Below are 140,179 nucleotides of genomic sequence, written 5' to 3'. Positions count from 1 at the left end.
AGACTTGCGACTAAATCCATCGCCGTCAGTGCACTTTTCACTACTGTTGCCGCGGGTAAATGGGTGTTTTTTTTTTTTTTTGGCCCAACCATGTAAACCTTACGTCTTGCGGGTGTGTGTGTGTGTGTGTGTTTGTGTGTAGGTGTGAGACCGATCTCGAAACACATGTACGGTCCACGCAGGTCTTACGAGCTCTGGTACGATTTTATTGTTTTAACGAAGGGAGGTCAGTGGGTGAGACGCGATTGGTGGCCGTAATACGTTCCACGATCGGCAGGTATAACCGATATATTGTTCGCGCAACAGCCGTAATGATGCAGCTGCAGTACCCGGCGTAAGGGCGGAACCGCAATAGACCGTTGCGCAACTACATATGTATATAGTGCCGGATCTTGGTTGGGAGGGGGTATGGGTGTAAGTGGGTATGGTAGTTACAAGCGCTGTTGTTACGAGGCAGCTATTAGGTTTATGAAAAATAAAAAAAAAGTCATAGACATACCCATTACATCCACCTACGCGAGGGTGTCAAATTTCCTAGTTCCGGCACTGTACATACATACATACTACATACTCGTGCGACGTATAAAATAATCATTATCATTCAGGTGTCTAGTGTGGGAACGAGGGATTTATTTTTCCAACGATGGGTTTCGGTAATTATTGGGCACACAAATATTACGATTTTGGGATTGTTATTATAACGCGATGGTGGCATCTGTATATCAACGTGTATGAAATAGGAGACTCCGAGCGAATAAAATTTCGTCTTTTATTCCACTTGAACAGTAAAAGTGTACCCAACGCAAGTTGTTCTGGGGCTCACCCTTTTTGCGTTCCAATAAATCTTATTCGTAGAAGATTCCCGAGCGACTACTACCTTTCGTTTAAACTACATTGTTACATTGTTGTTTGACCCATAAGTATATATACCTACTTATAGCGTTTAAATTGTAGAAAATGTTTTATTTGTATTTTTCGTATATCAGATTGAAACTATTGCAATTACGACGGATAATTGAATAACGGACAATAAACTTTGTATACGGTATTGAACAGAATATAAATACGAACACACCTATCTGTGACAAAACAGTATATATTTGACTTGGGTGGCCCTCAAGTTTGGCAATTGTCCGTTGTTGTTAAGTGGATAGATTTTGGGTATAATCTTAGTAATCAGATCTAACAAAGCGAAATTATAATGTATCTTCAAGGATGTTTACTCAACTAATAATGGTTTTCAGTTTTCATTGATCTTGATTAAATAATAATATTATACATTGTGCGGGAATCCTTTTATAGATTTCATTACGTTTTATTGAACGCATAAGTTACGAAAAAAATCTATTAAATTGGTTTTAAATAGATTTAGCCTATAAAATGAAAAATAACCAAACCTACAGATTAACAACAATGTACAAACTCAATATCAAGATATGAATTTAATGGTATTAGTATAAATAATAAGTATTAGTCAAACACATTAAAATAAAATGCTGGTGTAAAATACAATCTAAAATTATAAGTCAATATAATATTATCAAATAGTTATGATGATGAACTATACAACGAATAATTTCAGGCGTAACCCATCATTTAAGTCTCTAACTTTTATATAAACCATCTGTATAGAAATCAAAATTAATATTATATTGGTAAACAAAAATGAAATAAAAATAAATAAACGACAATATATATTAATAATAATTTATGAATGACTATATCATGCAAACTGTATTTGTGATAAGTAAAATAACTTGTTTTGCTGGTTTTTTTTTTTCATGCAGGATGCTTGTAGAGTATATACTAAAGATATTGTAACATTAAATATTTAAATGTTATAATTTGTGAATTTCCATTTAGATTTATAACACACAATTTATAACGAAGATAACCTTCATGTTATAAAATTTGTGACAGATTAGAGATTTTTTCACTTCGAAAATAGTATTAAAACAACATATGTTTAACGGCTATTAGTTTATTTATGTTTAGAACTTTGACGGTATAACAAAAATATTAATTTGTTGAGATTGAATTTCGGCTTTATTTATTAATTATAAATTAAAACTAATACATGTACGTTAAGCATAGTAGATGTGTGTAATAGTAATCGTTGATAACGATTTTTTTTCTTTTTTGGTGTACTTTTATTTCACTACATAACAATTAATAACGCACGACAATAAGATTAGAAAATAAACAGATTCGGTATATAATTTAGATTTCATAATACGCTCCTAGAAAAAAAATTAGTAACATTATTATTACTATACTTTTAATTGCACCATTAAAGTATAATAATTACGACGGTATGAACATAATATACATAATATTTTTTAGAATAAAATCAATTTAATAATATAGTTATAAATACATTCCGGGCCATAACTTTCTTTAACAGTAAAGTGTATTGCTTTTTATGTAACACAATGTGTATATATCTTAATAATGTTTAATATGCGCATCCGTGGTTTTCCACGCATAAAGACTTTAATTATATTATACCATTTTATGTACTATGCATTCAGTGAACTCACGCCGTTACACGATTATTCAAAGTGCACTACATGTAAAAAAATGATTTGAAACAAAGTATTTGAAAATAATTTTTTGTATGACTAGTACGAAATACATGAATATGAATCACATGTCGCATAGGTAATGCTAGGTGAATATGTTACATATTTTCAGTACTTCTGTGATTATTGCATCAATTACATTTTTTTGTTATTTTCTTACACTGATTTAACTTAAGTAGAGGATGGAACCTTATAAAATAATATTTTAAACGACGCATAATGTTAAGTTTCGGGGAACTATTTTCTAGTAAAAATAAAAAAATTAAAACTTTTATCAGCAATAATACGGTTTTGAATAAACTTCATATTATTCTGATATCAGTTTGAATTGGACATTGTAGGATATTGATGTAATGTCATATATTTTCTTGGTGCTCTTACACGTAGGTCCGTATGCAGATTATTGTTTTAGGAAAAACAGATTATATTAATGTAATTTTAATTTTGCATTTTTGTGCATTTTTTGACAAATTTAACTTTAAATACATTTTTAGGGCATTTTGTGATGGTTTTAGTGCATTTTTAAAATGTAATGATCTTTTCATAATTTATCTAAAAACTCTATCATACCTACACGCAGTTGCATATATATATCTTGTACCAAAAATATTCTACATGCAAAAGTAAAATCAATGACTTCAAATATACTTGTATTAATGAAATATTATTCTATCAATTCATAATATTACTAACGACAATTATATTCATTATAAAATAAATTAAAATTTGATACAATTAAATAAATATAAATATTTAACAAATAGTACCTATTTTATTATTGTTATGTTAAATAAATAAAATGGTGGTATGATTTTTAAAATAAAATTTTTAAACTGCAATAAATAATTTTTTGAACGTATTTTAAATTATTTTTTTAAGATTTTTAATGCACTTTTGCATTTTTTTGTGATTGTTTACATATTAAAATCCCAAACCTATTTATGAGTTTAGAAATATATAAGTGAATGTTGGTGATTTCTTAAATACAATTTATAAAATTTGAATTAATATTTGATCCGAAAGCATAGTATACAATCGTTATGGTTTTACATAGTTTTTTGTAATTTGTAATCTCATTAGAATGTGTAACTCTTAAACGAAAATGATAAAATATCACCAAATGAATGATTATTATTATTTTATTTAATAATCTAAATATTTTGAAATAATTAAACTTTTGTAGAACTCAAGAGTAATTTAATTTAGTTCCCGACTAATGACTCGACATGTATCGTTACAATGGGTTGAATTTAATTTTCCCGTTTGATTCGAATAGCTATAAAAATTCGCATGATCACTGTCAACTTAATTAATTGTTTTTGTGTAATATAAAAATTATTTATGTCCTTTGATTGCTTGTGAATGATTCCGATAAATTTATTAATTAATATTTAGCATATATATGATTGATTACTATTATTATCAACAAATTGAATTAGAATTTATTATTTTAAATACATCATTGATTATTGCGCTAACGTTGTGCCAACGAGACGTTTCAAAATATCTCTTAGGAAATACACGTGAATGGTGAATTTATATTTTGAATATTTGTCCATCGCTTTGGCCTTAAAGTGAATAGTTTCGTTTAAGTGTGTTTTACAATAGTACAGATTAGTTGTTTGCATGGAATCATATTGTACACCAACGTCCTCGATCATAATGATTGTATCCAATCGAAATTAGAATGTGAAATTTAAGGAGAATAGTTCAAATAACTGACCCTTGGTAGTCAGTGTGTGGACGCTTATAAAGCGAATACCATAATATATAGTTTATTATTAACAGTAGATTTTTCCACTATAAATGCGGTCGTACATTTGCACGAGTATGACCTTTAGATCACAATGTATCCTGAACTAATTTAACCTTGAATTGTGATAAAAAAAAAAATTAAAAAAATTAAAAAACAACCAGGCAAAAAAATATAATAACCATCGAGGAACCGGATCATAAATCGGCGCAACGCCTTTTTTGCAACTAGAAAAAAATATTTAGTCTTAGGTGGGCGTTGTCCATACAACCAACACGGATCAATACACCGTCATCATCGTCGATTGCATAATTTTCCCCAAGTGTATGTTATGTATGCATACGGGAAGGCTGGTCATATATCATTCATCAAATTTGATATTCAACTACCTAAAGTCTAGACGTTGTGTGAGTGGAGGACCAACCCGATTCTTTTCTTTTTTTTTTTATCTCGTTTCCTACTTTCGTCCATGTGTACAGCTTACATGGTTGACGTTGGTCAATACTGCACGTATTGTAATAGTTGTTTTGTTTTGTGTTGATTTATCAGATAACAGAATAACGTTACAACCTAGCCAAACGAAGTCATGTAATCGATCACACAAATTTCGCCGAGGGCAACAAAATTACCGTGAAACACTCGTGAAGAACAATATATTTTATGAAATCAAAGCAATGCAAATGTGACGGTCGTATGTAAAATTAATAACAGCTTGACATTTTTGAATCACGAAAAAATTTACATTATAAGATAGACTTATATGGTAAATATAGCCCAAGAACAATAAAGCAATCAACAGACCCACACCACAAACATATATATATATACCCAAAAAACTGGACATAAAAAAAATATAATTACGTATTTTATTATTAATATCAAGGATAAAGTTCGATCATAAGTAAATCTATACACGTTATATATAATATATTATTAGTATAAGTAGTACCATTTTAATAATGTTTTATAACCACTTATTAGGTGACTTCACTAGTTTTTTTGTAACTATATTTGTTGGTTCGACTTATTAGTTTTGAAATATTATAGTATACCTTGTTTCGGTCTTAAGGATCGTCTAACGTCATATTAGTTTTGATTTATATATATATTTTTTTTTCTAGTAGTTTACAAATGTTTTTTGATATTTTACATGCAGAAAAAATGAACGGTTTTCCAACGAAAAATAATTTGCATGTATCATGCGATTTTCATTACATTTATTCTTATATTCTAAACTTTAATGTAAAATAAATTATAATGTATATATTGCACATTAGGTATTTTTGATATTTTTGAAATAAAAGGTTCAAAAGTACAGTACCTATGTGGGATTACGGAACTACGACTGTGCACACAATTAAGCCATTATATAATATATTAATTCCTACACATTTTATTAAGTATTTTAAGTGTTCGATGAAATATAGCAAAATATGATAAACACGCATTGCCTAAAACGTATTAGATAATATTATGCAAATTATTAAATAACTGTTAATTTAAAAATAGGTTAGCCTAACCCGAAATTCGTCAAAACTAGTTTTCACACATTAATTTCGTCAAAACTGATTTTGACTGTTTAAAACTAGAATTAACCAGGACTTCAATGTTGATACTAGTTTTAAAATATAATTTTTTAATAAAAATTAATCTAATATAAGTATTATTTTTATTATTTGTTTTGACAAGGCAAACTGTCGTGGCACAATTTATGAAAATAAATCATGGTAATTGATCGATCAACAATTAAATATTGATCTAAATATCGATAAACCTAAATAAACAATAGTGTTAATATAAAATGCTGTAATAACTAAAATCTTGCTTCAAAAGTCATATGGAATAAATCACGGTAAAAAAAATAAATATTTTATGTCATTTTTAATGTCATGATAGTTTGCTTAGTGAAAACAGATAATAAAAATTATACTTATTTCAAAATTACTATACCATCTACGGTAACCTATGACCTTTATTTGCTGAATAGCTGTCTAGTAGATAATTTTGCAATGAAAAGTATTTATAATTTTATTTGGAGGTTTATCCTTAGAATAAATATATTTGATAGCTATTTCGCGAATAAATAAACGATTGAAAAACCGGGCCATATCTAAACAAATTAAAATATTTTAAATACAAAAACTAACCATTTTAAAATGTAATTAATACTACGATTGTAATTTTAAGATTAAGTGATAATTTGTTTAAGCTATAATTTTGGTGCTGTCAATGGATAAGTGTTTATTCTTTACACAAAAACTCGAAAAGAAAAAATATACACTGATCCAATTTATTTAATATGCAGATTGTTCCAGATTGTAAATGTTCCTCGATAAAAAATAAATTTATAATTAAAATACACTTAAGAAAGCATGATACTATATGGTATGAACTAATATTTTTTATGTTTAATAATAATAATATATTCTATAAGTATATCTTAACAGCGTTTAATATTTACATTAATTTGTAAGAACTAAACATGTATACAGTAATAATACTGAAACAGTTTATACAGTTCCACTATGCTCCGGAAAATGAACGTTCACTGATTTGTATTATATGTACAAATAATATTAAGCGCGATATGAATGTGGGTACGTGTATTGTACTTTAAACTATTATTTTTTGATTATTGTTCGTATACCTTTAGTTCCCAATTCATGCGGATAATGTACGATTAAATAATTGTATTTCCGTAATTATGTTACGTATTGAAATATTATAGTTAAAATGCAATAAGTCTTATAAAAATATGATTCGTTCGCACTTGTATGTATTGAAAAATTATGTAGTACAATTATTCTATTATCGGTTAACAATATGACCGCAAAGCCGGAAAATAACAATTGCAACAATTACACAACTCTTAGTACGAAAACGAAATAATAATAATTATGTTAAACTTCGTGTGGACGATATGAATCTGTACTGATTGTACAACAAGTATTGGCTAGCAATACCAGCGATGTCGTGCACTCAGAGTAGACGTGTTCTATGTAATAATACAGTATTAATTAGTATTGATAATACTGTATTATACAGTGATCAGAATTTAATGGTCGATTTGGTACGAAAAAATTCGATAGATATAAGTACATATCTACACCGTTATCATGTAATACGATATGTATTGTGGTGATCAAGGTATATTATGTACATAACAAGCGTTATATACTCTAAATATTACACAAGTTCAAAGTTATTATGTGTGGACCTCGGAAGTATTAACTAGAAATAATTATGCGTGTGAACACACACAAGATACATGTATGTAATTTATTGTAACATATCAAATTATATCGTAATTATTAAAAAAAAAAAAACTGTGTAATTATTATTTAAATTTGACTTTCCCGCATTATTATGATGTATTATCATTTAATTGTTACCCAATTAATTATCTACTGAATTTTAATCATAAACGTTTTTAAATTTGATTTATGCACACCTTTCATATTCAACGATATGTCAAATGTTATGTTAATGTTAGTATTTAATTGGTTGGCCCTATGACATAAAATCTTAAGAAAGGGCGGATTCTGCTTGATAAAATGTTTATTTTTCATTGCACCGTTTAAATGTTAATGTGCTAGTTTTTAAATTATTCTTTAACAATTATACGAATAAATTATGTTGGTTTTAAAAATATTCGTTACCAATTAAATATGATAATAAGTAGGTTCCACAACATAGCATACCTTCTGTATACTAGTATATCACAAGACATAATATATACAATTTACAATTTATTTTAGAGACTGCTAAAACGTATTTATAATAAATGTTTGCATACAAATGTATGTAGTTATTATTATCATATATGACCGTAGAACGTATTTTAAATGCATTCACGAATGAACAAAAATTATAATTTTATTTTAATAACTATCAACTATAAAAGACAACTGGATGTTATATTTTTAATTTGATTTGATTTGGATAGGCAAGATGGTGTGCACTCGGATATTTAAATCGTTATTAGTGATATGGGAATGATCGTTATTCGGTTTTCAGTGGGATCATAATGTTCGAATAAAACTGTCTGAGGTTATAGTTTTCGTAGATTGTATACTTATCGTTATTTATTTTTCCTCGCTCCCCTTACATTTAAATTCCATTTCAATGCTTATACCTATTTCGTATACATCAGCTTAGATTATCTACTACAACAACTATTATTGTAACCGCATCCCAATTAAAATGTATGAACCCTCCTCTTGTTTATTAAACAACGTTAATTCTGTATACTAACAAATTGCATATGATTAATACCATATCAAGTCTGGTGAAAAGTGGTGTCATGTGTAACAGTCGGATATAAAAACTGTCCCGAAGGGTATTAAAATTTACATCACGCAACTATCACTTAATTTTTTTTACAGCCGCGGTAACATATTATCCATCGGCATTCCGTGTACATTCTCTGTTCTTACGACTCATAAGCATTCGATTGCAAACTGCAATGAATAGTCACGATGAACGCTATTTACAGGCACTAGAAGTATATGTAATATTTAAATGTTGAAAAAGTTCATATTATGTACCAGTACTTTGTAAATATACGCACATAGGTAGGAATGTACTAGTGCTCTGCACAATCCGGTCTTATCGTATAAAAATAGGTGAAGGATCGGTTCGGTCCGAATCAATATTTTTTTGAATGATTTTGGTCCGGTCCTGGTTTAAACTAAATAATTTCGGTTAAGTCCGGTTTCTAAAATATATTGAGATCGGTCCGGACTGATCGGTCCCGATTAGTTTAAAATGTACGACTAATATTATGGCTTGTTTCAAATATAATATCTAGTCAACAATGATTTAAAATTATAAAGATATTATTATTATATATATATTCAATTAATAACACGAATATTATCATTATGGCCTATGAGAATCAATTTTTTACCCCCGCACCGTTGTTTTATATAAACTGTATGTACTATCATGTATATTGTATATATTTCAAAGCTGTTCATTGTACCTATTGGCTGAACATATTTTCAAGAAAAATTATTATTATTCTCGTTATGGTGCGGGTAACGTGGAATATTGTGGAAGTGCCACGCCACGCCGCGCTGTCCATATATATAAATATATACAATTGCTAATGAAATACTCGCACATTATGATCTTGGTTTATATTAATTATAGTTTATCTATACATTATTTTGGGGAAACGGAGATTGGAATTAAAATGTGCACTTCTAATTTCGATGATGCCGGTAGACGGTAATAATTGGAAAATAGTCGATTAGCCAGGCCAGATAGCAAATAGTTCGATATTTCCACGTTATTTTTAAAAACAAATTATAATTGTCCAATTTTCGTATACATTATTAATAGTTTTAATATTGTTATTTATTGCCGTTTTAATTTGTGAACTTTATTATTTATCATTCGTGTTACAACAAGAGTATAGTATAGTCTGTGGTATATTGTAGTACAGCAGTTCCCAAACTATGCACTGCGGTGCCCTAGGGGCACCACGACCACTTTCTAAGGGCACCGCGGTCTACGGTTCATAACAAATAGTTTAAAATGAATAAAATTGTTTTTCCTTATTGTTTTCATAAAAACTTTATAGTAAATAATGTAATATTTTCTATTATATATTCGGATATACTCTCATTTTAACCTTATTATATTTTTATATAATAATTATAATCATAATAACAATAATTTTTATTTCTTTATTTATTAAGTTTAAAAATGCATTAATTTATACTTGAGTTAAATTTTAATAAAATTAATAAAATTGTTTATCAATAAGTTTTTTTTTTTTTGTTCTGTCTTAAATATTATTCACAGTTGAGCACCGTGGCTAAATTGGGTTCAAAAAAAAAAAAGACACCGTGGAAATAAAAGTTTGGGAACCGCTGGTGTAGTATATATACCTAATATACCTATACTAAAATATAAATTTACCATAGTCTATTTTCATGATGCAATATTTTTTTAGTTTGGATCGTTTGTCCGCTCTATTATATTATGTTATACTTGAGGTCTTGTATGGTAGAAAAAAAATAGGTCCGCGGTCCGGTTCGGTCCGGTCCATAAGCTTTTACAGTCCGAAATTTATTAGTTCGGACCGGCGCGCCGGTCCAGTCTCGGTCCAATTTAACAAATTATTTTAAATTTTTAGTCTGGTCCGGTCTAAAATTAAATGTAGCAATCGGTTCGGTCCGACTTCGATACTTTTATTAACATTTTTAGTCCGGTCCAGTCTCTAAAATTACGGACCATGCAGAGTACTAGTATGTACATTATGATCCCACGCAAAGTCAGGTTGGTCAATCTACTTCATGCTAACAATTACCTTGAGGATTTCGAAGTGCGTTTAATGCTATATATTATAATTACTTAGATAATAGATTCACAAGTGCAATATCTTGATTTTGATGAATTCTATGTTTTTGATTGAAACAAAAAAAAAAAAAAAAACATTATATCGCGGTCGATAAATGTCCGTTGAAATTCATTATTCGGTTGTAAGCCAAAACGTATTATATTACTTTTTTCATTTCAACTAATCTTAAACGGACATTTTAAAGTTCTCGTGAAAATTAATTGTCGGTGATTTAAACGTGTGTAATGTTAATCGACCTCTAATGGGATACATTAAGTCTATCTCGTCAGAATGTAATACATAATTTTACAATACAATTAACTAAACGGAGGAGTAATGGTTATGTTGGTTACACTATTAGATAGGTATCAAATAATAAATAACACGTGAAAGTTTAAAATAGTTAATTACACTTATTTGTTTTCACAGAAATAAACTTACATTCAGGGCCAACCTGAAGATTTTTTTAATTTTACCACCCAAGGCAAATGCCATTATTTAATATACCCCTCCCCTTTTCATAATTATGAAAATCTTCACGTTTACACGAACCGTACAGTTTTAATTCTTCGTCCGATTCGTTGTGTATACGTGCCAATGTCGATATAATTTCTTTCCTATGCAATATCGATACCCTAGGCGACTTTCAATATCACTACCTGGTTTTGGGGTAAAACGTTTTAAGGTTTTGACAACCATAAAAAATATTTATATACTTTAAGAAGTAATACATCATGTATGATTCTATAATTACTTTTTGAAACATAAATGTATTTAACACGTGTAAATTTTATATTATTTATTAAGATACAACCACTAGTTATGAAGGATGAAAACATCAACAACATTATTCATTGTAAATATGATAAATTTAAAAATCAACTGTTAATGCTAGAAAGCAAGATTTGATCTCCTCGAATATATTCAGTCGGTATTTGTTATAATTACTTTATAAATACATTTGAGAAATAGAGGAGACAAACCTGATAAATCTGATAAATCAGAATAATGCCGAAAAAATGATGCGGCAAAATGTAATGGTTATTTCAGGAGTATATTTAAGAGGTGGAGTAAACGATAAAATGGTAAATGTTCATCATGCATCTGAAAGTCAACAAGGTCAACCTATTAATTCAGCTCCACCAAATAAACCAGAACCTAAATCTCCAAAAATACCTCCACTTCCTCCATCTTCATTTAATTCTCTGAAAACAAAGTCTGGACCGATAATCAATACAGAATTATTAAAATCAATGTCCAAAAAATTAAGAAAACCTGATGGCAATAATATAAGGAAGATACCAAGGCGAAAGGATATGATGATTCCTACAAAAGTCACAAAAACTGCTGAAGAAGATACCTCGATGCAACCACCAGCACATTGTCAGTTATAACTTTAGAGCCATCTGTATTGCATTCAAAACGAGTAAATCTTACACACTTTTCGTAAATTGTATATCTGTTAACGTATGAAGGAATTCAAAATGGTTCTAAATGTATGAACGACATGATTAGTTAATAATATATTAAAAAAAATTAAATAAATAAATTATATATATCATCATGATTAATCAATAATAATTAATGGTAAACTAGATATGGTTTTCAAAATTAACATTACTACTTTCCAAAACATGCATTATAACAATGTCTTTAAGAGATAAAGAAGAAAATTAAAATCTACGTTTTAATATTTTTTCTAACGCGATATTTACGAACATTTTCCCATTTTCGCATAAACGATTTTGAAACACAATCGTTACGACGAATAACATACAGTTATTACAGTTATTATTAGTTATTATTAGGAAAATTAATCAAGATCGATTCCGCTGCATTCGTAGAAACTCGGAGGGATCTCCGAACGGAACGCATTGGTCTCGAAAACTTAAACGAACGCATTCACACGATTCGCTCATGCAATCCTACGCGAAACGTATTGACGAACACGGACCGAATTGGTACCGCGTTGCACGATCGCGTTCCGTTGTGAACATGTGAAAAAAACCCGAATATACGTATAATATGTATGTCCACGGATAATGAAACAATTACGTTATACTATAATTAGTTTATTTGCTCATCAGTCAGCCCCGTAAAGTATAACAACAATAACATTTATTCAAAACACCGATTCGGTGATTATAATCGTTAATGTTGACTATTTTTACATAGCTATTTACATACTCACTCGAACATGTGTTGATCAGGTCGAACTATAATGAAATTATTTAATATGCTATTATTATTATTATTATTCTCCTACGCCTTTTTCCAAACTATTTGGGGTCGGCCACTCTTGTCCTAAATATCCACTTGTCTCAATTTTCTACATCCCCTACGCACACACCAATGATCCTCGTATCATTCTCAATCGTATCCAACTATATATTTTCTTCTTTTCCCTTCAACGTTCATTTTCATAACAACTCTTATTACATTTGCTATAATAATAGCCTGATATGCTATTACTATAATAAATGGTAATGTATTATTTTGATTATTTTGGAGGTCAACATATCAACATATTTTAAGGTAGTAAATGCAATAAGACCCGAAGGGAAATGCAATTGATTAGTACTTATTTACGTAGCTATTACGATAAAGTATTATTAAATAATGTTTTGTAACTCTTTAAAACTGACAAAACCATTTGATCCTCAATAAGTAACGAACATTACATGAGTAACTAACTTTATTTATATGTATATATATATAAATATATATATATAATTATTTATACGTATATATATATATATATTTATTTATACTTGTGTATAAATATATATATCAGAAAGTACGTACATAACCAGTTTATCAATATTCGTAGAATAAGTCTCAAACTGATTTGTGATTGTAACTACTGTTCAGTACAGTAACAATAATATTATTTATTTCCTTCCATCGTAAACAATAATAGTTATTGTTTATTATTGTTTAATTGAGTAAAATGTTTTGCAGTGTAAAATATTTACAGGAATTTCATCAAAGTAAGAATTAGTCTTTAAAAACGATCTCCACTTTTAATTTTCTTTTACTTCCCCTAACCTAACCTTATAATACGTTTAAGCACCACGTTAAGCCTTCGATGATCCTCGGTTTACGAATATTGATCGTGTATCTGAAAAATCTCTATAATTGAATATTGTCAACGACATAACCAATTATTCAAAAAGGTCAGTGTCATAACTCGTGTAAAAAATTAACTTTATACGAGTAGTTTAAAATCTTTAAACATAAGAAATAAATTTATGACACTACAATTTTTTTTTATATAGGTTTACTATATATATAAATAAATATAATTAATGATATTCGTGGGGAATTTATCTTTAGAAAAACATAATTAAAGTAAAAAATATAGATATGTACAAACATTTTTAAAAAAATAATATTTTATATAAAAAATGATATGCCAAAAATAAATTGATTTTACACTGATGGTTTTTTATAATTTTTTTTTTTTTTTTTACAATAAAAATTCGGTAATAAATGAATAGTTACAGTGCTGAGCACGTACTGTTGAAGAACCGAAATAAACTCAAATAGTATTAGATAAGAATAAATGTTCATAATTATTTTTGAGTATTTGTATATCATATAATTATTGTACTTATTATACTTGTTTAGTATGAAAACTATCTTATAATGACTAAGGATAATCAATTAAAATGTCAATAACATTTCTGAAAGCATGTTATTTAATTGGTCTACTTAGTTTTTAAAAATGATACGAGAACATTGAAAAAAAAAAAAATAAATAAAATTAAAATTATAAAATTATTTATAAATTAAATAATAGTCAACATTTAAATTTATATTTTTGATTGCCAACAAGGAATTTATTAGTTTTACAATGCAGGTTTTGTTTTATTGTACATCTTTAGTGTGCCAAATTTTAAGAAATACTCAACATTTGAAATTTGATCATTTTTATAATACATGTATTATAAACAACAACGAATGGGAGTATAATTTGCATTTAAAAATAGTTATTATATCTTTTATTTAATTTTAATTCAGACCAAGAATAATTAATTTTAATTATATTTAATTTATTTGTCATATCGAAAACAATTATATAACGAATTGGATACATACTAAAAGACATTAAAATATGTGTGTATTACATCAAACATGAAATAAAGTGCAATAGCCAATAGGTGTAATGAGATCATATAATATTATGGAGGATTACAAAGAAAAGATGTTGAATACGTGACATGGTCCATAGTGTTGGATCACGTATCTGTAAGCCCCGAAACGTTTCCATGTTGTTGTAGTAATACTTGAGTTAAGATTATTGCTAAAATTTCAGAAATTGTTTGTTCACTGTTCGCGTTAAAATCACTTGTGCGAATCCGGAGTATAATATTTTTGCACCAAGTACGTACCTAGTTAGTATTCATACAACCGGGGGTTACAGCGGTTGATTTTAGAAGATATTCCGACATCGACGACAAGGACACGTCGATAAATAAAACATGATGTGCGGAAAACGCCCTACAGTAAAATAATAACCAACCGGGCATGAAAATGCATCATTCGCATCAGCTCGGCAGAAGAAACAAGTTTCTACACAACGTTCTGATAATATTTTTGTCTGGTACGAGCGTACAAAGTTGTTTGTGGGCGTGCGATAAACGCGGCTAAGCTAAACTGTTTTATTCGCTTTTTGCACTTACACACACACACACACACACACACACACACACACACACACACACACACACACACACACATACATATTTATATATATTAATCTATAAATGCCTTTAGCTGTAGATGTGGCATTGACCACGAGCATAATGATAATGATTATCTCATTAGACGTGTGATTGGCGCGCGTGTGTTCACGGATTGTTCTCGTCAGTAATATGTTTGATATATAATCTATCTCCAGAATTATTTCAATTAATTCGTCGTCAGTGCATTTTTCGTATTCGGACGAGTTATTAGGTACAATCTGAATCTGAGTCGTTTTGGATCTTATGACATGAACTGTGTAAACTCTATGTACAATGGTTATCACTGTACCTTTGGTAATGGTTTTCTATTTGGTCTTTAAATAATTTCCAAATTCTTGTCGTTCGGATGAAAGTAAATTGAAAAATAAAAATAAGCGACCAACTGAGCAAATTACGATGTTGTGCTCAGAAATGATTATCATGCAATTATGGTACATAGACGCCGTAGACGTAGTTATTAATGAACGATAGTAGTGTTTATATTCACTACTTTTATGTCAATTTTACGTACGAGTACAATATATATTATAATAATATACGATCGTAATTGTTTTTTTTTTTTTTTTGCTTATCGCTCAATGTCTACCTCCGAAGAACAGATACAAACAACTTGAAACGTATAATGAAATAGCTGTTATGCAACCTACGAGTTTACAATATAAATATGTAATGTTCTTTAACATTTGGTGCGAGTACCAGCAATATAGTATCTGTCCAGTTGTACTTATTAACGCACACGTTTCTCAATTTAAAAACAAAATTAATATTTCGAACATCATTGTCTCTGCGCTGCAGTGCGCGTTCGGTTTTTGAATCGATCCGTAAAAAGTTGTTATTATTTTTAGAAAGAGTAATCGTATACATACGCCGAAGAGAAATACGGTACCTATTAAATAAAACGTGACTATACAGGGTCATTTGAATTTTACGTTACAAAAATATTGAGGATTGCATTAACTTGATGTCGTTATGCAATTCTCGCACAATTATATTATGGTATTATATGCATATAAACTGTTTGTATCCAAATTCAATAGATAAACAACATATGTCGCGGCTGTATGGTGCATACATGCGATGAAATATTACGTTTTGTGTTAATCATAACTCACTAAATTTTAGATTTCTATAAAATGCATTACACGCGTATTTTTTAAGAATACCACTAGACAGTATTTACAGTAATTAATATCGACATACATCTTTAACTTCTGAAAATACTGTACGTGTTCATTTCGATATTATAACGAAAACATTATTACCATTGTGGAATATAATGCTTTTAACGATTTTCTCCCAACGCATGTGAAAGAGTTACACAAGGAAAATATTCAAAGGAAGTAATGACAACAATAATTATATACGATCAATAAAATATATTTTACTTATTGGAAAATACCTGCGTAATTCGAAAAATGTAGTTTATTGAATATTAACAAATATTTGAGATGATCACTTATTTTTACAAGTATAAAACAGTTTCGATTATGTATGCAAAAATATGAAGTTATTTTAAACCTTCAATTATTCATCAAATTAATCGTAATTGGTAAGAAATGCTCTCTCTAGAGAAGTCTGTATATATCACATAGAGTATTGTATCAAATATATATATTTTGTCCGACCAATGAAATACGTTTGGATATGATCCAAACATTTAAACAACCACTTACATTTTTTAATTCCAAACAAATTTGATTTCTGTAATTGTTTATAGTACCTATGTGGGCGTTGTTGAGACTGATTACTCGATTTAATTACATCATTTTATGTATTGGAATCGCTTGACGATAAACACCGTCGTATCTCTATACATAATCTAACAGCGGAGCGATAATTATTTATTGTTTTTTGAAACGAACACTTTATTAATATTACACAAGGAACAAGGGCAAACACCAGCAGCCAACATAATAATTATTGTGCCTTTAACAAAGTATTAAACTAGTTGAAGTAATTATGAAAATAAATATAATTTGTAAGAATGAAACTAATGTCATTGAAATTTAGATGTTATATAACTTTTATCGTTTCTTAACGTTACTAAATAGTATCGGTGTACAACGTGTTACCATAAATACTATTCCGAATATCTAACACGTACACATATATAATACATATTTTTTATAACCAATGAACTAACCAATTTAATTAACATATAATTATATTCATGCATAACTCATACGAGCTTAGATTTACAGAACGGTTTTCAGATTTCAAAACTAACTGTACGTGGATGTGGTTGAAAAAATATTATTTACCGCGGAACAAGTGTTCTAACTCCACATGCTCTCTATTTTTATCTGATTACTATAAATAGTAATAATAATGGAAACCAAAATGATTTTTGATGTTCTGATGATAATAATATAATGTATATTATGCTATGATGAAAGCATTTAATAACAATTGCTAGATAATATATACTCGGGGGCTGAATGTAAGTGATTACGTAAATTATAATTTTAACAACAATCGATAAAGTAATAGTATATATTTAATTAGTTTGTCCTTAGTATGATAATGCTTTAGAATACAATAACGTTAAGGTTTAAGGTTATAGAAAATGTACAAATGTGTTGTGGTCTATAGACTCTACTGTACAAACAATAATTACTAAAACTATAACCAACCGCCGCGACGTATTGTCAAGTTCTCCATTTACATATCAAAAATATATTTTATAATGACATATTTTTTTATTTTTTATTGTGAAACTATTATAGGTATATGCAATAAAATTGAACGACATTTGTAATAATAAGTACAGTAAAAGTTTTAGATAATCAGAAATTAAATCCTAAACATAGCTTTTTAACTTTTTCAGTTATTATGAAAATCTAAAAATGTTAATTATCGTCCGGCAAACAATAATATTTTTTTTTGATATAATAATTAAATTATATTAATTAGTTTAAAATTGTTAAACACAGATACACAGTAGTATAATCTTATAGTGTACCAAATCATAAACAATCCAATGTTAAATAAAATCGGACGCATTTGTTTAAAAGTGTTTTAAAACACAACAATAATTTAACTTATTTACTAATTGTTCTTGGGAATAATAGCGACTTTGTTGTTTCTAATTTCGTGTTTTAAGATAAATTGTTATACTCTGACCCTAAAAAATTCACATGTAACGTAATAATTTAACTTCAGTGTGACCTATTATTTAACCATTTAACATTTTAAGTTCATATATTTTTATGTAAAATTATTTGTTTATTGAATAGTCAGTAAATTAATTTTACACTAACTTATACTAGAAACCATTTTTTGAATAACCATGATTTATTATTGTTCTAAAATGTTGTTTTTATACAACAAGTACTAAAGCAGATGATATTAAGGACAAACATTCAATTTCGGTGTGACGCCAGATTTTTAAATTTATAATTTATAAATAAACTTATAAAATGAAATGAAATATTTTTGTAATCAGTTTTAGTTGAATTATTAATATATATATATGATATATGAAATTAGAATTATTCACACATTTTAAATAATATGTTTCTTCAAAAATAATGCGCACTATGAATAATTTTATGACATGCAGAATAAAAAAATGTCATGACTCATGAATAATAAACATATTCACGAATTTAAATCAAATTACGTTATTACCAGGCGGAGAAATTAAAAACTGATGTTATTATTAAATTCAGCTATTACTAAAAAAAAAAAAAAAGATTTAATAGTAAAATAACTTTATAAATAAGTATGTATTAACTACAAATTCTTATCTGGGAAAAGGACGAGTTTTTTTTTTACAAAATATGCTTATTTTATAATGTTATGATTATTTTTATTTATAACTCAACAAAAGAAATTACAAAGGCTCTAATATAAAAAAGTGTATCTAGTTGATACTAAAACTATTAATCGATATATAGATTATAAAACATTTTTGCTTAACATTCATGAATTAAATAGTTGTTTCGGCTCTCATAATTTAAATATGAAAAATGATATTTTCCAATTACATAAGACTAAACATTTAATATATTTCTAACGTACCACTTATTACATTGATGGTCATAGAGGTGAATTTACAAATTTTTTGCGGGGAGAGGGCTTCCATTTTTCTATAAAATATACGATTTTATAATATTATAAACAATATATACATATATAAGGTATGAATTAATAATTATATTATTCTATTATTATTATAAATACAAATTAAGAGTTATTTACCATCACATCAAATAAATTACTTTTTATTTTCTCTGCACCTCCGTTTTAAGTCATTTATGACTTTTAAACTTTTTTTTTCTGGTGGGTCAAGACTCGAGAACCTTCTCGAAAATACGCCACTGGATTGTAATAGTTATTTTTTTCAGATCTTGTTTGTATCTACACATATGTATTCAGATCTTCAGAACTACCATGGTTCGGTTTTGGTTGTTGTTCAATTTAAAAAACCATAAATACAGCGTTTATTTGAGCTAAAATGTTATGGTTTTTCTTGAATACGGTTGTGTGCAGTCATTTCGTACACATTCGCGTACATTGTTATTATATAATATAGGAATAATTTTCAACCGCATAAAGTTTAATGCACTACCTACATAATATGTAAATTGTATTGTACTATTTTAATTTATCATGTGTTTGTGGATGAGTTGTTTTCCGGGCCACGAATTCATATTGTTATGTTTTCTCTTATACGTGTGTCTGATACATTTTTTTGATGCGTTTATGAATAAAGGTCAAGCATTACTGTTTAACCGTTGTCGGCACCGTAAATTGTACGAAACCGACCTAAGTCGAAACCGATAACCTAACCCGCAGCTATACGGCGACGATGTTGGCATTTCCACCGGTCGTTTCGTTTTATCAGCAAGTCCACTTAATCCACGAGGGGGATAATAATAATAATAATAATATAATTTAATGGATACAATAATAATATGCGCCAAACCGTTTGAAATTCGCAATCGGCAATCGGGGCCAGATAATATAATAATAATATATTACATCGTATTATAATACGTGCGACTATTTTTATACACACACACGTATACAATTTATAAATATACACGCGCGGTGGACGCGCATACCTAGAGCTTGACCTTTGCGTTTGAAAAACCATAAATATTAAAATAGTTGTACGTCGTATACAATACCATTGTGCGACCAGCGATAATATCTTTCAAAGATGATATTATTATCTAATTGTAAAATCGAAACGTTAAAATAGGAATACGCGCTGCGGTTCATTGTTATCAATTCCCATTCAGGGACACGTAGATGGGTTACCTACGTATCACTATTATCATCGTTTGTATGGTGTACAAGTGTACGGTCGGAGGAGAATGAAACAAAGTTATTAGAAAAAAAAAAAAAAAAATACGGTACAGATACCGTGAAAATCAGATTTCTCACGTAGGCATACGTAGTGCATATTTTACAATAATAATATAAATAATAGTTTGAGGAATACAAATACATTTTCGACTTGGCGATTTGATATAATAGATGTAGTGCGTTATTAAAGCACAGCCGTGTACGTATTATAATGTGGTATGTGCGCGGTGCTGTTGTGCAAATTGTGCCTTTTCGTTCGCCAAATAGTTACAGTTACGAGGGCGACCGTGTCATTACCTCATTTCGATTTCACCTAGTTTTGAATATTATTGTTGGTAATTTTTGTTTATGAAACGCAGTTGTGCGCGTACGCACACACGGCGGCTCCGCAGCCAACGAATATTAATTGTGTTTAAACGATAATACTTAGTAACAATGTCAATCGTAATAATAATCCAGTCTATATTTTTTAGTGAAAATGTATTATAAAATATTGTGTATAGGTGGTGCAGGTGCCTACGAGTAATGAAAAGCCGTACACCACGTCTCGGTCGTCGATTTGAATCGTTCGCGCTCTAATCGACCGTGTAAAAATCTCCGTCGTCGTCGTCACTATTTGAATTTTATATTCCTGATAATAATATACTACAATATCGTACGGTTATATGTTCAGCAGTCATGGTTTAGTAAAATCATTTTTGGTTCTATATGATTATCAATTTCGACAGATCACCGCTAATCGTTGCGGTTTGTGATAATAACGTGTTGCTATTAACGTACAGTAGGTGCGCGCTGCAGCTGCGTCTATTAGCGAGGTTCGTCTTATGTCGTTTACCGATATCGGAGCCGCGAGAAGATTACACCGCGCGCACATAAACGTGATGCAGACAGGTGAGAGGATTATGCGTGTTTGAGGGTCACGATTCTATTGTATTATTATTATCAGTGGCGGTGCGAAATATTTTACTTCATGAGTCCTGTTAGGATTTTGCCCACCCACCTAAAAAGAAATTTAAGGGTAGCTTGTAAAAAAAATTCCCCCACTATTCGTTATACATGCTACATACGCACTCGATACCCAATGGTCAATACCCACCCACCTACCCATCCACTGACTTGAGTCCAGGGATTCAAAAATCTGTCGTCACGCCGCCACTGATTATTATATTCGACCGTAATAGTGCACACTTGGTGACTGTAGTTCTCAAGTGCAAAACTATATCATCCGTAATAAAAATACATAAAAAAAAAACCATCAATTCGGCCGTTCGTGTTACGCATGATACGGTATACTTTTACGTATCAATTAACAGTAAACGGTTGAAATTAAAGATTGACGTACACAAAAGATGGGATGATATAGTTATTCCGTATTGTTAGTAAACTGTCGAGTTTTTAGCAATGTTTAGTTACAAAAATTATTTATTTTATTTTTATTAAATAATTATTAGCATCTAAATTTGAATGTTGAATTTTGAAACAACCGAATTTCCCAAAAAAGTATATTCCAAAATCTTGTAATAAACCATATACTATACATAAAATTTATCAATAACTACATAAATTACAAAATAGAAATGTTATTTTTAATTTCCTCATAATAATATAATTAAAATAATTTAAATAATTTAAATATTTTAAAAAAAAATTATCATTAAGAACTATTTAGCTCAAGGAGATATGTTACAATTATTCGATTAAATAAGACAATTTCGATAGTTGACATAGAGAAAAGAGAAAAAAATGAATAATGATGATGATGATGATAATAATAACTACGGTAATGTGCATTAAATATAAATATTTTGACAATATATAAGATAATAAATAACAATATGCAATAACGTAATAATTTTTCGATGAGATTATTCTATTTGGGTTTAAGGAAAGTAGGAGCTTTATAATATTTGTAAACTAAGAAATGAAGAAAGTTTCAGTATTAAAAGAAATATGACTTTGACGATAGGAAATGGAATAGTCATAGGATGGATAGGTAGAATTGGCATTAAAAGTAGTTTTAGAAGAATTATTTTTGATTAAAGGAGTAGGAAAGAAAAGAATAATGTCTAATTGGTCGGATAAAACGATTACATTTTTTATATTCTTGACCACCATTATAGTTGAAAATATGGCTGCCATCACATAGAGCACATATGATAGGAGTTTGGTAATTTGGCACAGGAATCTGAGGTGTGGTCTTTCCCACATCAAATGCAAAATGGATTGTTTTGGAAGCATTTTCGAGTAGACTGTAAGACTGACATGTGTAACATGGTGGTGGGCCTTTGGGCTGGTGTGGTTTTTCAATTACTATTTTAGTATTTAAAAGAAATTCAACCTAGTATATTTCTACGTTGGTGGTAGCTTTTTTAATATCGACAAAAACAAGTGGCAAAGGTAAATTATCCGAAAATCGTTTAATGTTGTGTACGTTGATGATATGGTGTTCCAAATCTAAGAGGCTGGAAATTATGTCATCATGTGATGTGGTTGGGTGGAGATTTCAAATAACAATCCGTAACGGGTGAATAACATTTGGCTAATAGGTATGAAAACTGGTACGATATTCATTAAAGATAAATAGTTAATAATAATAATAATAATAAATACTTTTATTAAAGATAAAAGTAAATTATAATGCTCATGGAAATGCGCGCGGAAGAAAACATATGAGGGTGTTGATTTATAGACGAAATCTTCGGCCTTTAGTATGGACATAAAATCTGAGACAAAATCGGAGATATTATTCACATTATACAGTGGTTTTGGTGTAACGTCAGTATTACAGTTTAAAATTTCGTTAGAAGTTGTTTTCTCGTCAGCGTCATTATGCTTAGCAAGAACAGAGAATCGATTTGGGCTTGTGAATAGTTTGGCTTTTGTGTTCTTCACCTTTTTGTGAAAGAGAAAATGTAGAAAGATTTCTCTTGTTAGACACGGATTTTGGATTTTTTTTTTTAGGCAAGGTTACCTTAAAGTATTTATTAATGATAACATTTTCGTTTTGTTGAGACGACAAAATTGTGTAAGTAATATTAAGTCTAGAGTGTTAATTAGTCATTACAGTTAATAATCATTATGGGTAAATTTTTTAAATAAAAAAAATCAAGTATGAACTTTTACTACTTGCATATTTTAGTCAGATCATCAAAGTCATGTTGTAAATAAATAGGTACCTACAACTTTAAAATTCTTTTAAAGCGTACTAATAATTAACTTTTTTAAAATTAATTTACACATTATTTTTTTTTCACATTTTTAGAATTACTTTTGTATAATCATTTTTAGTGACTGGCATGTATGTGTATTTTAGTTATTTAAATTGTTACCAATATAAAATAAAATAATATAATTTTATTTTTTGATTTCCAATATGTCTAATTTTATAATTAATGAAAATTAATTAATTAAAATACAATATTTGACCCAAAGATTAAGATTAACTATAGTGGTACATTTTATCTTAAGAATAAAATTATATTGGTTATTAGTTTAAAAATTAAATTAAATATTTAACGAATTTTAGACCGAAATATTTTTCATATAGGTACTAGAGAATATAAAATAATAATTTAAAAACATACTGTTGTAATATTAAGTCTATGATTTAATAGTATAATTTTCAGTACTTCATAAATAAATTAGTTAACAAACTTTTCTGTCTATTCCTATTAAATTATACGTATTTAAATAAATTCAGTTTTTAATTATATTTTTAAGCTTAAATTTTAATTTTGTTTACAACTCTTAGAGTTTTCTGATATCAATAGAGATTTATGTTAGGATCAGTATGGTCTTAAAGATCGAAATTAAAAAAGAAGAAGAAGTTAGGATCAGTATTCAGTATAAGAAGGTTAGGTTAAGTCATATAGCCAGTTTGAACTATAGGATATTGGGAATATCAAGATCCTAATTTTGGGCTATTTTAATAATCATAAGCGTTCGATGAATGTCAGTTATGGAATACGTGTATTAAAAAAAATTAAAATTATAATATAAAAAAAAAAAATTAATACGTTGGATTATGGAATAAACCGGATGGATAGGTCGATAGCAATTATTATAGACAGTAAACGTGTACAAATAATTTAATGTAAGTATAAACATATTTACATTATCTTTTAATGAATTACTTTTTTCTATCAGAACACATGTTAAACTCCTGATTTTATATTAAAAAGTAATTATAAATAAACAAAATTATTATTAAAATTTGATATATTGGTGTAAAATATATTGATATGGACGAACCAGAGATTTATCATGTCACCTCAATTGAAAAAAAAACCAACACCAATAACATGTCAATAATTTTACTCAAAGAAAATTGAAAACATTATAATGTAATCCTTATTATAAACATAATAATAAATCGCTCGCTGTAGTCCCTTTTGTCACATAACTAACACTAACTTTTACGTTTATATTGTAAAATTCATAATTTTTGTTTCAAATATTATTTAAGTGAAAATAAACAATAAATATGTCTAGAATATGATTACATTAACTAGATAAACAATTTTGAGAGCAAAATTAGGTTTATAAAATTCTCGTTTACGTTATTATGATTATTCTCGGGCCAGACAACACAATATTCAGGCGCGTACTAGGTTTATTTTCACTACCGGGAAACCGGATATAATTAGGGCCCACTTAATATAAATACCAATAGAAATGAGTCTCATTTATCTATCTATAACAGTAGCCAGGTTGTCTACCCATTTATTACACAAAACTATAAAATAACCAAAAACCTAAATAATAAACCAAATTTACATTTTGATTTAAGTTCTATAAAAATTAATATATACACAACGATTTTAAAATAATTATTTTTATTTAAGTGATCGTGAATAAATTTTAAATCAAATATTAAAAAAAAAAAAATATAAAACGTCGTATTTATTATATAATATGAAAGTATATTCTTAAAAATAGTTCAATACAAGTAAAACAATATATAAATAATTCAGTAAAATGCTTAAAAACCAAACTTTCAACATTCTTATCATTTCTAAAACTATTCCATATAAATCGGTATATTTATTTTATTTAACCGTAAGTATTTACCATTATATATATATATATATATATATATATATATATATATATATATATATCCAAGACTGGACATTAACGAATTAAAAGTTAAAATTAAGTTGAAATGTTAAGTTAATTAACTCGTTACTTTTTTTACAAATTAACTTTTAACTTAATAAGTTACTTTTTTTTAAGATTAACGTGTTGACTTTAAGTTAATTTTATTTAAAAGTATCTAAATTAAGTTAATTTCAGTGCAAAGAATAATGCAAATTATTAAATGAGGTTATTAGTATATTTATAATTTATTATTTTAATATGCATTTTCTGTAGACGAAAATAATATGAAAAATAACTTTAATAGTCATTACATGGGCTATATTTTATCATTACATTATTATAACATTGTTATTGTATAAACACTATAAACCCATGGAAATCCTAAGAATATTCTGTTAAAATAGTAAATACCATGAGAGTGAGTGTCGATGGGGGATTAATCACAAAATATCTGTGGTACAGTGGCGTATTTACAGGGAGGATATGGGGGATAGATCCCCCCTCGACCTTTTTTTTTTTTGTATAGGTAGTTAAGTTGTCTCATTTTCTGTACTTCTCAAGTATGATATTACTTTTAAGTATGCCTGCTTTCTAAATTATCTAGTTAGGTTACCAGTCATGGTTATTGTACCGCTCTGATATACTAATCGCCACTAATCGTTGGTGGCATATGCAACTATCGGACAACAAAAATATATACCTATATAATATATGGTGTACTGTATTTTGTTTCTGCGAATTATTTTTCATGCAGGAGTGTTTATAATAAACCCGATAAGCAGTCGCTAAATAAAACAAAATGACTATGAAGACCATAGAATTACCTAGGGTGGGTTTATTTTTAGAAAATTTGTTACCAGTTTATTATTTCATGGTAAGGTCGTCATTCCGAGTACTGACTTTTTGCCGTATTAATTGTTGAAAGGTTTGTTCCAACACGCGGTCAAACTATTGTTGTATTATCACCTAACACCTAATTTAATTTAATTATTATTATGAACATAGAATTAATATATTGTCAGCAAACGCACACATACATACACATACGTATACACAAACCACCTTCACGAAATACTGACCAGATAGATTGCAATAGAAGATGTGATTTGTTATTTGAAATAATCGAATCAATCAATTATTATTTTTTCGATTATCAAAATAATCGAAATAATGATAACAGACATATTTACCAAAAGCCAATCAATTAAATTATTCAAAAAATGTCCTGTTTTACTCATTTCCCATTGGTATTAAATTAAGAAGTCGACTGTCCATCAGTATTGTATTGTAATTGTAAAAAATAATAAAATTACTGAATTTAATTGAAATTACAGTGACCTATTTGGTAAGGGGCCTAAGTCTTATAATTTTTGAGAGGACCTACCGGGATTTTCCCGGTATCCCGGTGGGCCAGTACGCGCCTGATAATATTCGAAAATAAATAGTCGGTATCTCGAAAACTATGAATCTTCGGGATTCTCCAAAACAAAACACTTCTAACGAAAAATTCCAGGACGTATCTTATCTCTACGATGATAAGAATGTAGTAACATAAGTAAAACTTTCAGTTTATTAACACAATTTTACGTTATTTTCACGTTTTTTTCATGTATTTTTACATTGATTTAAATAGGAAATCATACGTTGGATTTTAATCAAATATATAATTTATTTCAAATAAAATCTGGAATTTAATCTGTATACATAGGTAAACTAATGGTGCGCTTTACAGTTAATTGATTGTAGTATTTTGAAGTTTAGATTGATTAAATGGGGAGAGTATTCATTATTTGTTTTTACAACACTTTCTCTACATTATCCGGAATAAAATTTAAATAATTGTATTCTAAATGAAACATCAAACTGATATCAAATTAATACACACTAAGAATGTAAAAATAATATAAATGTTTTAAATAATTCTGAAAACATTCTATATTTCTAATATTTATTTTTTATTTTTATTTTAGCATACATTTATATAAGAAGCATTCGTATATCATATAATATTTAGCTGAAGCGAATCAAAATATTTGCTGGGATTATCGCGATGTCGAATTGTTTATCATCTATTCACAATTGCTAAAAATTTATCAGTTACACTCGAGGATTTATATTTACGAATGTGTATGTAAACTTTTTTCATCGATAGTTTTCTACTGCAGTAGAAACTATAAACCACCGTCTGTTACCGGCGTTACCGCAGTATCGGATGCGGTATACGATTACATTGAAGTGTAATTATATTTTTCAGTCCTCAATTTAGAAATGGCTACAAAAAAAGTATTAAAGAGAAGAAATCTCATGTTTAAGACATCATAAATCCATTATAAAGCTTTGGGGCCATTTTCCACTCTTTTGAAAAAACGGGAGGGTTGTCCATTGTAATGGGCATTATGACTCAATGGAATATATTTTTTAAACTTTATTGAATAAATAATTATATAACACAGTAAAGACCATTACAGCGTTTAACAAAAAATTGTATTAGCACATTATTTAAAACAAATTTTTAAATTATCAATTATATGAAAATAAGTTCTGAGAGCATTTTCTGGTTGTACATCATCAATTTATTGCAAATTTAAATTACAAGTAGGGAAAGGACTTCTTTGCCATTTTGTACCTTTTTTTCTTTCTGTTAAATCTACGGTACTTATTGCATTTTATTGTGTACTTGCTGATGTTTTATCCATTATGTTACTCTCGTTAATGACATTTTCTTCAAACTGGTTTAACTCTATTTTTTCCAAATTGTTCACATTTAATTCATCCATTAAATGTTGTAATTCATCAATTTCAAAATTATGCATATTGCATGGAGATTAGTTATTATAGCTTTTTAATTTGTATACATTATATTTTATATTAATACTATCGTTAGCTTGTGCATCTAACTCATTTCCATTGTCATCCTCATTATATAAACCATATATTTCCGAATCATTTAATATTTCAGCTATATCAAAATCTTGCAGTTTTTTGATAATTTTTATGTTATTTTAAAAAAAATATAGAAAATCATTTTATAACAAAATACACAATAACGACGACAGTGAACTCGACACACATGTGTACTACATGGAGTCTTATAATAAGTAATAACAATAACAAAACACAAAACTTGTGTCATAATGTTCATTAAAATGAACATTGAACAAATAGTTGTATATTCGTGTTATCGTGCATAATTATTTTTGTTTAACAACTTTAAATCGTAGTCTATACATATTTTTCAGTGCTAACAAATCACGTAAGTTACGAAAAAAAATCTAATCCAAGAATGATAACATTGCTGTATTATCGTAGACATACAAAATCGAATATTGTTATTTTATAGATCATTAAAAAATTGATTTTAATCGATGCTATAGTTGTATGAAGTCTTTTAATATACATTAAGGAATATTCTATGTGCGGTAATCTAAGTTTTACATCTCTCTCTGTTAGGTTAGATTTATAAATAATACTTAAAAAACATGTCCATTTCAATGGACAAGGGGCTGAAAGGGTTATCGTGATAGTTTTCTTTGCCACCGTAAAAGGTGAACTGGTCCTCCCCCGTACAATTTGCCACCGCCGACAGTGGTAGATGCGTGCAGTCGGGGTGGCCTTAACCCAAAACATTGTCGGCCATTCTCGGGGCAAAATAAATTTGCCTCATTCCACCACGCTCGACCGCACATCCTGTACATACGATATCATGTGCTGCGAGTGCGTGTACAGGTATTATTTTCTTTTACCATACATAGGAACAGATGGACGCGATTGTACAGGGTGATTTTTTAAGTATGTTTGCTCTTTAAGGAGTATCTTGTAACAATATCAACCATTTTCTATTTGGAACATCTTTATTTTGTAAGCGAATAATCAGTTGGTTTTACTAGGATTTTTTTATGTGAAATAGCCAGTGTTTGGACCAGCACTATCGGAGTTATTGGATTGTATCTATAAATTACTTGATACAATTTGTATGTTATCTAATGAAAATCTCTAGTTGACAATTTTTCTTTGTGGAACCATTAAATTTTCATTGAAAAACGTGTTCCTATAAAATGTTAAAGAATTGATTTGATGTTTTTATTTTATAATCATACAATAATATTTGTATTTTGGACTTTTTAAAAATATGGCAAAATTATGTCCCTGGATTGTAACAGTAGCTTACAAATTTAATCGTCATGGATTTAACAGTACCGTAAGTACACCAAATGACATATTTAATCCTTTAAGCTGGTATAGTCAAAATGACATGACAGTTGTTCAACAAGTTATGGGACAATTGTTGGACGAAAAAAAATGTTAAGGTTGCACATCAGTTGCAGACACATCTCATAATTCACCACCTATCATATTAATATACTATTATTTTAGTATTATATTTATCATCGATCATTGCACATCAACACTCGTATTAATATTATATGAATTATTATTTTGTGTTGTTACTGGACACATTAGTACACAGATATTATGTATATTATTATTCGCGTAAATTTTGTACGGTGAAAAACGAGTTAGAAATAAAATTTCTGCCTTAAGAACTCCGTCCGAATAACCGTTAATTACGTTTTTGACCGCGCACGCATCGTTTTGCTCGTAAACGCGTCGCGTCGTCGTTGCATACCGGGTACCTGCGCCCGGAGCGCGCACGTCCGATGTGCACACCTCAGTATCGTGTAACCGTGATTGATGGCCGCGCGTGAAATGTACTGGAAAAAGAGTTGAAAAACCGCGCGCGCATCGTCTACACCTATGCATAATATAATGTCATAACACGACGTGGCGCGAAAAGCGTTTAGCTTGTAATCGTACTTATACAAACCTGACCGATTTCGTACGCAGTGAACGCAATCGTTCCATCCCGAGTAGAAAATCGGAGTCCAATGCGCTTCCAAAAATATCCAGACGAACAATGGTCGATCGTCGGTGTTACTGCGCGTGGTAGAGGTCGCTTTTTGACGCACGCCGTCCATCCATTGTCGGACGCTCGTCATACATTTATGTCGGATTTCTTTAAATAATTTAAAAAAAAAAAAAATAATAAAAAACGATCGACCTTCGTAAAATAAAATGTATCATCGCAATATCATCAGTAAACAATATATATATATATGTATGAATACATATTTTGAAGCATATAAAAAAAAAACTGTCAGATTTGATTTAAGACCGGATAGAGGTACACCTCTTTAGCCATGCGCGTTACCATGTATTAATGTAATTCGGATTTTTTCAAAGTGACAAAATGTTTTTTTCAATGTAAATTTTATATGAGATTTAAAAATAATCGAACGGTGTTCAAAAAGTAAAAAAAAAAAAATAATAATATAATTTACAAAAAAATATTATTAATACATCAATATTCAACAAGTGTGTAAAACCCACTTGGAAAAAATTGCGATTATTGGTATCAAAATATTTCAAGATAAATGTTTTTTCAAAACGTGATTGATATTAATTAATGTGCCTTAATAAAAAAATTTTTGATGTTTTTTTTTTTTTTTTATAAATATTTAAGAATTTATAATACTTTATTTAATTGAATTGAATTTTATTGATTAAATATTTGACTGAATTAGCCTCACCCTACCCATTGAAGTATGAATAAATACGTTTGATAAAATATAAGGATGGTACACCAAGTGTGTTGACTGATATGAAGTATTCAAAATATTAAAATCGCGAGAGAGTTATTTACGTTTTTACAATCGCTAAATAAGGCGTACATGTACATGCCACTACTATATAACTTATTCCGGTATCATGTTATTACAATAATACGTATGACAATAGTGCGGTGTAAAACATTTTCATTGCCCTTCAATGGAGACAAAAAACATAATTTAACTTATCGTATGTGGGATGTTGTATGAAAAACCTGTGCTCTTAACATTATACTCGTACAGCTTATAAAATACAACATTAACGTGTCTTGTATAGAATTCTTAAACGAGTTGGAAAAGTATTTGACAGTGCAGTGAAAAGTGTAAGTTATATCTAACTTGAATAATTAATATTTTATGTTTGCTTCATAGTCGATCACTTTGTATAATTTCCAAGCCGCGTAACATACGTTTCATTATTTGAGATTTAATGTCCTCATTGTACGCGTTAGTTTCGTCCAAGAGATATCAGTAGGCGTAAGGATTAACCGTCTTGACGCTTATCGGTTAAGGATTACGGATATTTGTTCGAATACTATTTTGTGAAAATTTCAACGTCAGGATCACGAACGACCGTTGTTGAAATAACTGGATAATTTTTCGAACGGACACATACGGCCGCGAAGGTCGGCGGGGACCACGGCTTCGACGGTGCGCATGCCGTTACCTAGACAGCTGGCGCACCCGCCGGACGTGCCAACACTCGGTCCGAGAACGTGGCGGTGCCGATGACCGAAGAGATCGCGGGACGGAACGAGGTATCGCAGAGAATGTGCATTTTTCTTATCCCACCTGACCGAGGAACTGCGCGTTCGTTGCTACGAGTCAAAGATCTCCACCGGGTCGGGTCGCGGAACACGTGCTTCGGCGTAAGATGTGCCCGTCGAACGTACCCCGGCGAAGAATGTTACGATCGTATTGCAGGATAACGGTCGGCCGCAACGTTTGGTCTCGCGTTTAGACCCGCCGTAGGCCGAAGCCTGTGCAGGACACCGTTCAGCGATACGGTCTTGGGCTGATTGTTATCATAGTTAGAAATTACTCGGAGAACCACCCGAACGGGGTGTAATACGCGACTCACCAGGGTTTTTTTTTTTTTTTAATTCGCCTTTGTTCGCACATTACAGCAAAGCGATTAACCAGGGCTTTTTCTAAGGATTTTTACCTACTGCCCAAGCATACTGAAAAGTTTGTTTCACAACATTTATTTAGATTATAATGCTTACCTCTCCCTAAATAAATTGTATATTGATAATTGAGAATTTTGACCGTCGCGTGGTAAAATATTAAAAAAAAAAAAACGGATCTTTTCTGTTATACGTATACCATTATTTAAATTTAAATCATCGAAGTAGCAAATATTGTAAACTTACATAATTATAACTTATTAGGTGCTAGGTTGGGTTTATAAATTACACAAGTTTCAAATACTCAGTAGAAATTCAATCATTCTATAAGGAAAATTATATTTTTATAAGGTGCCCGTATTCATAAAGTCAACTGTCCTTTTGATTTTTCCTACTATCAAATTTGGGTCGTACTGCGTGTTAGAGTGAGACCTGCGACACACTATATATTCGAGATCCCCGTTGAGGTGAGCGACGGGATGGACTTATCTTCAATTGTTATGTGTTTGAAAACGATCGAGTTGCATTCAATTATAAACTTACTGTAGTGTAGGTTAATTCCAATTGTTTTCAAGAGTTGATCGAATATACTAAATTTTCATATATTTGATGACATATAAATTCAATATCGTAGAAATATCTAGTTAAATATTTTCTTAAAAACAACATCGTAAAATCTATATGTTATGACTTTTTTTTTATCGCTCATAAATCTATACTTTATTATCGCGTAATTTAATTTATTTAATTGCGTTTTATTACAACTCTAAATTAATTAATGTCGTTATTTTATTTTTTATTTTGTGTACGCCCATAATCTTGCAAACATTTTTTATAAATCATTAAACTAGTAGGTACACTGCACTACATTATAATAGTCGCTTTGAACTTAGCCAATCTGTCAATCCGTTGCAAGATAACGTAAATGGATTCGTGATGATTTACATAAGAACGGTGCCGTACGACCAATTATTCTTTCGCTGAACCGAACGCCGAATGCGTCAGGCTGATTTGGTTTACCGCATTACATAGGCTCAATATATTATTACAATGTTAGTTAAACTATATAATCAAACTACATTGTAAATATCCTGAAAGTCTTGAATAATAACTATTTTACGAGTACTAGAAAATCGTATACACCTCACGAGTCGTACGAGTTCTGTTCAGTTTTGTTAGCGTACAGGTATTATTATATTTTATTTTGTAAATGTAACTTTGTTCTTTACCACCGGTTTAGTAGTATAAAATAATCTAAACTCGACCGATAATTGGTTTTCATTTATACGGTAAGATTTTTTTTTTTTTATGTTAATTTTATTTTGGAAAATAATACAGTCTATACAAGTGTACAATAAGTAATTATGGCAAAAGAAAGAAAAATTAGAAATGAACAACGACATGGTAGAAAGTCCCTCATTAGTGACACACAGTGGCTATACATTTATAACTATAGTTTAAAATTTTTTCAAATTTTTAATTCGCTCCACCAAACTGGTGGAAACTCCCTTGAGTCATTTGGTCGGGTTTCTGAGTAGTGCTGGTATGGCTAGATCCCTGATGAGCTGGTTGAGATTTAATTGTAGTTTTGCACGGAAGCGTTTGTTGTATAGGGTAGCTGTTTTGTTGACAGCAGATTTTTAGATTAGAGCTTATTGTATTGTTGGAGTCATACCAGGGTGCTCCGGTAATTATACGACAACAGATATTCTGGAAGGCTTGGATAGATTTCGTGTTCGATATTTTGGTAGAACCTCATATTACTAATCCATACAACTAGAGTAGTTGTAGGAGAGTTTTGTACATATTGAGTTTAAGAGGTAACGGTAGGATAATTAGAGAGAATCTGTATTTTTTTTTTTTTGAGAACTGGACGGATTAAGATAATTCTTTAAAATAGTCGTGCCCCACTGATTTTCTCCACTGTATATATCTATTTATATAACAAATTTTTATGATTCCTTTCGGATTATATTTTCATTTGCTAAAAACATAGTAAATATTAAAATTAAATAGTGCCACAAACGATACATAATAGGCAACTAAATATACTTGTACGTATAAGACGAAGTGTTCAACAACAGCTCCGATAAGTATTATTGTCACGGAAAAGCAAGAGAGTATTTTCAAATTGCTCAAATTAGCCGCGTAGCCTGATCAATTCTTCAGGGGGGGGGGGCGGCAATAAAAGTAAATCGATTTGTTAGAGAGGCAATAGAAAAAACCAATGTTATAACTCATTTTATTTTATTTTTACAAATTATAATGTTTTAAATTAACGATCCACCATAACTCACATTTGAATTATCACTTATATCATAAATACAATTTTTTCTATTATATTAACAAATTTAAAAACTGCCGCCTTCCGATAATAAAATCATATGAATAAGTAATTATAATGATCATTTCTTTCACAATATAAGTACAAAAAGTGTATATAATAATTAATAGTATTGGATCATTATAGAAGCCAATGCATTGGCTCTGCAGAAGGTGACTTTCTTTAGCTTATAATGTTTTTAACATTATTGTACAATTTATTTACTAACAACTTAACAACTTTACTGTAGTATTAATTATTGCATTAAGTATTTTATTACACGTAATTATTGTACTTTGAATGTATAAAAAAAAAATAAAAAATGTTATATTTGTATTCTTAGATCACTAATATGAATTGTGTCAGGAGGCGTTTTTGTATGTACATGTTCTAAAGGCGACGAACTTATTTATTGTTTTTTAGGTTTTTGATGTTACAGAATCATATTTATATATATTTTAACTAAGTCAATATTTGTATGAAATAAACTGAAAGCAAGAATTAAGAATCTTTTTAAAATTATAACAATGTGATAATCGTCGTTTTGTGAATCTTACAATGTTGTTTATATAATTATAAATTATAGTTGAAATTTATTTGTAAAAACTTTGTTTTTTCTTGATTATTGGGTAATTAAGAACCAGCTAAATAGTAAACTTGATCTTGAACTTTAAATATTGGCATAAAATTTCCTGCCTAATTTCTGTTGCAACAGACAATGTCATTTGAAAAGCTGAATTATACGCAAGAATCATGTGGAAAAAATGTTTTGAATCTTAATAAGAACGATTCAAGGTACTTTTTAATGGTTCAGGTAGATCGGATCAGGAAAAGACTTTCCCTCCTAATCAGCAAATACCTGAAGGCTAATTTGACCTTTTTATCGGCCGATAATAAATACTTTTTGAGTCCATAATTTCTATTAAAAACATGTTCATATATAATTATTTTGCCGGATTAAATTTAAGTCTAATGAAAAGAACGTCGCCAGTCACCGTAGGTTCTACAATAAGTATCGTTGGCGGCGATATTAGCCGTTGTTAAATAGGGATGCCTAACTGTGGAGGAAAGTACACGTCTGTATTTTTTATTGCCGTGCTGCGCCGTGGAATATTGAAAAAATAAACAATTATAAATAAATAACTACTCAATATAACTTATAACAGCGGAACCTAAATTATTTTCTGTTACATATTGTTGGAATTTCTTAAGGTAGGATTTTTATTGTTTTATTACACAACACTTATTTTTATTATTTGGATTTTTTATTTATACATTTTTTTTCATAATGAAAAAATTATTAGTGGAAGATTTTTTACAATTATATTAATACTATTTTAATCTTTATTTTTAAATAGTAATTGCTTTTATCTAAAATAGTAAAATATCAAGTGAAGCCGATAAATTATTTAAAATATATGTTTTGTATTCTATGTGTAGTTATATTTACGCATGAACTACTTTACAAGTCTAAATATACACTGTACGAATAGCGTTTTTACACAGTTATTTTATGTACTGACCGAAAGGAAAATGTTGTAAATATTTTTTAGAAACAATGGATTTTTTCAAACAGTTTGCGTTGTTAAGTGGAATTTTAAAATTCAAAATTTATTCAAAGATTCGACAAAATAAAAATATTTAATCATACTAAATCGTAAAATTAATACCCTTGCAATCCGAAAACCGGTACAAGTACACATATTTCCTATATTTATATTCCCACGTAAGTCCCACGTGAAGAAATCTCGTTTTATGTATTTTACCTCTTATGAAAAACTCAAGAGGATGCATGTGACAGACATGGATGGTTAAAACGACAAGGATTGGTGCGCAAGATACGATATGTTGGGTTAAGACGACAATTATGTATAATTAATGTTAATACAGTTAATGTACAATTCAATCTACTATTGCCAAAGTTTTTCTATTCGACTAAACTTCCATTGTGTGGAAAGCAAATTAAAATAGTTGTTTAACACCACATTCGACACTTCAACTTTGGATTTTTGATAAGTCCATTTAGTTCGTGTTTGCGATGACGTGTGATACTCCGTATTCCACTGTTTCCAAGATTTTTGGTGTTATTGTCGTAGAAGTTCCCATCAAAGAAGTTGATTCAATGGATCGTCTGTAACATACTTCTCTGGTATAACACGGTCCATAAGTTAATAATTTTGAGCAAAAACATACAAAGACATTTATAGAGATTACTGTAGGCATCGTAGTTGTGTGTGAGAGATGTAACAGATTTTTACTCCGCGTCACTGTCGCTTAAAATTGCAACTTTATAATGTCTAATATAATATCTTTATATATATAACCTCATATACTTTAATATATAATTACAGTACCTACATTTTTCTTGAAATTGAAATCAGCTTGGCTGTCAGCGATGAAAAAGTGTAACAAATTCTTTGATAATTTTAATTACTCTTTGAATAATCATTGGCGAATTTCTAGAGAACCAAAGAAGTAAATTAAAAGCGTAATGACAATATAAATTGATTTTTCCACTGCATTTTATCAATTATAAAATGTGGGAACACGATTGCGCCCAACTTAACTCTATGTAAAAAAAAGGCAACACAGTTGTGCTCTAAAAATAACATAATTGCACCCATTTTATCTCTTTATCTGAAAAAAAATGCAACACAAATGCGTTCCATAAAATATACAGATATTTTCAAAATTTTCCATGTAAATAAATAAAATTGGTAATGTTACAATTTAAAAATGAATGAATTAAAGTTTTATGGTACAATATCGTGATCCCATAGATTTCAAATGATCTTATATAGGTATTTAATTATGTTCAAACTTTGCACAGGTTTGCATTATTCATTTACATTTGTTAAATTTGGATGGCAAAAATATTTTGTATATACTTACATACATGTCTCACATATTTTTTTTCTGTTGCCTGATAGGTACATGGTGACTATAAATTTTATAAACTTTATACCACAACTGCAAAAAATATTTTTTTTCTTTTTTTTTAGTATTATAGACCATTTAGGCCCTTTGCTGTCAATATAAAATTCTTCCACTCCTCTCTATTATATGTATGGATTAGATCTCCATGCCAATCTGGCCTTAAATCCAGAATATCTCTTGACTACATCCAATCAACGCTGCTTCGGTCTACCGTGAGGTCTTTTCCTGTTCAAGTTGTTTACAAGTACCGTCTTGACAATACTGTTATCTGCTCTTCAAACGTGACCTACCCACTCCAGTCTTACGCCTTTTACAAATTGTACTATATTTCCTTTTCCTTATAATTTTTGTACCTTTTTATTTGACCTTCTCTTCCACACTTGGGTATCAGGGTTATATACGGTACCATAGATTTTCCTTAACACCTTTCTTTTAAAGATATTAAGTTTATTCTCATATCCTACTGTTGTAGCCCAAATACAGCATGCATAAGTCACAACTGGTCTGAGATACGTAGTATATAACTTTTCTTTATTTTTTCTGGATAATAATTTTGACCTAAACAGATGGGACATAGTGAAATAACATCCATTACCAGCATTTAGACGGAGTTTAATTTCGTCATGCATACAATTTCTGTTATTTAGGTTGACCCCGAAGTATTTAAAGCAGGAGCGGATCCAGAGTAGGGGGAACTGTGGGTTAAGCCATTTCAAGAGGCCATTTATTAAGGATGAAACTGAATTAGAAATGAATACCTTGTAAAAAAAAAACATAATATGCTCATAAAAGTGTATAAGTATATTTATATTACATTTTAGAATTAGTGATACCACCGATAATGACTTATTTACGATTAATAAATTTAATCTAATTTTATCAGCGCAACAAACGTACGGAATAAAATATGATTTACTTAATTTTCTACTAAAACGATATAATTTAAAATATAAATTATGAATTGAAAAATTTTAAATTTTGAATATACATGACATTCATTTTTCAAGTAACTCCGATGGGCCAACTGTCCAAGAGTCCAAATCAAGGTCTAAAAAGAGAAAAAAAATTTCCAAGAGGCCAATTTTGTCAACAACTATTAACTGTGAGTCAGCTGACTCCCTGAACCCCCCTAGATCCGCCCCTGATTTAAAAACATGTACTTGTTGAAATTATAACCCATTGACTTCCAAGTCTGATTCATCTTCACTATCTCGTATTTCTCTAGTCATGAACATATATTTGGTCTTATTCTGGGTTATCGACAACCCCATATGTTTGCATACTTTCATTAGGTCTGACATACTGTTTACGGTATCTTGCTTCGTATCACCCAGAATTATTATATCATCCGCATAAAGTTTATGCAAATGTATAAAGAATATACAAAAAATATTTTGCATATACATGTCTCACATATTTTTTTCCTGTTGCTTGATCATGGTAACTATACATTTTATAAACTTTATACCAAAACAGCAAAAAAATATAGGTAAATATAACATTGCATGGAATATAGACAAGACATTTTGCATTTTTTGGCCTTGACTGTGAGTAGTCGATAGAATAGTCACTGTGTGTGTTGATAATATTGTAGGCAATTTTATAGATATTTTTTTACGTTTGAAACATAGTTATTATCTTCTTAGTTTCTGTCAATGATATTGCCATTATAATTGTAGTTGTTGTTAATACTTTGAACAATCTCTTTCTCATGCTGCTTTCTTGAGACAGACATTTTCTTGGTAATTTGTTTGCAACCATTAGGTTTAATTTTCTCTTACCGTTAATTTTAAGCTATTTTTTTAGTTGTCTGATTCATTAATCAAGGATAGGTCTAAGGTCTTAACAGAGTTTTATGAGTCCGCTGTCGTTCAAGTAATTGTCAAAATATTTATTATTCATGTGAAACTTGTCTTTCAACAATTTATTATGTATAACCAAACTATTTTTGGTATCTACTGCAGTAACACTAAATATGTTTAGTTATTTAATATATAATTGTACTATAAAGTTCATTTACTTGACTTCTATCAATTGATATTTTACTATTTTAGGTGAAAGCAAAGAACATTATAAAAAAATGAAAAAAAATCGTTAAACAAGTATTAAAATACTAGTTAAAAAAATTAACTTTCAATAATTATATTAATATTATTAAATAATGGTGTAAATAAAATTAAAAATAAGGAAAAAGTGAGTTGTTATAAAATAGTAAAAATAATACCGAAAAAATTCTAACACTACAGTACAAAAAATATGTATTAAAAAAAAAAAAAATCAAATTAAAGAAATTATCATAAATAAATAAAAATTTGTGGTGCAATAAAACAATAAAAATTTTTTCATAAAAAAAATAGAAAGATATAACAAGAAAAACATTGTCAAAAGTAAATACGAGTACATTTAAAATATTTAATAAGTTTAATAAACGCATATTAATATTGTTCCTTTAGGAATAAATATAAAAGTAATATAATTATCAAGAAAAGAAAAATACTCCAAGAAAAAACATTGAATCATTATTATCATCGACCACCATCGGAAAACATGGTCGAAAAAAAATTTGAAAACCAACGAGAGATCCGTACGTTCGTCGTATGAATCATTACAAACAGCTTTTACTGTTTGTCGGTCTTTGTTTAAATTTAAAACCAACACGTTTAACATAGCAACGCAAACTGTAAACCATACAGATTTGTATCGAAAACTGATTCGCAACATTTTCCTTTCGGCCAGCACATACACATGCGGTGTACGTTAATTAGCTTTTTTTTCGTATTCATATCAATGAAAAAATATTAATCGATGAGTGCGTTTGGTTGTTTCTCAGTGACCGGCGCATGGATCAAATCGAGGTCATAGCAAAAGATTTCGCGAGGGTTCAGATGGACAAGTATACTTTTCGATAAGTAAATTTTAAAATTACAAATGTTACAGGCGCGTATAGTATACTGTGTGGCAAGGGTGGGATGTAAGCCATTTCAGTGGACAGCGACGTGTGCCCTCACCTGCGGGTCGTGTCACATTTTGTCCAAGACTGAAATCGCCTTCCCGCGCCAGTTACACGCACTATTTTTTTTCATGCCCCAGCTCTCATGGCAAAAGGCAATGCAGGGATCTATGCAACGACGGACCATTCAACGAAAACGATTTCGTGGACGAGTTTTTATTATCCGTAACGCACTTGTGTTGTGTAGGAACGGTGAAAATGAATTATTTTTAAATGTTCATGCGTCACGCAAGGAGGTTATAATACAAATACAAGATTTCATCGAAAATTTATATTTTGTAACCATCAAGGTATACGTATCAGTTTCTAGTTATGTTGGAAATACGCGCCTAGCACACTAGAGGATTTCCACTTTACCATCCGGCACTTTTAGGGATTTCTAGTCTTTCACCCGGCACTAATTTGTTATTTTCTTTATATCCATACAAAATAATATATATTTATTAATATAAAAGGGTGCATATTAATATGATTATAAAGTCAAAAAGAACTAAACAGACTAAATTATATGTATAATACACGTGTACAAGGTCAATAAAGTTAACGGACACACGCATTGTTACTGCTATCACGGCTGTGTATTAAAAATTGCATACTTATTCATATTATTTTATGTTATAATATATTTTAGGTGGATATAAGTGCATTGCACTGATTATCCGGAATTATGAATACCAATGGTAATCCTAATGATTGACATATGATACATCGAAAGTTATATAATTGTATGAATATATTGTATGTATTTTTTATTCATATTTAATATAATTTGAAATCAGTAATAAATATTTAGTTGGTTCGCGCACACGTACGTTGTTGTCACTTGCTTATCTAAATTTTGTGTCGGTTTTATATTATTTTCGTATTACTGTACGACCTTGACAGTCACATGCTCCGGTACGCCACCTTCGGTTCTCACGAAGAGAATCTTCCCCCTCACCCCTCTGAATAGTAACGAATTTCCATGACAACGATAATGTAGGCCACTTCTTCCATCTCATCGTATATAAAATTAAAAAATCATAAATCTTTCACTGGTAAGTCACCACTTCTATTGCATTTAGAATGCACATTATTAACGGTTTCAGATAATATTATGGAATGTACCTACTTCAGGGGGCTATGGATAGTCTAGTTAGCTAACTGCTAAACATTAACTTGCCTAACTCGAACTCTGTTTCTAACATAGGCGTGAAGCCACCTAATGTGCACGAAACCCTTCATATAATCATCTTGTCTACCGAAAACAAAAATAAGAAAACAAATAAGGTTTTATGTGCTACTACAAAGTTGTTGAATTTCGCCGCATCAAAATCAAACGTGACAATATTTTAGCACCCACACAATTTATATAAATCGTATTTCTTTCGCCTAAACTCTCTGAAAATATTTTTATTTTCAATATTATACATGTCGTTTCACCCAGCATTCGTTCACTAGTCTAATGCATGCGATTCTTCCGGTTCGGTCACACTTAAAAGTTCTGTCGTAGAAAACAATGTTGCAGTCATTGTAGTGAATTATATACCTTACTATATATATATACGAATATAGTAAGTAATGTGTGAACCTCTCATCACCGCGGTCCTCACTTACAATATACTACACTTTGAGGTAGGCAATGATTAATTATTCTTATAAAAAATATTGACTAACTGGTCAAAGTTCAGTAAATAATCGGAGGGCTGCTTACAAACGTATAACAAAGGTTTTCTTCTCGTCTCACCTAACCAGAACGCCGACCAATTTTATTTATTTGTTTATGTTTAAATATATATTTAATATGGAGTAGTTAAATGATATATCTCTCACGACTATATGAGCAAGATTATTCGAACAATGGGTATACGGTGGGAGGGGGGTTAAGTCTCTAAGGGGTAGTGTATAAAATTTTTTTAGGCACTCCCTGGAATACAGGTCATCGCACTATGATGATATATTATTATTATAAAAATTATTGGAATAAAATTAATTATGGTATATTGGTATACAAATGAACATACGAAAATGATTTTTACATTGTCCTCCGAAAACGGCGGTAACTTATTACATTTGTTTGTCTTGTTGTTTTGTGAGTTTATCTCGTTATATTAATTTAATAAATTGTTCCTTTTCTCAAATGCAGTTTTACGCACTTCCGAGCTTTCTCCGCAGTAAATTAATATAATTTAACCATGTATTTGTTATTGATTTTTTTTTTTTTTTATTAGTTAAATGTCATAATATATATATATATATATATATATATATCATAAAATGAAAATCCTATGGTTTCTGAATCTTAGTCATAGGCTGACGATTGTGATCATTAAGTTTAGGGACTTCTAACATTTGCATACTTTTGTTAATTATTATTAAAAATAGCAGAGTGCGAAATAAATTAATTTCTCGGTGCCATGATATCAAACCTGAAATTTAAGTATGCATATTTTTGCATATTTGATAGATTTTGCAGGAATATGCTTATTTTAAAATTATTATGCTTATTTTGCATATTTTAGAACATATTTGGCCATTTTTTGGTGCATATTTGGGTATTTTTTAGAGCTATAAGTTTCTAAGCCTATCACTGATCATTATTATCAATACAACGTTCCGGCCGAATAAATTCGAGAAATGTTGCAACTACTCGTAATAAGAAATAATAAGTTATAAAAGTAACCCACGTGCAACCTTTTTTAAACAATAAATGATACACCTGTTGTAAAAAAAGTTACAGTACTTCAATTATGTTTGTTCAGTAAAAATTTATTATTTGGGATAAATATAATAGTATTGACTAATTTTAATTAATCTATAGGTTTGATTTTAAAAATGGTTTCAAATACTTATGAAAAGATATATTAACAGGATCTTGATTCAATGGGCTTTTGTTAGCATCTTCTATTAAACGCTCATAGACATTTCCATCATATACTCCTAAAGCAGAACCCAGTATTTCGTCTCGTATATCAAAACCATCTACAAACCCTACTGCATTAGTTCTAATACATTTCAAGCATTCATCTAATAAAGACTGTACTGAAGAAACATCATTTGATTTTAAGTTTGAATACTAAAAAATAAAAGACATTTTTTAGAATAAAATAACTTGTACAATATAGACTTTTACTTGTAGAAAATCGCCCAATTGATTCAGAATCCAGTGACAACAAATTAATTTACATAACTCTGTAAGTACTTTCAATAACTCTGCTGAAAGTTTTACCGTCTTAAGTGTTATAACAAAACAATTTATTACAAATTGTCTACAATGTGCCTATAAAAAAAATATTTTAATTTTTTTTATAATGCAAAATTAGGAACAATTAAAAATAGCTATGAAACAAATTAAGTTAAAAATTACTTCAGCTGCTTTAGTTAGTATAATAGTATATTCATTCCAAGCATCTTCTTGAGAAATTCCAGAATTTATTAATTGATTTATAGTGAAGTAGCAATTTTCAATTTTACTAAAAATGTCAATAATGATAAAATTATTATTTAGATAAATAGTGTATAAAATATATATATATAACCTTCCTGCAACTTGTGAAAATGCACTGTTCATACATTCCAAATTTGTAGTCCAGGTTTTATGTCTTAAACTTTTGAAATTATTTAAATATGATACGGTTTCCGTTAATTCTAAACCAGATTTTGCATCATGATATGATTTAAACAAATACCTTTAAATTTAAACTGGTTATTAGCAAGTGATAAATATCTGAATATTATTATTTGGGCATGGTCAAAAAATACACATATGTTTGAAAAATGGTATAGATAACATTATAAATAAAAATAAAAAGTTAAATCCTCAGTTAATAACTTATAAACATTTTTTTACAATATCTGATAAATATCTGAACATCTGTTAAAAATAAATAATGCTTAAAGTTTTAATATACTATATTACCGTGCTGTTTGCAATAGAAGCACAGTGTTCTCTCCTTCATATGTTTCAGTGGCAGATGTCATTGCGTATAAATTAGGAAAATTACTACAATTCATATATCCATGTCCTCCACATGCTAAACGACATATTGTTACTGCAACAGCAGCATCTGCTGTACTTACAGCTTTTAAGCAGCATGACATTGCATGTAACTAAAAATAAAGTAGTTTTTAATTAACTTGTATATGTATTTTGATAAATAGTTATTTAAAATTGTACCTCAGGTAATTGTTCTAAATTTCCTAGCTTTAATTGTGAAGTTACTTTATTATAAATATCCCAAAGACGCATTGCAGCAAATTTGTAGGCCAAGCTAAGGGCTATTGCTGGAAAAATTTTATACTGTTGTGTTTGGTAGTCTAAAATTTGAGGTTCACCTGCACTAATATCAAAACAACAAACATAAATATTAAATACATCTTTACAAAAAAAAGTATTTATTTATAACAAGATCATTTTTAAAGTAAAAAATGAATATTTACCCTGGCTTAAGTTCTGACTGTCTTCTAACACAACTATATCTAGTTGCTATTATTGCAGCTTTTGATAAATAACTAGATATTATATCTCTGACAATTACTACTCGAACAAAAATCATAGTACCATAAATCAGTTTGTCATTTACTGATTTTTTATACGTTCCATCCTTAAAGTAAGAGAATAAATAATGAAAATAATTAATTTTTTTAGTTTAACATTTCTAAAATTTCATTAGAGAATCTAAAAAGCAAAACTATTTTAAAATTATTTTTGAAATACATATAATATGAATCATATTATACTTTATATGCAATTATATTCGATGATTAGATATAAATTATAAATTAATAATGTAAATACTAAATAGCAATAATTAATAGCTAGATGCTCATGAATAGGGCTCAGAAGTTGATGACCTTAAAACATTAAAAGATGACCTAAAAAAATATGCAAATGTGACATAAAAATGACAACAAATGTTATTAAAAATGGACTAAAAAATTACAAATATTTGTTTTATAAAATAAAGCTTACAAATTACACAAAAATCATTTCTTGTACAATTAGAGCAAATTTTATGTTATCAAATCTTAATGAACGACGATTATCTGTTTATAGATATAGTAAAAACTGTGTAATACGGAAAATTATCCAATACGTAATTTTTCTTTGGTCCCGGCATGTTTCTATAGTTTTATATAGACGTTGAATCTCAATAAAACGGAACTTTCCTAACGCGGAAACGGAACGATTTTGTAGGTCCCATGTAAGTAAAAACCTTGCATAAGGCGGAAAAATGACTGTGTCACATGACATTAATATGAGCATGTAAGTACATAGTAAAACGATAATTAAGATTAAACTGCAATACATAAATCAGTTAGGTAATTTGTATTTTCGGTTATCGAATCAGCGATATGAACTTGTCCTGTATAGCAGTGAAACATTAAGCATTCCAACATCAGCATTAATTGAAAAAAAAATCTACATCAGTTTGTTATTGACCAACTAAATTATAATCTCCTTCAAATAATTCCTTCAATCAAACAACATACAGAAAGACAAATGGCAGCAGCAATGTTAAAATAAAAAAACTATGTAAATGTTTAAATTTAATTTACAACCTTCATAATAATTATGTAATATGTATAAATTATTAATAATTTTTTAATAAAATAAGTTATATAAAGTCAAGTAATAAATTAAGATTTTAATTAGTCACTCACTTAGAAGTTAAATGTTATAATTAAATTTAATAAATGTTAAATTATAAATGTTATAAACTAATTTTGTAATAACAAAAATTGATACGAAATAGTAATTTAGAATTATTCCGTTTTATTCAATAAAGTGAAAAACTGCTTAAATTGGAATTTTAGGTTGCTCCCAGTGTATTTTGCATTAGACAGTTTCTACTGTATTTATATTTGGAAAAATTTCATTCCACGTCCACTGAAGTGATTGTGAGGTGTAGGCGATAACCGATGTTTTAGTTTTGGCATTTCAAAAATTTTACGAAAAAATAATAACATTTAGGCCAAGCGCACACGGTGCAACTGTTCTGGAACAAAAGTTGCAGATCAGTTGAGTTTACAATCAGTTTGAAACCAGTACAAAACTGGTGTCCGCACATGGACATGACTGATTTTAGATCAGTTGGTGTTAATCTATTCGAACAGTGCAGTTGTTTTATAATAGCAATGCAACTGCAACCGCGGGAAACGATTGTGTACAACTGATTGTAAACTGATTGCAAACTAATTTTAGTTTTATCGCCTCGTGTGCGGACGCCAAAGCCGTACGATACCAAGGTCACAAAACAGTTGCGTTTGCAACTGATCTGCAACTTTTGTCCCAGAACAGTTGCACCGTGTGCGCTTGGCCTTAGGTATAATAGGTATAATTCATTACAACACGACAACGATGTGACGACTGTTATCGGTGAGATAAAATCGGTTTGGTTCTAATCTAAGTTCGTTGTTAATTTCCAAGTTTTAAGTTATTGGCATTGATCGACAAGAAACGATAAAAAGTGAACTAGTGTGAAATCAGTAAAAATGACTAAGAATGTGGGAAAATTACCTACCAATGTCAAAAAATGACATTAAAAGTAATGAACACCAAAAAATGCAAAAGAAAAAAAATGCAAAATAAAAATTAGTTATTTGGATTCACATGCTAATAAAAAACATTTGTGGTCAGGAGAGCACCTTCTAAAAAATTAAAAAAAAAAAAAAAATACAAAATGCATAAATTTCCGAGCCCTATTCATGACTGCATTTCATTATAATATGCATTATGTAGTGTGCCGGACTCGAAAGACAGACTCAGTACGATTTTAATGACAAAGTCCATCTTTGTTGTAACACTGTTTTAAACTATAAATAGTTTATTTTATTTATTGAGATATAAGATTCAGTCTTGTGCACATACGTCTCAATCGCCTATTTAGAGGTTAGTTCATATCTAACTAAATGTGGTACTGCGCCCATCCTGTATACAAAAATACTCGAATGCAGCACCAAAAGTGGTTTTAGAACAAGAAAAAAATACCAAGGCTGTTCTTTGGTTCAAAACACTAAATAATATTGAAAACAAAATATCCGTAAAACTAAACTACATGAAAGTTAAACAACAATTGGTTATAATATTTCTTTCACCTGTTAAACGTTAACGTAACGTTATGTTTAATAAGGTAGTTTTTTTTAATTTTCAATACAAAAATATAATATATGTAAACATAAATAGGCATTTTTAATTTGACTTATTTAAAAACTAAAACAATATTTACTTTAAGAACTTGGGCATTTTTCATAAGCATATTCGTTCTAGGTATTCTCACTTTATCGAAAGCTAAATATCCATTATTAATTGAATTCATTCCCAATTTACTTCCAATTTCACCAATTTTTATTCCTTGTATAATATTTTTATTAGTTATAATTTTACATCAACAAAAATTTGTTTACCAGGCATTGGATTCCATGTTTCCTCATCTCGGATTTGAACTATAAATGGGTGTATACCAAAACACTCTCCTTTGGTATAGAGCTGAGCCATTACAATTGCATAGTTACAAGTATGTCCAACTAAAAATTAAAAATTATATAATAGTTATATTAAATTAATTTTAAAGGAACTCACGTCCACCAGCCCACCATTTGTATGATGTTAATGTAGGACTGTTCAAAATAAATTGTTCTGTATCTGGATCATAAGTACAAGTTGTTTCTAAGCCTCGAATAAATGTCCCATGACCGAGTTCAGTCTATAAAATGTTAGTGAAAAATACAACTAATGACGTAAAAGAAAATAATTTGTTTTAAAGTTTTGTAGATGTGGGAATATTTAAAATAAATATAATAATATATCGCATGGGCGTTACTAAAGTCTAAATTTTGGGGTAGCAAAGTTTATTTTTAGAAAGTTAAAAAATTAAATTTTTAAAGGTTTAACATGATAACTGGCTTACTTAACTGGCTAACTTTTCTTCATTAATCTTGGTATAACGTATAGTATATACACTGCCTTATTGTCTGTATTGAACTTATCACAAATTATATTTTGGATACAATCACAATAATAGATGGTCTATGTTCGTACACACTTGAATAATAAACTTCGAATATATTTTTAAAGTCTATAACTTTTTTTGGGGTAGTGAAAAGATACCCTTGCTACTCCACAAAAATTTCTAGGGTAGCAATGATACCCCTCGATACCCCTTAGTGACGCTTATGATATATCGTTAAAATCGTTTATACTCGTATCTAGATTTTATTACTTTTTTACTATTTTAAAATAAAAAATGTAGTTACATTTTTAAAATTAAAAATCACAATTGTCATTTTTAATGTATATAGGCTACAGAAGTTTACATTGCATAATACAGAATAACAAATAATAAAATACCTGAGCATAAGTTCCTATAATTTGATTGCTAAAAGCTCGACCGACCCAATATTCCTGTTGTTCCAAGGTCCCCTGACCCATAATAGCAGGTATAAACATAATGTAATGTACAGAAAAAGGTGTACCATCTTTAATAATTGCACTACCTACTGATATACCTAGAAATGATCTGAAATTTTAATAATAGGTAGTTTATTATATTTATACTACTTTTAAATATAGGTATACTTATAGATTCATACTTGTATATATCCATAAAGTTGCTAGCACTTTCATCAAATTGTTGCCATTCCTTCACTTTTTTGAATAAAATACAACTTTTACGTACAGCATGTTCATAACGTTCTTTGTGACTTAAATATTCCATTGGAACTTCATCCTTAAATCTCGGATCAGATATGAAAAAATTTTCTAAATTAGAAATATGTATAAAAATAAGCTCAATCATTAATCAAAATGTCCACAACCAAGTTTTCTTCTATGCAAGGTTTGTTTAACACCTCCATCCAAAAAATTAGTGAGTTCTTCAACATCAAAAGTGCATTTTTCACGTTCTTTCAGCAGATCAGCATTGACAGTAAATTTCATTTTAACTTTGTAGGTACACAATCGAAATTTATATAAAAAAAAAAAAAAAAAAACCCTTATGCAAATTTATATGTTAATAATACTTTGGTTCAATTGAAATAATGTTTTTACTGTACACGGTCGTAGAGATTATAATATAACAAACAAAAAATAAATGTTTAAATGATGAGAGTAAAAAAATAAATAAAATCAATAAATAAGCAACGGTGGATTATTTCAGACTAACTGAAAGTTAATCATGACAACAACAACGTGTTGAGAGAATGTGAAACGAAGAGGGGATAAGTGTTTGAGTGCAACGGAATATTTTCCTTAATATATTCTGCATATCTATCGTCACGATAAGTAAATAGAATTAATAAAATAGCGAAATTGAAGGCAAAATGCGAGGTTCGAGCAGGAAAAAACTGCAATGTTCTATATATAAAAATAATGTAAATGGGTCACTGTTGCGTTAATTTAATATTTAATTTTTAATTAATGCTAGCAGTCATCACGTAATAGATTCAATGATGCGTTTGTGACCTTAAAGCCTTGGGTTTTAACAGCCGTGATCTATGAATGCATTATTCGTAGTGCGCGTTTTCGTAGTAGCACAAAAATAGAAAAAAGTGTTTAAGTTTATTTGTAATTTACGCACATCAAATCTTTTCCCGTTTCATCCGTTCCACAATTTTCGTCCATAGTCCGTAAAATTGTTTATCATCGTTGTGAATATTAATGATAGGCTGTGTTCGTGAATTATGTGTTGTGTGAATTATTACAAAAGAATGTATTCTTGACCACTTTTGTCGTTGTTTTTCCTATATATTTTCTCGTCCGCCACCGGGTCTGTCGTTCGGTCTTGTTATAACTTCATCTCTCTTTAATTCACATATAAGATAAATCGATTAATTTTTATTATTTTTTGTTCTATCGTTGTTTGCTATTGCTATTATTATTTCTATTCTTATTACTATTACTACTAACTATTGTCGTTTGCCATTGCGGCGACACATTCAATTATTGTTATTCATACCATTGTGGCAAATAAATTATTATTAAATATTGTTATATAGTGTATCAGGTCTTATTGAACTTTAAGTTATTGATATTAAGTCAATAACTCCACCTATATGATAAGTATATAATTTATTCATATGGGGTAGGCAACCCTTAATACCTAAGAGTTTAAAAAGCTATTCTCATTTATTTTGTTCTCAGATCTCCCGAACATACACAAAATTTTTTATGAAAATCGGTCAAGCCGTTTCGAATGAGTTCAATAATACATAATGTGAAATGGCTTGACCGATTTTCATGAAATTGTTTGTGTATATTTGACAGGTCTGAGAATAAAACAAATGTATATTTGTTTAAGCTGGTGTATTGAAGTGTGGATCGTTTCAATTATTATATAAACTTTTTAAATTTAAAATTTGTAATTATCATAATGAAAAATAAGAGGAATTTTATGAAACAAGATAATAAAAGACTCATTGGTTGCGCAAACATGAGTCTACGTATTTTTGAAAATCGGTTAACCCAATTTTGGTTTATAGCCATGTTTACATCCTCATTACTCATTAGTTATTACATTTTTTTTTTTTTTTCATTAATCCTCTAAAATTATTTATATTAATTGGATTATTGACAAATTATTAAATTAAATGTGGGAAAATAACCTATAAATGTCAAAAAATGACTTAAAAAGTAATAAACACCAAAAAAATACAAAATAAAAATAAGTTATACGAATTCACATGCTAATGAAACATATTTGTGGCCAAGAGAGCATCGTCTAAAAAGTTCCAAAAAAAAAAAAAAAATGCAAAATGCATCAATTTCCGATCCCTATTCATTACATATATTATTTATTATTTGTTTCTTTTGTTTAGAAAATAAATATATTCGTCTCCATAGCAATATGATCATTATACAGGTCGTGTGTATTAAATAAAATATGTTTATTGTTTAAGACTGACAGAAACGACAATTTTTTAGATATTTTTCATGCTCTTAACGTTTACAACACTAAATTCAAATGTATGTTTTATATATTCAAAACTTGTGCTCAAAGCCATTAATTTGATAATAAAGTAATACATTATTAAATTTTACATAGATTTATGTTTTCATAATTACTAAAGAGTGGATACTCTTGAATTAGTATATTTTTTTCTTTCAATAATAAAAGTTGCAAAATAGGATATAAATTAGTTTTGTGGTCTTTGTAGAATACGAAAAATTGTTATGTTACATTTATTTGCATACTTCGATTCATTTTATTTGGTTTAGTTATTTGGTATCTTTAGATTTTACCGGATATTTAACATTATATTTTATTTATTTCAATTGCTAGTTTTGAAATGTTATCTTTATCTATAAAGATAAAATAAACATTAGTTTATTAATATATATATTATACAAGGTGCCAATGTAGCGTGCGATTTATCACTTACATATGCTCTACCTGTGATCTACCCATTACTATCCAGTTCTTTATCGGTAAAAAATAGAGGCGTACCTATCTATATGCTTCAGTCACATTTAGATCTGTATTGTTGGAAGGTGTGGTGGAAAAGTGAAACAGATTTATTCATTGCTTTTTTAAATGATATGCGTGTTACATTCATAAATAGCGATTAAAACGAAACTTTTATTTTAAATATTTATTTAACGAAATTTATATTATGTGGATGTGATTTTGAAATTGTGATTTTTGAAATACGTGTGAGTCCACCTCCTCGTGGTTTATTTTAGATAATGCTAAGCGGCTCACAAATCGTGTTCACTAAAAACAGGCTGGTAGATTACGCTGTAAACCAGAAACTAGCTGGTAGATCACACGCTACACTGGCAGCTTATACAAAATAGGATAATATTAACACAGATAATATTGTTATCCATAAATGGTCGAAATTTGATTTCTGTGGAATACCTACAGCCCATACGAAGGCTTTTCTTTAAGTAATCTATTTTATTTTTATTTTAAGTTTGTAAGAGTTTAAATAAATATTATTTACAATTTCATCACACATTTTTATGGTTTTACATTTACTTACATTATTTTATCCTATTCGTTTATTCGCATTATCGTTTCATATTTTAAAGTATATTTTAAACTTATATAAAGTATATATTACAATTTTTTGGGAATGAACATCCATACTTTAGTTATTATTTTAATTATATTTGATGTTATCATAAAATACTATTTTTGGATTATATTAATTTGTTATGTTTTGCATTTAATAGACTGAAAAATAATAAAACAATACCGATCCCACTTCGTACTAAAATAGTTCATATTGTTACTAAGTTATTACAGTGTATCGTATTTTTTTTTTTTTATCATTATCAATTATCGTTTCTGTCGTATGTAATGATGAAGCTATTGATAAAATGTACAATTCTGTTTTAAGAATAATTACCAAAGTAGACGTGATAAAGTTGTTAAAATATATTCCCAAAGTAATACTTAAAATAGAATATTTATATAATTTATGGGAAAAATACGTATAAAAACAGATTTAAGTGTTTTATTAAAAGATTTATTTTTTAATTTACCTATATAAATAATGTAGAAAACTTATTTATTTTTAGCATTTATAAGTAGAGAGTTAAAAAAATGAGAGAAAATAGACTTAAATGGTTTGCGTATGTGATAAGGCGAGAGGAAACAAAGGCATGGTTATTAAAATGAACATTGAAGGGAAAAGAGGAAGACCAAAAAAGAGATTGAAATGATTGAATATGATTGAGAATGATTTGAGGGTTATTAGTGTGTGCGTAGGGGATGTATAAAATCGAGATGTGTGGAGGTTTAGGACAAGGGTGACCGAACCCAAATAGTTGGGTGAAAGGCGAAGGAAAAGAAAAAGATATGTAGGGAATTAACATTGCAGTACTAACATTTTTTTTTCAAAGAATTTTCAAAAACAATTGATTAGTCTTAAGGTATTGCATTTTGTGTGCTTTTCTACATTACACAAGAGTTCACACAGAATGTTTTCATTCTGAGTGAAACAAAAAAAATAGGTATTGGTTGATTCCGACCGGAAGATATGTTCCAATATTCACAATTATTCAAGATTTTTGATAAAAGATGTTTTCTTGTGGGTACTTTTAAATAGATAAATTTGCAAATGTCCCAACAGTTTTTTTAATAATAGCAAAAAATTGATTAACGTATATAAAAATATGGTACAATTTACAGGTGTACTGAATTCTGACACAATCGAATTTTTATTTTTATCGTAATGAATAAAAAAAATTGATTAGTTTAAAATGATTAAAATCATCTACCATGAGCATATATGTTCCAATGATGCTTTAAGGATTACGACGCTAGTGACGGGAGTGTAGTAATCAAGGTAGTACCACGACATATCTTAAATTATTTTGTAACCTTTACTTTGAATTGTTTTCCTTGAGTGGTGACGAAAACAACTAGCTATTAAAATACTTTTATATCTGGAAACGGGTTATTAGTTACTATGTTAAACGGGTACATTAGACAGTAAGAATATTAATATTATTTTTGTTGTATTAATTAACAAGTTAAACGGGTATAGTTGTTTTCGTATACATTTTTGAAAGATTAATATTGTTTTTGTTTTTATAGAACAACGAAAAGTCTTGAGTCTTTTCCTTGTTCTTAAGTGTTTTTATGCACTACGCCCGACTATCTGTGTATAAATTGGGTCGTCATGTCAATGCTTAATTAGATACAATGTAACCAGACTTAAGAGTAGACCGATACGGTTAAACTTACAACTGTTAACTTATCGGGTTACCTTTATGTTGTGTCTCAGTAATATAATAAATTCAGATTTATAACTTAAACAGTGTTTTTTTTCATTTTACTCCAACGGACGTGTAATTTACTGCAACAAGAGGTGATTTCGTCATAAAACGTTTTGAGTCAGTTCTGATCAGACCAGCTCACTACAGGAGTGTGATGGCGTATACTGTACGTTGGTTGCCTATGTAGATGTCAATATCAAATACAAGAATTGATTAATGTATAATTACACATAATTTTCTAGTATACGATAAAAATCACAAAAACGTTTAAGTTTTTATACTGATTTTTAAAAATTGAATAAATGATTTTCTTTATAGAAAAAAAACTGTAGGAAAGTTATGATTTATATGCGTTACAAAATGAAATGTTGGTAAATAATTGAATATTTCAACGAATTTCCCTAAAACAATATTAGTTATTTAGATTAAGACATTTAATATTTTTGAATCATTTTGAAGTTTTTGAATTATTAAATATGTACTATTTATAGGTCTTTAACATTTTTGAATTTCTCAAATGTTTAGATGCTTTTTTGCGAAAATTTGAACATGAAATGTTCAATCTATCACATTAAGAAATGTATTTTTTTTTATTATAAAGACCATCTTTAGAAATATAAACTGATCCACCCGACTTATTTTCTTAGGAATCTTTTTTTTTTTCGAGAGCAATGGAACATTAGTATTAAGTTTAAATGATAAATACAGTAATATTATTTATTCATCCTCTGTAGAAGTCCAGCCATCTATAAATAAAACACTTCATTATGTTTATGTTTGAGAAATTAATTGTGAATAATTTATGAGTTCATCAAATATTTTTACACAGATCCTAATGTTGGTAAAAAGAATTCTGATCAGTTTTTAGGTTGGTTACTTATAATCATTTTTAGAAATCACTCGTCTCTAGGATTGATAAAACTGTAAAATAATTCAAAAGTTTTCTATATCCGGTAGAAATCTAACCCCCTATGTCGATTCCTATGGGGTTTATCGTATGGATGCGATTTCTTCGTAGTTTTTCCCTATTTTCAAGGGAATTCTAAAAAATATATTTCTAATGTACCTTCCACCTGTGTCCAATTTGCAAGTTATAGAAAGATGTACGTGAAACTTAAGGAAAACTTCAAGCCGTCAGAAAAGTGATTGCATACAACATATCAATGGTGAAAATTGGAAACCATGTCTTAGATTTAAATTGTTTTTTTATATTAGAATAACAAGAATAATGAACATCAATTTAAAATTTTATACTTAATATATAAATAAACAATAATTTTTTATATATATTCATTTTTATTATAATAATACTCCAGACTAAAAATGTATTTATTTATTTCTATACACATAGTACTATTTATTTATTTATTTACACAATAATTTGTAAGTATTTACCATTTAATAATTTTGAATTTAAATTTTCTTTTTGCTATATATTATTATTGCATGTTTATAGTTATACCATTATGGTGTTCACATAAATAACCATATTTTTAAGAAGACGTGTGGTTTTGCATCTTCAGCACTGATGGTTAAACACTTAAAAATCAACGCACGTTACTACTAATCTAAAACCGTTATTATATCTCTCGAATCGATAATGATGATGATCAATTAATTGATTAAAATAAAATAAGATCGATTCACATATATTCTGTATATATAATACATGTGTACATAAGCAAACAAAATAAAGGACAAATCGCACTTGTTTATAGCAGTAAATTATAAAATAATTATATTACAGTTTATAATTTAATCACTACGCAATAATATTAAACAATATTAAAAAAATTGACATTAATTGATAGTAATATCAAGTATGAAATATAACTATGAGCAAGTGTAAGACTAGACGAAACGTAGCTAGTAACATTGTCGTAAATGGCACTGGTCATCCCATCCAAGTAGTCTGTAAAAAATAAATAAAAATATTAAATTATATGTCTACAGAAAATGTAAGATAGAAAAATTTATTCAACCTAATTACCTTCGGTAACGTTGACGTTATATTTGTAGTTGTTCCCTTCAAAAAGTATTTCGTTCGACGATTCAACGGCGGTGACGATTTCTAAAAAATATAGTAACGTTATCGGAGCAACTACAGTTGGGGGGGGGGGGGAGCGAAAAAATGAGTTCAGGGAAAAAAAAAGGCTTCAATTTTTAAGACTATTACTTAGTTTCCAATAATTGGGTACCACTACGTTTTTCATTAAAATAGTTTTTATTATTAAAATTGTACTGAGACTTGTATTCCATATGATAATTTTAATATTTTATGATCGTACCGTAAAGTTTAATGATACCATCAGTTTCGCCGAGAGCGTTCACCGCTACACATCTGTAACTACTGAAATCTTCAAGACTAACGTTCGAGATGTGTAAAATCATTTTGCACACGTATCCGGTTCTGATTTTTTCGTCTACGAATCTCGAACCTGCGTACACAAACAAACAATGATACAGTTTCTGTTAGGAATGGTAACTGGTATTTTATTTAACATGCGACAATACTCTGAAAGCTCAAAGTGTATTTTTTTGTGTATAATTGTATATTGTATATACATTTACACATGCGATCGAACTGGATAGATATATTTGAATTAATCATTTCAGATATATTTACTCGTATATATATATATAAATATAACCTATATATTTATACATCTAAAATGATTAATTCATATGATTCGAAAGTTTACATCAGGTAATATTTGAATGGAAATGTATATTTGTGCTGTACAACTAAAGCGATAGGTTTGGTTTAGGTTTTAATCATTTTTGTTTTCCGATTAGGTTACAGAACTATTGTTGAAAAATGTAATTCAATTTTAAAAATGTTTTCCAACTGTTTTTCAATACAGCTGCATACGTTGTACGGTCAGTGTTTTTGAAAGATAACGATAAATATGTATAAACACTCACTTCCCATTAACGGCAACGAACAGTTTGAAAAATATGTTTACATTTTAGCTTAATTAATTTAGTTAGTTAATTTTAGTGTTTTCTTTCAAACCTGTGTTAACATTCATGAATATCTAACGTTTTTAAAAATATACTATGATAACATTTAAATACTTATTAAGTTATAAATAATAAGTATAATCTAAGGATAATGTCGATATTTTCAGATATGAAATAAAAAAAGTGGATACGATCATTGTAAGATGTAGTAGTTTTTAAGCTTAAGTTAAACTATTTTAAAATACTTTAAATAAATAAATCTATAAAAAATATCATATTGTCATCGTTTTCGAAAATATTTACCATACATCATATTATTAAACTTCATCGAAAAGCAATGCTCGTGATTTTTTAATTATTTCTTTTATCTGATGTGAATTATGACAAATTCGCTTGACTAGAAATTCTTAAGTCTCAACAATTTTGATAGTACATTTTATGATGAGAACGCAAAGTATAAGCTTGGAAGAGAATAAAAGGCAATGCAGAATACTAGAATATGCAGATAATATTATCATATTAGGATCAAATAGGTAAAAAGTGAAAATGGACATCAAAAAGCACAAAACAAATAGTAAAGACATCGGATTACAAATTAACGAATCGAAAACTAAATATATGGTAATACCAAAAAGAGAAAATCATGAAGAACACTTAGAAGTTGAGAATTTTAAGTTTGAAAAAATACATAGTTGAAAATACCTGGATGCTATAATAAATAGCAAAAAAGATTAGTACGAAAAAATTAAAATTAGAACTACTGCAGCGAATACATTATATTATGAGTTAACGAGGATACTTAAATTAAAACAAGTATCGATCAAATCGAAAATTTCACTATAAAAAGTAGTTATCAGACTAGTTATTTGTATGCGTGTTGAAAATGGTCAACAACCAAAGGAGATGAAGATAAAATAGCAAATTTTGAAGAATATTAAGAAGAATATATGAACCAAAAAGAAATAATATTACACGACAATATGAAATAAAAAGCAATATAGAATCACAACAGTTATATAAAGAACCGGACATGGTAATAAGTATTACATTATAGAAGAATCGCATGTATTGCCTATGTATGGAGGTTAAATAGTCTAATGAAAGCGGTATTAAAATGGAAACCCTTGGGAAAAGATCACTAGGCCGGCCAAAACAAAAATGAATAGATAAAGTAAAAAAAAAAATTAGAAATATTTGGAATCCAAGATGGAGAAACAGTAGCATAGAATAGAGATAGATGGAATCTGATTTGTGCTGTGGTAATGGACCTTTAAAAACAGAATAAGAATAAGTTAAAAATTATTATAAACTAATAGATTAACGAGAATCTTATTATTATAGTTATAACGCAAACAATAATATTTTGTTTTGAAGATTATATTATCATATTGTTGTTGTGTGTGTATAGCAATATGATTAATGTGCCTGCAACGACCCGAGAAGGTGTTTTTACTATTATATTTGTTGTTTCATTTTTACTAATGTTTGTCGTACGTGAATGCGTCTTTTTCGATTATTACGAGGTTTATTCCGGTTATTTTATAACGTTATTCGTATACATAGTTATATATGTAGTACGTTAGTTAAAGTATAATTCGTGTCGATTCATTTAGGCCTTACAAGATTTTCATTGTTTTAAATAACAAAAAATATCTCAGGACACTGAGATAATAACAAACAAATTAAATTATTTTTAGTAATTATTGTGTACGTGAAATAATTATTGTTTTACGGGTACAGCTGGAATGAAATATGTCTAATATTTGTTTACACTTGAGAATGTAAATACTATAATAAATGTATTTTTATCATTATTTAATGATTTAATCTTTAAACGTACCAGAAACGATCATATCCCCGCGTTCGTTCGTCCAGTAATTGATCGAAGGAGGATTGGCTTCAGTGTGGCACTCTAGTTTCGAATAGACCCCTCTTCGAGCTCCTTCTAATTGATTAGGAATCATCAACATTGGCGGAACTACAACGATATTCCAATGATATTACACATCAGGTATACCAATGGCCTATATACGCGCCGGTATGCAATTTCGATTTTACAATATTTTATACTCTGTATCAAGCTGTATATGCTAAATGCTGAATAATATAATTAGATTTAGGCGGTGGGCACTATTTTTTTTTCTGAAATCCGAACCACTCCATTATCGCGCTCAGTTGTTACTACCCTTATTTCCATTGTAACCACCTGTGTCTCCATCATTGGTAAAAATGTTAACCCTCTGCCGACTTTCACAGTGATAATGTACTATTATATCGATCATTGTATCCGTTGGTCGCATTTAACAATACTCACAGTGTACAGTGACGTTGATACGTTTACTCCTTGTTGGCGGTACTCCGTTGGAAGCCACGCACAGGTAAGGTCCCATGTGCAGTCTGCTGATTTTTCTGATTGTTAGCTTTTCACCATCAACCACGTTAACTGTGAAAACAAAAACAATATAAATGTTAAGAATGACAATATGTGTATACAATATATATACAATATTTATCTTTCATAACTATTTTTATTCATTATGTCCATATTTATATCACTGTCATTAGTATAATTTATTTATTTATTTTTATTTAATATATTTTTTTTTTTTTGTAATCTAATTGATTAGAATAATTATAGAATTTATCGTGTTAGAAATTATTACAATTTAATAATTATATTGTAATTATATTGACTTATATCGTAGCATTGAACTCTGATTTCCGCACAGCGATTCGTTTATTATAATTATAAATATTATTATTATTTTTCACATTATTATTTAATATTATTCTCATTGTTATATTATTCATTGGGATACTAATTATTATTAATAAATTATAAACGATGATGATGGTTGAAATTAGAGCTCTCGAATTTGAACATGAATTAAACTTCATGTTGTCAAGTGTTTTTTGTTCACGTGTACTTAAATATAAAAGTCCATGAATTTTATTCACTTGTAATTAATTTGTAAATCAAACATATTTACTCTACGTGTGCTTAAAATAAAATCTATACATTTAAAACTAAAAATATTTATTTTTATTCTACTAAAAATAAATGTTTCATATACAGTATTATCGTAAAATGATGAAATGGGTTCCATACGACAGCGAGTTGGACATTTCTACGATTCGAAAATAATAAAATATCAAACAAAATAATAAACGCGTGATTTAATAACAAAATTCACACGAACTCTGTGGAGTTAAATATAGACCTTTAGTTGAAATCAGCGATTGATGGGTTAAAAAAGGTAATTTTCAACATTATGTCAAAATTTACTTACGATCAACAATGGGTGAAGATCGCTTAAATGGACTGGCATCATTGAATATACTTCGTAATATAAACGTGAACATCAATCAAGCACTGAATCAATTCTTTTCTGTACCTCACCGAGTAAATTTATTAAAAAAATTATTTGTATTTTATAGTTTTGTTAAAAAAAACCCTTTTCATATAGTACTTATAATATTAATAATAAATATACAAATGTTATAATACTATTTGCTAATTATTGATGTATTGATGTATTTTTTTTTTTTTAAAACCACTTCCATTATAAAATCCTGCGCATGGGCTTGCATCGCACAATCATAAGCGATGATCGTACTGTCAGAGTATGATATTCATAACGACATTTATATTTTCATGTTCCATGTACTCACACACTTTAAAATGTGATATTATTGAATGTTTTATTTACAATCAATAAGAATAATTCCAGCAAGTGTTTACAAAACGTGACAAATGATCGGAGAGTTAATACATTTGAACGGAACCTTTTTTTTTTTTTTTTAATTTTAAGTTTTCATCAACATTATTACCTATGTCATTTATCACGAGTATGTTAATAGACATGTTTTAATCATTTATAAAGAAAAATACATTAATTATAAAATATATTTCTATATACTGTTTGACAATACAATATTTTTATTAATATATATCAGAAAATCGGAGGAACTTTGATCACGGTATTAAAATTCATTGCATGTTTATCGCTCGTACCGAAATGTTAGGTCTAAAAAAAAATCACAACTCAGGAGTTTTCAAAAAATTCGTAAGTCAATATGTTTGAATTTTTGAACCTATACTTCTTCTAATAAAAAGTAAAAACGTATACATCAAACGAATCATTCTTTTCGTCGAAAAAAATAACTTTAAATATTTACTATGAATGTTTAGGCTCTATTTATTTACTTAAAAGTGATGCCAAAAATGTATTAATCGAAAAAAAATAAACAGTTGTAAAATAAATAACAAGCGTATAAACAATTTATCCCGGTGATGCTAACAATTTTTTTCGCGGCCCTCAATGGTTATTCACCCTCAATGGTTATTCAATATCTACAGTTATTTAAGGATCACTCCACTATCAGAAAATAATTATTATTTTAATAAAAGAAATACATTTTGTGCAGATGTATATTGATGTACCTGTGTTACCATTGTAGTTTATGTCCAAACCGTCTTCTCTCCGCCACATTATGTAAGGTTCAGGATATCCCTGGGCTTTGCACTGCAAGAGCATGTCCGATCCTTCTTTCACTACGAGGTCCATGCTGGATTCTTCGTCGATCACTCTGGGTGGGACTTAGAAAAAAAAAAAGTTATCACAATATCCGTGTCTGTGGTATGTGCAATAAAATAAAATAATAGTTCTGCAGGTGATATACTATTTTAGTAGAAATAATCATTTTTACAACATTTTCATGTCTCACCGACCACTTGCAGATATCCTTTTTGGCTGGTCATGGGCTCCGTGTTGATCTGGCACATGTACCAACCTCTGTCGGTTTCTTGTACATTACGGATGTGCAAGAACCACGTACGATGATCGTTGTAAGTCAAGGTTATCCTGGAGTTTTCCGTTACCATTCGGTGGTGTATTGAAAGTATGGTCTGAGTGCTAACACGAACCCAAGCGACCTACAATTTAATGTAAAAGCGTATAAAATATGAGTGGATACAATGAAGCTGCATAGAGTAATATATTGAAATTAATTTGTCAATAACGACTAGTACCTACTCGACTTGAGGGGTGCGCAGGGGGACGGAGTACCCCGACTAGTTTTCAGAAATTTTAGTGCCCCCTACTATTATTACGTTATAATTATAACGCTTAACAAGTTTTGGGGACGCTTTTTTTTTTTTAAAGTAAATAGAGTCCCTCTTCTTTAATTTTGCCAAGTCGAGCATTGATAACGACAAAATAAGTATAACATATATTGCGGTATTTAGAACAATTATTAATACCTCACAAATACACTATCGGAGGAATATAACGATGAAACCCGGTGCAACGCCTCTAATTTAAATTAGCATGGGGTTGTTTTTACACACTACATGTTATACAATAATAACACGCGCCGTTAAGCGTATCATTTATTTTATATTTTTTTCGTGATACAATCAATTTCATTTTGGGTAGGCAACCATTTATTACTGCACCCTTATATTTTTAATGATATAATACATCAATGATACATTTTATCAGTTTATATAACGTATACTACAAGATAATGGGTGTTGTTAGATGGGCGTATTCAATACAAAGACATACCGTATACCGATAACCGTATAATCGATAATAAGTAATAATGATCGAAGAATTACAAAAATATTTTGTAAAGTAAAAATAAACAATAAATGTATTTCGATCGAAAGTTGAAGAAAGAGAAATATTTTCCATTTTTCTTTAATATACTGATGAATCACCGGTATTATTATATTTTAGTCGGTTTTTGTGGTAATCAATGGAAAAATTTTTTCAGATTTCGGTTAACGATGGACGGTACTCTATTATTATTATCATCATCGACATCGCGAGTGTGGCTAATCGATTAGATAATATTATGATGTTTGGCAACAATAACGTCTTAATGCAGCACATACGTCGGCTCTAGAACAGTTTTGAATTTGGACACGGAGAGATTCTGCTGAATGAACCCTTTGTCGATGGAAGTACCAAACGAATCCATTTTATAATAATTCATTGAAAAATATTAGAAGAATTTGGAATGAGTAAAAATGAACTACCAATAGGAGTATATCATTTTGATAAAATATTAGTAATTATAAAATAACTACCAACGATGTAGCGTTTTAATCTTTTCAATAACTTATTTTAAGAATTTTCGATAGCGAAACTAAATAATTAATATTTTACAAATGTTAATATACAAATTATTTTGAATCCATTTTTTTATCGAAATACTAAGAACGCTGCTATATTATATCTCAGATATAATATATTCTACGATTTAAAAAAAAAAAAAAAGTATATAAATAAATAAAAAGTAGCTTCTACAATAAATTTATTCTGAATGAGTTATGTATTATAGTTTTAAAATTGGCTTATTTGTTTTAGATCATTTTAAGATCTTCACAAATAAATAAGTTTGAGAACCGTTAAAATATATAAAAAGTCAAGAATACCAATATATATCGTTACCAGAGAGCGAGAAATATTTAATTGCCGACCGTGACGACGACTAGATTTGATGCCGTTAACGAAGTGCGGAAACTCGTACAGCTACGCGAATAAACCGTGTACATAAGCGATACGTCTTGATATTACGTACCATCGATCAATTAAGAAGTTTATTTCCATTGACAACATTGTGCTCTACCTCTATGGGGGGGGGGAGGGAGGATACAATTCTTTATATATTATACAAGGAGGAGAGAAAATTTGTATTTATCTCATATTTACGCGAAGGCGTTTAAATTCGTGTGTATTACTCGCGGCTTAATATGAGTGGTACGCAAGAGCTCCTTTACCTCTCGCAACGCTTACGAAGCGTCCCCATAAACATTTCTTCGGAAAACACATTGAAATGTTCAAATGATTGGTCAAAAATAATCACTCAAATTAAAAACTTCAAATTAGTTACATCGGTATAAAAACATTTTTTCAAAAAATTGTTTTCATTTGTAACTATCAGCTTTATTACGTCTTGTCATTGGTTGACCGTAGCATGTTGGTTCGAGAATATTTGAATAACTCATTATGGTATTGAGTAACCATAGCAATTCTTGTTACTTAAGCCCGATTACTACAAAAAAATTGGTGTAGTACGAAAAGTAAAATGTGTACAACGAAATTGTTATACACATAATAAAGTGTTATTCGTTAGGGTCGCCAAAAACAGTTACTTACATACGAGTAAATTGGAAATATCATAAAATTTGTTTGTTTATGATATGTGTTCGGAAAAAATTGTATAATTTCTATATTTGTGATACATTTAAGTCACCAACCATCGCTAATATGCAAATCCAGAGATGTATTATCTCGATGATCGCTCTTTCACCTGCTGAACAGGTATATATATATAAGATCCTATCATATTTCTGTATCTCAGTGAATATTGGTCGAAATCAGGGAGCCAGTAGCCATAAATTTACTTCTTGGTGAGTAAAATTAAGTATGAACATTTTAGAAAGATACGATTTTTTTCCAGTCCACAAATAAAACTGGAGTTTTCCCGTTTAATTTGCTTAGCGGATGCATTCAACAGTGTTACTTTTTTAATTTTGAAGCGAACATTTTTAATTAGGAGTATATTCAAGGGGAATAGTAAAGCTTTCAGATCCTTCAAACGAATTTTTATTTACAAAATCGAATCTTTTGGCACATACGACCTTCTGTTATAAGGCGAAGATATAAATATTATAATAATTATCGTAAGAACGTGTGGGTAATTTTCCTTATTTTAAAAACCTGTTTTCTAAAATTTAATTTAGAGAGTTCGTTGAGGTCTGAAAACATAAATTATGATTATCTGTATTACTTTTTTGATATTTTAGAATCATTCAGGGATTTTTATTGTAATTTTTATTGTCGTAAAACATGAACAATTTTAATTTTTCGTAGTTTTCAGGTTTAGTGCACTTTAAAATAGTTAGAATTTTTGCGGGGAAAAGAAGGTTTGAAGGCTCTGAAAGCTTTCCAGTTCTCCTCAAACATGTTCATAATTAAATAATTTTCATTTCAAAATTTAAAAAGTTACATTGTGTTCAATGCATCCGATAAACTAATTAAATGGAAAAATTCCAGTTTTATTGGCGGACTTGAAAAAAATCCGTATCGTTCTGAAATGTTTACATACAATTCTACCAGCCAGAGGTAACTTTATGAATCCCTGATTCCGACCAATATTCACCGAGATACAAAAATTTGATACATGTGCACAAAACCGTCACAGTGAAAATAATCATTTGAAATATGTAAATGTGCGTGCAGTACAAATATACGATGGCGTTTACACGATAAATATTAAATACTTATCACGTGTATAAGTATGTGTAAGCCGAGCACGCGCATATGTGTTCTTCCGCGAGATGAGAAATAAAAATAATAAAAATTTGATTTACTACTGTTCGTGCGCTCACCACGCTCTCGCCGGGGAATAGTACGCAATAAAATTTGCAAATCTTTCGCGTAATGTGTTTACGATCATGGGCCATCCGGTGGCCCGATCTACTAACGGTATACACAATGTATTACACATGTGTAAATATCCGCACAGTATTATGAATAAATACGTGGTGCCGTGATGTATTATCGCCGGTGTGCACGACCCTCGTACGCATCGCCGTCGCCCGAGGTGGTGGGATTTGGGCGACAAACGAGTTGGGCGGAGTGTCGGCAACCGTATACTAATAGGATTGTACGTGTGTGTGTGTATGTGTGTGTGTGTGTGTGTGTGTGTGTGTGTGTGCTTTAGCGCTGCAGTAGATCACGTCACGACATCATACCGGAAGGATACTTGGGATGCAGCTCGCCTCGGATATCCTGTGGGACCAACCTGTACTCGTAGTAGTATTAGTGCATATACGGACCATCACGGGATTGTACACAGCTCAGGTTTACCCTGCAGCGGTGTCTCGCGCACGTGTGTGTTTAAATCGCTCGTTCCGGCATACTCGATGTGTAAATATAAAAAAAAAAAAAACTTTTCGCGCTGTAAACACGACTTTGGCGACCGTTTGCGAGCACCTGATCACCGGCGACAGGAAGGGTCCGTCCTGGGGCGATAACAGAAATTCCAGGTGACAATTGTTAAACCGGACGTTATTATTAATTCGATTAAAATTTGTGGCGCACGATATCCGTGAGCACATTCAACGGCACCTACATTTTGAACATTTAATCGGAGAGTCGAAATTGTAAATCGAGTGAGATGAAGACGATTTTCTCGAGGGTTCGTGGACGGTTTTATTTTATCCGATTTATGTAAGCGTTCGAACCGCCTCTGGGGTATATAATATATATATATATATATATATATAAATGTATTATAATACGTGGTGGGTATATATCACGAATAGCGCGTTGTTATTATTATGTTCGTGGTGCGCGCGTACGAGGTGCGGTGTATAAATAAGTGGCGGCGTGCGAATGACGAGGAAGGAAAGAAAAAAATCCTATATCCACGTTACGCGACGATAGACGTGTGTTTGTAAAACAGAACGTTTTTTTTTTTTTATTTATTTTTAATTTTTTTCCTTTCTACCCGATTTCTACGCAATAGCCTATAGGTAATCGACATGGCACGTCTGAAACGTGATTACACCGGAATCGACTGCGTTTGCGTGTGCGGTTTTCTTTCCGTTTCGTCTCGAATTTTTGATTCTTTATGCATTAACGTCATGATTAATCGGACGCTCATGCGAACGCCTCGCAGGTACGCAATGGATAACTACGATCACACGATAAATACGTTCTCACGTGACCGCCGGACGAGTCGTACATACATCGCCAACCACCGTTTTTAGGCCGCGGGTCGTAAACGGACTTTCGTTTTGGTGCTTGTTATGATATGCGATGGATTTCATACCGACTGCTTAAACGTGATCTGCGATACACCGCTGTCTATAAATTGTATTATTACGTGAGCGGAATGTTATTCGATAAATGTTTATGCGGAATTATTATGATTACAACCATCGGGCAGCAACGCATTACGTGGCCGACGGCCGACCGACCGAATAAATCAAATCAATTCTAGATTATATAAAAAGACAAAAAAACCAATAACAATAAGTTAAATTATTAAATAATTGTCTCGATAAATCCTATATCGATTAAAAATATTCCAAATATGTCATATTATCAGTAAAATAAGTAAAAATACGGGCTATTTGATGGTATGATTATGAACATTTGTTGTCTGAGGTGATAATCTTAAGTCTTAATTTTGTATTATCGATATTTCGTGTCGACAGATACAAGAATATCATTAATAATGTAAAAATTATAAAAGTATACATCTATCTTAGTCCAGTGATTGACGACCTCATGTACTGTCAATTCACGACTCATTGGTTGTTAGCCCATCGACCCTGTCCCTCGTAAACTATATTCAACCGACTTGTAACAATTATTGTTACTCTTTTAAACACCGCTGCTTTGGTACTCGTTGGTAGGTACTGTAATACTACTGTTGTTGGAATTATTGATTCCGAAAGTGTATAATATTCTTTTCGGTCGGTTCCCATTGTAAACAAAACTTTTCTATATCATTTACAATTATATCATAGATCAAACATAGATCAAACAATGTAATAGTGTCGCTAAGTTATTTAATGTATAATCATTTTTAACCACAACAATAATATATATACATGATCTTAGAGTCTAAATCATAAAAATAAAATCTTCTGCACGATCCAATAAACAAAGATTTTCATCCATTATAACACAATTGTAATTGATAACAAGATACAAAGTATATACACTTTGAAGTGTGGTTAGAGAGAATATAACGATGTTTATATTATTTTGCTATAAATACTTTTGTGAAATTATTCGTTTACATACATTTTCTCTAAAAATTTACCGCCACCTTAAAACTTTCGCCTGGGCCAAAATATCACTTTCTTCCCCTTATGCGCTCCTGGATACACGGGAGTATAATCATCAGAGGAAATTTGTTTTTACTGTACAATAAATGGATACCGGTGTAATTAATCACTGCAACAGTTAAAAAATGTCTGAATGTTTTAAAACTGTACGATTTGCACTATGTTTGGATTTTGACGAAAAATCATCGATCGTTTTAGTTGTTAACGGGCGAATATAATAATGATAGTTAATTCATTATTTTTCGTTATAGACTATGGTGATTAAAAAAACTACTATTTCTTGTTTTTATACATATACATATTAATCGACGAAAAAATAACGACTTGGGAACCCTGTGAATCAATTATTGAAATGTGCACAAATAGTTTGTTACAAGATAAATACTATATTACGTTTTAAATTGAGTGCTAGAAAACACGAATATTATATTAGTATATATAGTGTAAATATTTTAACTTAAATCGACCGGTTCATTAATCCGATCTATAAGTGTACTCAAAGATCTTCAAATGTTTAAAAAAAACTAACGCTCATTGTGTTGGTTCGTTCGTTTTGACGTATCAACAAAAAAATCATTGAATTTAATACATCCTAGGACGCTGGAGATATGATATTTTTATTTAATATATTATCAATATTATGTTATGCTTCTTAACAATAATAATTAAAAATAAAATATTTGATTACATTTGACCAAATAGCTTATTTTCATAATAATGAGGTAAATAAAGTGTATAGGTAAGTTTGTATAATATTTGTTGTACACGGTTTTGTCGTTCGAAAAGTTACTGTTTGTTTAAAGTTAATCGATCAAAGAGTTTGACGAAAAATTTAGGAAAAAAATTGTTTATACTATTTTTGTGCTCATAAAACGTATATTTCACGGACGTACGCTATGAGATATTGAACTTTTTGATTACCTACGTTTATAATATACAGGTACCTAGATAGTTGTACGTACTTTATTAGAAAATCGATAAAAGCTATAAATCAAATTAAATATTTAGAAAATAAAATATCAAATGAAACGTGTTTCAAATACGAAATGAACAACCATAATTTAATAATAACCAGAAATGTACTAATACCGTAAAAACAAATCATTTGATAAAAAATAAATTTAACGGCCACGTATTCGTACAAGTACAAGTATTATATATTTTTCGGAACTAAAATATTATACGTATCCGATAGTTACAGATAACAGTGATACCGTACCATTTATAAGTAACCGTATACGGGGCTGTATAAAATACGGTTCCTGTTCCGCGTGTCCTTAACCACGCGTGTTCGTATGAAACGATAACGAATCACGAGTAAATATCAATTACTTGGGTGTCCGAGTATGTGCCTGTACCTGCGTACCTTAGAATTACTACACGTAAAAATACACGTCCACTTACACGTACACTTGGGCATGTTATTAGCGAGACTACGAGTGTACCTCTCGATTCTATAAAGATGTTTAGACGACTATTATGCTGGTCTCTTTCATTTGGTGTATTTTAGTATACATTTTGTCATAATTATTATTACACCGCTTTCAGTGAGAGAACGCAACTGGGTGGCGACCAAAACCCGTCAACTTTTGCGCATTCCTACCACTTTACCAGCCCGAGCGTCTCGCTTGACGACCATTATCCATAGCGTTAACACCGGTCGCCGCGTAGCGGGAGAATTTCACATGCGCGAAGCAGTTGCGTTCTCTCAAAGTACTCAATTTTTATGAATTTGTACAATCAGAATTTGCACGGTACTTGTTCACCAAGAAATCATTTTTTGCAGAAAGGGCTAGGCTATCATTATTTTGACCATCATCTTCCTCCAAAACACATATTTTACAAAATTCCAACATGAAAATAATAAGTACGTAAGGGAGATTGGGATAATTTTATTATATTCAGGTTTGACTAATTCTCCTACCATTGGTTCGAAGAACTTAATAATGTGCACATATTTTTTTTAGTATATTGAGATCAATTGGTATTTTTTCTTTCTTAAAAAATTAGTATTTTTTCAATTATAAATAGTTTAAGCAGATTAGACATCTATTCAATCATCTCGCTCCATACCTGGGGTAAGTAGACATTTAATGGAGCAATTTGAAATAATACTTTGACTTTACTTAAAAGTATAACACTATTATTTCATATCATCTATTGAAACATTCTTGTAGATAAGATTTTATGAGAAAATTGTTTAATACCCAGATAGCTCAGTAGTTAGGTTCCAGGTACTTATAAACATAAAATATAGCTATTGAAATCATACCAATGAACATTATTAGAGTTTTAACAATAAAATATTTGAATCTTTTAATAAAATACAATTTTTAGTTTTAATTTGTACGAATGGTTACAATTATTTGTTGAAAATTTGTCCTGTAATGGTTCATTGATTTAACCTTCATTTTTTACTTACACTTTTTATTTACTTTTTTAATTAATTTGCAAACAAAGTATTAAATAAATACAAGGGTATCTATATCGGGTATACTTGCGTCCAAAAGATAAGGTACCGCCTGTTGATTTATAGCTCATATGCACCCATTTTGCATAAAACTTTGACATTTAATAGAATGGTTATCTCAACTTACATCTCATGAAACTAAATTTCTTCTAAAGTAGAATTAAAGTTACGAAAAATGTATCACTTATGGTTTTTAGTAATATTTGTTATTTTAAAATTCATTTTAACTTATAACTTTAAACTTATACTGCAAAATAAATAGTAAGTACTATATAGTTTCATTATAGGACCTCTTTCACACGATGCCACTATGGCAGCGCCACTATGGTCGCGCCACAAGAAAAGCACCGCTACTATTCATGCTTCCAGAAGCGCTTCTGTTTATTGACGTAGGTTATTTTCTTAGCTACAGACGTAAATTTAGTTCAGTTCCAAAATGGAAGTCGAAGAGTTAGCTTGTATGCATATCTGTACGGTCGTGTTGTATGTCGACGAAAAAAAAAATAGAAAGTTTTGGATCCATCCACTACTGTCTAACCGTTCTAATAAAGGTCTTTTTATTTTGTTTTATAATGATTTAAGAAAAAATAAAGACATATTTTTTAATTATGTAAAAATGTCTGTTAATTTATTTAACGAATTAATGGAACAACTTCGAAAAGATTTTATGGGTCAACAAACAAATATGAGTGAATGTATTTCACCTGTCGAAAAATTAGTCGTAATTTTAAAGTAAAATATAACTTTTTATTTTAAAGAATAATTACAAATATAATACTTTATTATTAAAATTCCTATTAAAAATGAAAAATATTAAAATAAAATAAATATATCCACCGCCTTGTTTAAAATTAAATTACATACTTGTACTATTATAAATGGTTTTGGTTTAATATATCTGTCGCAATATATGAGTCTCTAGAATTTTGAGTTGAAGTGTAGTTTGGGAAAGGTAGTGGAGTTGAAACACTTGAGTGATGTTGTGTTGTGGATGTAGGTCTTATTTGACTATTGAACATCTCCATTTTTATCAGCATCTGGTATTATATTTGTTTCTGTAGATTTATTTTGAATAACTTGTTTTAAAAACAATAACTGATTGATCGTTAATATTTGTCAATATTGAAGTTAATATTATTTTATGAGTGTAATACATCTAAAGAATCATTTTGAAGATATGAATAAATTATTAGGCCGTAAAAGTACAAACATAGGATAGAAAACAATTAAAATAGGTATTATATAAAAATGAATGTTATGAAAAAAAATCACATTGTGTGTAAAATTAAATATTAACAGCGTGTTCAAAAAAAAAAAAACTGTTTTCTTACATGAACATTGAATTTTTCTGATAAAAAACAATATTTTTTTTGGAACAAGGTGCGAATATACTATAAATATTTTAGGTTTAGCAACGTACTGTCAACAAAAACTTTCAAAACATAATATTTTTTTATATATTACACATATGATAGTTATTTTTTATTGAACCAAGAATATTATATTTATGGATGAATAAAGTAAAATCTATTTTCGAAAAACAAATAGTTATACATGGGTTAAATATAGGTAAAGTATATTAATTGGTATTAATCGGGTTAACCTTTTAGGTCCTAATTTTGAAAACGTTTTAGACAGACAACAATAAATTAATTAGTTTAACTAGAAGAAAAATAAAATAAATTCATATTCACTGTTAATTATCAACAAAAAATCCAAAATTAATAATATTGAAATGCGATGAGTAATTGGCTAAAAACTAAAAATTGTTTATTATAATCTTTAAATATGTGAATTTGCATAATGTTTGTACCAATATAAATTTAATATATTTATTTAAGTGTTAGAAGAAACGTTTTAGATTAACACCACTCCCAGGAAATTTCAGAAAATCAAATTTAAATCATTTTGACATCTTTAGAACACGAGTACATACTCTGACACAGTGGACAGTCAGAAAATTATCGTCAAATACTTTACGTTACATTCCATTTGAAAATAAAATAAATCAATATTTTGTAGCATGATCAAACAAATTCACTCTATTTCCGAATTTTCTATATATATATATATAGTAGGTTGTTATACATGTGTTTTTTTTTCAAATACTATTATAAAAATATTGATTTATATATATATATTGAATTTGTAATTATTTTTTGTGGAATAACAAAATGTCTATAAAGTACATAAATATGATTGAATTGAACTTGGTTAATTTAACATGACTAAATTATAAATCCAAATTTAGTTAATTTTTTTTTTCATAGACATTTCATAGACATGAATATTACATATATTTAAGCAAAGAGTATACAATTTATAAACAGAATAACATGATTCTTACAGTTAACTTTAAATGTCAATAAAAATAGAAAAAAACTTTTATGGTTTAAACAAATAAAATATTTTGCATCAAAGTCGTGACAGCTTGAAATATCCAAAAAAAAAAATAAAAATAAAAGGCATAATAATAAATTGAAAATTCGAGTTATTTGTAAAGAATATTTGTATTAATATACACGAGCATAGATTTAAAATTATAATCTACCTAACATTTGAGAATTTCTAGCTATTGAGATTAAGGCAATTATATTTTTACGTACATAAATTACAGTTGTATTTTACATAAATATGTGTTTACAGTGGCTTTTTTTTTTGGAGAGGGGGTTCCGGTTTTCAACCCCCTCTCTTGAAGAAAAAAATGTTTAGAAGTCGTAAATGAATTGCTATGAAGGTACAGAGAATGAAAACATTAATTTATATCATGTGGTTGTATTGTTGTAATATTTTTTTGTTGATAGGAAAGATTGAATAGCTTAGCGATATTATTAATAAATGAAAAATTATAAATTTAATAACAGCTAAAGAAATTATTGATGAATGGACAAAAAAACTCTTAATTTTTATTTATAATAGTAATAGAAAAATATAATTATTTATTCATACTTTATGTATTTTTTATAATATTATAAAATCACTTATTTTTTAGAACAATTTTAAAAACCCCCTCATGAATTTTAAAAATATTTCACTGTGTTCAAGTAATAAATTATGTAAGTGCTAACGATCTAGTTTACTTTTAGACATGAAAGTGACGTACATAATAATGATGATTTCCAGGAAAGAGCAATATGATGGATTCGTAATAATTAAAACAATTTTCCCATACAATGAAAACCTATTATTCGTTCATCGCATATATTCATCTACGTTGAACGAAATATGACAACAGAAGTCATAGACGTCGAACGTAGACTTGTACGATTCTCAGTATATTGCAAGTACTAATTAATATTAGAAAACAATTACTAAGGTACATTTTATATTAATTTATTATAATGGTTTGAAATTTTGAATATAGGAACGTATTGGAAAATAAAGTATAAGAAAACAATTGGTACGTGATTTAAAAAGTACGAGAAGTATATAAATTAATATAATTAATATTTACATAAATAAATATCTGATACATTTATAGTAATATTGATACATGATTTTTTTAATAACGGTTTATAATTTGGCATAGGATAATAGCTAATTGAAGATGTGTATTATGCATCGAATGTTTTGATGAAACGTGTTTGTTGTAATACTGTTGTGTGTTGAGAGACAATTTTAAATCCTTACTCGCATTAGCATCGTTTTTGCAAGCCCGTTGTGATAATTATGTTTCGAATTTAGTGCGAAACGGAGAAGGAGGGAACAAAAAGAAAGAATAGGAAAAAAGGATTAGATTCTCAGTAGATAGAAATGTACAGATATATACATGTACATAAGAACGTATCGCGTTTAACACTTTAAAAGTACAGAGTTTGTTGTGCCATTACGTTGAGATATATAACAGAACAATGTGTGTCATCAATACTTAATGTATCTTAGTTATTAGTAAATGACACGAACAAAATTAATCAAAAATATATAATGTAATTATTTCAAAATATTTGTATATTTTGTAACCAATACTTATTTTTTAATTGCCAACAGGTTTATAAAACAAAAGCTAGAAAGTTATGAACATGAATAATTTCTGTATAATTTTAATAAGTAACAGTAATCGAACTTACAATAATGATTTTGGTGAAATTTATTAGCGAACGATTGAAAAATATAGCTCGCGGATTAATAGGTCTACATTAATGAAAATATATAAGTAATAATAAATAGATATAGTAATTACATTAATATTATGATTGAGTATTTTATAATTAATTTTAATTATATCACAACAATAAATCTGCATATGTAAAAATACATAAAATTTTATTAATTATATTAAATTGGTTAATTATATCGAACTTAATAATTTATATGAAGATACAATTAATAATATTGATCGCTATAGTTCAATTAAACAGAGTATAACACTTGTTTTATCATTACTATGCATACAGTTAATAGTTATTCAAAAATGATCATTTCACTACTTATTAGTTCAGTGAACGTACAAAACTATTATATTGAACAGTTTAAACTTAGAAGTTTCAATAAAAAAAACTTAAAAATCTTGTTAACTATAATTGTAGATATTTCAGTAAATTATTACCCTTGTTGGCTCATAGATATTTAACCATATTATGCTTAGGTACATTAAATCGAATAATAATATTAATTCTTCGTGTCCTGTTTTTCGGGTGGAATTTGGTCTTCAATCGAGAATATACGGGTTTCTCTAGTTATTCGTGTAATACTCGTAAAACACACGTAAAATGAAAAAGTTTAACAGCATAGTAAAAAAAAAAAAAAAAAAGGAATACATTTTTTGTTAAACAAATTATACAACACCTAAATCGTATGCGAATATTTCAGAAAACAATAAAAGTAGCTGGACGTCGAAACCTAAAATATATTATAAAAATAATAAATCCAAATGTTTGTTTTAAATTGAAACTTTAACACATATTACGCACGCGTGTGTATGTAGTATATATTTATGTGTCAGAACTTTGAGTTGTATCGAAACAATTTTGTTCATTTCAACTATAAAATCAAGTTTTCGATTAGCGCGCTCTCGCACTTTTGTACACATTACATAGTCACTTCGTTGATTTTATGCAACGTTTACAATATTATTAATACGTTTCATAGTGACTTTCAGTATTCCTGTAACCGTACCTCGAAAGCAAGTAAGCAACTACACAATATTTAAGAAATAACTTAAGAAACGGAAAAATCATTTATTTCATTACATTATATATTACGTAGGTATATATGTATAAAGTATAGAATAGTTGTACTATTTGTATATACAATTCCATCAACGGAACTCGAAGTTCATCGTCGAGAGGTATTAGGCGTTTGAATAAGACTTGCGCATGGGGTATTAAGTTGATTGAATTGCTTTCTATCTTAATTATTATCATACAACCAAACAAAATATTATAAATGCTTGGTATTTATTTTTATTTTTTATTATTATTTAAAACGTGTCGGTATCTATGGTCACATGCTCAATACTTAAGTCGAATGTTTCAATTACGATACGTTTGTTTGTTTTTTAAAAAGTACTATTTACGGATGGTCGTTTGAGATCAAATTATATTCTGATTGTTGGTTAAATAAGATACGTATGTTCAAACGGATTAAGTATTTAAATGAAAACACACGCATTTAAACCGCACACATACAGATCCGAGAGAATACGACAGGGTATTACTGTTTAGTATTTTGGGTAGTAAAATTTGTTAGTGTTGAAAATATTTAAAACACACGTACGACTAATTCGACATCGAGAACAATGTATTTTGTATCCGTTGACACTGCACTTGTAAAAAACGAAAACAAAAACCGCCAAAGCGTAGATTAAAAAAAAAAAAAGAAGAAAAAAAGAACTATGTATATATTTTAATAAAAGTTCGAACGATTCGATAAAAGTTTTTTGAAATAAAACCATAAAAAACCCAAGTGATGGCATTATTAATGATATTGGGGCTGGGCAGGCGTTGAATGCGAACGACCAATATAGCCGAACAGGTGTTACACGGTGAACCGTTGCGCGCGTTGTTCGGAAGTAAATGCCGTGTACATGGTTTATTCTTTTCGAGTTTAATTCATCGTCCGTCCAAACAGTTGTTAATATTTACAAAGTACGTACGATAATAATATATTAATAAGTAAATTTTACTGGTAACCGGTGATTTCGGATGCTGCAGCCTTTACCGGGGGCTTACAATAATGTGTCCCTTCGTGCGTTTCGAATCTATCCTTTTCATTTATCTCTTGTGTTTTTATTTATATTTTTCCCAGTCCTTCTCGTCGGTAACTCGCGCGAAACACAAATATAGCACACTGCTGCGCGAAACCGTTTCGATTCGGAGATTATCACGCACTGTCGCAGGCTTCGGCCCTTATCCTGCGTGCATTGACGTATAAAATAAAACAACGTCCCTGATCTTCTTTTCACGCGTTCGACTTGATGACTTGTCTAGCATACATACACATGCAAGGTTTAGCTTTTTCCCTTAGTGTTGTGTATAGTGTGTCTATATATATAATATGTACAACGAGAAGCAATCGAACGACAGCGACAGCGACATCGGGATGCCTTGTTTTCGTGTTTTTTCTTTCTTTTTTTAGACGAGGTTAGTATCATTAAAAAAAACTGTCGATCGTTCTCGTTGTGAATACCAAATAGTATAGGGTGTGCTTTTCGAACAGGTAAGTCACGTAGGTCTCAAAGGTATACCACGTGCACAATACAACTCTATTTCTCCATCCACTGCAGCCCTTACCTATGCATGTATACTATAGTTATCGTTGTTATTTACTACTACTACTACTATTACTACTGTTCTGTTAAATATTTTCACCGATAAAGATGACTCATTTCGATCGATTTTATTTTGTACAGTTAAATTTTAAATCAGAAGACAATTGAACGTATCTGGTATACGATAAACGATAAATATCTCGTATAATGCAATATATTTTCCCTTTTATGACCTAGATCACCGGGCACTGATAAACCATGTGAATAATGAAACATATTTTTATTGTGACGTTTGGCCTACCGATTCTGCAAGGCTTAACAATTATAACGATTGATAAATGAACATTTTTCAATTAATATTTTATTTCCAGATTAATTTTGAACGAAAATTGTTTTGTTATACATGCTTAGCTTACTACATTTTTATTATTTATCAATAAAATATAGAAAATATTTTTGATTGGTCCATAGTAATAAGATACCAATTAATGTTCAGGATGAATAGTTGAATAAATATGATTGTTAGCATTTATCAGAATACGGATATCATCCGAACCCGAACGTTCGCTTTTGCTGTATACTATTTATACTATATATATAATCCATAATTATTTTTTGTGTCATATCTTACATTTGGATTTATAGTATAATTTATTGATTGTTATCATTGTTTAACATCATCCATATTAAGTAATAAATGGCACTGAAATTGATATCATGTAGGTAATTATTTTTTACTTAACTTTTAATTTAAATTATTTTAACTAGGTATTTCATTTTTAACACATTTTTAAGAAACAACTACAATAATGTAGTATTTGCCATCTAAAAAACGGTATATTGTAATATTCCATTTAACACTATATTTGGGGTTATCATAAAATGATGCATCATATCATTAATTAAACTATATAGTGTTACACACGTAAGTTAAAAAAAAAAAACAACTAATTGATTAAAAAAAAAAACATAAGGAGAAGATTCAGTTGCATAAATTAGGGCTCCGGATCAACATGGATTTCAGGTATATCCAATAGTAATTTAACCATCAAGTACAGAAGTTCTACCTGTTTTTATCATTGAAGTTTTACTGTTTAAAGTGTTCATGTTAATTTACTTAAAATGTTAATAAAACAACCGTAATATTATCACCAGTATTCTTTATTCTATATTGAATACTATTTAACAATATATTGTATTTTTGAGTTAATCACTTGGTCCTAACAATACTTAATTAAAATATTTATTTTCTGACATCAAAAATAAATTAAACTTTTTCAGAGATTAATGACCACAATAAAGCATCGTTTTGTCTTCTGTTTAGCAATTCACATATACAATATTGCACAGACAAGACATCAATACTGTATTTACGTCCGTCACACGAGAATGATTATCCCAATTCACGATGCTTTTCGTTTGGTAATTAATTTATACTAACACCGTGGTGAATGGTTTATGAAAGGGACTTCGTCTGATCGCGACAACCATTTCATTAGCGAAAAAATACTGCTGATACCTTTTAGTTTTTATCCTTTTCACTCTCTCTACATATAAGTGTATGTGTGCGTGTATGTAATTAATTTTTTCTGAAAGTTTTGTTTACTCGTTTATGTGCCCAGTAAAAAAAAAACTGTAAAACAATAAATCACTACAATACACAATATATTTTACTCAGTATTGTAACTTTCGTATTCATGTGGTATTTAAAGGATTTTAAATTAATATAGTTTATTATATAATTTATTATACTACTTTATCCTTCGGTATTAACGAATTCGTAGTTTTGTTTATTAACCCACGACGGGTTAGTGTATTTAGAAACAATTTCAGAATAACAATTGATATACTACCGATAAAAGCTAACATAATATCTGATAAGAAGTTTGAAAACAATTTACTTTGTTATGAGAATTAAATTCAATTTAGTTTTTTCTTTTTACATTAACTTTGGTTAAAATTAAACAAAAGTGATGGTAAAAAAATTCTATGATAATCAGACTTGTTAAAAAAGAATAGAAAGCAAGAGAATGGTGAAAAATATATAATATTACAAAATAAAATATCTAAAATAATCTTAATTATAAATTTGATGACGTTAGACAAATATAAATTAAAAGCGAAAATAAACCTCTTTCGTGATCGCGTACAGTCGAAAAAAGAAATATAACCAAATAACAATAGCGGGGATTATAATATAAACGTTGTCGAGTGAAAAAGTTGTGCTTAAAATATTGATGACTTTTAAACATTGTTCGGTTAACGGGTACTTGCGCTCGCCGCGAACGCTATAATATTTTAATCCTCGTCGTGACTGTTAGGAATCGTGAAGAATGCAAAACGATCTGCGTAATCAAAGTGGATACATAATCGACGCACGCGTATTGGACCTGCATATGATTTTAATACGTAAAAGATTGGGACTTCGGAATTTCGGTAAACTTAGTGCGGTAATTCTTTTCCGAGCGTACCGGACGCGGAAATATTAATTTGGCTAAGTGTTCGGACCAGCCGACCACCTCGCGTTTATTAGTTTTGAAAATCCACTAGTGCGGGTGATTACATTTCCCGTCAACGTGTAGGGTACAATAATACAGCGCTGCATGGATTTTTAAACTAATTTTTTTAAACACTGGCATACTGAATTTCCATTCACAAAATGTTCACGTCACGTTTCTTGACCATGAATAATTGTTTAAGGCCATTTTAATTTCTTCATTATTTAAAATTCTCGTGACACCCAGCTCGAAAACCACTGATGTGGCAGCAGGTGTCACCATTAGATCAGGTAGACAAAAAAGCCTATCGTACGCCACAACAATAACGTAACAATAACCTCGTTGGAAAAAATATGTTTGATAGAAATACAATTTTTTCCATTTGGAAAAATCGTTTTATTATGAAATTTATATTAATAATAGTATGTATATACAATATTTACTTAAAATAATAGTGTATATAATAATGTTAATTGCAGATATATTATGACACGTGCCTGTTTCATTGTATTTTTTTTACATATGATTTAATACGAATGTGCATTCTTAAAAGCTACAATAGTTTAAAATGTATTAATTATAACTTAAAATTAGTTTGCTGAATAGAAAATTTTGTATTAAATAGAACATTTTTTAATGAAAATCTTATGGTTCCATAAAAATATGCGTCACGTAGCTAGAGAAAATTTCGTTAAATAAAGGTTCGACTGTATTATACGTATACAATCGATGCTCGTACTAAAAAAAAAAAGAAAAAGTACGCAGCATCGATTCAAAACTAATGAATCGCGATGTCCTAGATTATTAATCGGAGTTTAAGTCTTACCAAAACTTTTCTCTTTAAAAGCTGAAAGCAGAATGCATATTGGCATTACGTGCTCGGATACTGAGCGTGTCATAATTTATTTAAAAGATCCGTCAAGTATAAGGATAATAGTATGCACATTCCTTTTTTTGTTACTTTACAGTGTTCAATAAAAATCATTAAACGCTTTATTATCTTAACTAAAACAATATTTATTTGTACTTACACTACTGATCATACGTGCAGCAATGTGCTTCTCAGAAGTTCTACTATTAGTTAATGGGGTTCTTTTCAATTTAAAATATTAGATTTTTTGGCTAACTCAATTCCTTTTTAATTGTCCTTGATGTAGGTCACAACTTTATCTAATTTGTCACGAACCACGAAAACTGTATATTTTCTTCTGCTGTGTGAAACTCACTTATTTAATTATATTCTTTTAAAGATACGACTTTCGTAGTAGTTTTTTTGAATTACAAAATTGCAAAATAAAAATAGTTTGTGTAAAACGTTCGTTTTGATAAATACCACAAAACTACAGTATTCAACGTTAGTCAATAAGGGAACCCGTTTTAGGTAGAGAATTAATTTGTTTCTATCACCATTTCTTTCATGCATATTTTATAGGATGATGATGAAACTCGTCTAAAACAGAATACATGTTCTTTGATTTCGTGTAATTTAGTAAAAGCTACTAACGTTTTGTGGTACTAATGTATCAGATAATAAGGTGAAAAATGTATTAAAATGTAAATCCGTATTTAAAAACTTAATTAGTCAAACTTGAATACAAGTACTTAAAGGCAGTATTTATACACATTCTCATATTTCTCTAAGTTCTTTTTACTTCTCTACATCAAAACTTTTAGTTAATTATACTGCATGAATTAAAAAAAAAAAAAAAAACTAATAGAATACATATTTGATTTAAAATATACGTGCACCTATAAAAACATTAAAAAAGTAATTTCCGAATCTTTATAAAATATTTGAAAAAAATACTCTCAGGGATCGATTGGTCACATGCGATTATATGTTTGATCATTAGCGCTCCATGTAGGATCTACTCGTAATAATTAAGGAACTATTACACTGTCCACCTAGTACCGTGTGACCGTGTGTTCCCATAGGCTGATTTTATTTGTAACCCAGTTCGGTTAATACTTTATACTACCAACGCTATACCATAGTTAGTGATACCACGCTGTATAGAGTGTATACCCGATAGTTGAAAATAACCAACTATTTTATTGGATGTTCGAATGTCGTTTTGATAGTCACGATGATAAACGACGTATAAATAAGTACAAGTAAAAATTATTTTTTGATATTGACCTATTTAAAATATATAATATATGTATTATAGCTAAACACGGGACACGTTTATAGAAGTGAAATTATATCCAAGACTAAAACTGATATGTACACGGGGGTCGTTTTACTCAGAATTTCTGGTATACACCATAATCGTACTTCTTATGATACGGTAACCAAACAATTTTAGTACAATAGTAATCAATTAGAAACAAAACACGCATTGTAATCATTCCCGTCGTACGAATGGCAGACGGCCAAAAGGGATGATTACTACTAATTTTCACTTCAAAAGCCGTCAGTCTATATACGCACAACTATTTGCTACATATATTATATTATACATACTATTGTTTTTGGTCGTAACCTTCTCTTTCTCTCTTTCCTTCTCCCTCTCAATTTTATAATAATAATACGTAATACATAAATATAAATACAAACTGCATAATTATTTGTACGTTCACATTTATAACAAGCCGATTCGATTCAACAATCGTGTTTGGTGGATGAAGGGAAAACAAAATAAAGAGAAAATAGTACTCTTTGTACAATTGTATATAAATATACAATTGTCTGTCGCGCGCTACGTTTTCCGAATGACTAATTTCCGTTGTTATATCCATATATAAGCATATGATTTTTTTTTATTATTTTTTATCATTATTCACTATTCATCGTGTTCATCTTCATGATCATCGTCATAGTCCCGACTACTACTGACTACGGATCAATATATATATATATATATATATATATATATATATATATATATATATTTACACTTTGTCCCTCTAGGGAGCACATTACCGTTTCTTCAATCATCGATGTCGCCCAGCACATTTAAAAATAAGTTTACACTCTGTATAACTACATCAAAGCGTATGCCGATAACCCAGCGTGCACAATTATCGTTCTTTAATGTGACGAACATACGTAGGTATATATATGTATACGTCTTATTCGTACTGCAAGTGTGTACTCGAAACATGGATTTGAGGGATTTTTTTTTATTTAATCTCATTTTTTAATTTTAATGCAAATAGTGACAGCATAATGATCATTACAATAATACACAAACGTTTCATGGATCGATTTGGATCCGCAGTATTCGTTAGTTTACGCGTATTGCTTTGCTCGAAATTCACACGAATATCGTATTATTATAATTATTGTACTCGATATAAATTTAAATATATTCAATATTATTTTTCACGAAAAATAAAAAGAATGACTATTTTTATTATTAATAATGATGCACGTGGGTGATTTGAAATGCACACGTAAAGCGCTTGAATATCGACAAATACTAGAGGGATTATAGAAGTGGGCCGACGTTCCTCCTGAATAATATAATCGTGTAAAACCATCGTTGTCGTTCTACAATTTTATTCCGTTACCGCATACAGCTCACATTGTAATACTATTAACCGGCTCTCACGAAAAAAATAACAATAATTGTTGTACTAGAGAATTATTTTCAATCAAATAATTCTGGATTATAGGTTTGCGTGTATCGCGTCCCGACGGAACTCGGATTTATTACCTTACCGCTATTAGCGGTTGAAAATCTTTCAATATTGGCAACGTTTAAAACTTTTATAGTCGTCATCAATTTGACTAATGTGCACAAAATAATATCGCCATAACTGAGAGTGCTAAGAAGTTAGACTATAATAGTTGGTTATACGAACAACACGGCAAATCCATGGACGGGAAACGCGAGACCCGCTTGTGCGATTAAGTTAATCCGCCCGGAGAGTTAATCGTACCTCCGTTCTCTGGTCACGTCTTGTTCGGCCGGTTTACGCGCGTCCGCGATCGGTACGAAGTGGTAACCCTTAAACGTGCGGATGCCGGCACGGAGACGCGGAGAGGGATTTTAGGCTTCGGCTGCTGTTCGTCGGGTTTTTCATTAATCCAGTCGATGCAAACAGGGGTGGGGGGGGGAGGGGAGGGGTGCGCATACCAACCGATGCACTGTTCCCGTCCCCGGTGCGCTTTGGGTCACGACGGATTCGCGACTACGTGCGCGCGTGCACTGCAGTGGCCGCGATATTAGCGAACGGGAGAAATATCGGTTTGAATAACGATTTCGTGACGCGAATGTATTGTTGCTGGTCCGAGTAAACGGTTCAGTTGGAGTCTGGAAGATTAAAACAATTGATTAACGGGGTCCGAAGAAAGGCGAAAAAAACAAATGTATCTCGTCGCGATACCTATTTATTGTTGTTTTAGCTAAAAAGTAAAATTGTATGTAATATAGTAATACGTTTGATTGTAAAAAAAAAAAAAAAAAAATAAGAATTAAATGGTTGTTCACCGATCATCTATTCAACGTGATAAGTCATGTGAATAATATTAAGCGATCGTCACAGTAGTGAACGAACGAAACGGTTGTCACAGTAATGTTTTTTACTGTGAAGAAACGAAGAAGAAACGAATAAATCACAAGAAAAAACCATGGCGAAATAATTAATAACAACACGAATGGATTATATATTTTAGTCATATTTTTCACTTGTTCCTCTGATTAACTTCAAGAAGTGGAATGTATCTACTGAGGTGGATTTTTTTTGTGATTATTGCATGACAGACATGCGATTCAAGCACCGTTTTGAAAATTTGAAGTGGGGCTTGGAGAGCTCGATGATTATTATGACGTAATGATCACGACTTGCACCTATGCAAATTATCTGCTAAATGATATTATAAATACGAATTTGTATCGTATCTTTTAGTAAATAAAAACATATGTACGCGCAGATATGTGTTCCCCGCATCAATGGTTCATAATTTTGTGTTCGTTATCGTGCATTCGTACTGGTTTACGAAAAATACTACAGTCGTTATTTCTAACTACAGAAATTAGACAATAGACCAATGTTTTCGAGCCTAGGCTCAGACAAGCGTGCCACTTCTATGAGATTTCTCTCCTCAAAGGACACGCTCCATACGGGTCGGTGATTCACACGACCCGGGCGGATTCACGCCGCTCCCCGCCGAACTGCCGACTTTCGTACCGTTAAGTCTTGGAAGACCCCAGGCGTCCGGTGCTCGCCTGGTTTACCTAGCGACGCCACAGCCCCGTCGAGTCCAACCTCAGATCTACCGAAGCAGACTGGGCGCGGCGGGAAGACGCGTAGGACACACGCCGCCCTGGGCTAACCGCGCTTCCCGACGTACCATTCGTGTTACGCGTCAATGGTTGGACAGGCGTCGACGGCGGCCAATCGTCCCGCCGTCTTCCGTTTTTTTAAAGGGGATAATCGCATTGTTGCCATCACGACTCACACCTGCTAAAGGGGTACGGTACCGGTGCGACGCGGCTTTTGACAGCCACGCCGCTCCGGGACCGCGGCCTCCGAAGAAGAGCGAGAATCACATGGGACGCAACAAGACGCTCGGACGCCCGTAAGGACGGACGCCCGACCTGCTGGGACGGTCACACCAGCAGGCCACCAGCCTCCGGCGAACCGGATTCGAAGTCATTTTGATCGTACGGCCGCTTCAGAGCTCTCGGCACACCGTACATCTTACGCACCAGCACGCGTAGGCGGAGCTCTCGCCCCGTGCTGGCTGACGCGCAAGCAAATTGTCCGGGCGAGAGTATTCTAATATTTCCCTCGTCTCCCCTACCACACAGGAGTGTTTAAATACCGCTATCCGTAACCCGCGGACCCGATCTACCAGCATTTGCCGCTGCTTCGAATTAGCCCCGACTAGGCCAGCAAGACCACGAAGGAGCAGGGACAAGCCTGCTGCCTTAGCCGAGAATTCGGGTAGATACAGAAATTAGAAAGTAAAAACTAACTTATTTTAAATAATGTCCAATCCGAAAAATATAATCTTTTCATATCTAAACGTAAAATAAAATTCATATAGCATGCTGACTCTCATTTTTATACTTAAATTATATGTTTTCAAACTCTGATTGGTGTAACGCCGTCAACATCTGAACCAAAGGATACTATTTATCGTATATCTAATATTGAAATATTGTTTGAACTGTGTATGCAGTAGCGACACGTTTGTCAAAAATACTAACCTGGCCGGTATTTATTGATATTATTATATATGTAGTATTTACGTAATCGCTCTAAGCTACGCATTATTATTATAATCTTGAAAAGACAACAGACAAGTATAAATATTATAATTATTTTACGCTATTCATATGTGATTTTGAAAGTACTGGTCAACAGATTATGTAACATGTAAAATTTATAATTTGAACACAGAAAAATTTTGAGCATACTAAATACATCAACCTGTATGACAGTCTATATGTGCATTATATATATACCTAACTATTTTAATATCTTTAATATCTATTGATTTATTAATTTAAAGTGGCTGGGAAATGAAAACTTTATTATATCTTTGTTTTTGAGTTAGTAAATCTTCATAAGCTCTATATAAATATAAATATAAGTTCAACCGAGAACACAAATGTTATCACAATTTTGTCGTATTACATGGAATGAACAGTTATAATTTAAGACTGTCTAAAACTTAGTTGACAGTTAATTTCAACCATCAAAAGAATGTAAACACGTTAAATAAACGACATATCGCGACATAGTCTCTGTAAACGATAAAAGATACTCGTCGCGTGTACATGCTGGTCACGACGTGACGGATATGTGACTAAGATAGTGTACTGTTATAATAATATAATATGGTGTAATAAGTATTAAACACAGAGTAAGATTTACAGCGATGTTTAATGCAGTATAGAAAGTTATCCGAATGTACAAATGATAATATTATTACGGTTAAAATAGTGATTATTTTTACATTTTCGTTATTGATATGGGAACTAGACGAATCGAAGAGCACGTGAAAAACGTAAATCATAACACAAATAGTTATGCATTTGTTTTACATTTATTGTACTAACAAATTATTATACTCATAGATCGGAACGTTTTCAAATGGTATATTATTTTAACGTTTGTTTGTATTCGCCACCAATGACATATTAATCAAATTTAAAAGAGGAAAAGGATAGTATGTATTAAACTCCATGGATCTTAATCGGTTTTTTCTGCAGTATTCCACTTTCATGCATGGAATTTTAGACTTTGAGAAAAGATGGTCCGTTTTGGTGAGTGTAAGTTTTGTATACAATCTATGACGGCCAAACAGAGTCATATATAACAACTACGGAAATAAACTATTTTTAAAATAATTATGAATAAAAAAAGTTTAGTGAACTTGCTTTAATTTTAATCCGAGCATAATTTCTACTGAACTTGTAAAATTTAAATGCAATTTAAAGTTATGGAAATCGAACGGTAATTGTGAAAAGATAATAAAGTTATTATTCTTATATATATAACAAAATGTAATTATAAAACAATGAAATTAAATGTAATAGAAACTACTTCTTTATATTAATGAGATAGTACAATTTAATTTCATGATATGTTATGCCTACGTAATTAATTTGAAAATATATAAGTATTTTATTTCATTTACATTGTATAATGGACATCAACTTGCCTAGCAATTGGAGACTTCTGAAAGTAGGTTAAATATTTTTATATCGATAGTATATACGGAAGCTCTCTGTCTCCATTTGATCTCGATTTAATATAAAAATGAAAGACAATTTTTTTTAAAAAAAATGAATGCTGATTTATTTTTATGCTTTCTATAAGTTATTAATGCTTATTCTCTTCTTTTAATTTGTTATTTTTACGAAAATGGGTTTTACTACGATCACTGTATTATTTGAATTATTCATCTTATTCACTTCGTTTTATTTATTGTATATTTTATGTAATCATTGTCAAGGTTTAATTATGAATTGTATTATATAAATGTTTCAATAAAAATAAAAAATAAAAATATTATATGTGCCAAATAATAAAATATGTAATTATAGAACTTTAAAGTTTTATTAAGTTTTATTTGACAATGCATTTAGGAGTGTAATTATTACAATACAAACGGTACTTAAGTTTATGTTACAAAATCATAATGGTCTTGAATGCGAGTTTACAAAAAAACTTAACCTAATATTAAAGCTACCGCTTTTACAACTGCTAAAACCCTTTGACATTTAGTTGTCAGTAGAAAAGTTTTCTAAAAAGGTCTTTTATTTAAAATTTTTCTTGTAATTAAATATACTTTTGCGCATGTTCAATAAATAAGCCTAAATTAAAAACATAAATGCTATATTTTGATTCCTAAAAAAAATATTTAATAATATTAAAAAGAATATATATGTAATTAAACATAATCAAATTTAATAAAATTCTTATTCGTGTAAATAATTATATATCATTTGTTTTATGTTCTTTTTTTTTTGTACAGATTGTTCATATATAACATATATATTATAATAAATAACTCACCTTGTTCCTATGGAAATAAAAAATGGTTACTAATATTATTAAGCATAATTCGAACATACTTAAACACAAATAGAATGCACTTAAAGTTATATATTTTTTTGTCTATTGTTTATTTCAATTGAAGTGTAATTGTAAGTAAAAATATGAAAATGATTTTGTTTCAAAAGTTAATAACAATAGAGCACCAATATGGATCTTAGATCTTAGATCATAAGAAAAAGACAAAAGAAAACTGAAGGCATTCATACAAAGTGTGATAATACTAATTTTTTAAATTAATAATAACGTTGAGAATATATAAAAAGAAAAAAAATATTTTAAAAATGTTATTTTTTTAATTGAAAAATATAAAATTATGAGTGATTATTTTTTTATTATTTCTTCAACGTGATCATTATGATATACGTACCAATAAATAATTGTATAACGATTTAATTACATCGAGAATAAACTTAACCAGTGGCAGTACAGGATTAGATATTTTGAAGATTATTAAACGAATTATTATTGTTTTCCTGTGTATAACCTACAAATTGGTCAAAAGTTATTAGTGATATAAAATAAAAGATATTGAAAATAGTTTTCATTTTATGATTGTTGTTATTAAATATTTTTAAAGTTTGTAAATTAAAGTCTTAAAGTTCCGTATAATAGAACAATACACTGAAATATTTATTTTTTTCAAATTCTTTACGCAATGTACAAAATCAATAGCAAACTATACAGAGTACATGCAAAGAGGAAAAAAAGAACAACCGATTTTAAATGAATAATAATTTTAGTATTAAAATAAATACATTTACGCCATGTGCATTCAGACAGGTTTTTTAATTGTAATATATATTACAATTAAATAATCTCTTGTTGGTACTGTTTTGGCAGCGAATTGAAATTTTTTTCATAGTGCACTATCGTTAGTGTGGATTGCAATAAAATTAGTCGTGTAACAACTAATCCTTAGAGGTACAAAATTGCTAAAATTAAAATGCACAATCCCGTAAACATTCGATTATTCACGAATAATGAATAACCGTTTACGGCGTACATTTGATCATGTCGTGTTGTATTATCCTTATTATTATACAGTTTTAATTCAACGAATAATAATCGTAAAATAAACGTATAGGTGAACGATTGAGGACTAAAGAAGGAGACTTTCCTTGTCCATGTATTTTCACTGTAGAAGAGGGAATGATAATTTTGTAGTTTCACCCTAAAGTAAAATGCTTATTTTAGTGATTTCATAAAACTCATGATAATAGACGTGTTCATAATATTTCAATTTTTATGCTAGCACAAAATCAAAAACATATTTTGGGACATCATAGTTTCTCTAGTAGCTAATTATGATACAGAAATGAAGTTATTTATATACTTTTACTGTGAAATAGAACGTATACATTCAACACACATAGACGTGCGCAGACTAAGTTCGAGGGGTGCTCGAGAAAAATGAACTAATTAGCTGAATGGAAAGGGCGATAACTCAAATTAACTTTCATTATCTTTCAATACTAGACAATACATAATAATGATCAATTATGTACACTGTCTTTAAATTAATGTTCACAATTATATTAATCAATTAAATACTCCAAAAAAGTGTATGGAATCATTTTGTCCATAATTTTCTCACTTGTTCTTCTCAGTAGAATTACTATAACATAATGAAATCAACAGAAAATAAATAATAACAGTATAAATGTATTGTTTAATATCGGTGTATAGTACACAGTACATACTAAATATTAAATTGCGTGTTTATGTTGATCATAGTGATAATACAACTGTGGAATAAATAGTTCGGTTAGTGCCCAAACATACTCGGCACGCCCTGTGAGCAAGCCTATAGTAACACACAGTAATCCGTATAGTAACTATAATTAAGTTGTATATTGTACAGTATAAAACAGTTATGTTTCGGGACAAAATAAATATGGAAATACGTGTAAGTTCACGGGACACGTGGTGAAAACATTATCATGCACGGCCTGTTACATGTCGATTGAAATGATTGTCTTACATCACGAGAAGGACTCGTGTTCTGCTGCGTGTGCGAATTTCGGCCCGATCAGGGGGGAAAAAAAAAGCACAATAGTTACGGGCGAAAAAACGATGACGTCGCGCGCCGTTTACCTTGAAGTTGTGTAGATCCTGGACCACACAGGTGAGCAGAGCGTCTTTGCCCACGATGACGGTCACGTTGGGCACCGGTTCCGGGAACCACGGTCGCCTGGAGTCTGGAAAACAACAATAGGAGTTTCGGAAAAAAATCAATAAACAACGATCTTAGATTTGGTGGGGGCGCCGAGCTAGGACGCGGGGGGTCGCGCACGGTAACACCGAAACGACTTTAATTAGCTAATTGGGTACATGTATAAGCGCACCCGTGATGTGTACGTATACATGTGTGTGTGTGTGTGTGTGTGTGTGTGTGTGTATGTGTGTGTGTGTGTGTGCGTTTGTGCATTAATCGTACGAGGCGGATAGAGAGTATAACGCGTTTATTGCTCAACCGCGACCGCCTACCGGGTTACAGGTACCGGGTGTACACAAGTCTATAATACATCGTTCGTGTACATTGGTGTATGTATCGTGGGTAGGTTAGCGTTTACCCGCGGCACATTCTCTAACGACTTCGGGGGGTGGTGGGGGGCAAAGGGGGTCGTTATTTTATTCCCCGACACCGGAGTGAAACGAAAACGCGTTGTACAATTACGTATAGAACACAAACGTCTATAGGCGAACGTGTGCACACGAATGTGCAACCATGACGGAAATCTGAGAGTTTTGAATCTCCGTGTTAACTACACACATGCAAATGCACATGCATACACGCACTTCTTAATCTCTACGCTCGTTTTCTCTTATCATTATTACTGCTATTATTATTTATTTTTATTTTTCTAAACATTTCGCCACCGCAGTGTGTTTTTTTTTTTTTTATATATAGTTTTGCAATTTATCACTAACTCACGCAAGGAGCACATATTATTATAGATTTTCACATTCGCACGCAATTCGTTAGATTTCATCAGAGTTCATTGTGATCAACAAATAAATATAAAATAGTAAATTAATACTGGTTCTAACCTTTTTTTTTTTTTTTTCAAACTAGTAAAACAATATTGCGTACACATTTGAAATTAATTGTACACAATCAAACGTTATTCGAAACACGCTGAAATATATTTACAAATATAATACTTTACAACTTTTATCCAAATAATTTCTGTACAGTTAGTAAATGTACGTCGAACATTGGTACAGGGAATCTGTTTGGACGCTTTTTTATTCGACCATAGTAGATTTCACTCATTATTGAGGCATTTATATGTTGATAGATAAATTTGAACGGCTTAAAATGATATTATTTAAGATTAGTTTTACTTAAAATCATAGCGTGGGAAACGATTTACAATATTTTATTTTTTGAATACTCATCTCAATGTGATAATAGGATTGAGATATAATGTATTATTATCTTATACAAGTTTAAAATTAGTTTATATTAATAATATTGTTTCACTTTCGGGACATATAATTTGCATATTTTTGTTATTTATTGTAAAATATAGTAGGTAGTATATCAATAGTGTTTTTAATAAAGTAATAATATTATATTACGTCTTAAAAAACCAACATATTGTTTATCGTTTTTATATATAAATTATTAAATATAACAAATGAATAAAATCGTTCATTGAACTATTTATAATGATTCATAATTATTCGTTCAGTGTTCAGTCTTTCAGTGCGCTATCTTGCATATCGTTCAGTCGTATATTAATTTTATTTTAGTGTATTTAGTTTATTAATTTATTAACTACAAAATGTAATTCGATACTCATTATTATTATTAATTATGTTCATTTTTTTAAATATATTTTTGTATTTACCTATACATATCTTAAAAATCTTAGAGAAAATTGCTTTGCGTATTTAATATTTATGTATTATGTTTATTCATAATTGAAAGATGAATTATTATTATTTTTTCGTGTATTGTAGGGTTTGAAGAAAATTTATCATTTATAAAAATTTATGAGTAAAAATAATCATCAAAATTCTTATTAAATAAATTATCGTACGGTAAATCATTGGTTGATTTGATATTCAAAAATAAAGTAAATGTATAAGTTATTTTTTATGAAACAAATTGTTACCGTCTTAAAATATCGCAACTGAAAATCTAAAAATTGATTACATAGTTTGACACGATCCTCATTATGACGTATACTTGTATTTAGTCAAGTCATAGCATATATAAGTTTATATATTGACGAAAGCGTTTATACGGTTAGGTCTCAGATCATATACGTATGTGAGGTATAATGATTTTTTTGCAACAGTAAATCGTTATAAATTAGACGATTTTCATTTCTTCATAGTGATGGGTTTGTTTACACATTTTCTGTTGTGAAAGCTTGTGTTAAAGCTTTTGTTGTTGAAAAGGCAATCTAATTTATACTAAAATTAATTAATAAAGAATTTATTAATGATTTTTAGTTGTATAAGTACATACTTATTTATATACAATGAGTAAACGTTAATTTATAAAACTTAATATCCTCGCGTAAAGTTCTGAAATTTGAATTCTATAATTTAATTGATTTAAATAATAATAAAAATTTTCACGATCTTTGAATTGTTTTATCTTAATTAGACCATCGCATGCACAGTATATTCCTTCAGCTCAAGGAATCGAGAAATCAAGCTAAAGGAATATACTGCGCATGCGATAGCCTAATAAAATTATAAGATAATTATTTTAATTTTCGCCCAAAGTTTCGACGACAGCTTATGGATGGAGATCGTTGGAATTTTAATTTTAACGAAGAATAGTGACCATAACGTTAAATATACATAAAATATTATTTATCTATGTCATGTACAATATGTAAAACGTAATATCGGTTTCTGTTTTTTTAGCGATATTTCCAGGATTATCCAGTTAGGCAACGACATGCTATACGGACGGTAGTATTGCATTACCTCACCTATCGTGGCTCTAGGCCATAATTTTTCCGACGGAATATCGCATCACCGTATTTTCCTCCAAGATTTGTCGTATAAGTACAAATGATGTATAGGTTATAGGTATTTACACAGGAGATTTAATGTAAACAAAACAATACGATGTTGTTGTAAAATTATAATCGTAGTTCGCGCAGTATGTATAATAACAGCGTATAACGACGAATAAATATTTGTACGAAACAAAAAAAAAAAGAAGAAGAAATTACAATACATTTGCTTGGCAGTTACGATTACAGTTTTCGGCAGAGACTGTGTTATTATAATATATTGCATTATTATAAGTATACTCGAGGGCTTATCGTGACGTTCGGTCCGTCGTCGTGCGTACTATTTTGTTAAACATTGTCCCGAGAAGTTTTGCGGAAAACCGTCACCGGGAAATTAACGTGCGATAAATCTTCGAATAAAATTATCGTGTGCAAGACACGAGGTTTTTCCCGAATCCGTGATGTCGGTGGGACGAGTGGGTAATAAAAAAGCGGTAGAAGAGACAAAGTTTCGGTTAGCATTTTAACGTCTTAATTACGGTCGTCTCGGTTATGTATATAGGGAATAAACGCGTGCGGCTTTAACGGTTTCTCGGGGGGGTCCATTAGTCGCGTAACTTTTGCCTCGACTGTTCCGTAGCAAACGCGCGGTCAAAACGACTTTTTCGGATAGCCTAATTTTCGCCATTCCTTATTTTATTCGTTTTTTTTTTTTTTTTTATATTCTACTGCTTCTTATCCTGTTACCCTGTGTCCCGTCACGCTCGTATTACTCTCCTCGCACTGCGAACACGTTGTTTACCGTTACCACGGCGTGTGTACACCCTTACACCATTCCGTCTCGTTGAAGTTGAACTTCGTCCCCGTACACAAGTACCAGTGGTCTTCCGCACATTATCAATCGTTCAGGCGGTCGTTTTACGTACATATATGCACATATAATAGTGTATTTATCACTTACACATATTCTTGTCATGGGATATTATTTCTTCCGAGTGATTATTATTACATGCATAATAATGATAACAATATAATACATTTGGCGATTTTTTAACTGAGCCGACAACATGGAAAAACACGCACGTATGCTGTTGTGGCTAACGGTTGCGGCGGGAAAAGTTTCGCGTCACTGTGCGCGTGTGCACACGTACGTAACGTAGGGTGACCAGACGTGCCTTTTAAAATGGGATTGTCTCTTTTTTTGATCATCATGCGTCCCGTTGTCCCGACAAACTCCGAACGGGACGCTTTTTATCACGTTTTTAGAAGACTGTTTCGTTTTTATCCCGTAATTTCCACATTATGTATTAATATGTATTAATGCTTGTAAATAAAATATTTATATATGAAAAAAATATAATACGGTTTTACTCGTATAAAATTATAAATGCTACATTGTGTTGTTTCATGAATAATGAAGAGAAAATATTATTTAGGTTATTTTACTAAAAAAAGGGTAAAGTAAAAAGAAAATAATTGTTTATGACATGATAGAAATTTGGACTTAAACTCGAGATTTGTTTGCATATATGAGTATGTAAGTGTATGAATGGTTTTTTTTTTTTTTTGGAGGGGAAGTAACAGCTGTCCTGTATTCTTATATTCTTACTATGGTCACCCTAAAGTAACGCTGTAATCGCGAAGTCATGAAAACCTATACACACCCACATAATGCACCGTTCATATTCTTTTACGAGAGCCGTCGTTCGGTATTGTGCGCGCGCGTGTTCGCGACGTGCGAGTACTTTTTACCGTCGACGGCGGTGTCAGGAACGCGGTTTTCCGGGGATGCTGATAAAGTGACCGACCATTGTTCAAAGAAAAGCAACGTATCCCTGTGTACGTGTTTGCAGTCGGCGCGGGAGGGACCGTGTGGAAGACGTGTGTGACGCGCAGTGGCGACTGCTTGAATATAGGGCGTGATGTGTGTACACCGGCTAGACCCCTAGGTATACCTAGGATGTATACGCTATTTTTTCCGCTGGCATACTGTTTATTTTTTCACGTCGATTGTTTACTTTTCATTTAATGTGTAAACTTTTTAACTCGCACGGGCAAAAAAAAAATAAATAAGTAAAAAACAAGAAGAAAAAGTCTACAGATATATTATTATATATACGGTTCTACGGTAGGTTCATGTGTATTTATATATGTTATATTTTACGTATAGAAAAAAGTGAAAAGTGTTTACCGTCATCATTTTAGTCGGTGTTATGTGTATGTGTTGTACAATAATATATATCGGAGGCCAAGGAACAGTTTTCGTTCAACGGCTTATAACCTTCTCCGACTCGATGGCTTATATTATTATTATTATTTTATTTAAAAGTCACGATTTGTGTTATCCATACAAATGTTGTTCGGTTTTGAGCATTGTTTTTTTTTTTTACATATAACTAGTTAAGCTTTTGGGTGAATATTTCCCTGATTACTTTTCTTGAGATTTGAGAAAATAAAAAGATGTCATCGGTGAAACATTTGATTTTACATACGAACAGGCTACTAATAGTTGAATAATAAATAAATCACAATACTGTCAGAATGCAATGCTATGACAAGTTAAGACTGTAGAAAAATCCGGTGAACTTAAATTATCTCCCAAATCTGACTAGGTTAATTTTGGCATTCAAATTGCTTCCCGAAAAAATCGATATAATTTGACATTAAATTTAATGTTTTGATATTTATCGGTATTGGAAATCAAAAGTAATTGTGAATGCACTACGATAAGACATGTTCAAAATTCTAAACTTTTGGTCTAAAACAAATTATATGTGGTCATGGGTGTAATAATAATTTTGCAGCCTACACGAAAACAATAATACGCATATATACTTGAGGATATAAGGATAAGTGTTGAATATTTGTACCTTAGGCCCGAATTTTCATTCATCCAGTTATTCGCTAGATACATATCATAATCCCATACTCACCATTTTCTCCTAAATTTAACCAACACATGTAGATAGTCGTTACATCGAAAAATTATTAACTCTATACCCACTTCCATTGAATCTGCCTACTTCCCGTCAGGATCCTCTTTTTCTGCAGAAGATCTGTCACTTTTTCTTCAAGCACTAAATCATACATTTGTCATTGATGTCAACTTTAATGGGAAGCACGAAATATGGGGCTGTCGCTCAAAAAAACACTAGAGGTTGCGCTTAACACAACTTTATAACTAACAAGCGCTCTAAAATTATTTTTCCTGCCTCCTCTACTTACTGTGCCAACTCACACAAACCACCACCCCGATTATCTTGATTTTTTCATATCTAACCTCTCAAACCACATCCATAAAAATATTTATAATCTAAATGATTCTGCGTCCGACCACACACCACTCATCATCAAAATGCAAGCAAATTATCGCACCCACCCATTTGTCAAAAAAATGCACAGACTGGAATAAATTTCGCAATATTATGACAACTTCTTCCTTACTAAACATAAACTTAAAAAACCCCATCGATATAGACACTGCCATAAACACCCTTACAAACAACATTCAAGATACACTATGAATGTTTTCCACCACAGCTACAACTCATGACAACTCCAGAAGTTTTATCATTCCCGAAATAAGTGAACTCATCTCTCAAAAACGTTGGGCTCGAAACACTTGACAACGAACTCACTACCCGATTGACAAACAACGGTAAAATCATTTTTTCGACAAACTGAAGTCAACTCTCAAGAAACATTAAAATCAACTATACACCTCCCAAATTCAATCTCTTTCATCCTCAAACGGATCTCTTTGGAGAAAAACCTAATCTCTTTTAAAGCTTAAATCTACCATTCCCCTTTTCCGCTATCAAAACAACAATCTTGCCAAGAAAAGTCAGATCTTCTGGCTAACTATCTTGTAAATTCATTAAATGTAAGGTTATCTCCTCTGATGCTACTCACATGCTTCAACTTAATCAATTCATCTCATCGCCTCTGCCCATGACACTACCAGCATCTCCAACTACTCCTAGTGAAGTTCTATCAATTGCCAAAAACCTCAAAAATAATAAGTCACCCGGCCATGATCACATAAAAAAGTCAAAAACTTACCACAAAAAAACCATCATTCTTCTCACCTACATCTTTAATGCTATATTTCGACTATCTTATTTCCCTACCACTTGGAAATTAGGACTCATTATAACTATAATTAAACCTGGCAAACAATCTGATATGCCTGAATCGTATTAACTAATCAGTCTTCTACCCACGTTTGGAAAAATATTTGAAAAACTTCTTTTCAAGAGACATGTGACTATCGCACTCAAATAAAATGCCCTTCCCAGCTTTCAATTCGGTTTCCGAGCCAAACATGCAACTTTTCGCCAACTCCACCGCGTAGTGGACCACATCTGTTGAAACAAAAAAATATTGCTCAGAGCTTTTTCTTGACGTAGCTTAAGCCTCTGACACCGTCTGGCACGACGGCTTATTATTCAAACTTAAAAAAATCTTCCCGGCCCCATATTATTTACTTTTAAAATCATACTTAAATAACAGAACATTCAGAGTCAAATTAAAAACCACATTTTCCAGCACACAAAATATTCTAGCCGGTCACCCTCAGGGAAGCGACGTCGCTCTTTTTCTATACACATTGTTCACAGCTAACATTCCTACAACGGATAACACCTTAATAGGGATATATGCTGACAACACCGCAATCCATTCATCCAGTCAAGACCCCCACGAAGTAAACGACTTGCTTCAAAAACATCTGAATAGCTTATTCCACTAGTACAAATCATGGAAAATTAAGATCAACGACTCTAAATCGTCTCATATCACTTGCTCCCTCCGCCCTAGTGACTATCTTTATATAACATTTGAGAAACGCAATCATTCCTCACACAAATTAAGTCAAATATCTCGGTCTATTGTTTGACAGAAGGCTCACCTAGGGACCCACCACAAAACTAAATGAAAATAACTAAGTAGCTGCCTACACATCCTTAGGTCTCTCATAAAATCTAATATGTATATCTCCAACCGTTTACTACTCTACAAATCCCTATTGCAACCTATCTTGTCATATGGAATCGTTCTTTGGGGTACCGCTAAACCATCGAACACAAGAACCATATGAGCATTCCAAGCTATCTGCCTCCGCATGATTGCTTAGTTCCTTGATACGTCACAAATGAAGCTTTACATAAAGACCTCTAAATTCCGAACATTAAACAAACAGCTATCAAATATTATTATCGTCTCTACTCCAATATGGAACATCACTCAAATACCCTCATCGCTCAACTTCATACCAATGCTCTTTCGGACCACCCAGCCAGATGCTTCAAACGTGAATGGCCTAGAGATCTTCTCAACGCACATTAAACTTAACAATATATTTATTACTATCTCTCCCTAAATTACATTCCACGTAGAAATATCTAATGTGAATCTTCTACTCATTGTCTATTTCTTACCACCTCTTTTTAATTATTTCATCACATTCACTTATTGTATCATTTATTATATAGATGGTAAATTTTCATAAAAAATGATATTGTAATTGAAAAAATGGTTATTAGAAAAAGAAATGACTGCTAATCAAAATTAATTTGTCATTTCATCACAGCCGTGCATTTTTAAATATGATTACGCGTCAGGACTTCTTTATTTAGTAGGAACACAGCTACTGTGGACATTAAAAGTAAACGAGAACTCCATAAGCTTCTATCCGTGCACAGCACCTATTCCCGAGCAAGCTAACTTTATAATTTCAAAAGTTTCAGATACGTTGCTTATTTTTTTACAATAAAATATTATTATAGTTAAATGTTTTCCGGGAAAATGTTTTCTCCAATTCGGAAAACGTCGTTTTTGTCGAAGAAAACAGTTAGGGGTGAATATTGCATAAAAGAAAATTACAAAAGGAAAAGAGAAGAAATTTCAAATATTAAGAGTAGGTGTATACGTTATGTTTACGAAATTTTTGTCGAGACAAAACGAAAACATTTCTTTTTGAAATATATGTAATGTTAACATTTCGTATCCATATAGAGCAACGCGGTCAAAACGTTTTCCTAGCCGTAGAGTGATAGCGTTGTTTTTTTCTCGTCCACCTATATGGAACTCGTCGTTATTTTTTAACTTATGTACAGTATCAACACAATGTCATATTATTCAAACGCTACTTTTTTCTGACCGTTTATACTTCAACCATTAATTATATATGTATATTTAAGTAATTGCAAACTATAATTACTATGCAAATGCACTATGAACGTGTCAATCGTTTGACCTTTGACCGAATGACGCGGACGGTACTGCAATACAATATATAGACATAATAATAGCTAAGCAGCACTTAAAATATGATAATTATACAGTCAATTGTCAAACTACACACGACCTCTGCTATTATACCTACCAGATGTATACGAATATTACAAGAGGCCGAGTTGATTGTATGCGTCTGGAAAGTTTACGTTACCTTTCCTGCAACGGATTACGTTCAAAGTTATAATTGGCTAGTAATTTTTACTTAAATCATCGTGTGTGCACGTGTATGTGTGTGTAAGCTATCTGTTCAGTTTCCTTTTTCCACTCGGGTGTTGTTTACAAACATTAACTGAATATGTATCATACGGGTTTTGTGAGTAGAAACAGTGAACTGTAGAGAACTTTTATTTATTAACCCCGTAGACACACGGAAAGCCGATAAAAAAATTATACGGTATGCATGCATAATGGATGTGATGACGTTATTTACAACGTTGAAATTAAAAACACATAATTAAACTGTTATTTATTTGTCGTAGATAATTTGGTAATTGAACATTGTAGTTGATCGTTGGTAACGTTAAAATTATCTGCTAGTTAATACGTTATTTATAAAGCTTTGGAAATTAATATTTTTTTTTTGTGGTAAAAATAAATCTATTAGCCTTAGTAAAGTATTAACCCGAAAATAATGCAATTAATAGTGCATAATGTACTTCACACGTATTAATTCGAAACTTAAATCTGAATAGTACTAATTAAAATTAACAGATTTATTGAAAATACAGCTGTAAACACCATTTATGATTCGTTCGATGAAACTGGTAAAGACTTGGCAGGCGCGAGTACAAGAGGGGGATATCGAAGCCAAAGCCCCCCTATTAGACTAGGATTTCGGTACTTAAGATATTTCAAAAAATAAGAAATACTTCGTACAAAAGACAAATCGATATGCGCAATGAATAAGGCAATTCACTTTTATATTTTTTTTTTTTCAATTTATTCTTACTGTTTTTCGAGACGAGACGCGGATACATTTATTTTCTGATGTGTAGGTACGCTACGATTTTCGTGCGATAAAAACGCGGATCGGTTGAAGGTATATCCATGAAGGCCAATGACGATCCGTGCGTACGGAGAAATTAAAGAACAAAACGGTAGAAGGGGCACGCAACATTTTTAGCTGGTTTAGCTATTTTAAACATTTATAAAAGTATACTTATAAATATTGATGAAGTGATTAATATATTTTTAAGATCATCTAGAAGAATAAAAACGGAGGATTGGTTAATTTAATTTGTTATGTTTATTAAAGTTTGTTTTTATTAAAATAATAATTATTAAATAATCTTTTATAATAAGCATATATAATGAATAAAAAAACTTGAACTAAATGCCCGTGTTTTTATGTATTTTAAGTACATTTTTTTGTTAAGCCCCCCTTTTTCATTTCTAGATTCGCACGTTGGACTTGGTAAGACCAAATGATATGAGGCTTAAACTTTTTAAATATCGATGTATACAGTACAATATACGTATACAGGTGTTATAAAAAAATGACATAACTAATTTTATGAATTATCGAAGTGCTCGAGATTTCAAAGTTGGAGTGATTTAATTCTGTTTTGATAATGTGCTCATTTCAAAATTGTTATTTTATGATAGAGTATTGAAGAGGTATTTTTCTGACGAGATCCGTAAACTTTTTTTTGATTCGTTTTGTTCACTTAATTAAAATTATATTAATTAACGTAATTAATACTGTGTTCTTTAAAAACTAAAAGGAATGAATGCTTGTTTATTAAAGCGAATTCAACTTATAAACGAGGTGAGCGTTATTATTTATATTAAATAACACAAATAAGCTTTAACTTTTGCTAAAAAAAAAAAAACTCATTAATTCATTTTTTTAAAAATTGTATATTTAATTAATAATGATTTAAAAATAAGACCTAAATACATCAATAAATAATATCGTCTGTATATTATTTTAAATATCTATTGTTGACATATTATAATTTTACCTTCTAGAATCTAGATTATCTTGACTTCCGATTTATTAAATAACACGTTTATAACCTAATCATTAACTTTAATACTGAGAATCATAATACAATTTTTCTCGTATGATATAGATTCACACAAATCCACTTCGTTTCAATAGTTATTTTATCATTACTAATTGAACAATTTATATACCTACAATCAAAGTTGTTTGCATAAGTATAACGCACAGTATTAACCGCTTTTGAAAGTCTTGATGATGGAGAGTAAATTTGTGTATTTTATTTACTTAAAATCGTTTATCTCTTGATAGGTTAGATTCGAAATAAATTCGAAATAAATGAAATATGTTCAAAACTTTATGAATGTTTTTATTTTACATTATATTTATTTTTAATTATTTTATTTACACAGGTGTATAATATAAAATATATGATGAGCAAATTTTCTGATTTTGAATGTATAATTATAGCAGAAATGTTATGGAAAAAATATCTGAAATAAATCATCCAAATAATAGAAAAATAATTTTAAATAAAAATCTTAGTTATCGACCAAAACGACAGTGAAATAATTGTGTACATTTTAATCGGTGTTACATAATTTAAATATTTGAAAACTTGTAAAATAAATTAAATTAAATTATTGAATTTTATTATATTATAATTGAATTTCATTGTTTCTTTAAATTTTATAATTAAAAATTAAAAATATACAAAGGATTAATGAACCAATTTTTTTTAATACGGGTATATTGTGTGGTAATTAACATTTTTTTTGTAAATTGCTAGTAAAAAGTAATGTTATAATATTTCAGGTATACAACAAAAAGTGAAGAGTACAAAAAAAAGTTCACAAAGTATAGAAAAACCAATTAAAATGAAGGTGTAAGTGATCAAATATCAGTATTGATAATATTTTAAAAAGTGGTGAAACTTAACAGAGTACTACATTTTTTAAAAGTGATGAAAAAATAAATTCTCCTTATAAAAGTGATTTCTTTAGTAATATGGAATTAATTAGTCAAAATAATACGTTTATTTTTCAATATTTAAATAAATATTGTAATCTTGGTAGTGGGAATGGGTATAAATTACCTATAATATTTTACTTTACGTAAATTCATAAGTATTATGGCGAATAAAGTTTGATAATAGATGGTAAATTATATTTAGTTTGATAATGATGAAAATGATAAAATAAGCAAAATATTTTGGTCTTCTGTACATTTGACATCGTATTACTTATAACAATTAGTTGTTGTCAGTAATATTTAGTTGTATAAAGAAAAAAGGCGTGTCGAATTAATTTTTATATTATTGATAATTATCTCTCTACTTAGTAGAGTCTACTATTATTGTTGATATTTTTAAAAATTGGAACCAGAGTATTAAAAAGTGTTGGTTTGTAATTTGATAACTTAAGTAATATGGCAGGCAAATACACTTGTATCCAAAAATAAATTAAAACTATCTCTCTTGTGATACTTTGTACCTTGTGCAGCGCACTCACTTTATATAGTTGAGTGTTCATTGAATTAAAACTTATACACAAGCTATATACTATTTTGGATTATTTCAGGCTTATGTAATTTTTTCTTCTTTTACAAAAATATGCAAATTATTAATAAATATCCTTAAGAAAAGAAAAAATACATGTATTTTAAAATCTCATTCTGATATTCGGTTGTCATCTAATATGATTACCGTAGAAGTTCTTTGGAATGATTATAACATAATTTTATCAATTTTGAGTAATATTTTTGAAACAAAAATGAGCAGTTGCAGTTTAGAGCTGAAAGAAATAACTTATTAAAAAACTAATACATTATTAGTAGAATTAATGATAGTAATCTCAATTAATCAACTACCAGAACTTTCTCAAATAATATTCCTACTAGTTATAACTCTAGTATTCAGTAGAGGTCATATTTTTAATTTTTCCTTAGGTCTTAAAACATCTAAAGCAGGTCCTGAATCTGACTTACTACAACCAATATTGTTTCAATCGGTCGCGTACCTCAATATTGCGCAGTGACGTAGCTCAATCATCTTATTTTCCACAAAACGATGATTGTCGGGACGGTTTTATTTAGTTGGTCGCCGTTGAGCTGCACGTTTACGTATTATACGCGTTTGAATGTACCGTGTAAATAACAGTACACGAGCGTGTGCAAACATTGAACAAACAACGATAATGCATGATTATTATGCACTGAACGTGCGCAATTGAATATGTAATAACGATCATTGCAGTTGATCCCGAATAATTTCAATCGTACTATTCGCACTCAATATGATCACATCATACTACCCAGCTGAGCATATTATCAAAATTATAACTATGCACCGTCGTGAAGAATAAAGTAAAATGTGTTTCGGTTTTCTCAGAATTTTCATAAAAATCATAAGAATGTAAGTTCAAGTAACAGTGTAAACTGTCACGAATTGAATCCAAAACGATTATTGAAAACGTGTCGATCAATACAGTTAATTAATAATCGCAATAATTCGAATTTTTTCGATTCCTCGCAATATCCTTCTACTTTTTTTAAAATTCGATATAACTCTGTATAAGTCGATCGTTAACGCTTACCGTGAGCAGACGTGCTTTACCTCCGTCTGTTATCGCTATTCGTTAATGGCGTTCTATTTGTAGTTAAATATGTCCCGTAATACTTCAAAACGTAATTTATCATCATCGTCTACCAAAGACAGCAAAAAAAAAAAAAAGCAAACTATTTGTTTCACCCAACAGATACGCCTCTCTCTCTGAAAATGCTGATTCTCCTCCGGAGGTGTTCAGCCCTCCACCCGTCAAAATGTCATCTCAAGATCAGTCCAATGGTAGCTGGCTAACATGGAGTCTCCCTCACCGACCAAAATTCAGTCACCTCCCTTTTACGTAAGTGAAGGGTATGAATTTTCCACTCAAAAATGCTCTATTTGATATAATTGACCCGTCGAGCATTCAATTTAAATCAACTCTTATATATCTTATTATCCACGTAAATGTAATTTAATATAATCAATGTATCAATGTGATTGCCTGGAACACTATTTTTAAATACCTAGCCGATAACGAGCAGTTAAAATTTCACATTCACTTGCCCAAGTTATTAAAACCGTACAGTGTCTTTATCAGACATCTCCACCTGTCTACGCCCGTTGAAGACATACAAGCCTACATCACAGAAAAGGACTATAAAGTAATTCAGGTCACAAATATTTTATACCGTATCAACAAAAACGCGCTGCCTCTTTTTTCGAATCGATTTAAAACCTGCGACATTCTTAATCTGGACTCGTTGTTACACACCAAAATTAAAATTGAAATTCCAAAAAAAAAAAAAACGTGCCCCTCCTCAATGCAAGTCATGCCAAGCTTACTTTCATACAAGTAACTTTTGCCACCATACCCCTCGTTGTGTCAAATGCTTAGATAACCACATGTTCTCCGAATGCACAAAAACCATCATGCACTCCCACGAAATGCGCATTATGCTCAGGTCCACATACAGCCTCATACAAGGGCTGCCCCGTGTACAAAAATATCACCAAAAACCAAAAAAAACCTCAAAGCAACAAAATATAATGAACTTCTCAAACATAGTAAAACTTTTTTGCCGATTCAACAAAAACCAAATTACATAAATCTGAATACTGCTCCTATGCTCCCCCCCTCTCCCAATACCTTCTTATCTTCTCGAAGCTTCCTATGCCTCTATAACCGATTCCAATAATATATATATAATATATAATAGTATATCACATAAAAATTTCCTAAATGATAATTTGTTAACTAAGTTTATCACAGAACTCTCTGCGCTAATAAATCCCCTCATTTCCCTCCTTATCACTATTCTACAAAAACAACTTTTACCATAATCCAAATTCTATATTCTCCAATATAACTCGTTACATTTTTATCATTATCATTGTCAAACTAACTATGCATTCATTATAATTTATAATTCAATTTTCATTATCCTCATATCAGTCATATCATTAATTAATATTATATAAATTACCTAAATCACTTCTCAATGTATAATTCTATTTATTATATTCTTATTTCTATTATTATAAATGTATACTCTTGTAACACCACACTATTACTATATTCTTATATCATGTACTTATATAACTGTTGAGCTATAATAGATATTACTGAAAGCTAATAAAAAAATAAAAAACTCCGTATACCATTATTGTTTTTTTAAGCATAACACTAATTAATGCAAAGTAAAAAAAATGTATTATGAAATATTTTTGTTTTTACGTTTGATGTGTCCTATATGTATTTTTTATAGAAATACCTAAAGTAGGGGTTATTTGATTGGAAAATTATTTGATGCTATTGATTTGTTGATATTATTTCAAATCTGAAAAAAATGTGCACGTAAAATTATTTCAATATTTAGCTCAATTTACTTATGTGAATAGATATTTTCAAAAATGAAGTGTGTCAAATCTATATATATATATATATATATATAATTTACTTAGGCGACGAACATTTACAAGCGACGCTGTTAATTTAAACCACAATTTTAGATGTAATCTATCATTAAATCATTATCATTAATTATCAATAAATAGTAAGTAACTTACTCGTATCTTAATAAATCTAATTTTGAATTATAAAAAATTGAAAATATAAAAATAAATTCACATTTTTCTAAAATTTAAATAAATCTTATATATTCTTATATATTTCTTAACTTTATTATCCTATTTCTCTAAAAAATGTTGGTCAGCGATGTCAAAGCGTATCTCAGATTAGGCCCACCGTAAAAAAAAAATTGAATATTCCTTAGATATTCCTTTAAGATTTCTATATATTAGCAATACAAAAATGTAGGTAGTTAAGTAAAACCAACCACAAAACATTTATTACTATTACTTTTATTACGGCTGAAAATAAAACATAATATTATATTATAGGACATAAATATTATTTCATGTCCATGTCGTAAAAAAAAATAACGAAATTACAACGCCGTATGTCTTCATAATAATGATTTAAAACATGAAATCCGATTTCAAACATCAATAATAGAAAAATACGTACGAAAAGAAATATCAAAAAATACATTTATTGTATGTGTGTCTATTACATAATATACCGCTAAAACATAAGTTTCGTTAAAGTTTGCACGAAAATAGGCCGAATGTGATACATGAGGTCAAACATAAATCGTAAAGTTCGAGAAGTCACACACAATCACTGACAAATAATACATCATGTGTTTCCTAAATAGGTAAACACATTGGATTCTATATTTACTATCGACAAGGTATGTTTACATATCTTATACAGTAATAAGGATAGTTAATAAATTAATAATGGTTATGTGAAATGAGCAATTACAAGTTGAAAATTAATATAAACTATTTGATTATTACATATAATAACATAAAATATTTCAATGAACTATAATAAATTGGCTTTTCACAACACTACAGGGAAAACTTACTTTTTAATATTTTTAATATTATAAAAATAAATAACTAGCGATATTTTTTTTTTTACAAATTAATATATTTCTGGTGACGAAAATTTTACAAACATCGTTCTATTGATGACAGTTCTTGTCATACGTGCATACTCACAGCGCATGGTGGGTATACTTTTTAAAACATTATGACAACTCAATGGTAACGAAAAATTCGTGACAAACAATATAATGATGGATTATAATTTATAAGTGCAAAAATGATAAATCAAATAGGAAAACCAGATTTAGATACAAAATACGTGTAGAACCATTAGTAGCATAATAAATCAGTATGTTTTTTGATGGGCAATAATTGAAATTCAGCGTCCTAAACGCTACTCTCTAAGCTATTTATTCAAAAGTATAATTATTTTTTATCATCAGTATCGCTTACAGGCACGTTAAATAATTCAAAAAACAAAAAAACTTCGGAAGTGATCGAATATATTGTTGAATTTCAATTTTATAATGACGTATTTAGGATATCATCAAATGGTAATATAGGTAACTCAAGATGTTCTTACTTAACTGTATTTTAGAATATTCCAGACAAAAATGATGAAAATTGCTTATTATATAATTGATAATAAATGAATAGTAACATACATATTTACGAGAATTGTGAGTATTGTATTAAGTGATTTATTATGATTTGATATTTATTTTTGGAAAATAATAATTTCACTACGTCGGATGTAATAATAGATATAATCAATATAAACACCATTATAATCTTAATTCACCATGAATATTTTTCAAGTACTGTAAATCACATTTGTCACTCAACGTTTTCCAACGTTACAGGTGTATGTCATAATACATTTTATCAAACTATAGTAGTGTATTATGTAGTTTAAACGTTATTTCAGTATTTCTGACCCTTAAAACCCGTTAAAAAAAAAAACCGTTGTTAAAATTTAATTAAATTTGAAAAATAAATAATTTGAAGTACAACATATTTTCAACGTCTAATATTTACTGCATAAAATATAGTTGCTGAAATATCAAAATAAATATAGACGTATAACATCAGTGTTTAGCTTCGAAAAACAACAAAACACCCAGTTAATGTAGAAGAAGGTACATAACTCTTTTAGGTTGCACCCCACAGCTATTTTACATAATTGTGTATTATTTATAGCTATGTTAAATATGAGGAAAACATTTATTAGTCACCCAGCTATTTTCTAATAAAAAATAAAAGTTTTCCAGCACCAACTTAATTTAGTGCGTTGGTTATCTGTAAATAACTCTCGAAAAGTAGTCTCAAAATAGTAAAAAACTGAAACCATTTTAAACACAATAAATAAGGGTCTTTTTTTTTTTTAATTTAAAGCCTCTAGCATTTCTATAACTTTTGAATAAAAAATAAAAATAAGTTATACAAATATATACCTTTATGTAAATAATGATTAAAACTTTTTTTTGTTAAAAGGTACTTATATTGGATTAAAAATGAGTTTATATATACTTATGTAAATATATAATATACTTATAGTTTATAAACAAACATTCGAAGTTAAATGACATTGTTGTTTTGATTACCTTGATAAATTGTATTATTCATACAAATATATTCTTTCCAAGTCTATAATATAAATATAATTAAAAAAAAAATATATTTTTTAAGAAAAATCTTTTTTTTTTTATTGTTACATACAATGATACTAAATTGAATATGAAAATACAATTTATAGATTCTATTAACTATTTAGGAAAACTAAAATGATATAAACACATAACACTATCGATTATTTTTGTAAAGGTAACATAATAGCTGAAACATCAATATAAATATATATTGTACACAAACTTTTAGAAAATGAATTTTTTTTCTTCTATTTTGCATTGATGGAAAATGTATTATAAAACGATATTAATTAGGACAACACGTATTGTTATAATATCTTAACATGCGTTGAATCTTTTAGTCCGATTAATATATAAGTATATGTAAATATTTATATATACAGTGAAACCTCTAAATAGTGAACATTGGCATTTTTTATATTAATTAAATACATATATCTTAAAAATAAACATTTATGAAAAATAATACATTTGTATTAGTAACACAAACACACCTAAATACTAATACGACATACGCATTAATCACAAAATATCGTTGACACGATAATATTTCAACGAGGTAAAAATATACTATACTGTATAATAATAACGTATGTAATAAAATATAACTAAATAGTGCAGATTCTTATTTAGATATTGCGCAATTGAAAAATTATCAATTTTAAAATTTAAAATTATCATAAAACTATCCGTTATTTAGAGTATCCCGAACTTGAAAAATAATGAAAACGTTCCCGTTCCCAAAAAAATGTTGTCTTTTGAGGTGTCTGTTAAGGGAGGTTTCACTGTACATGCATTTAACGTTCACTAAACATTCGATTTTAATGGTGAAATTCGGCGAGCGAGTCATATAAAAGTTATAACGGAATAATAATAGATCCGATGTGCGCAAAACTTCCTTACGGGATTTTCCACGGTGATGTGTTTTGATCGAACCCGTCTGAATAATTTTCGCGTAATGAAAAAAATGTAAACGCTGCTAGGGATTGTTTTGACCGCGAAATATTCATAACAGTTCCTAGGTGCAGCGCGCGAAATGAACTTTTACTGGAAATTAAGCCTGTGGCAACGTTACAGCGTGTCAACTCGGGTATTACGATGTCAACACAGCCGTGGCAGCGTGTAGGCCGGTGCAAGTGAATGATGTAGCTTACGTAATAATTCTAAATATACGATTTTCTTTCGCGAAACAGTTCTTACGTTAAAACATATACTATTCAATTCCGACGTTATGTCTTATCATTAGTTTTGGTAGTTAACAGCAACGACAGACCACATTCATTTGAATAGACCAACACGCACTATGTTCTTTGAGAAAATTATTGTTTGAGCTAAAATTCGAACTCGGTTCGTAAAAAAAAAAAAAAAACAATCGAATGGGACAAACAATGTTGATTTTTAAATCAAGATACAAACTCTGGTTAGACTTTCGTAAAATCGTTTGGTTCATCAAAAGTAATACAAACGTAATACATTTTTTTTTTTTTTTTTTAGTTTTCCTTCACATCTGACATATGACAAGATATGAGGATATTGAAAAATGATATCATTAAATTTCCGACCAGGTCCGTTTTTAACCTTGTGAATCACTATATATGAGACTGGTATACATGTACAACAAATTAATTGGTTTTGATGGAAAATGAGAAAAATTGAAAAATATAACCGTAAAAACCAAATACGTATTTATTGATTACTTCAGAATTAAAAAATATAGCACGAAGAATTCATTTGGGATACTATATTCAGTTATAATATTTATAGCGATGATTCAATTTTTTTATTTTTTTATTACTAATTAAATATAGTAATATTATTTACACAATTTATCTATTGATACAATACATTGGAAATATTAATTTATGTAAAAATTAATACATTTGCGATCTTAAATATTATAATTTAGAGTTGTAGTAAATATGTATTAAAGACAGTAATAACTTGAAAATATAAAACGTGCTTACGTGTTTATATTGCTTTCTAATGAAAAGTAGAAAAAGAAATGTCGAAGATGTTTTTTATATTTTGTAAATCCAAGTAAATATAAAATTAATTAAGTTTGTAGATTGTCAATTGTAAAATTGTAATATAATTAAATTAAAAATATAATAATTATTTTAACTTTGTAATTCGATTTTATATAGTCCATAGTTACTTGAATGGTTATTTTCGATGTGTTAACAGTTTTAACTGTTTTGGATCATTAATTAGCCAAATAATAATCCACAATAATTTTGATTACTTTGTTGTAATTATCATAGCTTTGTATTGATTGGTATAATAGGTATTATTAATTTTATTATTATTTACCTAAATTGGAATCTACTCAACACAATTATAGTAACATGTGTAATACGTATAAATATGCATTTTATTAGTAATAGTTATTTAATAGTATTTATAATTCTACGACAATACGTCTTAGATTGTATTATTTCGAATGTTCTAAAGTACAATGGTCTGGTTAAATTTGTACATCGTCCGTCCGATACATAAATTCCGTTCGCGATTACATAGTAATCGATTATAATATAAATAAATTATAATAAAAATAATAACAATTGAACCGTTGAATTAAGTTAACAAAGGGCAATAAAAAATTAAATCATCTTACCAGAGTCTTACTATTTTAATTGATTACGTATTCCTATATGCACGCGTTCAATACAATAATATCCATCACCTGCCAACTATTTAATCCGATGAGTTCCAAAACGCATTCATGCATTGCATTACTTATTAATGCAATCACTCTAACAGTTAATGCAATCTCGTGATGCACATTATCGTCCATAAAGTGGTTGTACAATTGCTACGTACATGTACCCATTGTTAATCGAAAGAAAATGAATATCTTAATAACGGACGGACACGAAGTAAATTTCCATTAAGTTTATTTTGGCTGTCTGTTTGCGTTAATAACAGTTACCTAAGTGCTAATAAAAGCTATACCATGGATATTTCGCTGACTTGGCATTCCCGAGCCGAGCTGTACCCCACGATTTCAAGACAAATGCGTTGGCATAAATCTTTCACAAAACTTTCTGAAGTATTTTTCACGCGTTGGAAGGAAACTTTTCGTCTTTTTTTTTATCGTCCGAAGGTTTGATAGGTCGCTTTCAATCTGCACACGTTAACTGCTCTTGGGACGACTGTGTTGACAAATGATAGGGAAATGATAAATGCGAATAGTAAAGTTTTAGTTTTTTTATTTTTTTAAACTCGTGAAGTACGGCTTTCGTCGAATATCAGATTTTTCCGACAAGTCGGCTGACTGGAGAAAAGCTTATTATTACAACATCGCACTGGTTGTGTTCGCGCACTCCGTCGAAATACTATATTTCGAAATATTTACAAAACGGTAGTACGACAAATAAAAAATAAAAACAAAACTTTTTCGAATTGCAAAATAAATCATACGACGAAGAGTGCATACGTAAATAAATTATAAGCTTAAGCCAATGACCCAGCTACCGTTACTTTAACCTTTAATAAAGGGAATATAGTGAAATAATAAATTATAGGATATTCGTTTTAATACATAGGTTAAAAAATCACAAATTATAAATATATGCTACATATTTTGTCAATCATATTGTTATAGAATAGAAAGCATAGAAAAGGAATAGAAATACAAGGGGATATTCCAGAGCTTAATAACAGTTTTATCGTTCTCGGTAATAATGAATGCATGTACAAAAAACTACCTAGGGTATTACTTAGAAATATTTATTTCAAGTGTATTGCTTCATATCCGTTTATAAAAATACAAATGCTATTTAAACAAGATTTAGAAAAAATACTCTATACGATAATTATTGCACAGTATTCGATTTCCTTGTGATAACATGCTATACAGTGTTCTATAATGCAGTTAAATTAAAATAAATGTTTGTTATAATTTTTATGTTAAATCGTTTTCGTCTACACTAGTGTTTTAAAAAGCATCGAATTTATTAACTCAGTTATTAGTATGATAAATAAGATTTTATTTTTATTATAATTCAGATTGAAAATGCTTGTCTACTTATACAGTCACTACTCGAGGAAAATATGATTTTTTGAATTTTATTTACATTTAATAATTGTATATCAATAGGTAATGTTATACAATTATTAAATTTAAATAAAAAAAAAATAAATAAATAAAAAAAAAATATTAAAAAATAAAAAAATTATTAATATTATTTTTTTTTATCAATAGTTAATGTTAAAAAAAAATAATAATAATATTAATAATTTAAATTTTCATTGGATTTCTTCCAATATATAAATAAGTGTATGAATTGTATTGTGTAATAGCAAAAAGAAAAAATGTAATTAAACAACTGTAGATAAGACTGGGTAATATTTGTTTTGAGCAAATAATTATTTTAATAAAAATAATTAATAAATAGACCGTTAAATAGAATAATTTAAAAATCTATGTCAATAGTACTTCAATATGAACATAATTAGATTCGTTCAATATTTTAACACTCAAAGTATAAAAACACATGACTAGTATACGTTTATACTACCATCTCAATTTCATAAAATATGTTTCTGCAATCAGTGATTCATGTGTATTATTTATGGATTCATAGAATTATCATAAGCAATAGACGCACAAAACTAAATAGCCGGTTGATAGTTTTAATCATATAACTTTACTACACGTTTTTAGTTCCAATGTCGTCTATGAAAATTCCGCGATGGTTAGTTTTGCATTTTCAAAAATCAATTGATCAAAACGCACAGTATATAATTAAACATACGACAGTACAGATATTCAATTGTTCTACGTACTGCTGTCAACGGGTCGCTTTTCCGATCGTCCTGGACGCAAATGTACGAACGACTGAATATAAAATCCCGTTCCGCGCGCGTGCACGCAATAAACTGCAATAACAGGGTCTTGCCCGAAACACGAGAATTGGACGTGCATGGTCATTGGTTATAATAACGGATTGTCTACTCTAGCGATTTGGCGCTACTTATAGTACAGACAGAATAAAGTCGAATCGATCACAAATCGGATTTTTTTTTTTTTTATTTTTTTTATTCTATACCGTATAAATATTTAATAACAAAACGCTTTACGTATAAATATTGAATAATATAAAAGCACACACACACACATACACACACACACGCTGCGCGCTCGCATATAGGTATTTACGAGAAATATATAAAGTAGATGTTTCTGTATAGACTTGCGTGTTTTTAGAGCCCTTGCTCGTCTAAGTCGGTCGTCATGTTCGTGCTTAAATACTTGAGCGAGAGGGATGGTGATAGCGGAAGAGGGCAAAACCATTGCGGTCAAGAGGGTGGACAGGGGAGGACAAGGTCTGACCGAAGTATAAGACGGCGTGTTTTAAAAATACAAGGTAGGAAGAAAATGCGCGATAGAACGCCGAACATAAAAACGTCGAATCTGTTACGTGTTTGGCATTTTACCTAACACAGCCTCAGTCGCGGCGGAGCTTTTTCTTTGCCCGGATGGATTTAATTTAATAAAACATTCGCCGAGTGTACGGAGTCTTTTTGACGCATAAAACACATTCGCGGTTGACTAGTTCTGTCACGGAGGACACATTAGCTGTGGCCGGTAGATTTAGCGCGCGATTGATCGTTTTTTCTAGTATTATTATTATTATTATTAGTATTATTAAACTTTCATTAGTGTTCTCGAAAGGAAACGGAATAAATGACAAGGTGAACACTCGGGAAGTAAATGTTGTACGGTGCGTAGTATGCTACGAGAATTATTATATTTGACGTTATACTAAATTAATTTATATCCCAGGAATCGAATTAGGTATAGGTAACCTAATCAATTTTTAGACCATATTTTTCCCGTACGTATTTTTTCCTCATTTTTTTTTTCTTAACTCAGTCTATCCTTGAATCTCTCTCTGTCTTTCTCTTTATGTTTATATGTTTTCCTTTCTCTTATTTTTTGCCGATAAATAAATATAAAATGATAATAAAAAAAAAAAAAAAATTGCCTTCGATGATGGTGAGTAATGCATTTATAATAGCAGTAGTTCGAAGAAGCTAAAAGGAAGTCCGAGTTTTTCGTCGATGCTAAATTTCAATAATTTGAATTCTAGGAAACGTATCAAGTTTACCGTAGTTTAATTCCAGATACAAAAGTTCTTCAATTTATTAAGTTCTATTTGAAGCTCTAATGTGATTTTAATATAAACAATTAGTTGAATATATTTTATAACATTATATGATTATTATTTAAATTTTTATATTTTCGTTTATATTAATTTAAAATAGTATCAGCAGCGGATTGGCCCACCGGGATACCGAGAAAGTTCCTGGTGGGCCGGTAGTCGTATTATAACACTGAACCGATCTACTTGGATTAAAAATTATTTTATAAAACTAATGTATTTAAGTAAATTGTACTTAATTGTAAGATTTTGATAAAAACCTAATGTAAACAGTTTTACGAGCATTTAATAATCCATGAATAAAGGAGACTTTTATAGAAAATTATTATTATTGGATGGTGGACCGGTCATATGGTAATTTCCCGGGCCGAAATGTTTAGCCAATCCACAGCTGAATAGTATTATTATTTATAATAAAATTAAGTAACTATAATATTTTTTCTTCTTTTCCTGCTTCATGTATATTATATGTCATAGGCATATTATATTTTCTTACTAATTATTAATTTATAAATATGTAAAATATGTAGGTATGTGAAATCATATGAATATAAAAATGAATAAAAAATGATATTATTTCTACAAATTGTTTGCGAATCCTACACGAATATAATTTATAACTATACAAATTTATTTCCTAATTTATTCAGATTTGGGACTGACAATGTAGTTGGTGTGATTAAAATTTGTTTTTGTGTTTTGTAAAAAAATCTAATCTAATTTATAATTGAATCTTGTCCATATACTTACATAATTATGTATAGTCATCCAAATGTTATATGTATTCATTATGATAACAATAATAATATAAATTACATTGTATGTGGTTTATTACGAAAACTCAAACTTTTAACAAAATCATACTGTTTTTTAATCTGATTTGAAAATATCACTATTGCTTTCGGCAAATTTGAAATCGACACAAAATAAAAGTAATGATCATTTTGTAATTCAATATACTGATTATAATAATATTAGAGACACGAATAACTTCGTGATCCATATCTGTTAAGTTACCTTGTATTCTTCAACAGGACGGATGGAGGTATCTGATGAATATGGTTTATATGTTTGTATATTATGTATGTTTCAAATGTTCAGGTAAGAATGAGTGAAATTCGATCTGCTTATTATCGGTTAGGTACTAAAATTAATCATTAAATTTGTGATAAAAAAAATTAAAAAAATAAAAATACTATAAATTATTATGCACTGCTTTGTTTTATAAGCGTTAATATTAATTACAATTTACACAATTAAACAATGAATGATAAATAATTGCCGTAAAATGTTGAACTATATTATTTACAACATGTGGTGTCGCAAAAATTTTAAAAATCCTTATATCTTGAAGTTTAAAATACTTCAAAATAACAGTATAATAATTACATCATGAATAGCGATCTTAGACAATGTTTTAAATATTGAATTACAGTTTTAACAATAGGTATTAATAATTAAAACCTTAAGTTATATTTGTACAAAACGTATGTTAAATTATATTATACAAAAGAAATAAATAAAAGTTTGTACAAAGATATTAACTTGAAATTATAATGTTTTCATTACATATTATTACTATGGTAGCACTAAGTATTTATAAGTAAAATACTCACGTGTATACCCTCGTATAAATTATACTGTACAACTACACTTTACATTATCTTACGCGTGTATAATAAACTCATACGAGACTCAGGAGATGTTTGGCTGATGTTCTAATCATTATTCAGCGATGGTGTTTTAAAACAAGATGGTTTTATGTCATAAATTAAAATAAGTATTATGACGAACTCGCATAAAACCATCATGATGGTTAAAATTGTTTGCCATGTAAAATACATATAATTTTATACTATTATGATATAACAACCACCCACTTATAAATGTTAACTCTTTTCCCTCGCTCAGCGCGTTGTATACTACTTGCGTCCCCCAAAAAGGTATATTTTTCAGGTAGTAAATTCAACAGGTAACTTGCGTCCCGTCTTGGGGACACAACTCAACCATATTCTTCTTACCTGCTATAACGTGATAGTCATGACCGAGATGCGTCCATAAATATTATATGCTACAATAATCATGTATGTGTAAATTGTGTATATAGTATAATATCTGCGACTATCGATAAATAAATATTATCAGCTATTATAGAGTTTTAGTGTGATAAAATTAATTACGTACCATGAGAATGTCCGGTTGTCGCCAAACGATTTTCGAGCCGTATTTATAAAACTGAATGCTTTGAAAATCTTTAAATATGATAATTACTTGTAATAGTTATTTTATGACTTATTTGTGTTGGGACGCAACTTGGTTGTCTCAAAAGGTACTTTTGGACGCAAATAGGCTATGACCTATTTGGTTCAAATGACCTTTTTTGAACCTTTTTTGGTGGGACGCAAATCACCTACTGATTATAATCTCGAACGCGAGTATACTTATTATAGTATGCACCGGTTCAGTGTACAGCTACTAGATATGCGTATAACTCAATAGTATAACATAAACGAATGATACATACGTATTATGCAATATACACGTATACGGAGCGGTATAAGTTTCATTTGTTTTCTAACCACGCGGAAAAGATGTTTGTAAAATAAAATTACTATAACAAAACATACTGAATGTTTCTGAAATATCTGCTGGATATATAAATATATAAATTATATACACTTTGTGTTTGTAAATATTGTTATTCCTGTTTGTAGCTCCCCTCAAAAACAAGTCGTCAACACTTTTCGATAGAAACATAATATTGACAACTAAAATACACACATTGTGCAAGTGAATATAATGTAAAATAGTCATAGTAATATAATAGTAATAATAGTATATGGTATATTTTTTCATGATGTGTCAAGCACAATGCCAGATTTAAAGAAGGCAACTAAGGATTCCATCATTAGATTAGTACAGGTTTATTTAAAAACCAAGGATGCAATATAAAAATAAAATAATTCAACAATTAAATTTGACCATTTTGACCGATTAATTTATCCGGAATTGTAGTTGGTTCTTTATGTAGCAAGCTAAAAATATCTTTAAAAGTTTAATAAATAAAAAGGTTACAGGGGATCATCATTGTTATATACATCTACAACAATTATAATGTTTCAAGGTTTGGTTATGATTGAGTCCTAAAACCACTACGGACTGAAAGTCTTTTTCGTAAAATTCACGTTCGCAACGTGCGTCTAGTACAGGTTGGGTGTGTAAAACCATTAGAAGAGTGTTGGAAATATTGGAATATTTATTTAAAAACCGATATCGAAGAGGGTGCATTCTGAATCCATGCACTCGGTCTATTTAGCATTGGTAATTAACCGGGAAAAACTTATTAATTACCGACGTCCTTTCCGAAGACCATCATAATGTTCGTGCGTTATGTTGTTTGAAATAATTGATGGGCTTCGCACCGTCATCATGACTCCCGTGAAACCTTGTCACCTCCGCGTTCGAACTCCGCATCGGAACTCTTGGTGTATGAATATTATATGTAATGAGTGAATACTGAGTAGCAAACTTAAACAGTCAATGGACGTGCTAAAAATATTTCACGGTATCCTTTAACTACGGGAGAAAAGGGAGTGAGGTTGATTTTTGATGTGTGTATGCGTGTGCGTGCGCGTGTAAAATGTTGGAACAATAGCAACTATCTGCGTCACCGTTATTGGAGATAGACCATAAAACGGTAAATAAATAATTCATGGCGCGCGAAACTGCCGCCAATAGTGCAAAGTTGCTATAAGGAAAGCCGCTGAAGCCGCCACGGCCGGAAGAACGCTAACAAGCCTTTGCTCTTTAATCAAAGTTTTGCGTTAAACGTGCGCGCGCGTATACGATTAATCGCAACTTTTGCACGTATACATTACACGAAACGTTATGTAATATATTGTATTATTATCGTTATTATTTATTATCGCGGTGATTATAATATAGAATATAATATGCACGTGTACACAATATAATATTATGAGCGTTGACGTGCGAACGGGTAACCACAATAATAATAATAATAATAATAATAATGATAATATTGTCTCGGCTTTTCGACGGTCGTTATAATTATTTGACGTGCGAGCTCGCGCGTAAAACAAAAAGCTTGTCGTCATCCGAAGCTCATTGGGAGGGGGGTGAGGAAGGGATGTACCTTTCGCGGCGCGACGTTTTAGCGCGACGGTGAACAGGTACTCGCTGCAGACACGGGGCCCTCGCACAATGCGCGCTCGTCTTATGCGCAGCAACGTCTCGTCATTGTTCGGCCGAACAGGTAAAACGTTCTGTCTCCCATCCGTCGCGACGCAGCCACTTTTACCGTGTACGCGCACGGATCCGCTCCGGAACAAGTCTCCGTCATTCCGCGACATTGTTGTGTTTTGCACCGCGGCCGTTCTGTCCCGGAAACGAACTCCAACGGTTGTTCAGGGTTCAGGGCCGAAAGTTTTCGTGCGTTTCCGTTTCACCAAAAGTGAAACGTGCGATGTTTTAAAACAATTTTATTAATCTATTTTATCGAAACGTTAAGTTGAAAAATATTACACCGAAGTACGTTATAGCTATATTTTTATAACGATGTTTCGTTGGTTAGAAATTTCGTATGTATCTTATTTTATATACTTGTACATAATCTACTGTACGTGTGTATGTCACTGAACTTCTCATAAACGGCTGGACCGATTTGAATGAATTTTTTCGTATGCGTTTGGGTGATGTCCTGGATGGTTTAGGTTCATAAATCAGCCCGTCAAATAGCACTGCAGTCGGTATCTAAGTTATTTATGTCTACTGCGACTAAACGGTTGGATCTACTTGAATGCATTTTTGTCAGTTTGTCCTTTATGCATTCCTAAACGGCTGGACCGATTGCGACAAAATTTGGTACAGAGATATATTAGATCTATGAGCAGAACATAGGCTAAGTTAAAAAAAATATAGGCCCAACCCCGGGATGTGCTCAAACAGACATTTGGAGATTTACGATGGAAATTTTTGTTTATAGATGGTTGCTATTAGCTTCAATAATAATAATAATAATTAGTGCGAAGGAAATTATTATCCCTGAACTTGTAATTATTATTTTTTATTATTTAATTCAACGAGTTAATTGACAAATTTTTCTCAAATCTACCACAAAATTACAGAAATTTTCGGTGGCTCAGTGCACGGGCTATATTGGAAACCAAAAACTATGGTTTAGTTACAATCAATATCACCATTCTAAACGAAATTCCAGGGAACACGACAACGTATCAGTCCATCGATAGCGTATTGAATCGAGACGAACTTGTCAAATATCCAACTGAATTCTTAAATTTACTTGATTTGCCAGGCTTGCCATCACACGTTCTAACATTGAAATATGGTACGCCCATCATTTTTCTACAAAATGTAAATTCACCAAGACTTTGTAACGGTATCAGAGTTTCAGCGAAAAAGTTGATGAACAACATTATCGGAGCAACAATTTTAAACGGAAAGTTTAAAGGCAAAGATTTACTGTTTCCACGGATCCCAATGATTCCTACATAATATGTAGGATATATTTTATATGATTTTCAAATTCAAATGTTTGCAGTTTCCGGTGCAATTCACCTTTGCAATGACCATCATAAAAGCGTCATAAATCATAAGGACAATATCTACAAGTGTGTTGGAAAATCTATGCTTCTCACACGGACAACTGTAAGTGCCATGCTCAAGCGTCGGAAAACCTTCTGATTTATTTGCATAAGTACCAGAAGGATGAACAAAAAATATTGTGAATACGAATGCACTTCAATAAATATCATTCAATTAAATACTTGATTTGTCTGATTTTTCTTGATAAAACGAATTAAATTACATAATGATAAACTAAATTGAATTTCGTTTTAAGATTACTACGTAGTATATTTTAACCGTTATTTATATATACTTATAAAAATATACAGCTAACATAATCACAGGTAACACACAGTTTCGAAGTGTACGGCTTCAGCTAATATATATAATATTTAAGGAACTAAAAAAAAAAAAAAGATATGCTTATAACTTTTTAAAATGAATTTTGTATTGGGATCATATAAACTATTTTAAACATATATACAAAATATACAACCATCGTAAAATCACTTTTCAGATAGCTAATCATCTTCATATATGCTCACATTGGCACCCAGTCCTCAAAAGTTTATTCAAAATATAACAATTTTATATTTTAGGCCCTGGCACGTACATTCAATATAGCAGGATGCTAAATGTTACTGTACTACAGTCTCCACCAGATAGAATCTTATACAGAGCGATGATCACGTATACGGATTTTTTGTGGTGCCATCGAAATGTTATTGGACAAGTCGACGGATAGTGAGCTGATTATTTATGTTTCAACCCGAGCGCAAAGGAAAAATGCACGCGTACTCGTAGTGTCGAGTAAAGTGCAACGTCAATGGATTGCAGAGCAGTGGCGTTTGAATTTACAAAACACCACACGGTTAGGTCGAAATAGACGATCAGCAGACATATTTTTTAGAATGATTTAGTATAATTTCGTTCGACTCCCTTTGAGAGAGTGATCCTTTTGGTAAAATCGGAATATTTAAAATCGTTCTTGTGCGGATCACGGACAATATAAATACTAATCGCATGAGCGGGTATGCGTAATAAGTTATTATTATTATTAATAACATATATTGTACACAGTATTCTGAAGTTATATTTATTACATTGAAATATATACCTTCAATCCATCGTAACAAATTAATTGAGCCTTTCAAGCACACCAAATAATATTTGCACAAAAATTATGGTTGTGGTTTGTTCGATGTATAGGTTTTGTCTAATCCAGAATAACAATTTTTCAAATAAACTGGTTAAATTACAATCAAACAGACTAAACAAATTACGCTACGATCACTTGTGTAACATTATGTGCCCATAATTTTTATAGCTTATGTGAGTTTAAAAAAAAATAATAATTTAGTCAATGAATAAAAAATGTATTATTTATAAAAAACAGAAATAGCCGGTGTTAGATTTGAATTTATTATACAAGTATTATATCAGTAATATGAACAGTGGAAATTGGACACTTCTGACATTGAAACTTGACTTAACGACACTCGAACTAGAAAATAGTTTTCATACTTCACTACTATAGTAATATACTATGGTATGTATAATTTTAATTTTAAAAAGTTTATTACGCAAACAATAAACTATCTTTACTAATTGCATATACGAATATAGTCTAATATTTTTTATAAAACATCTGATTTAACTACCTATTTACAATTGTAAATAAATCGTTTTATCAACCTATACGTGAAAAAATTGTGTAAATACTCCTCTGTTATGTTTTTGCTTAATTAGACATGCATTGTTCTCAAATAATTTAAAAGGTTAACATCATTAAGATTGATAAGTGATGAGTTAATGTAGAAAATTGTTTGCAAAACTAATCTTACTTAAATTATAGCGATTATGACGTCAAGGTATATGTTATATTTACTAGATAAGTAAAACAAATAATTGTTGTGCAATAAAGTAAATCAACTGTATACTCAATTTCATATTATTATATATATATTGATCAACGGTATATAAAATAATCGTATTGCTTATTTCACAAGAAATATTTAAATTTATGAATTTAAAAAACCACTTACGGTATATTGAATGAAGCAAGAGTTACAGTTTACAATGTTTCCAATACCTTTACCTATATATTTTATAAACCCTTACTAATTAGTATACTTTGTTAAAAGGGGGAAAGTACAAAAAGTTTTTAAAACGTGACCAACTTCCATAACCAAGAAAAACTTACCAAATGAGCAATATCTTAATATTTTCTTTAGAATATAAATTAATCGTATGAAAAAAATTGTTCATAATTATCCACAGTACAAAAATTAAACATTTGTTACAGTTTTCTCTTAAAAAAATAAAAGAAATAGTTTTTTTTTTTTTTTTTATTTTATTGGAAAACGTTTTTAAACTATTGAGAAATTCGAGAAGTAGTCTCTTCAAAGTACCAATTACATAAGATTTCTAATAAATTAATATCTGGTTAAAGTGCTTTACACGCTCGATGTTAGAGAGTTTAGAGCAATTTTACCAAATAAAAATGGGTGCGTTTATTTCTAATAAAAAAACCTACAAGAAAGTTAAAAAAAAAGTTCTACGAGAAATACTGAAAAACTAAAGCGAGCATAAAATAAACATTTTATAACTGTAATTCAGTAGTTTTTTTTTCCAATATAAATGTGTGTATGTAACGATAAAAGAAAAAAAAGAAAACAATAAAAAATTATACTTATTTAATTACATATCCATCTTTTATTTACTATTTTAACATAATTTAAACCATATTACGGAAAAAAAGGCTACAGTTTTCGGTAAGTCAATGATGTTATTATGATTAGTGCCTATATACCGTTATAATTTTAAAAAGAACGAGTTTGCAAAAATAGTTTCCCGTTGATTACCTTCTAAACAGGTTGAAGAAAAGTGTAATTTAAAATATTTATTTTCATTTATTATTAGTTACAATAATACAATATGTTTGAAATATATTATATAATAATTTCAATTTCAATTATATGTTAGCCTCGACAATACAGTCGAGTACCTACAGAGTATAATAATACACGATGCTCAACTATTGATAATTTCTTTATTAAAATTGGTTTATTGAGGTATGCAATTAATGATTTTTCTTAAAATGTTTAAATTAAAAATAAATTACCATTTTAATGTAGGTAATTTTTTGTATTTAAACAATTTGAATTATAAATGATAATTATAAATTTAGTGTTGTATCTTTTTAACCTTTTTCATTTATTGCAAATGAATGAATATAATTGATTTTAGCAGTTTACTACAATATTAAGCAATATTTTTACTAAAAAATAATTATATTTTAAAAGATATGATTTATTGTTTCATTTCGAATCATGTGCAAAATCTAAAATGTCCGAATTGAATCTGTAATAATTTATTTATTTTTCAAATGCTCTTTCACTTAAACTTTAGTGATTTAGTAATCAAAAATTTTTGTGTTTACCTATAAATACGTTTATTCACGATAAATTACAGTAAATAACATTAAAAAATATTTGATTTGCCCTTTAAACCATGAACGTTCTGTCAAATATTTTATTTGTTTGATGTGAAAATGTTTTAAAGTAAAATTTGAATTTATTTTATTTTATTTTATTTTTTTTTTTTATGTATACAAACTGTAAACGCGAGTTGCTTATTAAGTCCTGTGATCGAAAAATAGAATTGGATATCGCCTCGGTGGCCTGGCGTGACCCTGTAAAAGGCACTTTCTTCCTTATTCCATATAATATGTATTAACTTTTAGAATTGAAAGGCGGTCCCATGACGTGTAACGTCGAGATGTTCGCCTTTGACGTACTGTTTCTGCTATTTTGCCCCATTTGCGTAAAAACCCGTTTCACTTTTCTTTTCTCTCTTTCTCTCTCTCTCTGTCTACTCTCCGCGCTACCACGTCAACTTTTTATACACCGTCGTCTTACAATGCGTTTTTAATACAATACATTACATATACATCGCCTAGCACAAACTACACATTTCAATACAATTTCAATTTAGTCTTTGATTACTAGTATTTTTTTTCCTCGACTACATAAAATAAAAAATAAAACATCATACACTCACACGCACACACAGATCATATAAAAACAGGTATTAGGTAGGTAGATACCATAACCGTTAGTTTATAGCGTGTTAGAAACAGTTACCGACAGTAAATGTACGTTTTTTAAACGCTGTATTTAAATAGAAGACCAGAAATCGAGAAAAATACACATAAACAAATTGAATATTCTAGGTGTGTGTAAACGCGAGTTGTTTCTTTTTTAATTTCCCCATCTCCCACCGAACGATTTCTGTGAACTATATATGCATACTGTGCGTGATGAATTTGCTTAACCAGCTTTATAAAAAAAAAAAAAAAAAACAGGTTAATAACATTTTGTACTGTTATTCACTTCAAAGCGTCTGGACGCGTGCTCGTATCCGATGCCCTATCAAAAAATTCCAACCAATTGCGGGATTGAGGGATGCACACGTGTTGTGGTTTTCTATTTTTTTTTATTGTAAATTGAATATTATAAATCTACCATTACGAGAGATAAAATGTTATTTTATACTAACCTATGCTGTCGATGAGTCCGCCGTGTAACCAGATCAGTATGCAAAGACAGGTGCGCAACGTGCCCATCGCGGGATGGCAACTGACTTGTGGCATGCGTGGTGGCAACGGCCGAATGCCGGGCGGGAAAACGGTCGACGCGCCCCCGTCGTCGTCACGGCCGTTACCGCGGTTACCAGTCAACGCCGCACGTGTGTTCCACCACAACTACTACCGGGACACAGGTCCTTTACGAGGATACCGAAACGGGCATGTTTTCTTCGTCTGAACGTATACGATCAGTTCTCCGATACGTTAGTATTATTAGTAAATTATGTTATCAGAGCATTGTCGAATATATCCGAGTTGGAATCGCATCATACGGCACAACATGGAAACATTGGAATTCGAACAGTTATGGTTTCTTGTGATTATCAAATCGGAGTTCTATATGCACGCAGAAACTCTTGTTATTATAACGGCCCTAAAATGAAAATCCCATCCAAAAATATAACATATTTTTACAGACTCTTTGAGTGACATAAGTGGTATGCAAAATAATTTTTAACTCGATGATAAATCTACAATAATGATGAATAAAATACAAGGTAAAAAAAATAATCTGTATTATGTAGATACCTAATCATTGTAACACACGTGGAAACGAAGTAGTAGACCGTTAAAAAAAAATACCAAATTACAATCAAATAGCTTTTTCTGACATAAAAAAAAATAGAAAATAAAATATAATATAATATAAGTTGACCTTATAATTGGCAAAACCATTGGTTGAAACAAACAACTAAAATTAAACAAAACATAGAACAATTGTCCCAAACCCAAATATCCAGAAAAATAAACACAAGAATCAACCGATAAAGAATTAGTCATACTCGTCTGACACATGGTCATCTAAATGGACCACAAGGAACCAACAACATACACTTCATGCAACGAAATACAATCAATCAAGCATATAGTAACAGACTATTCATGACTATCCAGACGCTTATACTATTTCCAAAAAATAAAATATAATATCCCAACTAATTATCTATAAAGCCATCGGACCAACAATCACTGTCAATCTCATCTTTTTTCTCAAGGATACTGGACATGAAAAATAATTTAAAAAAATAATAATATACTATTTTCTGTTAATTAATGTACTATATAGACACAATAATGTAGTTTAAAAACAATGTAACTTATGGCCACATTAGCCGAAATTGTAATTTAGATCAATAAAAAAAAAGTTTCCTGCATATTCGTTTTGAGATTAGTGACCGAACCGGAATACAACGTAACAGTAAGAGTTTCTGTATTGTCCAGGCTTCACTTTGGACATGATTTACTATTCCATTAAATTCATACTTGAGGTACCATATTATAAAATTAAAATTAAAATTAAAACTTAGTAAATTATATATCAATACATAAACAAATAGTTTATGTGGAGATATAAATAAATAAATGATTGCCTGGAGTATTATATTTGTAATGTAGGACCATTTTTGAATTAAAAATTCATCAAGTCAATAAAATTGCGACTGAATACGAAAAAAATAAAAGAATGTATACATTAGAAAAACAAATTTTATTATAATTGAAGGATTATTTAAACTGAGTTCTTATTTAATATTAACTATCATTAATATATTGTAATTTACTATTATTATTAACTACGTTAAGGCTTTGCCTTTAGAAACTGATGATGATTATTAGATAATATAATATAATATAATACATTTTATGTTAATTAATACAAATAATTTGGTTATTATTATTTCTAATTATAGATTATAAATCTCAATTAAATGTTTTTGTTTAATTTAATATTTTTAATTAAAATAAATTAAATACAAAGCTATGTAAAATATCTGGTTTAGTGTATTTATCAAAAACTGATATTTTCGAAAATGAACTTTACTAAAAATAATTTTAGATCTTGGTCAACAGATGACAATCTTAAAGACCTAATAAAAATAAATTACACTTTAATTTTGAAAATTGTTAAAAACAAAAATGTAATTTATACAGTCAATTCACTAAATTGTACATAATATTTTCTTCATTAATAGCTTTTTTTGCGATTGTAAATAAAAATTGTATTTTTCATTAATTGTTGATACATAAAAGAATGAATTAAAAATATTTTAGACGGTGAAAAGTTTTGCAAGTTTTTGAATTTACCCCCATAGAGATTTAGTGATGACCTTGATATCTTTAGAATATAATATATATTTTTAAACAATCAGAATCTAAAAGAATTAATAATCCTACCAAAAATGAGTGAGCGAGCTACTTAAAAAAAATACTCTGTATTATATTAACTTAAGTTTAAGTAGGTATAATTTTACAATCAATATACAATCAAATTAAATTAAGCAAGTGCTGTGGTAGTATTTTTTATGAACACATTCACTGTAGTCTGATATAACCAAATATTTGAGATTTACACATTCTTCAGATATTAACAAATATACACATTTTAAATTTAATTGAATAGATTTGTTTTCATAAAATTAAAAATAATAAAATTTTATACTTAAAGTTTTAAATATAACTTTTGGCTCAACATCAATTCAGTTCATTAATTATAGGAAATCCTTTTTTCGATTATTATTTGTTATTTTTAATTTGACAAGTACATTATACAAACTCTCATTATAAAATGATGAATTTGATCACGTTTGTCAGAGTAGGTAATGAATTGATATTATTTTAAAGTTTTAAAATAAAGTAAATATAAAATATTTTTTTTAATTATAATGTTAAAATATATGATGTATTAGATTTTACAAACATAGGCTTATTGACAATTTAATAATACAAAACAATCAAAATGCGTTGATGATTATAAAAATTAACATATTATACTTATGTCATATTATTTTTTTTTGCTTAAACTCTTTTCCAACTAAAGCTTTAATGATGAAAGTTAAACATTTAACTATCATTTTTTTTAATTTTTTTTGTTGTTTTTGTCATTTATTTCTTCTAAAAGATAAGAAACCTCACTGAATAGGTTCGTGTAGGGGCCCTAATTTCAAAAAAAAACATCAAAGTTAATAAATAGCATATAGCATAATACTTTTGACTTTAATAATACAATTTTAGTTAGCTATCATCATATTTCAACAAGCTGATTATTTCTACTAAATAAAAAACTCGTATGTTGCCATATATTTTATTGTTTATATTATATAATGTATAGCATGTACTATCATATTTTTAAGTAGACAATATTACTTTTCACAAGCCTGCTGCACTATAAAAACAAATAAAATAATATTAAGTGTAAAGTACAAAGTAAAACACAAAGTTCAGATAATGTGAATGAAGTCTAGTTATACATTACACGATCAAATAAAATAGGTAGTTCGTCTATCTTACAATTTTATAAACAGTAAAATTAATATTATTAACTAAATAAAATTAAATACAAAATGTGTAATTTTATGTTACTAATCTATCCTTAAATTATGTATTTATGTCATATTTATCATTTGGAGATGTTTAATAAATATGGTGATACAAATTATACTTAAATATCAACATTAATATTTATTAAAGTATTTAAGTGATCAATAAATCGTAGTTGCTTGGATAAATACTCCATAATATATATCCATATTATTCTACGCATAAACAATTACGAAGAATACTGTTCCAAGTACGTATGTGCAATATTTTTCACAAATCGTAATAATAATATAAAAGTTTTGATAAATAAATGTTAAAAATATAATTTATATGTTTTTGATGACCAACAAATTGATCATATTTTATCGAATTTTAAAAATATAATACAGCTGCAGCTTTTTTATATTGGTTATACATATATATATATATATATATATACTAAATTTAATAATATACCATATATATACTAAATATAATATGTACATCTTATTTTGTCTGAAACGGAGTGAATACGTATTATAATCCTTAAAGTCAATGTACTTTCCAATAGATCAAAATTATTAATATTACCATTGATTATATAACAGTCATTCTAGTCATAATAGTTTATTTTTATATTATTGAAAATTATAATAACATTTTATTTTTTAACATATGTATTTGATGAAAAAAAAAATGGCATCACATTGTGGTCCCTTTAAACTTGCGGCCCGGGGCTATAGAATTCCCAAGCTCCCCTTGATACAGCCCTGTTTATAAGTTCTTCAGTGGAAATAGATTCACACATTACTGTATTTTGTTTCTCAACGTGAGATATTACTAAATTTAATAAATTATAGAATAAATTACTTGCCACCTTTAAATAGTTTTTAAAATCAGCCGGTTCATTTAATTCTAATTATTTTTGTGTATTTTTTTCTTTGTTTTCGTCCAATAACACCAATTGCCAAACAATTCAAGAAGTTAATAAGACGTTAATTATTGACGTAGGGAAATCACATCACCAAATAAATTTCAAACATTTAGATACTTTTGATATTGATACAGAATATAATCCCGATCTATCGATTTCTTCTCCTTCATTAGTAAATGATAATTTAACTAAAATAAATCAAACAATATTGTTATTCTGAAGGATTTTTTAGTCACACATTTTGTAGGGTACCAATTTAGAATATAAATGTGTCAAACACTTTAATTGTAACCATTGTCAAAATAAATTACTAGCAGATAAAAAATTAAACAAAAAATACCAATTGCATTTATGAAATAAAAATTATGTATCAATTGGTTGTAGGAAAGGACTTAAAGTGCTATCAATTAATTTTAATAATATTATAAATTTATGAAAATAATTTTAAAAATCTTTTACAACGAAAAAAAAATAATATTTTAACTAATTGAACGTTTAAAAACAAACAAGATAATTATAAAGTGGCTAAATTAATTTACAGAAGATTATAAAGAATATAAAATGTACATTATTGTAAAACTATTGATAAGTAAAATATTTAATAAGTTAAAAACACTTTCAACTACTGCAAAATTAGCAAAAATAGCAAACATAAAAACGTTGAATCATGTTTAAAAATTAATTAATATATTAAATATATTAAATTTATTCCTTATAATTATTTTTATTTTTTTTATTTTTAGTCATCTATATACTTATTTTTATATTTTATTATAATATATTTATGAGATTGTTTTTATAAGTTTTTAAAAAAATTAAATAAATATTTATTATAATTATTATATAAATTATACGTAAATATTATGCCTTATTTAATATGTTTGTTGTTTTATATTACAATAATATACATATGTCAATAATATCATGTGTGCAAGTACAACAATTATTTGTATAAATTGAAGATGATTTCTGAAAGTTTGATATTAGCCGGACGGTTAAGCCCTAAAGTCAAAATCGAATTGCAGTAAAAAAAAAAAACTGCGAATGTTATGCTATTTAATTTATGGTGTAGGATGTTAAAAAAAAATGAGACATATTTATGGGATACCACTTCACCAGCAGAACAATTAAAAAAAAAAAAAAAATCTTAATTAATATTACAGCATCTAAATTATAACTATAATCCAATCAACAGCAGGCTGATTATCAAAACCCGTATTGAACTATATCTAAAATGAGGATTTTTAACGGGTAGTTAAGACAAAATGTAATTAAAATGTAAGAAGTAATTTATTGTTTCATTATTTCCATGTTAATATTAAAATAAAATAATTAATACAAATACTTTGAGATTCATTTTTCTGGCACACCATATGAAACAAGAGGATAAGTGGCCGTTGAAGTCTATTTGACCGAAATCTTGGTTTATTTTACTAAAGATTCAAAACTGGTTGAGGGAAAAGTGTTGATCTGGGTAAGATATTTCAAGTACTTTTATTTTCTTTTAGAAGGTTCTAATATTGTTATGTGTAGTCAGGGCACTGTTGTTATTAAATTAACCGTAGATGACACGAATGTTTTGTGTCAAGTAAATATTCATGAAACACACAATACCATATTAATGTTATTATAAGATATCCTGACGATTATTAAAAAAGAGACGTTGATTTATTATTCTAGAATCATACTGTACAAAAACAAACCATTATTTATTGTAATAAAAAAAATAAAAGATATTTCGAAATATTTTAATACACTAATAAATTCAAGCTTATAATGTATTTATTTATTATATCATAAACATTTTGTCAAAAATATATTTTTAATTATTAGTACAGTTAAATTACAGTTCTCATCAATTTATTTTATAGTAAAATGATGAGCGGAAGTGAAGTTAATTTAATTGAGTAAACTAGCGCCACAAATGAGATAAATAAATAATATGAAGAAATTACTTTTTCAGCGTTATTTTAGATAGGTAGTTAATTAACTTGATGACAGTGAATTTTGGCGAAGCCAACATTTTTAAAGTTTTAATTAGAGATCTTATATAAAACGTTTAATTTTGCTTGTTAGTTATTAGATATGATCAAGCAATGAGTAATTTTTTATGTTAAGCTTACGAACAATGGTGAATTGTGGTTTAAATCTAAATGTTATGGGAATTATAGAATATTATCTGAAATACTTAAATGTCTATGCATTTTACAAGTATATTATATCAGATGAAATTTAGGGATTACTTATTTTTATATTTTCACAAAAATTATTATTTAAGAGTTCGTTTTACTATATAATCTAAAGGTATATTTATATATTACAGTATCAAACTATATTAAAATACTAAAACTTGATATTTTTTAATATTGGCTAGTATAATATCTTATTTTAATATCAACAATCGTAACCACGTACTGGTTATTAATGAACGGATGAACTTTTAAATGAGAAATATTTATAAACATATATTTTTAAAATCTTAAATAATGAAAATGTAAAACCCAATATGACTTTTCAACTTTTTTTCATTTTATTTTTTTATTAAAAATTTGAAGCAAATATTGAATAAATAATCAATAGCTTGATATTTATTTTAGTATGATATCAATATCTTATCAAAACGTATACAATTAATATCGTTTGATATTATGTAATAATGTTTACTCGTACATACTGATACTGTTAAATTTATATTTTACATACACTTTCTTACATCAATTACTTACTTGCTTTATTTAGAATCTATGAAAATATTATCTTGATGAAAAGTGGAAATTTCAGGTATGAAAAAATTTGTTTTCATAGAAGTTTACCAAAAGTAATTTAATCAGTACATATGTATGATATGAGTATTATATTACAGTGATGAATATAAAAATAAAAAATTTAAATAGGTACATGATATTTGTAAAACTATTTTTTTTTTAAATAATAATTTAAATGAAATTGAACAATTCATTTCGCGGTGAAATATTATTCCCTTTAGATGTAATATGCATAAAAATAAACTTTTAATATTGGGTCCAGATACAAAATATTACATAAATATTATTTTTTCATTTTAATACTTTTATTCATACACTTAGTTTAATTAAATAAACAAGAAATAACTGGTTAAAAACAAAGTACTTATATCCGTAGGGATTTTTTAATTTAAATTTAATTAAAATTTTTAAAATTGTATGGTATATACATTTAAAAATTCGGTAAGTTTCTAGTTTTAAGTGAAAGTCTATTGTTGCGTCAATAGAATTTATTTGAATATGCATAGAAGCGATGACAAATAATCGAATTAAATATATTTTATCAATTGTGTATAAAATAATAAATTAACAATTAATTAAATTCCATATTAAACTATTCAAATAATAAATATTTACATGTTAACTCTTTATGTTAACAATTCTTGACACTACCACCTAAAAATTATAATCATTCTAATATGATATTTATATATGTATAATATTTTTTAAACTTATAATATCTTTTACATGTAATTTTTTTTTACTTTCGATAAGTTATTCAAGGAATACAACAATTAAATTTGAAGATATAGATCCTATTATAATTGAGTTTAAAAAGTGAAAATAGTTATACTATAATAAGCAAGAGAGTAACTTATCAAATCAGGATTTTAAGTATAGATAAAATAACTTAAATATATTTTTTGTTTTTTTATTAAATTGATATCCTATGAAGAAAATGTCTTTATCTGCGTTATAAATGTGAAAATAATATTTTTGATAATTATTCAATATCATGCGAGTCTAATAATCAATTATGATTACTTAACTTTTTTGTTTATAATTAGTTTCTGATTGAAAAGAGAACTGTACTGATTTTAAGACTATATTTTTTCTATTATCATAGTCAATAAATCAACATCAATAGTGTTATAATATGTTTTACCATTGTTTATAGTATGAAATATGCCATAATTGTTATTTTCATGATTAAAATGATAGATATTATGGCGTTTGCTTAAAATCGATTTTCGAAAACGATTTGTCATCGTGTTTAAATACACAACATACCATGTTATAACAAAAGATTCGATCTCTATAGTATTCTAATGACATTCTTCATTTTCCATTTCAGTGAATTCAAATTTGTCTAATTGTTGAAAGGATACGAGATGAGGCTTACCAAAAATGTTCTATAATATTTGAAATATGCTGTGCATCCGAATTGTATGCCAAAAAAATAAACATAAATTGAAATTCAGACATTTCATACCATCTCTTAGAGGTGCCTGTCCGAATTCCATGCTATGTATCCCCAAGTTTATTTATCATACACTTATGTATACAACTTTAACTTTATTTTTGACTTTTCTATTTTTTTAAAAAAAACGGATGAATAGATTGAAATATTTTTATATCTGAGTAAATATTTTACCAAATTAGAGAAGGTGAAACTGTAAATATTAAACATTAAATAAAAATATTGTAGTTTAGAGTGTAATCAAGTGAATGTATTTTACATTTTTACATGACAATTCAAATAAATTATAATATTATAAAATTTGGTGGAGTCTTTTTTTGACAATATACAATAATAAAAATAATAAAGATGATAGTTCAATAGTTTATAATAATAAAATTAATATGTAAATATTGATTTATGGAAATGTTTTACTAAGATATAAAAATATTTCACTATAGAAACTAATCAGTTGTATAAACTATATCATAAAGAGTTTAAGTCAAAATAAAGTTTAAGTTGTGCACATAAGAGCATAATAAATAAACTAGTGGGTACATGACATACCTCTCAAAGACGTGGCATGCGATTCGGACAGACCTCTCTAAGAGATGGCATGCAATTCGGAATTTTTTTTTTTTTTTTTGTATGCAATTCGGATGTAGCCGAAATATAAATCTGACCTAATAATATTAAATATTTTACTAATATAGATTACTCAGTGAACTAATTATTTCCAATAATTTTCGCATTGTACATGACAATAAATAACGTTTAAATAAACTACACAAAATCTAAAATGATAAAAGTGATTTTAATTTATATTAAGTTAATGGATATAATCTTGATTATAATTAAAGACCAAAATTTACATATAATGCATGTTCATATTTTTATAAGTAATTATATGCAGTAAATGGGTTTTCATCAATCATACTTAAATAAATATTATTACAAATTTTTATTTTGCATATTTTTGCATATTTTGGGTACAAATGCATATTTTATATAAAAACGCATGTTTTTGCATATTCCGTATACACTAGGTATTAATTTAATTTAATTTAATTTTTAAATCTAATTTTATAATTGTATGTACAATTATTATATATACATTTTTCCACAATACAATAATTTCGTAAGGTAAGTATTCACTATTTATTGCATACTGGTTTTTCTATCGTATATTTTTATGTTATCGATTTTGTCTAACATTATTGACTTATCGTCAATACTACAGAACACGAACTGATAGCCTGACGACTGTAGTTCGAAGCGTACATTCAGCAATAATGTTGCTAATTTGCTAACTTCCTAATTTTAAAAGAAATTGCTAAAATACACCAAGGTGAGACTATTGATTTGAAGAGTTTCTCTATCAAACATTTTTCCCCTTAAATGTTGTCGAGTTTTAGATATGCGCCTATAACAAGCATTGATGTGGAATGAAGTTTTTCTGCATATAGACATATTCTCACAAACCGCCGTCATAATTTAACCTAAGTCAATATGGAATATATTATTGTTTTTCCAATATCGAATACATTGTATATTTTTTCATTTTAATTCATTTTTATCATCATTATATAATATAATATTGTAGTTTCTTTATTTTTTCATAATTTATACTTTGATTTTGTGACTTTACAATAAATAAATGGCTGTATAATAAAAAATTATTTTGCATGTTTTGCATTTTTTTTCTTGCATATTTTGACTTTTTTTAGTGCATGTTTGCATGTATATTTTACAATTTAAAATGCATATAAATCCGGTATTTAATTATAATGTACTTTTACCATTCATAACTCAATAAATTGTTGAAATTCCCGATAGGAATTGATTTTATTGGGTTCAAAAATCTAGATATTAATAATTAGTAAATCCCTAGTAATAATTATTACTAGGGCACGGATTTAAATACCCTAAAAAATACCTTAAAATGCCATAGAAAAATTCAATTATGATACATAAATTTAAATAATGACGTAAAAAATATATTTAAAATGTGAAAAAAGACTACCAAAAATGCACTAAACTTTTTTTTATTTCATTTGATCAATTCTTTCCGGTTGTTTCTTGATTCTGTGTTTTTTGTATTTTTATAGTCACGTTGAACTGATAATTTGAAATCAGTAAATTAAAAATATTAGGAATAAATAGTCAACATTTATAAAAAAAATTTTTTTAATAATATTTAAGTATTTTTACATTGTGATAGTAGTGATGATTGTTCTGCACAACAATATATTGTTTGATGTGTTCATTGATGATGTTCTACGGTTATCATCTAGTAGACAGGACTGTTAATAATGTGGCTAGGACAATTATGTACACTATGCATACATAGTCCATATAATTGTTATCGTCATAGATATTAATACCATGATTTAATGTCACATAACGATAACATAAGACAACAAAGTGTAGTTGTCAATAATTTTAACACTAAGTTAATGTTACTTATTGTTTGTTGACTTCTTATTGAATTTCAATAACATCATGTTATATAAGTCTATTATTTAAATTTTATAAGTGTATTTATTTATATATTATAGTTTTATTAAAATGCAGTGTTTGAAATGCTCACTTAAATATTGAACTCTGAAAATTAACCGGGTACATTTGGCCGTTCGTTTAAATTTTCTGATTTTATATTTACGAATCACTTACCTGCAGTCTATATAAACAGAATTTTACAAAATATACAAGGTATATTTTAATTTATGTTTAAAACCCATACTTTAACATAATAATTAATATTTATTATTTATACATATAATGTTAAAATGCTAAATAAATTTAAATAGATCAAAAATCGTTCCATTAAAAATATAATGGTTGGTCACAGTCACGTTCTATTTGAAAAAAGTGGGTGACGTTCGCGAATCGTTTACAAAATATGAACATATGTTCACGAACGGCGTTTTTTCCAAACAGTGATAAAATGTAATTAATTTTTATGTTTGTTTACCTCTTTTAAAATATAGATAAATACTTCTAACTGAGCGGGAAAAAATGTTCTACTTTGTTTTTGAATTTGATCATTTTTAATGTATTAACTAAAGGCCAATTGTATTTTAGCATTTTATCACTCCATTTGTCACACATTTTTATTATTTATGATAAAGTTATAAGCTAATTGTATATTACTGTTTATTTCAAACGTATTGTGATAAATGACTGACGATTGACCACGCCATTTTCTCTTCTTCTTCTTTATCAGCTTAACGATCCATTCAGAACGAACGCTGTCACTAAAATCTCTCTCCATTCAACTCTCTGATACATCATCTCTTAAGTTACGTTCTGGTCTATTATTAATAAATCTTCGACAACTGCATCAATCCATCGGCTTTTAGGCTATCCTAGGAGTCTTGTTTTATTTATTTTGTTGACTAACATATTTTGAATTACGTTCCCATCCACTTACCTTGCGTGCGTGAATCATTATAGGTGTTTTTTTCTAATAAATAAGAGCATATCTGGTTTATTGTATTAGTCTTATATATTTTCATTACTTCTTCTTTCATAAGTCTGTATTTTTGGGTCGAAGATAGGTCCATATATGGTTTGTAACACTTTCTTTTAGAACGTGATAAGTCTTTTGCTATCACCTTTAGTCAATAATCAGGTTTCACAAGTTAATATCGATCGAAGTTAACTATGGTATAGTATCTTTGATACTTTAGATAATAACTTGGATCTATGAAGTTTAATAATATTGAAATTGCATCTATTTCCACTCATTGTTTGTTTATTTGATTTATATTTATAATTATATGCATATCGTGTTTGCTATTGATGTTCATGCTTAAATACTGAATATAATAATGATATAAATAAATATTGAAATTATCAAATTTTTTAAATTTACAAATATCAATTTAGATAAAATCTAATTTTGGGTTATTCTCAAAATGACCATATACTTAATTTTTTCTTCATTTACATGCAGTCCTATTCTTCTATTTACATTTATAAGTTTGGATGTTACGTTGATGACATATTTAATTGGTTTCAATTATTACTACAATATCATCTACATACGTTAACATAACTTGATCATAACTTATCTCCATCCTTCGGATGTTGTTTGTGTCTTTTATTATGTGTAGTGGAATAGCGTGGGTATCCTTGTTTAAGGCCGAATTTATCTTCAAAAATATCTGATGAACCTTGCAAATAGCGCACTCTGCATAATGTTCTTTCATACCTAGCATTATTTTATTAATTTTACATATTTTTTGGATATTCCTAAAATTATCAGTATTTTCAGTTTAACTTTATCTACACTATCATATAATTACTTGTAATCCACAAGAAAGTTTTTATCTTTTTAACTTTTTTAAGTTTAAGAACTTTTTCTTATAATAATAAAATTATGTTAACAATACTTATTGTTTAACTATTTACAATATAATTTAAAAGATCATAAATATTTTTCTAACTAAAACTTTTATATTTTGTTGTTGTTGTGGACTATGACCATTTAGATAGTACAATATAAAGAAACAGAATACACAATATTGTAGAAAGATGAATTAACTATGTCGGTCGACTGTATTGTATATCATTTAAATAGGTAATTTCCTTTTCATTAAAAATACTTGTAATTTATAACGTTTATATAATTATTGATTCTATTGGTACAATTTATGAATTTTAATTATATATACATCACGCATATCGATTGTTATGGTCTTCATTGTGGCCTGATCCGGACATGCAATACAAAAAACTCAGTAAAGAAGAATGAAAAAAAAAATGTAATTCAACAAATTTATTGACAGAATTCATGGTTTGGATTTTATTCAGGCAATCGATACGTGAATCATTATTAACCATCAGAATCTGCAGTCTTCCACTTTACGTTTGCAAGAAAAAATAAAAACTATTTAAAAACTATTTTTTAAGAATAAATTTTCTGAAAAAAAAAATGTATTGTCCACGGTATTCTTAGTTGTCATACAAGCGCTTGACCGCGTATGGCATTCTGACCTTATGTAAATTAAAAAATATATTACTTCCTCCTTATTTTCTATTCCTCAAATCATACCGCGAAAACCACCACTTCGCCATGCGAGTGGGTACCGACATTACAGAACTATCTCTAATTCTCGACGGAGTCCCTCTGGGAACAATACTATTTCCAGTTCTGTTCAACATTTTCTCTATCGACCAAACTCCACCACTCTAAATACTTCTGTAGCAGAATACGCCGATGACAAAGCAATTTTAACCACCCATAATGACCTTGTCCTAGCTTTAAACCACCTTTAAAATCACCTCAACCTACTATCTACCTGGTATACTAAATGGAGAGTCAAAATCAATACTTCTAAATCATTGCACATAACATTCACTCTTCGTAAAGGCACTTTTCCTCCTGTAACATTAAACAACGCCGTCATTTTTATTGCCTCAAACGCTTGCTGTTTAATAATAATAAACAAAAAAAAAAAATAAAAGAATCGTATTTGTAGTAATTTAATAATGCTTAAATAATTACAATTCTATACAATATAAAATTTGGTAGTACAATCATATAATATTTTGTTTAAAAAGTAGACATGATTTATCATAAATATTATAATATAATACATTGTCAGAAGAATTAATTATAAATATAGAAGTGTTACAAATATAATAAATATATAATATTTAATAAGTAATAAACAGGGCTAGGATTTTTATGCAATAAAAAATTGTAAAATATGCATTTTATTTACCAAAATTTGCAAAAATATGCATTTCATTTTTTATAAGATAAACACAAAAATATAGTTAAAAAAAATATTTGTTTATTGAAATGCATCAGTGGTTGGATTTTTTTCTTAACCCTACAGTGCATGATTTTTTTATTTTTTATTTTTTAATTTTTTTTTGGGTTATTATATTAGTCCTAATAAAGGGAAAATTACTTAAAAAATTTTTTGGTATTTTAAGTCTCTAAAAAAAACAATTTTTTGGTTTGTTGCCTGTGAGCAACGCTGTTTACGTACAACATAATTATTTATTAAATTTATAAATGTAATTTATTCATATACCTATCTTGAAAAGTTATATCGTTTATTCATTAACTATAAATACAAGAAAATAATTACTTACTAATTACAAAACAAAGTATATATGTTTAAAAATGTAACTTAATATAATATAATTGAAAAATAAAAAAAAACATGCTGTTGCATACAAATCCTAGCCCTGGTAATAACTAATTACTATTAGTCTTACAAACAAAATTATGGGGAATTTTTAAATTTAGTTATATTCGAACAGTGGTTTATACATTTTTTTCACGTATTTGAATAGTTATTTTAATATTTTTTTTTTCAATTCTTTACCTAT

At 29.2% G+C, this 140,179-nt stretch overlaps 2 protein-coding genes across 2 annotated transcripts; both read right to left on the bottom strand.

Annotated features, from left to right (window-relative positions):
- Positions 1–43,657: 43,657 nt before the first annotated feature.
- On the bottom strand, positions 43,658–49,884 carry LOC112689661 (probable peroxisomal acyl-coenzyme A oxidase 1). Its single transcript, XM_025563476.1, has 13 exons — positions 49,708–49,884; positions 49,483–49,651; positions 49,241–49,409; positions 48,473–48,596; positions 48,298–48,417; positions 48,120–48,244; positions 45,331–45,494; positions 45,068–45,230; positions 44,810–45,000; positions 44,430–44,579; positions 44,258–44,363; positions 44,024–44,170; positions 43,658–43,966 (listed from the first exon to the last, which is right to left on the bottom strand). The coding sequence occupies exons 1-13, from the start codon at positions 49,826–49,828 to the stop codon at positions 43,706–43,708; spliced, it is 2,010 nt and encodes a 669-aa protein (XP_025419261.1). The 5' UTR covers positions 49,829–49,884; the 3' UTR covers positions 43,658–43,705.
- A 6,145-nt stretch (positions 49,885–56,029) lies between these two features.
- On the bottom strand, positions 56,030–125,394 carry LOC112689623 (lachesin-like). Its single transcript, XM_025563419.1, has 8 exons — positions 125,310–125,394; positions 62,309–62,516; positions 62,025–62,180; positions 59,895–60,023; positions 59,421–59,558; positions 56,905–57,054; positions 56,607–56,687; positions 56,030–56,528 (listed from the first exon to the last, which is right to left on the bottom strand). The coding sequence occupies exons 2-8, from the start codon at positions 62,463–62,465 to the stop codon at positions 56,392–56,394; spliced, it is 948 nt and encodes a 315-aa protein (XP_025419204.1). The 5' UTR covers positions 62,466–62,516; positions 125,310–125,394; the 3' UTR covers positions 56,030–56,391.
- Positions 125,395–140,179: the final 14,785 nt, after the last annotated feature.

This window comes from Sipha flava, unplaced genomic scaffold (genome assembly GCF_003268045.1).
Source record: "Sipha flava isolate LNK unplaced genomic scaffold, YSA_version1 45_pilon_pilon, whole genome shotgun sequence".
Taxonomy (NCBI): Eukaryota; Metazoa; Arthropoda; class Insecta; order Hemiptera; family Aphididae; genus Sipha; species Sipha flava.
Note: the sequence above shows the minus strand (reverse complement) of the source record. Positions and strands in the feature narration are given on the sequence as shown.

Coding starts and splice junctions, on each gene's coding strand:
- LOC112689661 (XM_025563476.1), bottom strand. CDS start 49,828: ATGAAATTTACTGTCAATGCTGATCTGCTGAAAGAACGTGAAAAATGC. Junction 44,364..44,429: donor TTTTCACAAGTTGCAGGAAG/GTTATATATATA, acceptor TGACATTTTTAG/TAAAATTGAAAATTGCTACT. Junction 44,171..44,257: donor TACTAACTAAAGCAGCTGAA/GTAATTTTTAAC, acceptor TTTTTTTTATAG/GCACATTGTAGACAATTTGT.
- LOC112689623 (XM_025563419.1), bottom strand. CDS start 62,465: ATGGTAACGGAAAACTCCAGGATAACCTTGACTTACAACGATCATCGT. Junction 62,181..62,308: donor AGGATATCTGCAAGTGGTCG/GTGAGACATGAA, acceptor TTTTTTTCTAAG/TCCCACCCAGAGTGATCGAC. Junction 57,055..59,420: donor CGGGGATATGATCGTTTCTG/GTACGTTTAAAG, acceptor TTGTGTACGCAG/GTTCGAGATTCGTAGACGAA.